We start from the raw sequence: 144,179 nt of genomic DNA, 5'->3' as shown, positions 1-144,179 counted from the left end.
GGCATGTCATCACGTGCTTTAAAATAAGGTAACCCGTTATTGTACTGCTTTATTCATAGCACAGATTGTGTTCTGGATCTTTGGCACTTTTCCTCTCACAGCTGCTTGTCTCATATTTCCATGGCTCTTCTGCATGGAAACTCAGACACCCCTCTCTCCTGAACCTCATGAGCATTCTTCAAAGGCCTTGGAGTGTAGCCACATAAAAATAAAGCACTTTGGCACTATGGCTTGTGACAGACAGAAAATATCAGGATTTTTACCTGGAACTGGTACAGCTACACAGAAAAATAAAATAGTATTACATTAAAGAGATAGGCAAACTACTCATTTAATGTGTAGCATAAACAAAACCATAGCATCTTGATCATCTTCAACAGCCCTTCGCATCATATAAGCCAAAAGGTAGAAACAGTACAAGATTTTCCTGCCCCATGAAACACATTTCGTAAGCTTTCCTGATATACAACAGATAAAAAATAAGGCTATTCAAATATTTTTTTTTTCCATAACAGTGTAAAACAACAGGCACCGCCTAGAAAGACCTGTGACTGTGATATGGATACTCTGCACAAGTGTGGTAGACCACTTCAAATACTTGCTCACCCTGTTGCACCTCAGGAGTTTGAACCAGGGTCTCCCCTACACTAAGTGAATCCCCTGACTAATAACAGATGGAGAAAGAGGATAAGAAATACTTGTGCCTCTTGTGTTTTTCTGATGGGCTTTCCTCCTGAAGTTGACAAAGGTTTTCTTGCACACTTTCCTCAAAACTGGATCATTCACATAAATTAGTTTGACTCCAACAAGCTGCAATGTGCTGGTAAAGGGCTGTTTCTTTTTAAAAAGTTCCAGGTAATCTAACCCTCATGCCCAAGGAGGGTGTGCCCTTTATTGTCATTTCAAAGATGAGGAAATCAAGACCTGGGCAGGCCTTGTGTCCCAGCAGAGTCAGATGTAGAATCCTGCTCCCAGTATCCTACTCCGGCTAGTCATAATATTCCCAAATCACCGAATTGGTGGAGAGAAAATGTGTAATAAAACCCAGGAAAGTGTTCAGCTGCACTGGAAACCTTTGTCACTCTAGCTTCACGAAAAACTACCACAAGAAGACATTGCAAACCAATTGCAATTAGGGGTGTAGATAAGATTTGTAACTTCACAAAGTTAAAAATGCTAAAAGCTTTTATAAGTTCTTTGCTGAATAGAAAAAAATTGCAGCAAAAGAACTTTGAATATGTCTTAATTTACATATTCAGTATGTCTTAACTGACTGGTCACAACTGAAACAGACCCAAGCAAGTTCCTTTAAGGTCACTTGACCAAAGCGCAAGTTGTTCACAAAGTGCTCTCTAATTTGAAAAAAAATATACTTTCAGGAGGTAATAGACACTGTCATTACAAAATCTACAGGTCCACTACCTCATGTAAGTGGAACCTGGGAGAATTAGATGGTTCTAAGTATAGGCAAGTGCTCCCTCTGTGACACCCAGGACACTAGTTGACAAGGAACACCAGTGCTTTCAATGGCAAATTTTTACTAACTAATTGCCCCAATTTTTTTGAGGCTTAACTATACACACAAGAGAATAGTGAAGCCAAGACAGGGCAGACGAGAGAGAATTTTAAAACACAATCTGAAATCAAACTCAGAAGCCAAACCAGCACAAGCACCCATGTGAAACAGCTACTGCTAAGTTATTCTCAGATTAAATCATTGGCTGCTCTTCTTTTTAACACACCAAATGTAATATAAAAACCCATATATTCCATGATGCATTTGGCATTACCATATGATATCTAATCCTATAGCATTGCTGGGTCAGGTGTTTCATAACACCATTTTCTTTGGAAAATGACCCAGCCAAAAATATCTTGCAGTGGTCCCTAATGATCTTCTCTTCTGTCTGTACTATACTTGCATCTCGAAGCTATGTGGCTCCTCTCGTATGTGACATCAGTTCCTTTCATTAAACACATACAAGGTCTGCAGAGATTTAGGGTACAAAATGGTTACTTTATTTTTCTTTTTTTTTCTTCAGAGTAAACCAAAATGGACATATTTAACATTCTGCTTGCTCTTCTCCACACCATTTTACAGTAAACTTGCGGGGTCAGGGGGTGTAATTGTATTTTTTAATCTACACATTGAATGACCTTACTGGTTAGACAGTACTTCTGTGTGGCTTTGAGAATACCCCAGAGGAAAAAACAGAGCTCTTCACACTGACAGTATTTCAGCAGTTGTTTGACTCATTAGGAATCCAGCAATGTCAACCACTGATAGCATCAGCACTATCCCTTTCTCCCCTGCCTTCCCAATCTAGCAAGCTACAGAGATGTGTAGATGGTAAATAAATATGGGACAAGTGCTATGGTGATGAAAGAGAGACTCCGCTGAAGAGCCCTGGATGTATTTGAAGGATTTGGCTCAGTACTTGTTAAGCACTTGTCCTCTCTTTGCAGACTCCGCCACGAATGGACTCTGCGGCTGGAAGGCCGAGCAAGGCAGGTCCAGGCACACGCGAAAACGCAGAAAGAACAGATGACGCTGCTGTCCATTGAGACTCTTCCCTCGCCAGATAAAACTGTTGCTTAAAGTTACTGGGAAAACACAGAAATCTTTGGGCCTGACTCTGACCTTCTGCATGCACATATAAACCAGCAGTTATACTGCTGAACAAGCAAAAGATCAGAATCTGGCCCTTTTCCAGGTTACTTACTAGAGCTACTAATAAAGTCCTACTGAAATTTAGTGCAAGAATAAGGTCACAGTAGGTAATCTCAAAAAAAAATATATGCAAAGGGATAGTTGAGAAGCAGACACCTTTAATTCTCCATGATATATTATTACTGTGATGCAGCAGGACTTTCTTATGTAACTCTGCATTTCCCAGTGACAACAACATATTTCTAGGAAAGAGGATGGCTTGATTAATAGGAATAATACATTCAAACGGCTGCATGCAAAATTGCACATTTCCATTTACAGAGCTCCATTTACAGGGCTTAATGCAGATACAAGCTGTTCTGCCTGTCTTGGTGAGCCACAGTGAAGGGAGTTAAGGATTAGTCTGATCAGCTGGACAGAAGAAGAAATATATTCTTCAATGGAATCAGGAAAAAAAAATGAGCTTTTCTGATCAACATATAAGAAAATTTACCGATCATAATCATTAAATGAACAGAGGAAAGGATTTTGACTTTCATGGGGTAGGTAAGAAAAAGACTACTGAGGTTATTATGAACCAGTCTGAGAAATGTCAGAGCAAGTGAGTATGAAGGACAGTTTGAAATAGAAGGCAGCAAATCAGTTCATCATAACAGCACAGGAATGCTTTGCAAGGTATCACGTGCCATACCTGGTGTGCACTAATCCAACCACTTGTTGCATTTCATCTTCTTCTAGGTCAGGTGAAGGGAGGAATAACTAAACGCAGGGTATTAATAGTGTGTTCTGTTTACCTATATGTCTGTGTATCTAAATATGTTTTGGATAAAAACATTTACTTGTTATCTCTTCAATTAATTTCTTTGATACACAAGAGAAAAGTCATAAGTCTAAACAACTATTTTTCTCTAACAATATTGAGCCAGATGGAATGTTACTTTGCATCTTCATTTACGCTGAAGAAGTGGACAGGAATACATTTGATAAATTTCAAAATAAAACAAAAATTAAACCATTTTGACCTCAAAGAAATGCTTTTTTTTATCCTTTTAAAACAGCATTTCATTAAAAAACCCACAGTTTTACAGAATGTTCACACTGTTACATAGTGACATTCTCCCACATTAAAAAACATGTTATCACAAAAATGTTGCTATTCCACAAAGGATTACAAAATTAAAAACTTATAAATTGTTCTTTGGTTATTCAAAACTGAAGGGAATGTCGAATCAGTCTCTTTTCATATAACCCAACCCAAAAAGCAGTTGTTTCTTCCAGTGTTTTTTTTCTATTAGAGAAGCAATGCTGAAAAATAATAAAGTTGTAGTTGCTTTTGCCTTTGCAGAATGGTCTCTTTCTTCTGTGTTCATTTATTTCCCACTATTATCTAAAAAGTTCTTTTGCTGCCACGGAAGTTAAACATTATCTCTGCTGAAGAAGATCAAACAGGACCTGAACCTGCTGCTACTTACATAAAAAACAGAGTAGTTCACTGTTCTGTAGCGTAGCTAAAGGACACAGACAGGGCCTACTGAAATGGAGAAATGCCAGATTCCCCACTTCTGAAAACAAGGTCTACTAGATTTACTAGCTTAACTACTGCTTTATGGTGTTGTAATGTCACCGACATCAGTGCAGCTTACCCCTCCTCTATGCCAGTGTGACAAGAGAAGAAGATCCAAGAAAAGCTGGCCCAACAAGCATTTACGGTTCTTTTACATTTAATGTCAATGCTTTTAATTATTAGGAACACTTTTATGACAGTATATCTGTTTATGCAGTTATATAAGATACAGGAAAAAGACCACACAGGTAGATGTGATCCACACAGAGCAATTTTCAGCACTCCCCAGAGAGTACCCGAAAACCAGCTTAGGTCCCCAAGCAGTAGCTTTTCCATCAGGAGCTCTGAGGAGGTCGAGGTATGTGTGAAATCACTTCCACTACAAGCAGGTGGCATCACATTGACTACATGCAGAGGAGTATTGCAGGAATTGTTTATCTTCGGAAGTACGTGGAACCCGTTTCAGTCGTGAGTGGGTTTCTGATATATCCACTGCAGCACAGAGTGTGTATATCACAAGTGTGAAAGACTAAAATCCTACCACTCTCAGTCAAAACCAGCCCTTTGTGAGTTGCTCATGTGCAGATGCATTAGTCATGCTTACCTATTCTAACACATATTTTACAGACAGCAGTATCCTCACACCTCCATGTTATTGAATACCAGATGCTTTCCGTTCCCAAATGTGGATGTTCATCCACTTTTCACTGCTACTGCACATACAACCAGACTGAGAAAGGAATCAAGTACTAGAAATAATAAAGTCTAGGAGCCAGATGTACCCAGATATGCAGCTTGCAAACTGCAAAGCTGAAGGCGGACAGTAAGGTGACAGGATAGCATTTTGTCCTTTTGCTTTAGTTACTGGATTGGTGAAATTTAAGCCTAATTTTAGGCATTTCAGACATGCCTGAAAATGCCAAACCTGGCTTTCATGAAAAAAAGCAAGCAAGCAAAAGTCACTTCAAGTTGAGTTGTTATATTAAAAAACATCTGCCTCATTCATATACACAGCCTCCATTGGTAAAACAGGATATCCAGTGAGCATAAGCTGGTGGGAGAGAAGGCCCCTTCAGCTGAACACAGCGTTTTTTTCATCCCTAGTCCCTAGTCCCTCCCCCTTTCCAATGGAAAAAAAAAGGTTTAAACAAAAATTTAGATTACAATAGCTATATTGAGAAAGTTGGACTAGCTATTTGAGAAGAAAAATTAATTACCCAGATACTTTTTTCCTTGGAGTTTATTAATTTGCCTAATAGAAAAAGAATCTGAATTGAGTATCAGTCTGTATAACCAGTACCACCCTGAGCCTGCACTAGCAAGATGTTACCATGTCTTAATCAGCATATAAGCCAGTTCAGCACTTGCCTAAGCCACAGAACAGGTAAAATTGTACAGGATGGGTCAGAGACTAGTGGTTTTGGTCATGGGATTTTAACTGTATGATATATGATGTAATAGGTGTGGATCATATCTATGAGGTAATGCACTTAAACTGGCATACTGATTATCAGCTGCAGAACGCCCACTTAACATGGCCAAAATTTATGTGCATGGCAGATAATGTGAGCACATACTACACTCATTCACACGGTTACTCTTAAGTGCTGCCCCTGATCCAGGAACCAGTGACTAATGCTTCAGAGACAGCAAGAATTGCTTGCTTAAACTGTCACTGAGCTGTGGCCAGTTGTTGAAGTATGGCTTACTCAAATCAAGGCAGTCAAAAGAGTGAATATAAACTACATTGAGCTGCAGTCTGACTTCATTCAAACACCATCCAGAAGTACTTACACAATCAGTTACAGATTGGACATGTTTAAGCAGCAGCTCAACACCTGCCAGCTGCTACACTTGAATTAGCAGTTAAATTCAGCACAGGAGAGCCTTTTTTAAGTGAAACCCTTGATTGTCTGCACTTACCACACACTGGTTTGGATCACAGAGCAAATTTAAGGCATGCAAACCAGATTTCTTTCAGAGGAAACTAAACCAGACCAGAAGCCATGCTCCAAGTCACACCAAAGGACCCTAGCCTCAAAGGATCTGAGACAAGCACTAGCTCTTCAGACAGTTTTGACACCTGCATTGTGAGGAGATTTGGTCCAACTAACCAAATTAGATTGAGTTTGACGTAAACCCCTCAACCATGGTTAGTCTAATGTAGGGACCTCAGCAGAAGCCACTTTGATCTACTGAGATGCTGGTAATGTGCTGAGTCACTTGCTAATGTAGATGAGTATAACTCAACCAGAACAATAGAGATGGGATCAAAGCACATTAATACGTTTCATGTAGGTCTAAAGGAGGACTTTAGCAGGTACAACAACTGAGCTCAGGAATGATAATTTAATTATACAGCCATGCAGATGTGCTAGCATGCATAACTATGCACAGCTTGGTCAACTGACCTGCTAGAGCTGCCTGTATTGGAACTGAGTCTACCCACACTGCAATAAAACTTAGCATAGATCTGGCTTCTGGAACCATGAAACGGCTATGTGTGGTTCAGTTCTACAGTTAAATGATAGGTATATGAGGATAATTACCAATTTCCTAGCCCAAATGTTCCTCCTAATTACAAACTGGCTGTGTCCTGAGGGATGCTGTTCTCTACCTTGTCTATTAAACAGCACTTGACTGGGGCTTCGCTGCCACAGTGTGAATAAGGAATAGTAAATCACATAAAAAATACTCGTGGATTGAAAAGGGCATCTGCAGATAAATGAAGATGAAACAAAGAGTAGCTCTAGAAAATCTTATACTTCCTGAGGACGCTTCCCTTCATGAATTAAGCATTACTGTACTACTCACTTCTTACAAAGAAAGACAGGAGTTATCCATGGTGTTATGCATTTGAGACAAAATTGCACACAAAAAATTCAGTAGTCAGAACTGACAATACAAAAATATACTTATTTCTCCTATTCCCCATCTATGTCAGCTATGTGTGTTTATCTGTGTGTTATTTAGTGGCCAGAGCTTTAAACATGTTTTAAGCTACGGTGAACACAAAGCAGGGAAAATTCCAGCCCCCCAAATGACAATCTGAAAAACTGGTTGAAAAGGGGTTATGTTACCAGGGAAGCCAAACTTAACAATAGGTTGCTATGTGCTACCTCCATAATTAATTGTACTGGTCTCAAATGCCATTCCTTAAATGAAGTAATAATTTCCTACTAGTGACTAATGAAATGTGAGAGACTACTGGCCTAATCTTTACCTGGTAGTCAGTGCCAGTTTTCAGCCTCAGTGGGTCTACTCACACTAGTATGACTTTAGAGGTTCACAATCAGGGTCACTATTTTTTCCATAGCAAACAGTAGCAGCATCAGGGAGAGTTATAATTTCAAACTGCAGTAATAAAATAATAAGCTGAAAAAATCAAAGGGGAAAAAATAGACAGTAGCAAACCTGAAAGATAATACTTAGTTTAGCTATGTTGGCCAATTCTTTAAAGAATAGCCCATTTGTGTTTGGTTTCTACTATGATTGCACTGCATATCCAACATGAATGTTCATGCTGTTTGATCAGAACTGCAACTTCCCAATATATTTTGACCATTCAACCATAGGGATTAGTTCAAACAATAGACTTAATAGTGAAAAGTTCTTGACGTTATTAGATTTAGTATCTAACACAGAGAAATCGTATTTGCAAAACACAGATACAAAAAGCTTAGTCCGTATTGTCTACTCAAAAGTAAGTAACAGAAAATTATGCTTTCAAAGAGATTTTGCTATAGTTTAATGTTATTTTCCTCCCCCTAACGTGCTATTCTAGTCAACAATTGCACCACTATTGTTAGGCAAGAAAAAACACAGCATTACTGGAGTGGCCAACAGTGTTATTTCAGAAAAAACTTTTGAAAAAGTACCTGTGTTTTCCCTGATATCTTAATTTTAGTTTTTTCAGGGTGATGATGATTGCACTGCAGCTTCTCTTACAGAAATTTATTCTGTAAGATTTGTATCAGTGCTTTTATATGTATTCTAATAAGTGAACAAACCCACACAACTGTTCATTTTTACATGTAAAAAGTTCCAAATAACAATGCTGTCTCATTAATTACTGGATATTGTTGCAGCAGAGTTCTTATCAGAGCTTAGTTAAAAAAGTGCTAACTAATGAATTGATACTTTGCAGCATTTGGACAGTACATGAGTTTACTGATTTTGTTGATACTGCCTCAATCATTAAATATGTATTTGTACTAACAAGACTAACAGTTACTGAAAACAAGCCCTACAAGCAGTAAGGGTAGTCTAATCTAAAATATCAGAAACAGCAGTTATTATCCACCATCTCAAATGAACACTTAATAACCTGGAACTAAATCCCTTCAGGCTCCATTTATGATATGTACACACTTCTGCTGCAGTGATGACAAATACTCCATTTTCCCAGAACTAATGACCCCTCTATAATATGTACTAGGGGGTTGACAATTGTGTGGAATGAGTCTGTCAACAAACTAACAGAGTGCAGCCATGTTTGAAAAGTTTTATGCCTAAACACCAGGCAAATTTCAGTACTTTCACCACATAATAAGCCCCTCTGGAGCCATATCAAAATTCTGTAGCATGTATTTGGTCAAGACAGTTTCTGCATATGCTTTGTTTATTTTCAGTTTGGTTACCTTTGGCCATTACAGATAATTAGGAGCAATACATAAAAGTAATTAATATGTAACACTTCACTGTGTTCTGACAAAATACTAGTGTCTCACGGGATGTTTTATTGCTTTAACTGGTGGATGCACTAAAGAATATCCTCTTTATCTCAAAACCAAAACAGTTATTTTATTCCAAGGCACCTCTGAATAAGATCTCAAAGTAGGTACAGGTGTATCTCACAGCTTTACTGCAGGGATTTTGACAGCACTGAGTTAATATATGACTACAAAGATTAAGGATGCAGAAAATAAGTATAACTTCAACTACATTAGCTGTTATATTTATAGTTTAGCTTGGACACCGCCATTACATACCCTAGAATCACGAGGGAAAACAGCCAGTCCTGATGACAAGGCTACCATCTCTCCCAGCAAGCTAGTTTTGGAAAGTATAACACTGCCTAGCCCAAATACTGCTAGATTTGAACCATTGTTTTCAACAAAAGCCAGCAAATTTGAGCAGGTATGCTGCCTAGTTCCATCAGTGCTATCGTCTCTTTCAGGTATTCTCTTATCCCAGACTCTGGGACTCAGTTGTGAGGGGTCCCATCCAAGTGCAAATTCTCCTGGCTGCCAATCCTCAATGCAGTTTAAGATTAAGTCTGGTATTTCTGTTGGCAAGTAGGCAACAAGAATTCACAGCTAGGCTGCAGGATCTTTGAACAGAGAAGCTTTGTTTATGTTGTCAGGAGACAAGAGCAAAATTTGAATTGGGAAAAATATGGCCTTCTAGCATAAATTCTAGTCAATGTAACAGGCTTCTTGAGCTTTTCTGTGATCTGGCATGTCATTACAATGTATCCTTGATCTGCAAGCTGTGTCCCCTAAGCTACAGAGCAATTCCTGAGTTGCATACATATATTTTCTAAGAAACTGGTACTTGGAAGACTTGTCTCAGAAGATTAATTTTTAATCATTGAAAACAAATAGAAATAAAAGCAATCAATTATGCATTCCAATGCTCCAAATTACTCCAGATTAACATGTCAATTAAAAAGTAACCCAGGCTAAACACATGTATGTGAATTTTACCTGCATGAAACATAGTTTTTCTAGCAGCAGCATTTAATCAGTTATAATCGAAACAATGAAAGCCTTCCACATGGAGGACTGGAATTACAGTTAAAAATAAGTTTTTCTGTTCCAAAGAAAAGTACATGCCAGCACACTATCCTAAATGCTTCAGCAATTCCAGTATCAAGTTTAGGAAGATGTCGGTTTGTAATGCCCCATCTCCAATCTAGAGGCAACACAGACACAGTCCTCTGTCTCCTGGTTTCTTAATATTTGGTGTTCTGCACAATTTCATCTGGATGTTTGCCAGCCATTGGTAAGAATACATCAGAGAGGAAAACCATGCTAGGGAATGTAAAACACTGATCCAGCACAACCCCTCCAGCAGCCTCAGGCACACAGGTTCTAGGAAGCTCTAAACACAAAATAAAGCTGCTTCCAGAGCGAATGATTTTTGTTCTTTAGTTTTAGTTTTCTGTTGTTTTCAGGGGATTGGGGGACGACGACAGTGTCAGAGGGGCAAGGTCAAAGAAAGGGCATTCAAGTCCCCATGACAGCATCCACAAGCTGAGCTTCTGCTCCCTCAGCCTGGAACCAAGTTTTGCCTTTTCCTGCAGGACGTGTTTTACACCCCTGTATCTGTGCCACTGGGAGGGAGCTCCACCGTCTTCGCCAAGTGCCAAAGAGACACACAGATCTGTGCAAGAAGGCCGTGCAAGAGGGATAGCCACCCAGGGCAGCTGCCTCCACAGCTGCCACCCTGCCGGCAGGGCTAGGAGCCAAAGCTCCCTCCCGATCTTCTTTGACGCCACTTTTCACAGCCTCCCCCACCTACTTAAAGCTGCCTTTCAGTTATCAGGGGTAGCAGCAACAGCCTGCTAGGTCTACGAGTAGCAATGTGGGAAGGGGATCTGAGGGCAGGAGTCTAGACACAGCCTGACTTTCTCTTCCCTGTCACCCTGAAACTGCACGTGACAGAAGCTGCTTGAGAACTGCTGGCTGCTCTCGTGTCAGTCCCAAATGCAGCCAGCTGTGGTAGCAGGGCAGTCACAGGACAAACCCCAGAGGCAGTGCATGCGAGGCAAAGTTTCTCTTTGGTGTTCCCATGCAGCTCTATGACAAAAGGAAGCATGTATAAGCAAGAAAGAAATGAAAGATGGAAATTGAAGTCAAGGCAACAGTGCCAGGGCACAGTACTAAGCAAACTAACAGGTGCTCTGGAGCCAAACAGAAGATCCAGAAAAGAAAGGTTTTGAACTGTTTTTATATATTTCTCTATGCAAATAAAAGACTGTTTAAATGAAAATTTTGAACATGTTCTTCAAAGTGTGCTTTCTCAGGTGCCCTTTTTCCCTACGTTAACATTTCTCAGAATTTATGGTAGAGTTCTCATTAAAGTCTTTTCCAACCTAAGTGATTGTATGATTATGTCCTGCCCCAGAAGCAAATCACTCTACGGGACTATTTTTATCGAAGAGAGGCTTGTGCTAGTTTCATCCTCTTGAGCTCACAAAGTCACACAAAACGATTGAGCCACTGGAACCATTCAGCTGCTACCAGAAAGGCCATGTTGCCCCTGGCCTGCCCGTGCCTCCGCTCTGCCTCTTCCGTCCCGTGGCTGCAGGGCTCCGCACGTCGCTGATTCAATCCTCTTGGGTTGCAGAAACCTAGCCAGAGGTTTTCCTGGGCGAGACTTCTGCTGGGTTAGGGAGACCTGGCTCGCCCAGGACAAGCTCCCTTGGGTGAGCACAATGAAACCTCGTGTAAGTGAAATTGGGAGTGGAGCTACAGCAGGGAAGAGGTATGCAGCATATCTTCACATTCAGATTGCCTAACGCCACACCCCACTGTGGGGATTAAATACGCTGCACCCACACCAAGCAATTTCATTGTGCGTGTAATGAATTCATGTGCAAAAAATGATTTGGATTCAATGGTCTTCAATATCTACCACTACATCCAGAAGGGTCACCTATCCCTTCACTGCCTTTAGTGTTCCCAGACACCCTGGAGGCTGCCCTGGGAGATGGAATGAATGCAGAGTATAGCTTCCTGCTTCCAGCTTTATGGTGGTAAGGGTAAACACACAGCCATGACATGTTGCCCCCCTGCCTTTTTCTTTTGGTGAATCATGTGACCAGAGGATGGGCAGTCACCTTTTGGCTAACCTTTTCTGGCTGTAATCTTGGCAAGGCTTTAAGGGTTGACTGGGAAGCCCTTGCTTTTGGGGGATTCAAAACTTGGAGACTAGTTCTGACTACATCTAGCAGCAGAGGAAATCCAGCAAATTCATAATGAATCTCAATCAATTAAGTGTGCCTCCTTCATCAAATTAGAGGGACTGGTGAGGAGTCCTGACTTTTAAAAATTCTCTCTTCATTGGCAGCTTCTCAGAGTGCAGCATTAATGACCTTCAAGTCACACTACAAGACATAAATATCTTAGTCAGCTAGCAGAGCAAAGGTGCCACAGAAATGAGTAAAATAATAATTCACTGTCTATGGAGTTACTGAGAGTGCATGAAGAGAGAGACAAGGAGAAACAGTCATTCTCAGTAGCTTTATGTTTCCTCTAGATAAAATTCAAAAGAGAGTTTGAGATCCAATTTACAAGGAATTGAGATTTCAAAAAAATTTGCATCAAGGGAATAAGTAAAAGCAGAAAGTTACTCAGACAGAGGTAAAAGAGAAACTGGGAAGGAGGGTACTGACAACGTTTAACATTTCTTTGTCTCCAAAGAGAGGAAGCATCATTAAGAGATACAGCTCAGCAATTCTTACAAGGGAAAAGGGTTTAACACAACATAGTTCAGTTCCCAAAACTCATGGGGTTTTGCCTTATTAGTGAGGGATAGGCAAAGAAGCTCAGGTAACCAAATTCATGCTTTAATTAGCATCTTTCCTCAACTGCCAGGTAATATACTGACATTATTTTACCTACTCCCTGAAGAAAGGTTTGTTATATCGTAACACAGAACTCCAAGAGCATGTGCGGTATTGTTTTTTTGAGGAAGTCCTAAAAAGATCCTAAAATTTCATGTCAACTTGTATTTGTGAGAACTGCGTATTTTAAAAAATCTGTTAAAAAACCCCAACCCTTCTTTCTACAGCACATACATTCATATAGCTTCAAGCTTCAATACAACTAAATGCAAGATATGCTTTCTGTTAAAAATTAACTTTGTGCAGGCACAGACTGTCATAAAAAATAAAAATACATTTGAACAAAGTAAAATGCTAAGCAATAATTAACAAAAATATTATTTGTACGTTCAATATATGAAACATAATGTACAAAATATCAATATTAAATACAGCATATGCACATGTAAAAATATTTTAGCAATTATGCATATAGAATTTCCCCACTTATGATTTCAGATTTATTCATAGCCAAGCTAAAAGCTAAATTTACATGGTTTTTTTATGAGTTCAAAGCAAAAGGAGAGAGAGAAGAGTAAGAATTCCTGGATAGATCTGATTATTTTTTTAAGAAATGAAAACTAAATGGTAAATTCAGTTTTTCTTCTCTCCCGAACAGCTGCTGCTCTATGGCTTGAAAACTGATCTATTGGTGCAACACAAGGCAGAATTTCCAATTTTTGGTATTTTCTAGGGCTCCCACAGAGATGTTTTGTCAGATTTAGTACTGCAGCATCTAATTTTTGGTTCCAGTTTTCTGTTTCCCAGGTTCCCAGGCTCCCAGCCCATCTAAACATACAGGTACAATTTGGTGAACTAGCGTAAGCCAAGAGTGAAGTTTTTACACTGAAATGTGAGTCCTTGACCTGGGACAACTGAAGTAGAGACACAATTTCCATTCTGTCATCCTGGCTAGGAAATGCAGTAACCTGCAGCTGGTAAGGAGAAACGGGCAGGTGGGGGTGGTAACATCCAAAGCTCCTGCAGCTAAATCCGCCATAGCTGATCTGTTGGAGTCCTAAACCCCCAGCTGAAGCTGTCACAGAGAGCTAGCCTATGCGAACCATTTTGCTCAGCACTCAGGAAAAGTCAGGGTTAGTCTATGCAGTCCAATCAACCACTTTTCTGATTTATTAAAACAAGTAAATTATAAAAGGAGCCAAATCTTAGCCCTCACAAGACAGCAAAAAGGATGAACGAATGAGGCAAAGGAGGAGCTAAAGCACTGAACCCTTCACCAGGAAGGCACAACAAGAAATTCACTCCTCTGCCTGACAAGTATGATTGTATTGTTTTTATATCTGAAACCAGGCAATGACCAAGAATGCAACATGATAAATGGCTGGAGTATTCAAACCTTTGTGAGGCTGAAAGATGCTTTTTTGTACATGGAGGTTATCTGCTTTATACTGCCTTTTAACATGCTCGTTTTCTCCCCAGATGAATCAAGGACAAGCAAACTGGAACAGAGGGAAGAGTGCCACAGCTTTTGAAATCCAATCTCTCTTACCTTATACTGCTAATTTGGGGATGGAGGAAATTATGTGGTTCAATTTACAATTAGGATTCCTCCATAATGATGCCTTTCCTCCATAGCTGTCACATAGGACACAAACCTTTTCCAGAAACCTAAAAATAAAGTATATTGCACAGTTCAGCTGTAGTGTTGTTTAACTTGGTGTGACAGATTGATCAACACAAATATAGACAACACAAAAAGACAGTGAAGTGCTCTGACCAAACATGATTTGAAGGGCAAAGGAGCAATTTGAGCAGCTGTCAAAAGGGTAGACTTTCTACAATGCGGCTAATGTTCCAAAAAGTTCCTTATTATGTGCTTATAAACAGCACTTCACAACAAGGCAATGCATGTTTACATATTGGTTTTGTGTACTGATGTTCACTTATCCCCTCAAAATTAAATATAATGTATTTAATATAGGATAAAGCTCTCTGCGTTCCAGGTAAACATGCAGTGAAGGCAAATCTTGTGTCCTTTACTGCAAACGTGAAACTACATCTACATAATGCCAAAAATTCTTAATTAATATTACCTCTGGTTTTGGCTTGCCAGATTTCAGCAAGTTTAGCTAAAAAAAACAGTTTTACCCTTCAGGAATTTCTGTACCCCTTAGGAAATGGAGCTAGAAGTTTGTTACCACACTGTATGTTAACTCAAAGATGTCTTTTACTTTGAAATATTCTTTTTGCAGGGAGAGGGAAGGATGAACTGTTACCCAGAATGACAGGCTGAACATCTGAAATAGCACCCATAAACTAAGAAATCACCAAGGCGTTATTTTTCACTTTACCAAAGTTTCACTGTGCAAGATTGACTATACTGAATAAAACCAAACATCCGTGCAAAACACATATAATACCAGCAGCATAACAAGGTCTCAGTCATAAAGCTGCTGCTTGGCAGATCAAGCTCTTCTGGAATGAGATGCCCCAGTCCTTTGAATTGTATGCCCTTCCTCTGCTTGGCACATAGAGTGACCGCACTGAGTCACCAAATTTGCTTCATGTAAAGTGAAGAACATGCACTTTTTTTCTTGGCTAAACTAGATTTAAAGAGCATTCAGAACAAGTTGTGGCTTTTCCCAATAGCTCTGCTATTCTCTGTATCACAAGTGAATAGCTATAGATGGATGGAGGATAAGTGCCACAAGGTAAAACCTCAGCCCCTTTCAGCTTAATGGAGCTCTGCCATTGCATTCAGTGTTGCCAGGATTTCACCCCAGCTTCATTCATCAGCCAGAGAATGGCAGGGAGTTGGCGTTAGCTCAGCTTTAGGAGTAAGCACATAGACCTACTCAGAATATCTTACCGTTATTGTGAATTTAGGTAAATCCAGCTTCATAGTTCCTTCTGGTGCCTTCCTGTAATCTGGTCTCTCTTTCAACTCTATTCTTTCCCTTTTTCTCTCACTGGCAGCAGCTCTTCTGAGGGCCAGAAGAATTACTCCTTTGTTGAAGCAAACGCCAGAGGACCCCAGGCAGGAGACCTGCCTCCACGCCAGGAGGCAAGGCCTGTAGTAGTCTCAGGAGGTGACTGGAGAAGACTAAATCAAATTCCCGTAGCGCATTTCACAACATTTTATAAACCAATAATTCCACAAATTTCTCTCTCCTCCTCCCCTGCTATTTCCCCAGTTTACAGCCTTGAACATATAATTCATAAACACATAAGACTTTGGTGTGATGTCTAAAATAAAAGAATTACAAATCAATTTTTCATTATTTGCAGACTCTTCTGCTTTTCCAAGAGTACAGACTCAAAGAGCATATCATTTACAGAAATTGTTGGAGTGCCACCTATTGGAAATAGATGTACAAGTGAAAAAGACCTGCATAAAATAATCATTTATTACCCAGGTGTTGGTTTAACTATATCAAGTTAAAAGGCTTTAAAATGCATACACTTCATGTTCCATTCATAATTATGTTAAAAGTTAGATCAGCATGTAACTTAAAAAAAAATGAACCTCTCTAAGAGGTAAAACACTGGAAAGTGGCAAAGATTTATAGCTCTGGAGTATAAAATAGTAAAAATCAGAGCAGATCCACTAGAATAACCACCTGCTTAAAACCTGGGTCACATTACTAAGCTCTGTATCTACTGCTGGTGTAAATTTTATATCAGATACTGGTTTGCACTCTGCAGAGACATATGTAATCTTTAGGCTCACACAGTTTAGCTGTGTTTCAGACTCTGAATGTAAACGATTAATTTTCCCTATGGAAAGCAGTTGCCTTGGGATAAAACAGCCCTGCCATCCCATGGAAAACTTACAAATCAGCCTTGAACTTGATCCTTGTGCTGTCTGCCCTCTCTCCTTCCTGACCACCTAGCAAGCAGCAAGCTGGGAGTGTCACTGCCTGAAGAGCATCACTACTGGAATCATCACACGTCTGCTTCATGTCCTCATCTTTACTATTGCAACTTCCTCCTCTGCAGCTTTCTGAGCTCTCATACTAGGAGCAACTGTGTTGCCTAGCTCTTTTCTGCCCAAACATCCCAAGCTTGATCTCAGAATCACACTATTCCTCTTCTGAGTCCTTCTGTTAATTAGCACTGACCCCTGCACAGCTCATGACAGCTTTTTTGACAGCTCTTTTCATCGTTGTCCTTAAGGGAGCTACACAAACACATAGAGTGGGAGCTTTTGTAGACGGCTCTAGGAAAAAACAAACAAACAAACAAACAAACAAAACCAAGAAAACCAAACTGCAGTTAATTATACCTGATGGTATAGAGTAGAAAAAGAAACAGAAGACTGACACAGCACAGAAACAAAGTGAAGCAAAATATGCTGAGTGGGGATAATACACATACTGTATTTCATATATTCACCCTTCAAAATTATTCCAGTGGCCAGCCATTCCAATCCACTCAGTCATCCTCAGTGGTCTAAAATTCCTAACTCCAATTCTTTGTTGAATAGTATTTTATACTATGTTTACAAAAATTACATATGAAATTGAATTACTAAAATACAGGCTATTTTCTCATATTTGCAATAAAGCCTAAAAACACCTTTTCCATTTGTGTTGCTTATGAGCTGATTTAGATAGTTAGTGACAGGATTAATTTCTAAATTGGTGGCTAGTCTGTCACACCTTTATTTCCAACAGATGCCTGATCTGTATTTTCATTCTTCACAACCACTTCTTTGTTCTCCTGGTAGCTTACACCGTTCTATCAGTGCACACTTTTTTATTCCTTGGTTTTATCTCTTCCTCCAGATCCCACAGAGTATGCTCCAGGCTTCTCTGTGGTTTATAAAAGACCTTTTCTCCTATGGCTTTCTCCTGAAACTTCAATCATCCTCTGCCTCCTCTTGAGGCATGCTCTCATATATAATTTCCCTTCCTTAACAAGCATATTTTCTTCTTCTGGGGACATATTTACAACAAAAGTTCAGGGACATCAGAAGTAACATTTCTTTGGTGCAACAGTTGTAGAGCCATGTCTGAGAATAATGATGTGCCTCCTATGCCCACTGTAGTATCTGCACTTATACTGCATACTAAGAAGAAGGAAATGTGAGGAGAATAAAACCACTTCCAAAATAATTCTCAGTGAAAGCAACAGGTCTGCTTTAGGTTTCGTGCCATATTTCCAAATTGAAATGACTATGCCATAAGCATTTTAGGTGAGAACTAGCAGGGGTAAGCATAGCAGTAATTCTCTGGTGTTGACAAAAGTCTTGGAAGACTTATTTGTGACCAGATTTTTCGAGTCCAGATCCTAGTCTTTTTTTCCCTTCCAACTGAAAATTTTGGGCAACTCTAGTAGCAGCGGAAAATGAACTTGCGCCTGTTCCCCTACTCTGTCTTTCAGACTGGCAGTCAAGTGTCTTTCAGACTTAGTCAAGACCTAGCTATGAGGTCACTTTGCTATTCTAAATATTTATGTACTTAAAGCTCAGTTTTAGGAGATTTCTTAAAAATTTGGTGGGGGAAGGAAACGTAGTCTGCTGATTCTTTTTCTGCTGGACTGCATGAAATGTAAGTTAGGTCAAGCTAATCCCTGTGTTGTTGTTTAGATACCAGGACTCACTCAAATGGGAAAAGAAAATTGAGTATTTTAAATTTTATCCATAGCCTGGAAGAAATTACAATTTCAACATGATCTTCAATTGTAGATAGCTTATTCTAATCACCTCCTACAATTTTCTCAAAAGCTTTTCTGAACATACTTTGGAGTAGTATAGAAACAGGAGTTCAGCTTCCCCTATCACCTAAAAGCAGCAAAGGCAGATTTAGGAGTCCTGTTGGCCAGCCTATACAAGAACTCTGGACAGGTGACATGGCAACTGTGGATGGAAATTAAATTAATAGACATATTTTTTGTAAAAAATTAACACAGCTAGATGAAAATGGAACAAATAAGTATGCAACCATCTTTACTCTCACTCTCCCCCCCTCCCCAAAAATCCCACCAAACCAAAAAAACCACAAAACAAAACAAAAAAAACAACTGTAAGGCCTGAAGCCTTCTTCAGTCTTTTTAGGATATGACTGATCATTCAGTTTAACATGAATATGCATGCTAAATGAATGAGGGGATTTATAATTTCCACACTGTGGAATTCCTGTGATATAAATATCTGTAAAAGGCTCCCATGAGGTATGGCAAAAGACGCCTTTAACCTTTGCATACATAATTTCAGATCAGCTTAGCATCATTTTTCTCAGAATGAAACCATATGTCACCTAATGGCTCAGGGGAGATACTGGCATATGGAGCCTCTCATGCTTTAACTGCCAGTTTGAATTCAGCCCAGGTCAGTAACAACCAACACTGCTATATCTGAAGGCTGTTGGGTAATCTATGTGAAATGAGTTGGCCATCTCGGATCAGATCCTACAGCAAAGTTGTCCACCAGAATGCAACCACTGCAGATGGCTCAGACTCACCCTTCTGTCAGCAGCATCAGCAAGTCAGCCAAAGATTAAATGAGCATTGTACATACATGAGATTTCACTTTGCAGAAGTCCCTCTCCCAAGCCAGGAATAAGAGACCACATGCAGGGCAATCATCGTGAGACTCTACCCTGGAGGAGGACCTGAGGCACTCACTCCTCAGCCAGTCACCTCTAGCTATTTTGCATTAGCATTACAACACCTCCTCCCAGCTCTTCCTTCATACAGGTTTAACCCATTAGACAGATCTACATTTAATGCCTGCATTAATGCTCCACACAGGATAGTAGTTCTTCCAGTAACAACAACTCTGCTGTCTAAATTGTGGTCTCAGACCTGGGAGAAGTCTTTTTAAAAAGAAGGAGAATGCAGAATTAAACAGTGTCATGATGAGGGAAGGTTAAAACATGCCATCTTTTTATGTTAAGTTGAAGAAAATACTGTATGATAACAAACAGTTAACTTTCTTTGAAATAGTATCCAAGAGTAGAAAAGAATTAAATAATAATATTAATACATGCATTGCAGTAGAGAACACTGAAGGCCTGAGAAAAAAGAAATTTTAAAGCCTCTTAGGAAAAAATTACCAGGGAGCCTGTTCCTAATTTTCAACAGGAGGGATTTATATCAGTATGAAATGCGAGTTTTCTCTTTGCAGTAGTGAAAACATTGTATGTCTGTATTATCGGTTCTCAGTTAGGCTTCAAAAAGTACCATTCTGGTTTTATTTCCTGCTGGAAAATTTACAAAGACAGCTATTTTAATGCATAGCATGACACTGATGTACAGCTGGGAAATGAAGCCAGGCAAATTAATTGATAATGCAGTTCTTTATGCACTCTGTGGGAGCTATGTCACAAAGGAGGCTAACAGCAGGTGTTTACAAATAAAACAGAAACTGGGAGGTGATTTTAAAAACAGGACGATTCTTACTGATCAGGTTCTGTTCCACATATTGCCAGGTAACCAAAGAACTTAAATGACAGTGTTAGTGTTAGTGAGTCATTAGTTCATTGATGTAACAGCTCATGTACACCTATTTACACAGTTTTTTTCTGTTACCAGGCTTGATATTTTGCAGTTTTTTCCCATTGTAGCTTTGTGAAATAAATATGCATATACCAGAAAGCAGCATACACGGTTTACACGTTTGTCTTTTTTTTTTTCCTATTGTAAATTATATTGTTATTTTAGAAAAGATACGCATTATCTCAAGTGCTGAAAAGGATACTGTCACATTCAATATATACTCCCCTTCATCACTATAGTAACTAGACTGTTAATCTATATCTCGGCTCTTCCTCTTGTGTCAGACTTGACTCAGTTCACTTAGAAGGCCCCACACTCACAGTCTCCCAGAGTATCTTCCTGCACCTCTCCCATGTTGTTAAGCCTCAGAAGCAGAGCTGTAGCAAAGATGCCAAGAGGGGGTAACACCCCTAGTGTAACCGTGTGTGAAAAGATTTCAAATGAGGGTATATACGCCCCTGTAATCCACTGACTGCTGCCACCCAAGTGATGAGCTGAGCAAGCAGTACTGCAGAAGATGACTGGGGAGAGCTTTGTGCTGTGCAGGGGGCTTGCATATCCAATTCCACGGCTGTGAGAAGTGGGAAAGTGAAGCGCTGTGGAGGGATGATATCCTAAAGCCACAGTACATTGCCCTTTCTGAAAAACATTCGGCTGAACCCCACTGCTTATTTCTTGAGGTGCCGTCACGTCCACCTGTGGGGAGGGGGGAGTGACTAAGATTCACAAATCCCCTTGGTGTGGATTAAGGTGAGATAACACTCAAGGTCCGTACATAAACATCAACATCAAAGGAAGATTTCTATAGAACAAATATTCTGTAAACGTCAGCCCTCTCACAGTTATATCTACCTAAGCTATGCGCCTTTATGGGAAATCAAGGTAGGCCTTGTGTCACTTAACAACTTTAAAAGAAAGGGGGTGGGGGAGAGATCACTAGTCCTAGATCCAGCACTGGACCTGCCAAGAGGGGTATTCGGGGAGGGGAGAGATCCTTTTTACTTGTACGTGCCCCTATTTATCGGCCCCAGTTCTTGGACTTCTGGAACATTCTCTCGCCCCAGTTCCAGGAGTAGTTGAGACACCAGTCAGTCAAGAGAAGTGACACCAGGCCCCTCCCCGTGACTTCCATTTTGGGACTTCTGGATCCTTCTCCCGGGGCATTGTCTGGGCTCACAGTACAGTCAGCTGGGGCTCGTCCCTTGCAGGTGCCCACGGATACATTACCAGACATTATCTTGACTTCTCTTTTAAATGCTACCCAACTATGTCAGCATTTATACCCAGCTACCCAGCCCAGAGGCTGATCTGATAAACATTAGCCTTTTTTATAAACTCAAGCTATGTCTTCTTCTAAAGCATTTTATTTTATATAATATATAATATATTCATGCAATATGTATTACATTTACTTTTTCCTTCTCAGATGTTAACTTTTGCCTTATATTTCTATTAGGCATGGAGTTCAGATTTGCAAAGGTTTTTGCAAATGGAGTACAGACTATGGTTTCTTCCACTTCTATTTTCTTTATCCTGATAACAAGGTGTTCTCCTCTGGGTTGCAGAAGATGTAGAGGACAGTTTAAAGTGTATGGGTATGGATTAATCTAAGATTTACTAGAAGCTGCTTAATAATAATATGTCAATAATTGATTTACAGAATTTAAAAAATAGTACTTTTTAACCCCAAGTTGAGTTCAGCACAAAAAGAATATACATTTTTTCCATAGATACAGTAACAGTGATGAATCATGAAAAACAGACATTTGTCTCAGTAGGCTGGATAGCCTACATGAACATTAGAAACAGTGCCCAGTTAAAAACACAATATGCATAATACTCTTAACACAGTTAAACTGTTGACAGTTTCTATAAGTTAGAGAAAAAACACTATTCTGATATAATGGTTTAATGGTATTCTGTTCAGAAGTACCATTGGTCTGGCTGAGGAAGAGGTATGACGTAATTGATTTTGGCATGAAGGACTGGGATATTTCAGCCAGATAAGGTAAAATGGAATCAACACACAGGCTGACACTTGGACTGGAGAGCTGGTTGTACCTCTTTTGTACCCTCCGTCATACCTCTTTTCTGTTTGACTACCTTCTTCTGTACTTAAAAATTAAAAAAAAAAAAAAATCAGAGCAGTTAGGTAGATGGTAGATAAAATGCACATATCTGTCATTAATTAAGTAATTCACTGAACAGAAAAAGAACAGCCTGTCATCCCTTCCTCAGAGATGGGATGGTTAAGTGTTCAGGCTGACTCCTCGTTAATGGCCAGGCTCAAGTACAATTTGGGCTTAGGGTATCTTTTCTCTGAGAGGAAGGTTACTACATCATGACATGACATGCTTATCCCTTTTTCTAAACCTTTAGCAGGAGCACTGTATTTTTCCTTCCCTTGGACTAGAAAAATTTAACCCTTTAACTCATGTTTTAGATTTTTCTCACGAGATCCACACGCAGGCAGTAAAGAGTGGTGGAGGGGAGCCTGGGAAGATATCTTGAGTAAGAAGAGTCAGCAGATCAGACAGACAGATAAGCCCGGTGACAGATCTAACTGCCTGCCTGGTGATGCCTCACTGCCTTGCTAGGAAGGTCCCCATGGGACAGCAAGCTCAGCCTGAGTGAGCAGTGTGCCCTGGCAGCAATGAGGCCAACAGAGTCCTGGGTTGCATCAGCCAGAGGTAACCCAACAGCTTGAGGGCTGTCATTATTCCTCTTTGTGCTTATCAGGCCACACCTGGAATAATTCATCCTGTTTTGCAGCTCAAGAAGGACACTGAAGAACTGGAGAGGGTCCAACACAGAGCTGCCAAGGTCATTAGAGGATTGATGAAACTGATATACAAAGAAACGTTGAAGAAATGGGGTTTCTTCAGCCTAAAGAGGGGAGGGCTCAGGGGAGACCTAATGGCAGTCTTCCAATAGCTAAAGGGCAGATGCAGAGGAGGTGGAGGTACCCTCTGCACAGGGATGCGTGGTGACAGAAGATGCAACAGACACAAGTTGCTTCAGGGGAAATTCCATCTGGATATAGAAAAAAATTCTTCACCATGAGGACTCAGTCCTGGGCAACCCATTTCAGCAGGAGGGTTGGACCAGATGACCTCCAGAGGTCCCTTCCCACCTCACGCATTCCTTGAGTCTGGGACAACTAAATGCTGGAAGTGGCGGAATCTCCTTTGCTGGAGATACTGAAGACTCAGTTTGACAGGGCTGTGGATAACTTAATCCAGGGCCTCGTTTTCAACAGAAAGTTGGATGAGGTGATCTCCAGGGGTCCCTTTCAATGTAGACTTTTCTATAATTTCTATCCTACTGGAAATGAATGGGTTTTTTTAATTTGCTTGCAACCAGATTGGACCAAAAGACAAATTATTATCAAGAATAATTATTACTCTGAAGCAGAAATTTCAGGGGGGAAAGCACAACAAAACAACTGGTTTGGAGCTGTTCAAATGCATTATTCCTGCTCAGTTCAGTGCAGACCTATGTCTACCCAGCTGCTACCCTGCCTCGCTATAGCCCAGAGGCCTCACGTCTCCTCTTCCTGCTATGGGTCAGACATCAAAACAGATAGCAGACTGCTGCCATCACAGAAATCATGGCTGAAGTCTAGACAGAAAAGAAATAAGAATATCAGTTATGTTCAAACTATACCTTTGCATTGAAAAACTTAGTCATATCACTACATTTCAAAACCATTTTAAGTGCCACCAAAAGTACAAAAAATAGTATCTACCTATTCAGACATTTGTCCTGGTTTCAGCTGGGATAGACTTAACTGTCTTCCTAGTAGCTGGTACGGTGCTATGTTTTGAGTTCAGTATGTGAAGAATGTTGATAACACTGATGTTTTCAGTTGTTGCTAAGTAGTGTTTAGACTATAGTCAAGGATTTTTCAGCTTCTCATGCCCAGCCAGCGAGAAAGCTGGAGGGGTACAAGAGGTTGGCACAGGACAGAGCCAGGGCAGCTGACCCAAACTGGCCAACGGGGTATTCCATACCTTGGGATGTTCCATCTAGTTTAGGAACTGGGAAGGGGGGGGCAGGGAATCGCCGCTCGGGGACTGGCTGGGTGTCGGTCGGCGGGTGGTGAGCAATTGCCCTGAGCATCATTTGGACATTACAATCCTTTCAATATTGCTGTTGTCATTTTATTAGTGTTATCATTATCATTATTAGTTTCTTCTTTTCTGTTCTATTAAACCGTTCTTATCTCAACCCACGGGTTTTGCTTCTTTTCCCGATTTTCTCCCCCATCCCAGTGGGTGGGGGGGGGAGTGAGTGATTGGCTGCATGGTGTTTAGTTGCTGGCTGGGGTTAAACCACGACAACATTCAGAGCTGCAAAGACTACATCCTTCTCCAAAAAGGCACACATTTCTTTTGTGAAAAACTCTGCTTATACTGATTGTTACAGAGAGCAATAACTATTCTGGGAGTGCTGCTGAGCAAAGAGTAAGTGTACTCATTGCTTTCTGGGAGTTTTCAAAGGATGATGGTAGGACAGGACTACAAGCCTATTGCTTTGTTTAGAATGCAATACAATTACCTTTGGGCAAAAACAATCACAAACAGAATTGGCTACATTTTTTTAAATAATTACAGACTTTACCTTTTCAAAAAGCTTTTATGAGTGCACAACATTTCACCTCAAGACTTTTTACATTTGGAAACACCCTTTTCTGCTACAAAGTTACCCAATTTCCAGTACTTCCATCACCTCAGATATTAGTGAGGTACTTGCTTCTTCTCTTTGACTGACCCTGAACTTGGTATTTCACCCTTTTTTTTTATGTGTGGTTACATGCTTTCCTTCCTGTGATGACTAGTACCACTAGTACATGCTATTCCTCTCAGATTGCCAGATTCCAGTCTGAGGAGTACTCATAAGAAATCACAGTTCTGACACAATTTAGCATAAGGAGCTCAAAAACAGTTATGGTGCAGCCCAGCCACTTATTTTCTCTCTTCCCTCTGCTATTACATCCAGATATCCACCCTCACTTATTTGTTGCTTCCATAATTTTGCTGTTTATCACGCTTCCTGCTAAGTCTTCCAGACTAAAGATAAACCCATATGAAACATTATTTGCTAAGAATACTAACAGCTTGAAATACACCACTGATGTACACAGCTTGTTCCATCATTCTAAGTATGCCATAGATCAAGCTATCTACCTGCGATGGTGAGCATATTAAATCACTTGAAGTTGCATTTGCATGATCATCTTTCCAAACACTCTTGCTGTGTTGCTGACTCAAGCACTTTGAAAGACTCACTCGAAATTACTGTTTAAAAAAATGCGGACATTGTCTCACTGAGTATGCAGGAAATGAAATGTGTTAGCACTTATCCATTTCAAATTAGATTCAGCACATAACTGTCTAACATGAGTGCACCTAGCTATAGTTTACATTTGTCTCTCCAGTAGGCTTTTTAATCAAAAGTAATTTAGTGTTAAGCATATAGAAAAGCCTTTCATTAGCCATCGATGGGACTTGATTTATTCATGTGCTGTGCAACATATGTTGCTGATGCTGTTGTCTACCACATCTCCAATTTTTAAGTGTTTCAGTTTTGGTTTGATGTTTTTGCAAAGAGCTCACTCACAGTTTTGCATCATGCAACACAAGAACATCCAGTGTGCTCAAGGTGTCTGGTTTGCCCTGGTGACTAAATTGGAGAACTAGTCATAGGACATCAGGTGGCAGATTGCAGGGGATTTTTCTGTCTTGTTGGGTCATGCTGGGTTTTGGTTTTCCCAAAGTAGTTTCAGGGCATGATTTTCGTTTGCATGCTGTTTTTGTAGCAGTTGCAGTTACCTCCCTGCAGAACTGAGATGCAGTTCAGAACTTTTCAAGTACGTAACAAACAAGGTCACAAGGCCTTATTTTGAATGAGGCACCTATCCTGAATAAGATATTTCATTGCACAATCCCACTGCATGGGAAAGCAAAGCTCAGTGGTCATGTCAAGCAAGGCTGTGGAAAGTGGTTCAATGCCTACAACCACCAATATATCATCAAGAAATTCACACAAGACTGCAGTTATCAGAGATGTATAGGAAGTACAGGGCAACTGCCAAGAATCCTGTTTAGTTTGGCATACACAGGCATTTCTGAGAGGTCCCAGGTAGCTCTCCGTAACAGCTATGTGCTTTTTCAAAAGTCCCACCTAGCTTCCCTGTATCTCAGTTACCCATCTCCAGACTGAAAAAACCCAAAAGCTTTCTCTCATGCCTCCTTTTGCCTAGTTAGTTTTAAGTCCTTCAGAACAAGTTTCTCATATGGTATGGCTGAAATCCTGGCCACAATTGAGGTAGGTGAGAATTTTGTTGTAACTTCACTGAAGTCAAAATTTCACTTCTCTTTATACAGCAAGAATCAAGAAGGGTCTCTTTAGGCTTGCATCAGCTAGGTAGTGTCAGCAAGTGAGAATCACGTTGCCAGTCTCATATCAATATGGAAATCAGTTATACCACCAGTCAGGCAGAAGCATGAATAAACAGGCTTTTTTCCACCAGTGGCTCAGAACTCAACCAGCCCACATGTTACCTTTCATATTTATGTTATCAGAAGACATATTCTTGAAACACATATTGTGAAAATGCTCAATGCTTTTAACAAATTGAAAATTGAGGTGCTCCAATATACTGCAAAATTTCTAGATATTCCCTAAAGACAGACTACAATTAGGCAGGTTAACAACATTGTGCAAATAGTTTCTTTCCTAACTAAAGTAACCAAAACAAACTGAACATGCCAGAACAAAATCTCTAAAGATGCATGCTTACAGCTCACAGATTTAGTTACACAGAAGTGAGCCTTTTGAATTCCCTTGGTAATGTGCATTTCCACAGAGCTGCCTTTATAATAGGACAGTTGGTGACTGTGTCTGGTAAGAACTGTTCAGATGCTCTACTGATGAAAATTACTAGGCTCTTGTCAAAAGGAGAGACAAGCAGCCCACCAGCATATAAAATAAAGTCCATTTCCATTCATCCTGAGGAATCCACTTCAGGTGAATATCCATCACTCAAAATATTTACATCTTTGTTAAAATAAATGTCATCTCATGTGTGGCAGGAGATACAGTTCAGCCTCATTTCTACAGTACTGACCTTGGGTCTCCTCAAAAGTTTAAGCTGAGGAACAGAAATTGAATTTTTTTTTACACCGTTCTTCCCACCACCACGAGGGATGAAAACTTGCTCTTACATACTCTTGCTGTGTGTCCATACGTCAGCCTGTTTCTGCCAGACTTTTTCCCTTTGACAATATTTGAACTTTATGTTCAATTTCAGCCAAATAAGACAAAGGGGTCTCATAGGAAGTTGCTTGGAAATAGGCAGGCAACGAAAGGAGAGAGACAGCATTAGTGCCCCAAAGATGGAGAGGCTAAAGCATGCATTCTGACATTATTAGTCACCTGAGATACCCCCTGAAAGAGAAACTTGGTGTTTCTCAGCAGTCTCTGAATATTCCAATTGCCAGCAAAGATTAGACTGGAGCTCATACCTATTAGACCCCATAAGGCACAGACATCCACTGGGAACAAGGTTTTAATAGTCCTGTAGTTCCTGGAGGAACTGTTCTTACCTCTCTCCCACAGCCCTGCTCCCTCTTCCTTCATTGTCTCACAAAAGAGCTTCATTTTTTGTATGTATGTGATGAACTGCTAAAACCCTGCTAAAACAGCCTCCCTCAGTATCACCCTCATTCCACTTTGCTTCTGTAGTGAAATGCAGCCTCTTGTGCACCGAGTCCTTCTGCTCCCCATGTATTACTGCACCCAACCCCTGGGACCAACTGCCTCTAGTTATCCATTACTTCATGTAAAGAAAGAAGGCACCAGAGCCCAACAGTAATAAAGGAGCAAGGAATATCTCTACACAGGCTGAAAAGGGGGTTACTTATTCCTGCCCTTCATCACTGGGAAAGAATTTCCTGCCTATCTCTTTTGAAAAGAGAACTGCCCCCCTGCTCATCTCTCTGCCTCACAAAGACCTCCCTAATCTTTAGGGGACTGACCCGTGGTTTACAATTTATGGGTATGAGTCAGGATGCTCTCAAAAGCAATCTTCAACTAAGCTAGAGCCAAGCAGAGAAAGCGATACAAAGACAGGCGCAATTAACTTGCAGTGTTTCCTTCACTAAAAAAGGGCATTATTTGAATTATCAATGGACATAATTACTTGTATTTGCTATACAGAGACATCTGTCTCAATAAAATAATACTGTGTGAACAAAGATGTATTTTATGATATGGAATGGGGCAGGGAAAGAAAACACATTTTACAAAACAATCTTTTTTTTGCACATTAATCTGGCAATATTTAAACAGCACACGAAGATTTTAATTTAAACAAAATAATCAAGATTATTTGGTTAAATAACGTTTTTGTCATAAGGAACTTCTTGGTATTTTATTCCACCAGCAAAATCTGCTGATGCACTTGGAAGATCTCCCGCCAAGGCAGACGGAGACGGAATCTGGATAGACATTGCCATCTAGTGGAAATCTCCCCGACAGAGGATGCTGCAGGGATCTCAAGGCTTGCTTTACTCGGGAACAACTAACTCCCTTCGGAGCTGGTCTTGATATTTAACAGAAAAAAAAAAAGTTTCCTAAGATACATAAGCAGCACAGAGTCTTAAACGCAGGTTGCACAGCCAGATATAATATTACAGTTTAGGTCAGCTGAATCTCTGTTGGGATATCTTAGTTGAGAAATAAGACAAAAAAACCTCCCACCCTTACAGCGCTGCTGCAAATCAGAAGTAAAACAAATAAATACACTTGTCGGTTCCATTTTATGAGAAGTACATGACTGCTAAAGTGCTCTATTTCACATTTAAGACCACACTAAACGAGCAAGGCGACTGAACATTTATCGTGCTCAGAGAAGTGTATCCTTTAGGGCATGTTTGAAGAAGAACAGCAGGGCCAGTGGGGGAAAAATCTGAAGCTCTCCTATGTAAGACCTAGCAATTTGTAGACAAAGATGTTGTACAATTTTGTCAGCTTGGTGTCTTTCCCAAACATGAATTTTCTTTCAAAAATTGAGATGTTTTGCTCCAAGCTCAGATGAGTCAGGGAGTTATTTGTGGAGTGACTAATGAATACCAAATAAAGCAAGCCACAGAGGGATGAGTCATATCACTATAACACCAAAGAAATAAAAGATACAGCCCTTCTGGTTCTTACTCTTTTTGTGGCTTTTTGTTTGCTTGGCCTCTGTTTATTCACATCATTGAGAGTAATTTCCAGCTATTACTTCAATTTTCATTTCTTTAATTATTTTTTTCTACAGACCTGACTCACAGATGAAGGAAGTACTCATCTTTGTGATACACCATTAAACAGCCTCCAAACTGCAATCTCCCAATCTTTTTTCTCCTGAGTCAACTAGCCCTAAAGCCTTTTCACTATGAAGTGACAAAGTCCAGTCCCCCCTCTAGCATTATCACTCCTTAAATTTATCAGCTGGGACAGCTGGTAAGCTACAGCAACAGTACAAGAGGTTGCACATTCTTCAGCACTTTTTTTGACAAAGAAAAGGCTATCCTCCCACAGGTTTCATAATACTTCACCTAAATCAGCACTTTGCTGAAGAGCTGATGAAATCTGAACCCCAACAAGAATGAAGTTGATGGGCAGTCACTGTGTGGTCAAGACGACTAATGTGAGAGGGAGGATGAAAATCATCACCACATGGAAATGAGGCAAATGGGTTTGTAGGCAGAAAGCATGGTCATCTGGCTGAGCAAGTGAATGTGGCTGCAGTGTGAGAAAAAAGGAGCAAAGATAAATCCATTGCAATACGAAAGACGGCTTCAAGGTCACTCAGTGACATCTTCAAGGTTAGGTAAAGATAAAGACACCCACTTCAAATCAGCGCAACACAGAGTGTATGCACCGCTCTGCCTAAAGTACTAATCAGATTAATTTGTGGTTGTGGTCTTTTTTGTAGACTACCACTAGTGAAAAGGATAAAAGCAGTCATTCTTCGCTGCAAGGTGATGTCGTCAGAGGTGTCAGGAAGAGATGTTGCAGGTGTGTATGGCAGTATGCTGGTAAAAACAACAACATGAGTATCACTGTTCAGTAAGCAGAAGCAGGACCACAGATTTGAGCTCACATGAAGTATCTGAGCAATGGCTGTGAAGAAGAGCTTGTAGGTCACTTTTAGTACCACAGTCAGTCACTAAGCACTTACTGAGTGTTTATTCAGTTGCCTTCATGTAAGTAAGAAGAATTGGAACCACAAACGGAAGTGCCAGGAGCACATGCCAGTAGTGACATGTACTTGTGGAAAATGTATCAAATGTATCTGAATTTCATCAAACACCTAGCCTAAAATATACCCAATTGCAATACAATTATTGCAATTCTGTACAGATCAATGACATCTTGTATCTTGTACTTTTACCAATTTAATGTTTTCTATTCAAATTTTTTATTACAGTGTTTCTTCCTTAACCTTTGCTCCAAGGAGGGAGTCATACAAACTTTTTTCTTATATACCTTCATCAAGATTATCATTGGTACCAAGCATGGTGGGGCCAACAAAGTTAGGAAGAAATGCTCAAAATTCAGATCCCAGGTTGGGCTGGCAGCTAGAAAAAAAAACCCTACATTATGAGCTGAGCATATTTGTTACCAGCATCATTGAAAGAATAAACATACTGTCACATAATGTCAGTGATTCAGAATGAAGTGTTATAAATGTCAATTCTTATAAAGTGTGGTGGCAGAGGTTAGAAAAATATCTTAGATTATTTTTGCAGGCACTGTATAAAGGTGATTCAATATATTCCCGTAACTCCAAAAGTTGTACCTAAAAATAATACATCTTTTCACAAAGCACCTCTTATAACCATCATACATTATACTTACACAGTGAACTAGTTATTGATGATAGCTAGCATAAAAGTTTTCTCCATATTTACAGTCAGTTCAGAAATGTTCTGTTTCTAAATATGAAGGACCATGAAGTAAAGATTCTTTGCTCATACATGCTTTATTAGCATCATTTCTACTGACAATAGACATACAGGAACAAACAAAAATCACTTATCCCTGTAATATTCTTGTGCATCTCAGTTTCCTTCGAATACAGCTCAATATAGAGTTAACCCTGAAACTTCTGTAACTACAGGAAGAATCGTATCAACGCTGTGTAACATAAACTAAGTAAATTAGAAAAGAGCAACCAGAACGACATAACTCAGGATAAAGAAAAAACAAAATCAATTTATCAGACTACCTGACATGTATCTATATGTAGTGGTATGTTCTGCCATGTGAGACCTGGTCTTGGTTCAAGCACTCAGCAAGGAAGTACCGCAGAATATACACAGCAAGAGATGATCTTGCAGTTTCTAAGATAAAGTACTTTAAATACATTAATACACTACCATGCAAAACTTTTACCTAGAAACCCAGCATTACAGCCAAGAAAACCCAAGAAGATCTAAGGCTTTGACCCTGGGGACAAGAGAAGCTCTTGGGGAGGAGATGCACATAGAAGAACATGAAAGATTAGGGACCAGCAGGCTCTACCAAAAGATCCTTTTTGAAATCAGAGGAAGCTGACATTCATTCCTTTTTCTTTTTTATTTCTTCCTAAGAAGAGTCTCTGTGCAGTGGGTTTATTTAAAATCAGAAAATTGAATTGAGACTGTTGCATAGATACCCCTATAGGCCTGTAATATCATTAAGCACAGACCATCAGCCGATCACAGCAGCCAGAAACAAACAGTGGGCCTGATCGGCCTTCCACTACAGTGGTGTAAATAGGGTATCTGTGTTTTTAAAAGAATGGAATTTATCCAGATTTTTAACAGTGCAACTGAGGGCAGATTTGGCCCAGCTTGTTCAGTGGCCACCAGGGCACCCAATACACATGCAACGATGCACAGATGTGCAGTGAAGTTTGAAAAACATGTTCTGTCTTTTTTCAAAGTGTGTACAATGAATATTAAACAACCCCCTGAAGTTCACGTTGCCACTCGCCTAGAATCAGCACTGCAATCCCTATTATACGCTGCACTATGTGGAATGCTAATGACTATTTAAACTAATTCAGAGCGGATGTGTAAAGAGTCAGGGCAGTGACAGGGATATGGCAAATAATAAGTGCAAGATTATTCTGTAGCTTTACATACTCCTTTTCTTTCTTTTTTATTTCAAGGCGACAAGACATTTGTTTCCAAATTGGACTATTTTTGATAGCCTTGGAGGACAGAAAATGAGATTTCCACATCCAAATGGTTAAGATACCCACAGGCCAATTTTGATTTAGGAAAAAGGAGAAGCTGCCAAGTCCCAAAATACCATGTCAAAGGCTGGGGTGATCAATTGAATTATAAAGGAAATGGATAGGAAGCTTCATTAAAAGTGTGGTATATGGAAATTCCCTGTAAGCCGCAATGCTTTGTAACCTCATACTTGCCTTCTAAATGTATTTGCATTGGATTTCAAAGAACTGCAGCACTAAAGTATCAGGAAGCTTTAGCTAGGAGATAGCAAGCAGGTGATGTGACAGCCAATTATTTACATAACTAGAAAGACTGTATACACAACAACATACAATCCTCATTAGCATATCTCACTTTTTCCTTCCAGTTTCTGAAAAATACCACAGCTGATGCATCAGTCAGCAGTAGGGTCAGAGGATTCCACTTTCTAGAGCTCATTACAGCTTCCACTTATTAACTCAAAAGTGGGCTAGTGTCTTTTTTAATTGTTTTTCTGACAGGGTTGCTTGTGGCTTGAAAGAACCAGTATTCAGACAGTATTCATCTTAGGCTATTGTAAACTACAGTTAATAGGATCTGCTCTCTTCTGGGTTTGTGCCTCTGTGCTCTCAGAGGGTGTCTTCCTCAAACCACCACTTTGGTAAATCCCAATCTAAATTTAACTCATTATTGGACAAATATATCTTCTGAGGAATGCTTCCTTGAAAAGGTAGTTACAACCCAAATTTCACTTCTGTTGCAGAGGAAACTTGCACAAAACTGTGGATTCTGTGACAAATACAGTGGCACAAAAACATGAGTACATGAGCTACAATTAACCAAGCAAGTAGACAACAAGTGAGTATCCAGATGAACCTACTTAGTTTCAGAGTAAGTTCTGCTCTGTCTGAAGGAGAAGCCAGGACCTATCCGAAGCTGTAATACTTTCAAAGATGAACTCAAGCTAAACTTGGGGACGGACCTAGATTTTCGATACTCTAAAATACCTTGACATCATGGTTATAGATAGGACTCTCTGTTTTAATTTGAGATACAGGAAACATAGCATGCTGTATATCTCCAGAGGAAGTTCTTGGCTAGAAATGTGTATACTACTCCACATTTCTATATTGCATTCTCCACTTGGCTTATCAGACCTGCTCCTTACTTTCCTCTTCCCCCTTCCAAGCTCAAAGCAGCACAGTGGCAGGGAAACTGGCTGCAACGTGAACTGTGCTTTTCCCAGAACAGAGATAGCAAAACTGTTGCTGCTATGGCTTTGCAAAATGTTCATAAGGTGGGAGGGATGGAGACAGACTGTTCAGTGTCTTGACAAATGCTTGCACAAAGGTTAGAAAGAATATACTACAGAAAAACAAACAAACAAACAAAAAACCCCCCACTAACCACAATCAAACCTCATTAAGCTCATTTAAAACCTTAAAAGGAACATCAGGTTGCCATCTAGCTGTCCTTGATGTTCTTTGCGCAGTTTATAGCATTCTCTTCCCTAATTAAAACAGTGGGGAGTTTTGTTAATTTTTGAGTAGATCCATAACCTACTTCTTTACTCCCCTGTATAAATAATTTTAAGGCCAGAATGCTTCTCTTAAAAGTTCATTCTTTCAAGCTGCAATTCTGGGGACAAATTCTGAGCACAGAAAATATACCAGGAAAGGCTTGTGTTTCTAGCACTGCTGCCAAACACATTCCAGCAGGATTTGATTTTACCATCACTTTAGGAAACCAAAATATGAAGCTAAAGAGCAAGACAAAGATGAGGAAAGAAAAAAGAAAATTAATCCTGAAAACCTAAAGATTGGAAGAGTGAAAAGAAAATTAATAATAAAGAAACAGGAGAGGCAGCCTTTTGCTGAAGCCACGTTTTAAAAAATAAGCCTACACAACGTTAGCCACAATAAGCCTGATTGACATCACAACATCTGAGCAACGCTGGCCTATGCTTTCATGACACCAAGTGGTTAATCTGTAAAGCTGCATTCTGCTGATCTCTTGAACATGCTCCTCCACATTCAGAAGACTGTTAAAAGAAAGCTGTACTCAAACGTGCTTATAAAGACAATCCTCCTCAACCCACCCTTGGTTGGGTTACAGGTCCTAAGGTTCTTTCATAAGAATGCCACATAATGTCAACTAAACTTTTCTTTTAATTTCACTCCAGCCCCTTTACCTTTCAAATGAATTTTCATTTATTCATATTCAAAATCGCCTTCAGAAGTCAGATTAAGTATTTTAAAAGATCCCATCTAAGACAAAGCTTATGCACATTCTGTGGAGACTACTTAACACCTACACAATATATTTTAAAAGGAACAATAAAAGCGCCCCAACAGGAGTTAAAACTAAGCCTGGCATGGAACACTGTCCCCCTCCCCTACTGCTTTTACAGAAGCAAGTCAGAAAACAAAACGTATGAGCCAAGAAGAATATAAAAACAAATGCACCAGCATGATTGTCATTTTGTTGAGACCAATTGTTTCTCAAAGTTAATGATTATTGGGACCCAGATGTCTTCAGACTCTCTCAGCAGTAAAAAATCTGCTCCTATTGACTGTGATCAGCATTCAAAAAAAAATAATCCCATTTTCCTTTTAAATTTCTAAGTCTAATTAACAATTAAAATGAGTACAGTTATGTTTACTTCTGCTTCCTGTAAGACCATCATCACAATTCCTACACATTTTCAAGTCTTTAGGATGTCCAATGAATGCTTCACTGTGGACTCTGCTCTCTGTGTGTCCCTGGTGGACACTTAAACTTAGTGTGTCCAAATTCTCATTTGTTTGCTGATTTCTGACCTTTCTATTAATATAATCCTGTCTGCAGTAACACAGGAAAGATTTTCCTAGCAGGTAAGTATTGCAAATTGGTTTAAATTAATTTTTATTTCATTCATTAGCTCCCTCTGCAGTCAAGTGACCTCCTCCAAGAACCTTCCTCATTTGTCCAGAGGTCTCTAACTACATGGTTCCTGAGAGCATAGCTTTTGCATCAAGCTGCAAATGAAGAAAAATAGATTAAGGGCTCTTGAATGGATACTAGAAGGAAGATGAGAGACTGTGGAGGATCCTGGGAACTATAGCAACTTGCTAGTAGTGTATTTTTTATACAAAGAAAATTAACAGCAGCATTTGCACCACGTAAAGCTGGTGCCTACCACAAGCTTCAGATAGAAGTCATTACAGCAGTTTTTGCTGAGGTGATGATCACAGGGATGGATTGTTGTCAGTACTTTCTTATGATAAAGAATAACAATTTTTGCCTAGCAAGCTAGACATGAAAGAAGACATCTCCTCAGTCTTCATACAAACTCAGAGCTTTGCAAGACTCATCTTTGGTAATTGAAGGCAGATACCTTCAAAGAAAGTCAGTGTTGTGACAAATCGTTAACACATCTAATTTCTGAATAGCCTCACTTTCGATTCCATTTGCTTTAATTTTTGCTCCTCTGTTTTCAACTGTTATGTCCAGTGGACACTCTGACATTCTTGAGGAGGAGCCATTTTCAAAAGAGACTTTGCTAACAACAAACGAGAAGTGCAATTGATTTCTATTTCAGTTTTAAGTATATCATAGACATCAAGTAATAACACAACCATAGGATAAACAAACCAAAATGCAGGAAAAGAGAGTTTGCTATTTAGGTAGACCCTGAACAACCTTGGGATGTTTTGGGAGCCCACTAAGAGTTTGTCCTGCAGGGCACAGCATGCTATGCCAAGAGCCTGCACCCAGCTGTTACTGGGCACCAATGTCAGGTCTTCTGTAGCCAGGGGCTGCAAGGGCGCCCTGCAAGGAGGAATCCGTTAGCTGCCCCGGGCAGTCACAGCTGCTTCCAGCTGGCTCTGAAATCAGCGTGCACCACACACCCCACACCAAAACTTCAGCCAACCACATGGTGCCTCTGTTCAGATGTGTTCAAGAAAGAGTGGCAGCCGCTGGGAGAGGAGAAACAGAGGAGACACATGGATGGGGACATTGCTGAGGGCACAGATGGAGATGTGCTCTGCAGAGATGCTCCATGCCGGAAGAGGTGCACCTCTGAAGGGACGGCAGCCCACAGTGGAGATGCCCTGAAGGGACTATGGCCCACGAGTGACACACACTAGGGTAGGGACACCCCTGGGGGACTACAGTCTATGGACGATCGCCACCAGGGCAGGGACATTCCCAAAGGGACTGTGGCTCATGGAGAATATATGCCAGGGCAGGAACTCCCCCAAAGGGACTGTGACCCATGCATAAACCTCACTGGAGCAGAAGAAAACAAGTAAGAAGGAAAGATTGGCAGAAAGAAAACATTATGTGTACAATCCCAACCCCGGTTCCCCAAATTGTGGCTGTTTTGCTTGTGACAGCACCTCAGCTGGTCCCCATGGAATCCCACAGGCTCAGGGTGCTCTTACAAGGTTCAGTGAAGGAAGAGGCTCATGGAGCCTGCAACTGAGACATATTCACATGAGGGGTACAGGAGAGGTGGATCCCCCACCAGCTCTTCCTGAACACCCAGAGATAATGGATTTGTCTCAGTCCTGGCATTAGAGTTTCACAAGTTTTTGTCTCCTCTAAGTGCTGCTGTATATGCTAATCTTCTGAAAGTCTATTAAATCTGAAAGATTGTTAAGTATAAGTTATCTAAAATGTATGATGTATGGTTTCTTCTTTTTAAGGTAACAAGTAATTGCCAAATAGCACTTGTTTCCAGGTAGATAGCAGGCATTAACACTAGTGACCCATAGGTAGTATCCTTACCCCTGAGGTGTTATTAAATAATATGCCAGCACGGTGTCAGGCTGAACTGTTGGAAGCATTGTCTTTAACATGCAGTACTAAACCTATATCTGAAGTATTTACAGTCCTCGGAGATCTCTACTGCACAAGGTTATCCCTGGAGTTCTGACTAAATCACATTTTCACAATTGCATTGTCAACCTAACTTTCCACTGCACTTTTGTTTAGATATTGTGCACTTGCCTCTTGTCTTAAACTGCTGTGCAGTATTTGTGCATACTTTTAGAAGCTGACATGTCGATAAGCGCTTGGAGAGGAAAAAACAACATCATGCCACAGCTTCAATGGGAAAAGTTATTTCATGGGAATGGGAAATTTTATTTCACTCAGACTTAAGAAAAGTGGTACAATCACATTCCCCCGTTCAAGTACAGGCCATGCGCTGTTAATTTGAAGGGGGGCAGGCTAAATATTGCAGCATTTATAGGATGCTTTAGAAAGAAGCAGCCAGTGGTAATTTCAATATTGCCAGCTTCAAATAAAGGTAGCTCTTGACCCAGAATCTTTTCAAGGATGGCACATTTGGGGATCTTTTTAAGCTGAATTTGAATTTTTAGGTACATGAGTACTATTTTCAAGCTTCCATTTACAGAAGCAGAAATAGTAACTTTTTAGTGAAAGCTTGGGATTTCAGGTTGACGTTTGTCATTCAAATAGTCAGGAGAACTAAAACCAGAGACTTCTACAGTCCTGACATACTACTTTCCTATTCCCTCCACCTTTTACAAGCCTTTCAGTGCAAGTGCTAGTATATCCTGCAAAAACGTAGGACCAAATTTTGTGGCACGCTACACTTAGAAGTAAACCACTGTCTAGACCCCACAAATGCCTCAACAATGCAGAGGAGATGGTGCACCCAGGTAAATGGAATTTTTAAAGCCACAACAAGCATCTTTTCCCCTTTACATGGGAAAACTCTTTGTAGACACTTTAGAACTTGAGGAAGGTATGACCTCTTTTTTTTGGATTATAATACTTAAATTTGCGTGGAAAACTGCAGACAGTATCACCCTCTTTGGGCAAAGATTTGTCTATCCAGTATTTGGCACAGCAAGCCAGGTGTTGACTGCCTGTTCTTCACAGTTTTTTTCTGGAACTGGAATCCAGTAAATAACTTACTCTAGAAGATTACCGTCATTTATTTTCAAAGAAAGTAGTCCTCTTAGTTCAATTTCAAATGAAATAACAGTTTTCCTACCTAAGCAACATCAGAGATAACAACAAAGAGTCTTCAGAAATTTTTACCACCTGAAATTCCCACAGAAAACTAAAACAGAACCACACTAAACAGAACTAAACACAGAACCACACTTCTCACAGCTTGGCCACAATATGAGGTATAGATATTCTGAACAACTTCATGTTTTTACATGTCTTTTCCTGCAGAATTATCCCTTATTCTGATTTAGTTGCACTATTTGAAAGTTATTTCAGGTAAGCAGAGTTCAAATAAGCACATCCACAAGTGGAGTTACTCAGCAATAGCTACAGAAATTAAATTTACATCTACTTTAATCAGAATTAACTTTCAACTGTGAACAAGCTCCTTATTATGTTGTTGGAAACGGAGGCTGAATTGCAATCAGCTAGTCAGAATACAGCTGCGCAGATGTACAAGGAAAAATAATTAAAAGTATGATTTTTAAAAGTATCTTATTAAAGCTTTTATTCAGAAGTCACTGCCATAAGGACATAGAGGCACAGGCCACAGAAGAAACATTCCAAAGTAGCTACACACATGCCCCACCCATGTGAAAAATGTATTATGGAGAAAAAGAATAATTACACACACATCTCCCAAGTGGACCGTACTTCCTGAAGAAGGTATTTTTAGTGTAGAATAAATATGCCCACAGACTAAGCTGATCAAAAGCCATTTTATACATTTGTTTAAATAAATAAATACATACATACATGCATACATACATAATCCCTGCTTAGACTCATCAGCTTTAGCTGTTAGCAGCCTGCTAAACTGTAGGAGGGAAGCAGGATGGGGTGCACAAAAATCACCCAAACAATTCTGATTTTTTTTTTCTGTCTTATGGTCTTTCCATTTAAGAGACGCAACAGTGGCTATAACCACTCAGAAAGGGACACACAAATTAGATTAGCAAGAAGTGATTCCTGCTGGCACAGCAATTCCAGACACAGTGCTGATCCCACTTGGACTGTCAGCCAGATCTCTTCACTCTTCTGATATTTTCAAACAACTATTGCTTCTTTGACAAATTTCCCTTTGTAGAATTATCGGTAGCAGCAGCATAGAAACAAATATGTTTTACAGATTGGCTGTTATGATACCTAGCTAATTTATTTGTATGATCAAACCCATATTGAAGTCACTAGACTTCTATGTCAGGACCTCGGAAACCATGGCAGGGCCACAGCCTGAATGTTAAAGTGCCTAATGAGAATTTTTAACGTTGATCACTCTTTCTGGAGAGAGCACAAGAGCAAGTCAATTCAGTCTGAAAAAAATAATCTGACTCATGTACTATGCAGAAATGGCAGAAGCTGCTTTTAACAAATTGTTGATGCATGAAAATCAGCATCAAGGCAACTAAGATAAAATTGTTGCAAACATTTTATAGAGGAACAATGAGGAAAACGCAAACAAAAATATTTAATAGAGTTTTGAGGGGAATGTAAGCAGCCATTTTTCAGTCCTTTACTACTCTTTTCTTTTTTAATTTTTTTTGGGTGTGTACTTTATGCTTCAGCTTTTATATGCGAAATCTCTGGTTGCAGACAGAAGAATATTGCACATGCCAACTTATAACATGAAAGATGATGGTGTAATGGAACACTAGTACATAAATTGGAACTAATTTAAATGACCTTTCACCAATTTGCAAAGAAAGATAACAGTTTTTTTACATTTACAGATGTTTCAGTTTGAGAAGCTGTGTTTTAGCTGATATGTTAATACATTTTTATTTATAGTTGCCTGTAACTAACGCATATTTAACGTATTTGTATTCCCCCCCCTTTTATTCCATTCTTCACTTCTACTGCTAGCTTTGTGCATAAACAGATGACTGCATTAGAAATGTATGTATAAAGAGCATTGAAAATAGCAATTGAAAAATAAGGAAAGAATAAATAGCTTCATTAAGAAGTAAAAATCTTGTGAAGCACATTGACATCTTTGTTGAAGCAAATAACGTAATTATGGTGAAAACGGCAGGACGAAAAACAGCTTTCTTGTTTAAACACTGGAAGATATGGCAGGGGCCAGATTCTTGAGCCTTAAGGCAAGGACCAGCTCTCAAAGCACCAAGTGCAGGATTCACGCCAACATCCACACAAACTCCGGGCCCAAAAGGCTTTCAGGGCTGGGCCCTCTGCCTCAGGTCTGGGCCCTCCGCCTCAGGTCTGGCATGAATTTTACTGTCTGTGGTAGAAGTTTTCATTGTTAACAAACCAAACGCATTATTTCTACTGGAGAGGATTTTAAAGGCCCTCTTAGGAGAGCCAGCTGGAAAGCTGTGATCTCTAAAGTTTCTGACAGAGGATTCACATGATGGCCATTAGACACCTTACCTTTGGACTCCTTTTTCTTATTTAAATAATTTCTTCAGGAAGGCCTCACTAAATGAAATCTGCGGCTTGCTTCATCTCGGTTTGGCACATACACCATCTCAGTCAGACACACAACAATAAGAGATAATTAGGCAACACATTTTAGCCATTTTGAAAGGGAGGAGGGTGGACACGGGCCATGGATTTGTAGTCCTCAGGGTATGAGCAGTCAGTCAAGCTTAAGTGCTTGCAAAAAAAATCAAATCTACCTCTATAGGGGAATTAGCCTGGGTTTCTAATTGATCCCTCTAGCAAAGAGGCACAAGAGAGGTGTCCAATGTTAAAGTGATGCTACTCAATTACATACCAGGAAATAAATGAGATCCGTTTCAAGTGTGTGCTAAAATTAGCTCCAGTTATTAGCCTCCAGCAATAATATAGTACCATCCACTGTCCTCAAGAAGGGAATTCCTAACTGTAGGTAAATGTCAACATTGCCATATGTAAAAGAGCCATTTAAACTTAATCCACTGCTAAGTACACACCCAGCTCTCTATCAACACAGAAAATAGAAATAGCAGCTGGGAACTACAACATTCTTAAATCTTAAATTATGCTTTTCCTGCAAAAAAAACAGTAGAATATGGGGCGGGGGGGGGGGGGAGAAAAAGTTTTAGATTGCTCTGATGGAAGTAAAAAAGGGAACAGTATCTAAAGCTCTCAAGAAATTTTTGGGTTACCTTGTAAGACACCAGTGCAAGAGTCTTAACTAACAAGGCTTAATTTGGCATGAACACCCCATGAGATCACCTCCGCTTTTCTTCACGTTCTTCATCTCTTAATCCTCTGATCTAGTTTACACTATGATTTAAACACTAAAGATAATTAGCTTACTTTCTAAGAGCCTTACTGCTAACAAGATACAAGACACGTCTGTTTGGCCAGTTTGGATTGCAGCGTATCTTTTATTTGCTTTTTGACTGTGTCTGATCTATTTAAGTAGTGATTTCTTCAGGTGAGACACTTGTTTCCTCTTAGTTCTTTAAAGAAAGATTCAAACCAGTGGCACTTAAGAGCATCTAAACCACATCTTCACATATAATTTACTATTCTTGACATATAGATGGTCACGTCTGTTTCTCATTTGCAGCAGAGTGGGGAGCTGCAAAACAGAAAGAGACCAAATACAGAAAGGTCTTACTAAATGCATTAAAGGCTTTCTTTATGCTTTGAGGCTATATTAACCAAAGTGTGGGCATTTCACTTAATATTGTTACATTTTGTTGTGTAGTAAAGTTTGTAGTTACTGCTCTCTCTGTAGGGTTTGTATTACAAAACTAAATATGCCAAGCATAACAGGATAATTTTTTTTCTCTCCATATGTCAGTATAATCACTAAACTATTAGATTTTTAATTATATTTACCTTATTTGTGTTGTTAAACAACAGTTAATCAGTATGCAATACATACTGACACTGCAACCAGACTTACAAAGCCCTTAGTTTTGTAAATAATCTTGAAAAATTTTTAGGAGTGAAAAAGCAAAGTGTAAAACTTGCCAAAGTTTTGAAACTGTAATATTGCCGGAGTGAAAAAGCAAAGTGCAAAACTTGCCAAAGTTTTGAAACTGTAATATTGCCTCCCTCAGCAAAAAAAATAGAAAGTAAAACTAAAGAGAAACCACTTCAGGAGATAAGAGCACACACCAGGTAGAAAAAATGGAGATGAAGCCAGCGTTTGCAACATGATTTTCAAGGCTGAAAATTATTGCCCTTGCTGATCAGAACAATCAGTCCCATGACCCTATGCCAAGGACTCTAGTGTACCCCTGGTATATCATGACACTAAGGAAACAATGAAAGGCAGCCATAAAGGAAAAAGCCTCTTACCTACAGGACAGTGCACACAGTTTAAAAAAATCCTCATTCTTAGCTAGCACTTAGCATGATATTTTTACTCTGGAATTGTAAACACTGATTAATATAACAACTATGTTATCTCTAGCTAAATAATATTTAGATAAACAAGAAGAAATACACTTGTGCTAAATAAACCATACATCTTGCAGTAAATGGATAATAACATGTTGCTTTACAAATAAACACCACATACTCTAGTCAGTGTTTATGCTATTGATATAGGCCACACCTCTCTTGTCAGATACTTTGTTCAGCTGTTGTAAATAAAGGAATTCAGGTTGCATAATTACAGCTGGTATTTTGTTTCACTAGTCATTTCAGAACAAATATATTATTCCACAACTGTGTGTAATTATTTTTCTTCCTCTTGAAATGGTAGGAATCTGAATTTCCTATCCACAGCACAAAGTAACCCAACACTTGGCTAATTAAATATTAGCTAAGTTTCTCTTTACAACTGTAAATTGCACTGCAGCAAAGAAAGTGACTTGCATCTTGAATGTTACATCATGATTAATAATGCCAATGTACTAATTTAGTCTCCTTAAGACACTGAAAAAGACATCACTCTGACGGCTATGTTTTTTTAAGTTATCAACATTTCTTATATTTAAGAGCTAAAAAGAAAAGAGACCAGGGGAAAAAAGGGCAAGTTTCCATAATCACAGCTCACACTGAAGAATTGTACGGTTTTAGTAGACTGCACTCTTAGACAGTACTGTCCATAATGTCAGCAGATATGGTGTCTTTCTTCCCATCTAAGTCAGTGGAACTTAAATCTGTATTTTTATTAAGCATATATAAATGAAAGGCTTTAAGCTTCAGCTTTCAAAAGTGACTGCTAATTTTGAGTGTTTCCTCTTTCAGAGGACATGTCAGTGTTCAACTGCCTTCACCTCTGTTCTTTCTCTGTGAAACTGGGGGTGACAGCAATTTATGTTTGTATTCTAGCAACACTTAAGAATCTCCAGCAAAAATTAGAACCACACTGTTTGAGGGGCTTTAGAGAATGCTTTGGCCAATATCCTTGGAAAAAAGTTGCTATTCCTCAACTGTATACTGCTGAAACCAGGTGTTAAGTATATGCTTCTTCAGCTAGTTTAAGGAGGCCAAATAGCATAAAAGGGTGAGGTCTGTGGGCAGTCTTGATTGGCCTAGTAGGAATGTTTACCAGCTCTCCCAGACAGGCTGGGCTCCTCAAAGGTTTCATTTCAAATCAAGTGAGAATGAGCTCTCTGGACTCTAAGCATAAGGTCACCTATGCACAGACTGAGCCAGGACAGTGTGCTTTGAGTTTGTGACACCACTCTGCCCAACTCTTTTCATCTGTAGGCTCATCCCTATCTGTGCTCCTGCTCGGAGGCTGTGGCAGCAGCTCCCCTGTAGCGGTACGACTGCCTCTTCTGCAGGCTCTGATTTCCAGCTGCAGTGGCAAGGGCCTTGGTCCAAGCTGTACTGATGACCAAGTGCTGAGCCGTGCCCCTGGGCCTGGCCCAACACTGCCCTCAGGTTTTACTGCAGCAGTAACACAGCAAGGTTATGTGCCCAGCCTGCCCACTTCAGCCTCAAAACGAAGAGCAAAGCATGTCAAAAGCGGTCAGTTCTCCCTGCTTTGCTACAGCCTGCGGTAGTCAAGGTTAGGCGGGCCATTCCCGCCAGTACTGCTGAAGAGCCGCAGAGCAGTGCTGCACAGCCCACATTTGGTTCAGCAGCTGCCAGTTGAAGAAATCTGTCTGAAAGCATAATACATAGGTAACTGGTAAGTGAACAAAGAAGCCTGATGACAACAACAATGGGGAATTAATACTGCCCAAATTCTTACTGAATCACAGAATAATTTAGGTGGGAAAAGACCTTTAAGATCACGCAGTCCAACCGTTATCTAGCAAAATGTACATTTCACAATTTTCAGAAATTCTTTAGCGATTTGAGCTCATTGCCTTTTAAATCAAAGTCATTGTGAGGGCACACTGGACTGCAAGATTAGTCCTTGAAGTACACAGCCATAGGCAAATACACAAGTGCTTTGCTAACATTCAAACACTGACATGCTAGATCAGCAAAGTATTATTATCATGATCCCAGTTAACATGGCAAAGCCCCAAGCTGGATCCATATCATGACATAAACTTTCACTACTGAAACAACAGGGCTATACTAGTGGCTGGATAGTTTCACCTGTGTGTATATGCTGGAAACTTGTAAAGAGCTATCCATCAGGAATCACTTTCCCTTATGCTACTTATAGTGCAGAGCTGACTTGTCTCTGCTGTCAACATGGCACAAAGCAACTTACGTGCCCTGAAGGTCTTTTTGGCAAAAGTTTTAAAACAGAGTTGGGAGGTATCCCAACTAGAGGGCCAACTATGTTGTACCATCCTGTGTAAATGTCTTACACAGAGCTAATTTGACTTTTCAGACATTGTGACGTTAGAGAGAATTTCTTTCACCGAGTGTTGTAAAAGAAATGGTGGTAATGCCCTCCCTTCTAGGGAAGGTCTGGAGCAGAACAGCTGGGTGTGACAGGGGCTCTCAGGGTGAAAAGGAGTAAAAAATGTGCTGTTGCAAAAAGCACAACCACAATGCTAGGATGTGTAAGTGGACGTACAGATCCAAGACATGAAGAAAACCTAATGCTTAGCTAAAATACTGTGTCTAATTTTAGGCAGTGAACTTCAGGAATGGCAGAAACCATCTAGAAAGTCCAAAGGAAACTACAAAACCTGTATTCTAGAAATTCTAGAAAACATGACCTATGAGAAGACAGAATCATAAAAGGGGGGGGGGCATTATTTAGTCTAGGAAACAGGAGTTCGAGGGCAACATAGCAATAGTCTGTGTATAGTTGAAAAGTCGATGCAGTAAGCCCAAAAGCAATGGGCTTAACCCAAAGTACAGGGGATGTAAGTTTGAATAACATTCACATTATAGACACTGGTACAGCTTGCCAAGAGACACTTTGGAACTAACATTGTCACAGCTTCATAAAGGAGACTAACTTCTGGAGTTCCCCCAGTCCTATTCCCTCTGATACTTGTTTTTTTCTGTCCACTAAAGAAAGCGCTCTCCTCCTCATGAGCTTTCAGCTAACACAACAACGCAGGAGATATACAAAACTCTTCAGCTGTCTAGTGTTCTTAAAGGTCTGTTCACTCATTTCTATGTGCACTTGATACACCCACTCACATAAGCATTTGCACTGCTCAGCATCCTCTGCTATTCACCTGCCAAGGTCCCATGAAGTTCTGCTTTTACTTCAATAAGGAAACGGGGCCTGTTTTTTTTCTCACGCAGCAGCTCGACAGTTCCTCGAAAACAGAGTTCTCCAGCTCTCTCACAGTCCCCCGAAACGCTGCGGCCCCCTGCAAAGCGAACCCTGCCCTTGAGGACTGTACAGCAGCGTCACTGCTTCTGTTTGCCCCACCGCTTCTGGGAGGCTCGGCTTGACTTTGTTCCGTTTTCCCGGCACCAACTGCATTCTGGCTGCCACCGAGGCGCAGCGGTTTCGGCAGCGGACTTCCCCCTCCTCTCACCCGCAGGCCCTCAACTCACCGGCTCCCCCTCAAGCGAGCGGCGGGCCGCCGACCCCACGTCCCTGCCAGGAACGGGAAGGAGCCGATGCCCGCCCGCCCAGCCCCGGCACTTCCTCGCAGCCACACAGCCCCCGAGCTTTCCTCCCCGGCTCCGCCTTTCTTTTCCTCCTCCTTCCCCGGCCGGGCAGGGTAGGCCGGGCCGGGCCGGGCCAGGCAGAGGCGCACAGAGCCGGAGCCGGGGCCGGGATCGGGGCCGGGGCCGGGGTCGGAGCCGGGGCCTGGGCCGGGCCATGGCCGGGCCGCCGGCGCCCCCCGTCACGCAGCAGGTCGGCCGGGCGCGGGGCTGCGGGCAGCGGCCGGAGCTGGGGGAGCTGCGGGAGGCCGCCCGCTGCCTGGTGGTGGACGCGGACGGGAGGAGCATCCCCTTCAAGGCCCTGTACGGGGAGCGAAAAGCCATCGTGGTGTTCGTGCGGGTGAGGAGGGAGCGGCTGCCCGGGAGGGGTCGGCTCGCCGGCCGGCCCGGCTCGGCTGCGAGTGGGGCTGGGGAGGCGGCGTGGGGGCTGACTCGAGCTAGGCTGGAGCCCTAGAGAGAAAGGAGAGCACGGAGCAGGTCGGGTCTGCTTCGAAGAACGCCCGTTCTGGGTGCAATGGTGCAGTCGTCACCTGGAAGGAAACAGTTCTCCAACCGTGAGTTTAGGGAAACGAGTATTGTGTGTCCCCCAATTTCCTAGCTGGCAGGCCAGCCCCCACGTTCCTAAAATATCCGGAGATAAAAATACTAGCAAGGCCCCAAGCCCGGTGTCCTTGTTCAGGCTTGGATTAAACTGGAATCCTAATCCAAATTTGGTGACTTCAGCGAACTGTCATCTTCCCTCTCCCCAGTTCCCGATCACCTCCAAAACGGTTTTTGCCCCAGGTCAGAGTCTGATGCTTCATTGCTAAGCAATTATGTCCGTGTCTGACACATCCAACTGGCTATGTTGCAGAATTTTTTATGTTACACCTGTAAGGAGTATGTAGAAGACCTGGCAAAAGTCCCCGAGGCATTTTTACAAGTGAGTACTCTGCCCTCAATACCTACATGGGCTTGCTGTAGTCGAGCAGATGTGTTACATCCCGCTGCAGGCTCGCATGAGGCTTAAACCTTCTAGGAATCAAAAAAAAGGCTCAGAAGAAAGTTAGCGCTTTCATCGTTTGCTACAATAGCCTTAATGGATCTGCCTAGGAGATGCAGGAAAGGATTTATTACACTACATGCTCTGTTGCAGCAGCATTATTTCTCCCTGCCCCATTAGCTGGGTGCTGTTTTTTCTGTTGTGTTCTGAACAGTTAGACAACACCTGACAGGCATTTCTTTTGGTATTAGTAGTAGCCTGGGCAGCTGTCTTCTCCCGACCACTAACTAACAAAAGGGCAGTAGCCCTTTCTTCCATTATGCCTGTATGGCTGACTGATGGTTGTGCATGGAACAAGTTCAGGAAATTGATCTGGATTAAAAATAGTATCTTTTTCTACAGTTATTTGTAAGCTGCATCAGTTGTATGACCTGTTCTCCAGGCAGCTGCACAAACAGGAGTGACATAGTGACAGAAAGGAGAAATGGAGTGGGCAGAGGTTGCTATGGATGGGTATTTGTTGGGTGGTAGGAGATACCAGAGAAAGACAATGATCCCCTGCTAAATGTGGAAGGTCAATCTGTCTGTCCGAGGCTGCTGACTGAAATTCTGTCATATTTTATTCCCAACAGCAGCATAGCTGATGACAAAGACTCAGCTCCTTGCTGACAGCAAGCCTTAGATAGACTAGGAACTTGGGCAATTTCTTTGTCAGCTCCCCTTCTCAGGACAGATTTTTTCCGAGCGGCTTGATCAGTGTTACTCAGAATAACATTTTCTTAATTTGGCTGCTCAAATAAATCTATACAGAGAATCAAAACCATCCATGCTTTTCTTACTGCGAGTATTCTGTTTTTAGGAGGGTTTCTTTTCATAACAAGCAAAATGATTCTATGTGGGAAAGGCAAGTATTTTACCTTAATATTAAAACAACCTTAAATTTTATTAAGCATTTTACTGGCATCTAAAGGAACTTAACGGTTTGGTCTCTATTTTAGACTCAGGCCTAATGTTGCACCTGCAAAAGACAGCAGTACATGCAGATGCAAGTTAGATCTATTAATGAGCATCCATATATGTAAATCACAGATGTACTTTTATGTGCACCAATATTTGCATGCTGCTTCTTTAGATGCAGGTGCAACTGAGTGGAAATTTTGAATTTCCAAAATCATAGCAGGTTGCAATCAATTGAAGAGATTATGCTACAGAAAACTTAAAAGTTTACACATCTGTAACTTAAAAAGTATCTTTAAAAATAATTTTTCATTTAATAAATTAATGTAGCTGCTAACTGTAGGTGATAGACAAAGGTGCAGGCTCCAAATATGTAAGCGATGTTAATTTCAAATAATTTTAACTCAGGACAACAGCCTCTGAGAATGTTTTGCAGCCATGCAGAAACACCAAGCTCCTCTTTACAGTTTCAATACCCATGTTCTGTTCTAGGAAGCAAATGTGAGGCTTATAGTTATTGGACAGTCATCTTATCATCACATCAAGGTAAATAAAGTAGTCATTAAATGCATTGTATCCTCTGTTGTGTCTTAATGGTCTGCATTGAGGGATTTTGCTCTGAGTGAAAAGATGGTCATTTGCAACCACAAAGAGGACAGTATTCTTTTTCATGAAGCAATTCTAATAGTCGTACATGAATAAAGTAAATAACTAAAACTTTCAGTTTAAAAACCACTGGGGCTTGCTAAGGAAACATCTTTTCTTGATTTCACTGGTAGCTTTGTTTTAGTAAAAGCTTTGGGGCAAAAAATTTTTGGTCTTTAATTTAACATAACAAATCCACAGGTTTCCAAATCGGGGGGGGAGTAGGGGTGGTGGAGTGTCAGTATTTTTTCCACTGTCAGTAGATCCTAATTACTGTCTTAACCTTAAAAATATTACTTTTTTTTGTATGCATATGTTTTACAGCCCTTTTGCAGTTTAACTGGGTATACACACGAAATGTATGTAGATCCACAAAGGGAAATTTATAAAACGCTTGGCATGAAAAGAGGTGAAGGTAATAATATATCAGGTAAGAATAATTTTCTCATCTTGTTTGGACTTAACACAGAACAAAGCAAGAACGCTCTGGTAAAATAGTGTGATCACAATGTAAATAGGAAGGGAGGTGCCCATCAGACCATCTCTCGTAGGCTGTATTTTTTCAGAACACCGGCAATCAGGAAACTCTAACCTATTCATAGCAGCTGTTCGATTTTGTTGTTCTCCTTATATACTTTCATATTTCTAGATAACAAGTATTTTGCCGTTTTGTTTAGTGCGGAGCCCTCATGTGAAATCGAACACGCTCCTGGGAAGTATTAGGAGTATGTGGAGAGCAATGACTGGCCCAGCTTTTGATTTTCAAGGAGACCCCGCTCAGCAGGGAGGAGCTCTGATTTTAGGCCCAGGTGAGCTTCTTTGTTTTGTGTGCAAGTTACAGTCTTCTCCTTCAGCTGTTTGCTTTAATGCTACCCTCTCGGCTGCTGTCCCTGTGGATCCCAGTGAGACAGTCTTGTGTTGAAATGTGTGATTTTGCCAGCTGAAGGAAACTGTGGAAGTGTCATTGTGTAGTCTCACCTCCCACAGAGATGGCACAAAGCTGATCGTAGTCCTGCAAAAACTGATAGGAGTGCTGATGGAACAACAGCCACCAAGTTTGGAGGGGTTTTTTTTGACATTGTGGTGTTCACCTACACTCTGCTTTCACATTTGACTCTTGGCATTTATTGCGGTTTTAGTACAGGAATAATGCATGAGGAGAAGACTTATCAGTTAGATGTTCCTTGCTTCTATAACTTAACTAAAAAAAAAATCTTTGTTATTGTTTAAAATACAGCATATTATGCATTCTGTAGAGCTAGTACACATTTGTACAAGAACTAGTAGGAAATCAGAATGCTTCTTTGATTCATTTATGTCTTTGAATAAATAAATATTTTATTCAACTATTTACATGTTATTCTCATTCCATTCCAGGCAATGAAGTTCATTTTTTGCACCTTGATAGAAACAGGCTGGATCATGTTCCCATTAACACAGTTTTGCAGCTGGCAGGAGTTAAAACAGTAAATTTCACAAACAAACCCCAGATTATTGACATATGACACTGACACAATATATAATTTTTTTTATTTGTGCTCTGCAAGAACAATTCTCCAGTGAATTGCCACCAGCATCGGTACTGTTGTGTCTTTATGGACATCTGAAACCTTATTGAGAAAATCAGAGCACAGAATAAACTACCTGGCAATGAAGATGGACACGGAAGTGCTATTTCCATTGCGCATAACAAAAACTAAAACAACGGAGACTTATAGCAAAAAATCCTCTAGCTTGTTATTTCCTCATCAACCAATCTTGCTAATATATTTTAAAAATCTTTGTTCAAGATGCACTAAACTAAAAAATCTGGTTTTGCTCAGGAGGAACTTGGGATTTTTGCCTTCAGCAGATCACATTGTCTTTCAATCCAGTACTTCTCAGTGATGTCTTAAAGCTTCCAGCACCGTATGACAATCTTGTATTAAAATATACCTTGAAAAATCACAGTTTTGAACACTAGGACTCAATCTCATGCCTCCTTTTGCATCTGCTACTGGCAGATATTATGAAATACATTTTATAGTTTTAAATAAATATTTAAAATACATCATGCATTGTCTGCAATTCTTTTGTGTCATGCAAAAACTTGGGTCTGTAAGAGGAGAGGTGTGTCTTAAACATATTTCTGATCAGAATGTCAGTTTTGGAGTAGGCCACGGTCAATTACTTGTTTTCCTATGAAGATTTGCAGCAGAATATTCTCCCTTGTGTGTATGTACTTCCTCTCAGAGCAAGAGGTCCCTGAAAAAATGTCCGTAGTTATTTCTGTCCTAGACAACTGAGCTAAGGACAACAGCATTTAGGTTTGCAGTTCTGTCAGACTTCATATTACCCATTTTTCTAGCAGTGTTTTTGTTCAGTACCTATTGCTTTCATTAAAGTAGATGTGCCCTCTTTCATCCATGAGCCTCTTCTTTTCAGTAATTTTAAAATAAGATTTTCTGAGATTTATGGAGGAGCATATCCTCCTCTGCAGTTTCTGATCTTTGGCCTTCACTGTAAAGTGCTACTATTCATATATATCTCACCTGCAAATTCTCTCCCCTTTCAAGCTTTCGCACTAGTGCAACTGTAGAACAGTATTCTGTGAAGAGGTTTGTCCCTGCATCCATTAAGGTCACTGGCAGGCCCAGAGCAAGCTCCAGAGAGCTCTACACCACTAAGAGCATGTGAAATTAAATGCAGTGTTCCCTGACAAAAAAGAAAAGGCTTGCTTAAGAAACGTAATGATACTGAGCAATGTAATTCCATTAAAGCTACTATGCCTTAGCACCTTATTAATTACATACACATTTTGATACGGTGTGTTTAGAAGAAGGATATTATAAATGTAAAAACACCATGTTCAATTCCCTGCTTTGACTAAACAGCAGTTGGGCCAGGGCTAAAAGTGGTCATGTGCAGACTCTGAACCCGCGTGATTTCAGGGCTGGCCAGAGGCTTCCTCAGAACTTGGCATAACAGACAGGGACCAGTGGCTGAGGCTCACAGGGGAGTAAAGTCTGCTTTTCACGAACCACTGCCCCTACATTCGTAAACAGGGAGCTGCCCCCTCCCTTCAGGGCTTCTCCAGCTCACCAGTATTTTTGAGTATGTCAGAAACTCTGGAATGCAGCTGCCTCTATGTTACCTAAACCACAGCAGAAAGCAAGCTAGAAAACTGGTCTGCTGTTTGTAAAACAAAGATAAGATATGGAGAAAACTTAAATTATTTTCAAAGAGAAAGAATGATACCAGTTTACTTGTAGTGCTTCCACTCTGCTTCATTCACCTGATGGACACTGACCCTAGTTCTATTTTTGTTTTGCAATCACTTCACTTTCATATTCTTGGTGCTTTTAATTTTAAAGGAAGTGTTTGGCTAGCTGTTTTTCTGCTTGTTTAGCTTTCAGCAGAATTAAAATAATACACAGTGGGACTAGTTCTATTGCCGCTAATACATTAACTAAAACTAACTGTAGCTAAAAGAAGTGTGGACTTAAAAGGGATTGGAATGAATGAAGTTGTAGTGTGACAGCTCTGTAGGTTGAAGTCATCCACCCTCACCATTTCAATACTGACAGGAACCATACCATGGCCTGTGTGTTATCCCAGCAACATCACTTCTTCAGAAAGATTCGCAACCAGCAGACAGAAAGAGGGAAGAAGACAGAGGGGAGGATTCAGTAGAAGAGCAATCTTAATTAGGGCATCGGCCCTGCATTTTGCATGTGGCCACAGCTTCACCGAGTTCATTGCTGCCCTGCAAGACGATGATTCCCACCTGTGTAACGAATTGCAACAACGATGGCCACATTCGTCCACGTTAGGAATGGGTTTCAAAGCGCCAGCAGAATTTTAGGTCTCTGGTGTTACTTAGAAAAAGTCTTTTAAAAAAGTTCTGCAGGCAAAGGCAGAAACCAGTGGGAGATAAACACTGGCCTCACACTCAGCAGATGGCAGAATACTTCAGCGAGGGCTTTTGTCACGGCCAACTAGACAGAGGTCGGGAGGGAGCAGTTTCCAGAAGCTGTTTTAACTCCTAGCTTGATTTACTTCAACACCTACTTAAAATAATGGTGTGTTTTAAAGTATCGCTGTGTCTGAGAAGCAGACCCAAACCCAGCTATTTTCACTTTCCAGATAAATCCACTTAATGTTCAGACCAGAAAACGACCGCGCGCCCCAGGCCGGTTTCAGCTGGCCTTACGCAACGCCGCGTCCCCCGGGGACCCTCGTCCGGTACGCGCCGCGAGAGGCACCTGGAAGACCGCGACGCCTCCAGAAACCCAACCGAAACCACTCGCTTCCAAAGGCGGCGAAGGCGGCGGCGGCTTCGTGCCAGCGCAAGCGTCGCCGGCCCGTCCGTGGGCGCGGACGCACCCCGCAGCCGGGGCCCTCGCGCCGCGTTTCGGTCACGCCGCCACCCCCCCGCCGCCCCGGCGGCACTCCGCCAGCCGAGGCAGGGGCGAGGTGCCCAGGGCCCCGCCGGCCGCCGGCAGACCCGAAGCGCCGCGCCCGTCCGCGCCCCCCCGGCCCACCTGTTCCAGCGGCCGCTATGACATCACCGTCCCCACGGCTCCGCGCTGGTGACGCCACACGGCGCTGACCCAATCAGCGGCGGCGGGGGTGCCGGGAGGTGGCCGGGAGCTGCCGCCGGCTCGGGGCGGGCGGGCGGGGGGCCGTCGGTGCATGCCTCCCATGCGGTGGGAGGGGGCGGTGTCCGGGGAGACGCGTCAGCCGCCGCCGCCGCCGTCGTCGACGCGGGATCCCTCCCCTCGGGCGGCCCGAGCCCCGCGGGGAGCGGCGCGGCGCGGCGCGGCGGGGATGAGGCGGCCCGCCTCGCAACCCACCGTAGCGGCGCGGCCGCCTCCGCCATGAAGCGGAAGAGCTGGGCCGAGGCCCGGCGCCGGGCAGCCCCGGCGCCGCCGGCTCTGAAGAGAACTCGGGGCGCGGCGTCGCGGGCGGCGGGGGGCGAGGCGGAGCAGCGGCGGCAGCCGCCCCCCGCCGCGCCGGAGACCTGCCTGAGGATCGCCGGTGAGGGGGGCGTGCCGGGGGGGCGGGCGGGGTGGCAGCGCGGCGGGAGAGTTGAGGCGCGTGTCGGCGCCGGGCTGCCGGCGGCGGGACGGGGCGGGGGGCGCGCGGGGGGGATCCGGTCCCCGTCCCCGGTCCCCGTCCCGGTCCCGGTCCCGGCGAGTCGCGTCCCGTGCCGGCGGTGGGCGCCGCGCCGGCCCGCGGGTGGGAGGTGCGGCTGCGGGGCGGGAAAACTTCCCCTCAGCGCGGGGTCCCGCCGGGACCCCGGGGCGCTCGGGCGGCGGCGGCCGCCGCCTCTGCCCTCTGCCCGTGCCGGGGGTCAGCCCTTGCCTCGCCGGCGTCTCGCAGAGCGAAGTACGCTTTAAAAATGCATCGCTAGTCCAACAGTGCTTCCAGAAGAGCGAATACCGTGGGGGTTTTTTTAATGACTGTGGCTGCACCGAGCGATTGCCTTGTGCTTGCAAGAGGGAAAATGCATTTGAGCCAGTAAAACGGGTTTCGGGGGGCGGGAAGTAGCGGGAAGTTCCCTCTGTACTGGGGATATATGTATCTTCCCCCTCATGTTGTGCTTGCTGGCCAGTGGGTAAAATAATGGACGCGCGTCGCGCCTCTTGACACTCGAGCGCCGACGGCTTCTGCAGGCAGGTTTGCTCAGTGTCCTCCGTCCTTTCGGCGGCCCTCTGGTTTGAGCCGTGCTTTGTTTTGGCACGGGAACCTGCCTCTGTGGAGAAGCGTGTTGGAACACAGCCGAAATAATTCTGGATGTGGGTTGGAGGTCCCCAGCTAAAAGACATGCTTGAGTTTAGCTTGCCTGAAAGCAAAAAAAACAAAACGAAAAAAAAATTCCTTTTTACGTCCTGTGTCAGAATCTGAGAATGGTCATATTTACAACTTCTCTTATAAACCAAGAAATAAACCTCACTTACCGCTTCTCTGTGAAGGGCATGGGAAATCATCTGTAGACAGAGCAAGCAAAAATACCAGAAACAAACGTGGACGAAAGGCACCAGTCTTACCTGTGCCAAGAAGCAGGGTTCTTTAAATTAACTAGTGTGTCTCCTAGGTAACAATATGTTTAGAAAACTACAAGATTTTGTTTTGAAAATTGGGTGTAGTGATGTAGGAAGAATGTAACCTCCCAAAGCGTACCAGATTCCTCCTTTTAAAAAGCTCCGATACTGTCGAAATAAAATCCTGAATACTCCAGCCTAAAATGCAGCATTTTAGGGCTCATCTACACAGAGAAGCATAATAGCGTACTTATGTGCAGAACTCTAATGCTACAATAACTCCATATGTGTATTTTTCTGTAACTGCAACCATTTATATCGGAAATGATGATGGTACAATTTTAAGGTTAAATGTAGTAACCTCTCATTTGGCAGCTGATGGCTTTTTGATATCAAAGTAATTTCACTACCTAGAATACCGTGCAGCCCTGCCCAGCTCAGATCTCTAGCAAACAGGTCCGTGTAACCATTCTCACGCAGCAGTTGCTTGGATCTGATAATGCACATCTGGCATCAGCAGGCCCCTTAAATTACTGTATTTGCTCCTCCAAAGAAATTTTCGCCCATTTAAATAATACAGTAGGGCACTTAGGCTTTGACTTGTGTTTTTTTCAGTGGGATTTCACCATATGCAGCAGTACACAGTATAACAAACTTGATTAAAATGCAGTAGGTTATTTAATAATATTGCATTTTGTCTTCATCCTCTTTTCTCACTGTGCACCGTGGCTGCTGGTTACAAGCGTCTAATAATGGAACAATAGTCTAATATTTATTACGCTGATATGTCATACATATTTTTTAAAAGAGAAACCTTAATAGAATAAGCCCACAGGCTTACCTTTTTATTCAGCTGTTAGGAGTTAGTTCAAGTTTTGAACTGTCAGTTCTGCCTTCTCATAATGCAGCTCTGAGAAATGAATTAATAGTTCTGGACTGCAGATAGGTTAAAGCATAAGGCCTTATTCTTGCAAATGGACATACTGGTAAATATTTTAGCCTCTGTAAAGGCTGAGAGATCTGTGTTAGCTTATCTGCTTACAGAAACAGTGCCAAACTCAGTAAGAACATTGCAGGCTACCCTCATTTTCATCTTTGCCAAAAGACAGAGGCAGAAAACAAACCCAAATAGCTGTGAAGAGTTATGGATCTTTTATTGTGTGATGTTACATTCATAAACAGCAAAGTTTGTGATCCATTGTTTGCATGGATTTTATGCTCAAAATACTTACAGTAATTACTGCATCTCTTTATTTCTTAATGAATTTCTTAATGTATGCATCAGCCATATGTCAGAATAATTTTTAATCAGAATAATTAAATATTTTTGTTTACTATTAAGACTAGTTCGGAAAAGCTATTGTAAAAAATTGTTTGTTTTGGTCTGTTAAGCTGCACGGTAAGACTTACCATTTTCTCTTTGTCAGCTAATGCATGAGTCTTGCTGGTATGAATTCAATTTGCTGGAGCTGAATGCATTTCTTCTGTCTATTAGAAGCATATTCCCATATCCTTCTGATCTCTGAAAGAAGTAATTTATATGATCTAAAGAAAATGTAACAATCCTGTGTAAAATGCTTGAAAGCTGTTGACTTCCTTTCCTTGGCTGCTTTTCTTTGTCATTGCTCTGATTTTATAAATAACATTTTAAAGAAGATGTGGAATTATAATGCATAAACCTCAGGCAAAAGGTGTGTGTTTCTCTCTCATTTCTTTTCGGTACTTAATTCTAAAATGAAGTAACTCAATAACTACACATGGAATTAAATTTTAAGTGATAGAACACTGTGGGGCATTTCTTGACATTTGTTTGTCCTCCTGCTAAGTGTATATCCAGTTTGTTTACAGTGAGGAACTAACATCTTAAAGGATGCTCTAAGCTGTACTATATATGCCTTTTTTTTTCTTTATTGAGAATCGTTTTAACTTACACTGTCACTTGGAGTTTTTATCAAATAGCATTCGGTTTCGTATGTTCATTGAAAGGTGGGTTGTTTCTTTAGTTTTGTGTTGGGGTTTTTTTTCAAACCATTGAGCTGTCTTTTGTTTTTCCAGTATTGCTGGCTTGTCATTATAAACTTTGTGCATTATGTAGAAAACTATTTTTTTGAATGCTAAAGACACTTCTATGGAGTATCATTAAGCTTTCCAACATTTTGACTATCAACACTTCCAATTAGTACAAAAGCTGTATTTACTCTTTCATCAATATGATCTCACTTACTTGTAAGTCTTTCCTAAAGTTAAGATTTTAAATACGAGTTTAAGGCTTTTAGTATTTAATCCAGCACTTGAAAGTGCATGACCGTATGTGAAGTAGTCTTGTGTATCAGGCAAGAGCAGCAGAGTGCAAGGACTATATTTGAGTAAAGTAACACAGTGTTGTTGATCAGTCGAGACATGGCCCTGAAAATACTTTTTTTCACGGTTTTCTGTTAAATAAAAACTTCCTATAGCTTTTTAGTGTGCTTTCATTTTCTTTTTCAGAGGCCAGGCTGTTGTTCAAATTGCCAACTCTATCATCACTTAAATGTGAAATACTGTAGTGATGAGTGAATGAATCTTTTTCCAGGACAGAATGACTAAAAAGGAGATCTTGTGCAATTTTGCTCTTCGTCTTGACATTGCAACAGAATTTGTCTGTTACATTTTCTCATATGTCTTTGTGATATTTTGGATTCTTTTAAATCAAACACAATGAAATACCATGTACCAACTCTGAATTTAGAAATACACTCCTCTTACAGTAGTAAATAACTCTCTGGTTACATTCCTGGTAGTTCAAAATAGCTAATGCTGGTTTTTGTTGTACTGTCAGTCTCCTCTGAATTTCTCATCTAAGGCATCTTTTTAACAATAGAACTGTAGAGTTTCTCTTTTTTATGAAATAATCTTTGCTGATCATATGCAGACTTGTCCTGCAGCGAGTGCCTGTTTTGTATTTAGTTGTCTCTTGAATTACTGAAATTTCTTTCTCCAAGGCCTGTGCAGCAGATCCTGAGAAGCATCAGGCTTATTGAGAGTAAAGGGAAGGAGATTATTTTGTCATCTCTATATTCACATTAACATGATTTTGAAGTGGTAGCTCTCATATCTATTTCCACAGAACACTGTGGATCTGAAAAAGAAGCAAAATGCTTTTCCTGCTGTACGCACATTGCAGTCAGATGTGTGATTATTATAGCTTGTGTAGACATGCTTGTGTTAGCTTTAATCTCCCTAGTTCATGTACCAGCAGTAGCAAAGCTGTGGTAACACAGTCCTCGGTTAGGGGTATGCAGGCTCATTTTGTTGTACGTTGGATGCTTACTCAAATTAATTGCCTACAGTGACGTCCATGTTTCTGTATTTTAACTGTTTTGTTACATGAGGCTAACAAAATCAAGTGTAATTTAAGTATATCTAACATACTGCGGTCATATCTCCTAATTGCAGTGCAGATGCAGCCTGTAAAGCAGTGAGCCCTACCCCCTCATTCTTCTGAGAGACGATTAGAAAGGTCTGCTCTAGTTTGATAGTTTTAGGATGGCCCTTGATCAGAAATTTGCAGGAATCTGGAAATGCTCAAGCACACTATATGTAAATGAAATACTAAAAAGCTAAAATTCACAAAGGAACCATAAAAAGAAGCCTAGCTCCTGCAGTCCAAACCTTTGTGGAATCCTAGTGAAATCAATTCCTCAGTGATCTGGTGTATTTTATGTGTAAGCCCTCATCCTGCAATCAGATCTTAATGAAGGAATTCTCCTTTCTCAGCATGTGTTAACTCCTATTAAAAAATCAGCACAGTAATCTTTGGCTAAACAGAACTGGGAAAGTGTTTGCAAAAAAAGAGGTAAAACCAGACGTGGTCAGAATCACAGCATTTGTCTGATTATCAGACTGGTAAGCCAGCAGAAAGGTAAATACGCTTATGGGAAAGGACTTCTCTGTGTAGCTCATTTCTAAAACCTCCCTATAAGAAACATGTTTAAAAGGTGGAGCCTGCTGTTAGGAGCAATTGTTAGTGGTGCGCAGGAACGGACAGCTTGTCAGGATATTGGCATTTGGCACATACTGCTCATATTGTGAGGTACTTCTGTAAATTCATTAAACTAGAGTTTCTTCCAGGTATTTTAAGAATAGCAATTCAAAAGGTCTTTTACACACTTTTCACTCAGGATAGGAGTTCTTATTTTTGTTGGACATTTTTGCAAAAGCTGCAGAAGATTTTTAGTAAAAGTAGGAGCACTGAGGAAGCAAGTGATTCTGTTACTCCAAATCCTGTTTAGGAGCAAGATGCTAAATTATTTTAGTTCTTTGACCTGTGCAAATATATTTGTTTTCATTTTGATCCTCCCTTTGTATTTGAGGATTTTGGATTACTCTTTGTGTAGTGCTTTTATACTTTCAAAAGCGATGTAAATTTACGTGAAGAAGCTGGTGTGCAAGAAGGTAGCGTGTCAGTTTTAATACTGCAGCCATTCTGCCCAGAGTGTGATGCGGATGTTGTTTGTGTACACTGAGAGCTCAGTCTTAAGTCAATAATTAGACCGGATCTAAAGGACAGATGCCATCGAGGGAAAAATTCTGGCTGTGTATTCCGACTGTTAACCCCCAGTGGACTGGTTCAGTGAGCTAACTCAGAAGAAAACTTTTCCTTCTAAGCAACCTGGTGGCAGCTAGCCATTAAATCAGTTTACAAGTAGTGTGAAATTATAGCTTGGAGCTGTAGTGTGACGTGTTTAATCTAGCAATGCCAGTTTCAACACATTCCCTAGATATCGTATCCTCTCAGTTCTCTGTTCTGCTTCCTCCTTTGAGCTCAGTCCTCCCCCCACAGACATTAGCACTCATTCTCATGGCAGAGGGAAGTAAACCACCAAAGTAGCTTTTTTTTTCTTTTTTTTCTTTTTTAAAATTTATTGTGTGTGTGTGCTAGGATACATGTTACAGTTTATGATTCACACAAATCCACCTAGACACAGCACAGGGAGTAACACAGTGGTGAGGACAGATGCAGGGGAGTTGTGGCAAGCTGGGGCTCCCTCCACTCCCGAAGTGTTGGCCTGAACACTTTCCCAGGACTGCCTTTCTGTGAAGCAGTTTTCCCCATAGTGTATTTTGCATCCAGTTGAGGTGGCGTTGCACTTGCTTCTCCGCACTATTTCCCTTTGTGGGACAGTTTAGTCACTTCTTAAAAACACACAGCATTACTCTGAATTTTATGCTTTGGCTTGTTTTCAGGAGATCCTTTGGTACATGCTGGGAGGTACAGAATTTTCTAAGCAGGTAATGCACTTCCCAGCTAGTACTGCAGCTACTGTGCCTGCAAGATGGGACTGTTAGAAATTAAATAAGCAAGTTTGGTGCCTTGCTGCTGCTGCGAGAGTAAGGAAGTAGGTGCCTGACTTGCTCAGGAGTTACTCCACATGTCTCTGGTGGCACCTGACCTGTAAATGTTTAAGCCAAACCATTCACATCAGGCAGCTGTTTTACTAAAATGTGTATTTAGCAAATGTACACTTTTTGGTGTTGTCTGCCTCCATCCCCTGATATATTGCTGTACATAGGTGAGCACTGAGAATGTGAGCATTGAATAGATAGACGTGGGGACTCCTTTCATGGCGTACTTTACCATGTATTTTCAAGATGCAAGTAATGATTTCTAAGTGCTAGTCATGGGGGATTTTTTTTAAGCATAAAGTGATTTTTTTTTTTTTCCTCTCCCTTGCTTTCTGGAAAAGGAGATACAATTTTTCTTTATCAGAAATTATGCCTTGAAATTACAGGTTTATATGCAGGTGATCTGTTTTGGTATTTAAGTAATATATCTATTCCAGACAACTAGTTTGCAAAAAATAAAATCTTTCCTTTTAGGTTTGAATTTTAATCCTTGTATTTTACAAGGATATTTTTTCAGCAGGAGGAAGAAAAGTATTGCTGTGGTGCTGCAAGGCCTCAATTTTTATTGACCAATTACCACAAGCACAGCAATTTACAGCAGCCGCACAGTTGGTGTTTAAAGTTCACTGGGGCTACAGCTCCCCCGGCCATAAAAATAATTTATATCTATGTGAATACCGTTGGCATTTTTTTCCCTTCAGCTTAACGAAGAAAGCCGGGGCAAACATAAGGTGCCTCCTGCCTGCATGCATGCAGGTTTTGAGGGGGCAGCCGGGCTGGGGATGGACATGCGGACAGGGATGTCAAGGTGGCGGCTGGGCTTGGTGCTCCTGCGGACAGCAGTGGGCTGCCACCTCGCCTCCTCACATCCCTCCAGCGTCTGTTGCCTGCAGGCTTTAATTGCACGCCACTACTGTGGAAATCATCGTTTTACGGAAAGATGGGAAGTGCCTGTGTTTCAGCACAAGCACGCTTTGCTGTTTGATTTAACGTAGGTGCTATGAGGTGCTGAGGGATTTATGGCTTGGGGGGGGGGGGCGGTATTCGGAGTGCCACAGGTGGGATCTGTTGCCAAAAGGAGGTGGGTCTTTTCTCTGTGCGTGGGTGCAAGTCAGGCTCCTGCTATATTGCAAAGTCATCAAACAGGTAGCTTTCCTGTGAACACTTGGTTTGAGAAAGAACACTAAAGAGCTGCAGATTACGGGAACACTGCCGAGCAAAAAGCCTCAGTCTTTGTATGTCTTGTTGCTTAACACCAGAGAAATAATAGTATCTAGTTCAGTAATACTTAAAAGAAGATTTGGTTCACTTTAAACCATTTAAAATTGTTCTGTTGACAGGTAATACTTCCGAAGTTCAGCAGAAAAGTGTATGTTTATAAAAGCTTTAAATTTTCTTGCATTTCAGATCGCCTTTATTTTGCAATTCTCTGCCAAAAACCAAAGAGTGGAGCTGCAAATACCCATTATTTCTGCATAGATGATGAACTTGTATATGAGAAGTAAGTACAGACTTTTTTTTTCCTGTTTTTTACAGAAATAAATTAGTCAGAACAACAGCAATGAGGAACCAGTCTAATTGACATTCTGTTTTCAAATGTAGCTGAGGGAAACATACTATTCCCATTATAGAACTAATTACACGAGTTTGGTCCTCTCAGATTTATCTGCCATGATGATTTATATGTCTTAGAATGGTTTCCTCGTTTCCCATCAGGATTTCTTAAAAATCTTTTCAAAGCAGATGCTTTCACTGTACCCATTCTTGTTAGAAGACAGTAACATGATGCAAAAATATATATTCAGAAGTGCACACTGGACTGCTGAGCTGAAGGGGATGTCTTTGGTTCCTCACGTATTAAGTGGAATCTTAAGTCTAAACTTCCGAGAATAAGAGAAGAAACTGGCAAAATCAATTCAAGCCTTTATGAGCTGACAATGGATATATTATTTCCGCTATAGTGAACAGTGTATGCCTTTGTATGTGATCTGGAATGCTACTAATTCTTTAAATATTTTTGACCAAGGGTGTGCTTACTGTTTTTGAAGGTACTAATCAACCTTTATTCTCTGTGTTCACTTTTCTCTGCAATATTAATTGCCTTCTTTTAAAGTAAAGCTTTTGGGTTTCTCTTAAAATAGAGTTTCTAAACTGATGTCACCGAGTGATAAGGTAGTGAGAATTTTTTGAAACCTTGAGTATTCCAGTTTGGTTTTGAATGGTGATGTGTGTAGAAAACAAGAAAGGTTGAGTCCCTGTTTAAACATGACAATACTGCTTCCTCCAACAAATTATGTATGTAAGAAGGCATTCTTGTTTTTAAAATGATGCACATATATCACATATGTATTATTACTCCTTGCTTTGTGCATCTGATTAAAAAAAAAAAAGCAGTTGCAGAGGTCATGTACAATTTTTCCCCTTTTTCCTACCAGCTTCTATGCAGACTTTGGACCACTCAATCTGGCAATGGTCTACAGATACTGCTGCAAGCTAAATAAGAAATTAAAGGTAACACTTGGGTTTTTTATTCAATATTCTTGACTTTTTAAAGAACAAAAACAAATGGGCTTTTTTGTTCAGGTGCTTTTCTGGGTTCCTAATCGAGCTAAGTTTTGAATATAAATGCTAAATTTTATCAAGGCAAATTTAGGGAGGAGGAGGATCAGGAGAGAAAAACCACTTACTTTTAAGATCCAGAAGATGCACCCCTGTGGCAGTAACTAATGTTAAGCTCCTAAAAGATAAGTTGCTAAATGGGTACAGACTTCTTTAAATGAAAAGCTCCCATCCTGGAATTCAGTTTTCTTGGCAATCTGCCAGCATTGAGTGAGCTTGAAGGTGCAATGCAACACATTTTTATTTGAGATGTTTTTTGTTTGATTTGGGTTTCTCTTCTGGTCCTGACATATCTGGTAAGAAGCAACATTTGGTCTTTGATAGTGTTCATGGCATTGTCCTGAAGGAGACTGCCATGCCTCTACTGCCAGTTAGCTTCTCTGAGGGTTGCTTAGTAATTTTGGGGATTGGGATCTTGATAGAGCATAGTGTCTTTAAAACAGAGAGTTCCTATATTAATTAACATGAATGACTTCAAGTTAGTTGACCTCTAACAGATGTTGGAATATAAAACCTGTTAGGCAGATAAAAAAGCTTATTAGCATTAATGTGAATCACAGTTTGCCTCTTCAAAACTGCTTAGATCTTGAAACTGCCACTGAACTGTGAAAATTGGGAAGTATGCAGAACATTATAGTTTAACAGAGATTGGGGTTTTTTTTCATTCCTTGATGTCTGTCACTGGTATTAGTTTGCATAATTCAGACTTCCTTTGTGCCTGTGGTACTACAAACAGGTTTGCTGGAGACAATATTCTCCGATTTTTGTTTACAGGATGCTCTGAAGCAACACAAGTCTATATTACAATCCCTTTGAATATCTTGGGTTTGATACTGGAGAGGTGTGTTAGGATTGCTGAGAACATACTACTGCTAGTGATCTGGGGTTTATTTGTCTTGAGTGCATTGAATAGTATCTGAGCAAGTAACATTGCTATTTAAATAGTGACATTTTATGATAGCTTAGCAGTTGATCAAAGTATACAGTTTCAAGCGCATCAAAATTTGTTTCAAGGGCCAGTTAGGAGCTAGTGTTTGCTGCCACCACAAATGTAAGTGTCCTTTCTCTTGGCAATGCCATTCCACCCCCTTTCTAAGGTAACTGGAGAAACTATATGCCAAGCCGAGATGAAATTTTAAAGTTATTTATGATAAAGTTTAGAAATACTTTAAAAATATTTTAATCTAAGCATGTATTTTCCAATGGTTCTGATCCTTAGAAACAACTACTACTTGATACTTAGAAACAACTACAATTTGATTTATCTAGAGTCAGGTTTTCTTTAAGAATAAAAAAAGTCTAAATTCTGTTTTCAAAACTATTGTGACTTTAACATGCCTGTGATGTTTTTGAGAATGCCACTTTATATTTACTTCTCATAAATGCCTATTGTTACATAGGGCTTGAAGTTAGAAATACTAAATGCATTTAAGGAGAAAAAAAATACTACTGTAATTTGTATCAAAAATTATTTAGGCTGGATACTGGGAAAAATACTGGAACAATGTAGGTAGGAATGCAATAGAGTATTCCAAAGCTTTTGAGGGACTAGTCTACAGTATACTTGGTCCTCTGAATACAGGTGGCTGAAAGTAGGTGAACAGACCCTTGCATTCCTCTAATTTTATAAAAGAAAGCATGAAAAGTCTAAAATGCAAAATCATAATCTTGTTCATTTCTTGATACAGTCATTTTCATTGATAAGGAAGAAAATAATTCATTATACTGGCTTTGATCAGAAAAAACAAGCAAATGCTGCATTCCTCATAGGCTCCTACGCAGTAAGTATTTAAATTTTTACATTGCATCAGCTTGCTAAATGTGTTCATTTTTTCATACTCAATTTTTAAGACAGCAAGATAAAAACAATTCTTTTCTCTTGAAAAATCTTTCTGCTAATGTATTTTATAGTAAGGTACCACATACTAAGACAGTTTTTAAAATCTAGTAGGTATGTGAATGGAGTTGAATGGTTTTGGTTTTTTTCCTCTCTACTGCAGTCTATGCTCCTAAGAAGTAAGAGCACCACTGAAAAAAAAAATCTTTATGAATATTTTAGTTTAGAAAAAAGACTGCTTCTTGATGTTTTTCCTTTCCCCCACCCACACATACTCTCTTTTTTCTTTCTTAAAACAGAGAAATATTATCTTGCACTAAGTACAGTGTATCATTTCCCATTGCATGCACATTTAAATATATCTTTTCTTCCCCAGCTGCTTCCTTTCTAATGTAAGGTGATCTCTTCAGTTAACCTAGGAGAAGGAGTGAGATCATGTGATAGGCTTAGAGCTAGTATAAAGCCTGGGAATATACAAGGTGGCTGGAAATGTACTGAGCCAGGTGCCTGACTGCAGAGGGGAAGATGACATCACAGCTGCATGTGTTTGGTACACAAAAGTGTAGTCAAGGAATAAAATGCTGAATGCTTCAGAATGGAAGATGTGATGTACCATATTCAGGTTCTGCTTTGACTTGTAACACACTTTGATTGTAACCATCTCTCTTGTTTACTGAGTAATAAAATTAAGTGAGAACTTACGCATTTTTTGATGTTAGAGATTTGAGGGGTCAAAATTCATACAGCCTTAAGTTATTCCTATTTATTAGCTGCAAGCCTATACAGTACTTGCTGTGATGCTGGTAGTCTCCTTGCTACCTCTCTACATCATGCAGGAGGTCCATTTCCTGCTCCCCAGGTTTTCTCAGTTGTCTATTTTCTACAGTACTTACTACAAATTAGAACTAGATTTCAAAATACGTCACTCTTGATATTTGAAACACAGGCGCTTAGGAATGTTGCTGTAGACCTTTGCGTTCTTAAACCACTTGGAAACTGGCAACATGACTTACTAAACCTGTTTGCAGTTAAGTCATTATGTTAACAAAACAGCTGCAGCTCTTAGGAAAACTTCTTCCTAGTGACTTGATCATAATGGAGGCCCAGAAAGCGAGAGGGGACTGGTTTCAGTTATCAGCCATTATTTGGAAGGAACTGGGTTTTGGTTTTCCCTAAACTTTTGTTCTGAATATATGTAGTAGTGTTGTGCAGTGCTGCAGCTGACATTTTGAGCAGAATCCACGTTACAGAAAATTAACTAAGGGCAAAACAATCTAATATGAAAATACTGTGGTTGACTATGTAAAAGTATACAAAAAACCTAACACAAATCTTATTTCTGATCATTCAGTAGCCCTGCCATGTTGCAATAACAACATGCAATTGAAGAGGAATGCTTGGACAGACTTGAATAAAGCTCTAAGATTAATATGGATGGATCATGATAGTCCAAAGCCTGATAATTAAAAATGGAGGCTGTTGGACAGAGGAGTAGGCAGTTGTTGCTTCAAAGAACTGCAGTGAAGGAGGTAGGAATTACGGAGTACAGAAAGAATGGTAACACAGATCCAGCTGAAGTATGACATGAGATCATGACTGACTAGCCATGCATGTGGGAGGGCTAGTTGCAGACAGCTGGCGTATGGCAAGAAAAGGCTAGTCCAAACCACTGCTAATTTTCAGAGTTCAGAGACTTGCGCTTAGGTTATTGCATTGTATAGGTTGACTAGTTCAGCAGTTTCCCTTAAAGACCCATGGCAAAGTGAAGGACTATGTGAATATCATCCCCTCCTTGAATGGGAGCATGTCTGTTTTGCTGAATCATAAGTTGTAGGTGGTGAGGTAGCTCTAGCAAGATGCTGATTTTCTTTGCAGTGCAACAGACTTCTGCTTTGGTACTGCTTTTTCTATAAAGTAGGGTACAGTTTCTTCTCAGATTGATGTGGGAGGGATTCCTGTGAAGGAAGATCACAGAAGAAAGACTGTGCCCCTGAGGCTTACTTTTTTTCCTTGGTGCCCTTTGATGATCTTTCATGAAGAGGCAGGCTTAATTACAGCACTCACTGCTGAAGTGTTCAAAAATATACATCCCACATTTCCGCTTTCTGCAGGGAGAATTGAATTGTTCTCTATGGGGTGAGCCATAGTGTAAGATCTGTACAGAACGCATGATAAATATACGTCTGTAAGCATATTTCCTGATTGGAAGGCAATATATCGAGGCCTTTTTTATTTAAAATTTAAATAAAGTAGGCTTAAGCATCTACCTACTTCTTCAGTTCAGAGTGCTTTGCTTTTTGATGAAGAAGGATCCATCCAGCTATTCGTCAAAACTTTAAGAAGCTCTTCTGTAATTTAAGTTAATCAGACCATGTGTGGTGGTAATGCTCTTTGTTGCTTGAACTGAGTATCATCATTTAATTTCTGATCCCATACAGTCTAAGTGGTAGATTGCCACTGTATTTTGTTTTCTGTGGGTTGAATGTGTTTTCTTGTTTGATTTTGGTTTTTTAGCTTCATGGTGGGTTCCCATTTCAACAGTTTACCTTAGGTTGAAGATGGCAGTGCATCAGGTTGGAGGAGTTCAGGTGGGAAGAGCAAGGAAGGAGAAAGGGAAATTAGCCTTCACAGAGTTAGTCATGAAAATAGTGCTTGTCTGCATGTGTTGTAAGGCCTCTGATAACTTAAGCATAGTTTTGGGTGCAAGGTGCTCTGTAGATGCAGGTGTTTTAAGTTACTTCTTAGAAATAACAGTCTGCCACATTTTCAGGAATAGCACAGACTCAGTTAAGTGTGTGCTTTGTGCTTTTGTTCTTTTTTTTTTTAAATGCAGTCACATTTTAACTATAAAACTATAATGAACTGTATATAACTAGTTCTTCTCTGGAACTTGTGTGTCCTCATAAACATTCAATATTTTTATGCTAGCAACTTCCAAGCCTTTCATTTTAAGGGCTTGTTGACCTTAAATTTGTATTCTTCAACAAAGTATTACTTAACTTCTGCTTAAAGCGATTGGGATATATTAGCATGGTTTATCATTCATCACCTTTTGTTTATATATATGTGTGTATGTATATATCATGTGGGGATATGCTTATTTTGACTACTAAGGAAATCAGGAAAGCCTTCATTAACTGAGGTGAAGTGTAAGGGCAGCTGTTAGTGTTCTGGTTTACAAAGTCTGCTCCCAGTCTTTTCTTCACAGTTGGTGTGTTTCAGCATTTTCCCCTCTCACCTGCATCTAACTTCTCTTTCTTTCCTCTTCAGTGGAGATAGTTTCTGAACTCTCCAGGCTACACACTTCTTTCTCCCCTCTCCTGCATCTGCTGCTTCCTTCCAGGTGTACTTTGATGTGACATCACAGCCTAATTCAAGCTACAGGGCTCTTCAGTATAAGATGGTCTTAACAGTGAAGAACAAAGTTTTCAAATACATTTATATATATGTAGCTTTAGAATAAAATATGATTTTTTTTAGAGTAAATCTTAACAATTTAGATCTCAATACCTTTATTGTTCATCTTCCATCTATTTTAATTCTGTATTTTGTTTCATTTTTACAGATGATATACTGTATAATGAGAATAATACTCTTGTGTGTAGATTAGCATAGATTTGGCAAGTTCAGCCACACAAAGGGTAGCCAGAATTCCGTGTGTTGGGGTTGAATGTTTATACTTAATTTGGGCGGAGGGGGTGAGGGGAAAGAAGGGGGGGCGGGAGGGAAACCCCACCTTTGTTCTTCACTTTTTAAAGAAAAATTGCTTTTCCTTGGAAGCTATCTTCACTGTTCAGGCCTTACCACTCTACCAAAGCAGCAGTGATCTGAGTTGATCTCTACAGTGGCTTCTCTTGATTTTCACCAGGACTTGGCTGTGGGTGAGGAAAGTCTGCTTCTTCCATCATTGCTCCTTCTATGTTAAGAAAGAAAATGTACCCTCTGTGCCCTACCAACCCAATTCCCAAGCTCCCCCCTCTCCCCTTGGCTGCATTAACTTAGTAACAGTGTTTTTTTTCTCAGGCCTGGCACTAATTATGTACTTGGAGGGTGACCCTCCGAGGGTACCACCCCATGAACTGCTGTAATTCAGGTCACCTTCTCCAGGACTCATCTCTGTACTTTGTCTATTTTCTCATCTTCTTTCTTCAGGGTAAGCAGCGTTTCCTTCATCTGTTCTGATCTGTAGTACTGTTTTTTTTGCCTTTTCAATTTGTTAGTGTCCTTCCTACCTGTGGGCCTAATGCTGGGTAGAAGCTGGAGGTTGCAGAAGCAATTAGCACCAGTCTGTGTGATGTTAACTGCTCTGTTCTTACCGTGGCATTTGCAGAATTATCTCTGGCTAAGCCGTGGAAAAGCAGGCAAACCTGTTTGTTTAGTGGTCCAGGCTGAGTGGTGGTAAATGGGTAAGTGCTGCAGTGCTCAAATTACGGGTGGGTAAACTGTCTTTGCCCTCAGCTATGTTTCGGTGAGAGGTGCTTGTGCTTGACAAGCGAGTGGCAGAGGCGAGATGGTCAAAGTACTGGCCCTTCATTTAAGCAAAAGTTGCCTGGAGTCTTTTTGGCTTTCTCTGTGTTTGTGTCCTCTAAAAAGCTACCTTCTCTGAACTGTATTTGGGAAATCATGATTAGTCTTCATGATGGCAGCTTTTCCAGCTGTTTGTTACTAGGTTCTTCCTCATGATGTTCTTACTAGACTGCTTGTCTCCATAGGAGAAAGGTTGTTCTTTGGGGGTCCCTCACTATAGTACTAGCTTGCTTTCTTAGCTTTCGTGAAGTACTGATGTGCCCAACCCAGCCAGTTCCCAGCTAATAGGGTTTTCTATATCTCTCCTCCACTGTTTAAAAGCTAATTGGAGGTTTCTTGCTTTTGTTTATGATGAACAGAGTTGCCAGAGACAGGCAGTTATTTCCTCTCTGCCACTTTTATCCACGTAATGACTGTGTTTCTGCTAATGAAGGGACTGTTGGCCACATGTGCGTTTCTTCAGTACACCACAAATCCCTACAGGAAGCTTTTCATTCTAATATATTTGTATTTTAATTTTGCTGTATTTAACCTTTTCTTCTAAGGAATATTGCTACAAAATTTAATGTATTAACTGACTAGTATATCCAATGGAGGTTTTAATGAAATGAAGTATTTAATGCTTTTAAGCTCTAGTAAAATTATGCATCTGTGTGAGCTTGTGTTTGAGTCTGGTCACACACAGTAGTTATTTGTATTTGTTCAGAATGGGTGGGTTGTGATTATTTGCAATTTACAGCAGTTCAGGCTATTTTAGGTGAGTGATATTTTTGGAACACAGTTGTATCACATTAAATTTGCTTGTAAGCAGTTTAAAATGAATCATGTCATTATTTTCTTGCTTTTAAGTCAGCATGGTGGGTAAAAAGTGTGATTTAGGTAGCAACCTTAAGTAGATTTTGCAGTTAAGGGTGAGCAGGTGGATAAACTTGATCACACTAAGTACATCATAGATGTGAATTTAAAGTGCTGTTTACAGACTTGAGTTGATAGAGTTTCTAACAGTACAGCTTATTTAAATTCCCTATTTAATTTTCCTGAAAATGCAACAAGTTATGTCATAGATTATTATTATCAAACGTGTTTTGCCTTGCATCATTACTATTTCACTTGGCAATCCCATATATTGAAGATTAAGATGCCTTTTAAACCAGAGCCTCCTTTCCTTTTCTACCAGGAATACTTTTAATCCTGTTGTGAATACCATCTTCATGATCGTAACACTAATCTAGGAAACCTTTGTTAAAAAAAATAGGGCTGCTTTGAAAACACTAATATGAATTGACAATAACATAGCTTACTAAAAGAACTCTCATTCTATGGTTGATTTTAAATGCTCATAAATAAACACTGGGTCACCTAGTCCTGCAAGCCATTCTGTTTTATTCAGTGGAAGTTGTAGCAGCTGTTTGACTACACAGGGATGTTGGCAGGAGCGGTGCTTGAGTGCACCTTTCCCAGTACTCAACGCTTGGATGGTTCTTGACCATTCACGGAGCTGCCTACAGTCCCTTAATTAGAAACAGATGTCCTAAATGAAAAGGATGATTAGAGCAGTGTTAATGGTTCAACTGCTAATTGCATATTTCTGGCTGTATTTTGAAATTCAGTAGGATATTTTTTTCTGTGCATAAAGAAAGCAAATTTCTAAACTGTGAGTATATGAGTGGTTACATAGTATAATAAAATGATATGTTATTTTGGCTTGAAAGATGTCAGTTCCATATAGTAACAATTTTCCTGGAAGTACTGAAGTAACAAATTTATAAAGGATTTTAAGAGTTTTTCCGTGTGTATTTGTGTATGTGTGTGTATGTAGATGTGTATGTACACCCTCCTCCACTTGTGTATGATTGTAGGAAAATTCTAAAACCAATGCAACTGTACTTGTGGATTATTTATTTCAGGTCTGCTGTAGTTTCTAAGTTTTTTTAAAAAGCTGCCTGCCTTTTTTTTTTTTTTTTTAAATATTTGCCTGACCTGCAGGAAAGGAGACCCTTGGGAGATCAATATAAAATTTTAATAGACTTCTCTCCATTTGCATATACAAGAATGGACAAAAACTATGCCAGAAAATGCCTGCTTCTGCTTAATAACAGTTAATATAATTGCTTGCAATTTATTTTGATATTTTTCAACTTTATAATTGTACTTCTTGTTGGTTGCTTTATTGACATTAACTTAAGAAAACAACTTTATTTGTGAAAGCTTCTGTCATCTTAGAAAGCACAGCAGAAACAGAATTAGCATCTGGACAAACTGGTTTCAGCTGTTGTATATTTTGATTTCTGGAAGTTATGTGTTTTCCTATTTTCCCTCCTTCCCCCAGTACATACCTCATGAATTTACAAATACATCTTTGTTTTGCTATTCATCAGATCAACATGTCCATTCTCTTTTTTTCTGAAACTTCAGTTCTGCTTACTGCCTCAGAAAGTCCTTCCGTCTTTCAACACTTCTGTCTGCTACAGGTCTCTCTGATCACTTCTCCTTTCTTGTTTACTGGCTTTCTTTTGCAGTTTGTTCACCCACATCATTCCAAAGAAATTGTTCATCCTTAAGGCTTTAGTGGCCTCCTTCTGGTCAGAAATAGTATTATATACAGTTATATATGTAGTTTTATATATATAGTTGTAACAGTTTCGGTTTGTGTCAGGAGTATGTTTTTGAAGTGAATCTTTCCTTAAACCCAGCTCACTGCTTTTTGGTTCACTTCACAGGGCAGCCTAGGAGCAGTCCCAACAGGTAATGGGTGTTCAGTCCACAGGACCAGATTAGGACTAGCTGTTAAGGTTAAGAGGTGCTGAAAGTGTATAGTGCAGGTGTCAGGCCTTCAGTGTTGGCTGTCAGTCTAGAGATGCATTTCTGCTGGTGCACACTACTTCCTCATGCATATATGGCCTCTGCTGCCTTGATGTCTGTTGCTCCCCTGAGCTTTGCTGCTCCTTCCCTCACTCCTTCAGTCTTACCTGTTTCCATATCTGGAATTTGGTTCACCCATAACCTGAACCCAGGCCAACCCATGTTCAGCCTCCATCCAGCCTTGCTTGCATCCAAGATTTCCAGCTCTCTCATGGTCTTAAGCTGTGACAGAAACTGACCCTGTCTCTACTTTGACTGTCACAGCTTCTTGTGTTATGTTACTGCCAGGATACTTTCCTTGTGAAGTAAGTATCTGTTTATGGTCTTTCCCATTCTATGCAGAGACTGAATGCCATTCTTCCCTTTTGAAGTACTCCACACCATTGCACCTGTCCAGATATCCTCATATTAACCTAATTTTTTCTGTAAGGCACTTTTAACTGAGAACACCATCTGACCATTTCATCAACTGCTGACTCTGCAACTGTTCACATGTCTTATCTTGTGTGTGTAGTAGTGTCACAACCGAAGTGTAGCAGGATCTCTCTTTGTTTCAGAAAATTCTGAGAAATCCAACTTGAAGAGCTTCCTTCTTCAGTCAGTATACTGTATATTGCTTCAGTTGTACGGGAAGTACTGCATATTTCTGCTTAGTAGCTTGTGCGTATTGAAAAATGCCATCTTCTTGCAGTGTGCTTTTTGTATATAGTAAACAATGGTAGACATTGGATTTTTGTGTCAAAATCGGGTTGGCTTTTTTTAAGTGTCCTTGTATGTAGCAAGTGTTCATATAACTATGTTAAGGAAAGTCCATATGCACATGCATGTATGTTAAAATGGTGTTTCTAGCAACTTCACTGGTAATGTAATTTCAGAAGTTCGTGCTTAGGAACTAACGTTTCAGTATACTGTAATGTTATGTAGACTTACTTTAGTACAACACTTAAGGTTATGGAAAAAACTTGCATCTTGCAGCTGTTACACTTGCAAACAAATGCTTCTGCCATAAGAAGCTGGTAAAAGCTCAGCTGAGATATGGGAGAAATCCTTGGCCTTTCTGAGCTACATGCACTTACAGGATTAGCTAGTATTAGCTGCATTTCTACTTGCCTGTTATAGAAGTAGTACTCTCTGTATATTACCCAGCCTTACAGCACTGAATCCCAAGTTTTTTCTGGGTGATTAATTTCTACAAATTTCTGATTAGTTTCTACAAACTCTGTTTCTGCTGTTTAATTACCTTCTATTTGCTAATGCCATTTCATATCTGTGGTTTATAAGTTTTTCTGGGGTAGGGCTCTTTTTCTGATAAGCAGTGCTAGATTTATAAGGTTGCTAGCAATATGTGTTCACTGTGCTGCAAGATGCAAAGTGTGACTATATCAAAGCACACAACTTGAAATTTCTTGGCATATAACCTTTATATCCAATTCAGGCAATGAGTATGCCTGCAGAATAGAAAGAGAACTCTGGCATCTGAGGAGCAGCTATTCAGTGATATTTTGGGGGCTTTTTAAGTCTCTCTTCTATTCCAGGTGTATGCTTGCAAATATTAATGCAAAAGTCACTGACCCCTCCCCAGTGAAAGCAAACACACACACACAAAACATGCAGTTTTCATTACTTAACTAAACTACTTAAAACAAGACAGACGGTTTTTTCTTTGGTTTTGTTAATTGCACAGGAAGAACGCTCAGAAAATACTTAACACAGTAATCGAATCAGAGGAAAATTGAAAGGGGTCACCTGTTACCATGTATGTTTTAGCTGTCTGTTCAGGATGTGTTTCAGGCTGGGTTTGGTTGTTTGTTGGTTTGTTTTTTTTTTAGCAAGGTCTGTTCCACCTCTGATTCTCTACCTCACAAGAATGTGTATGTGTGTATGTGTAGAGAGGATGTTGAAGGTATGTTAAGCCATTTGTTCAAACTGGCTTTGCAGCAGCATCAAAGAAATTTGAAAGGCAGTGCCACCTTTTAAAAGAAAAAAATGTCAAAAGCAGCAGATAGCAAAAATGCCACAGTTAGATTTTTGGTGGATGTTTAATTAATATTCATTAGGATTCTTACTTACAAAAAAAACCTCTAAGGAAAAAGGTCATTAATGTAAGAGATGTGAATAATTTTACTGAATGTTAATGACAAAAAATAACTTTCTGTAGTGTGTTAAAGCTTAGTTAATGCAGTTTTAAAGAAAAAATATTCACTTGAAATTACCTGTTAATGTAATGGCAGCTTGTTATTAACAGTTGTTACCTCCTGGCCATGCTGGGGATGGTGTTTGATTGGAAAACCTGATTTGCATAAAAGAGGAGTTTCAACAGTATTCTTTAAGGAGACCTTAGTGTTAGAGGCTATCCAAGAGGGATCAGGCATGTTGTGATGGAAGACCATATGGATATTTGTTGTGAGTTGGTCCTTTGTGAATTCTTTTCTGAGTGTTTTTGACAGTAGAAGGTTTGATACAGTGCTTCAAGTATGGTACTTCATTCCGTTCTTAGGTTTTTGCTTCTGAAGCTACAGATTTCTTCTTTTTTTTCTCTTTATGGCATCTGGATTTAGTTACTAGATACTGGTTCACAAGTACAAAGGAGGAAGTACAGGATTTGGAATAAAGCAAATGTACTGCTGTAGGAAAATCAAAACATACACAAATTACTGTTTTAATCTTGTTTGCTGAGGGTACACACTGTTTTGTAGACCAGATGATTCATAGCTTTGTTGATATCTCTGTGAGGTTTTGTGTTTTGATTTACATCTTGAAAGCTTAATTAAAAAAAAATTATCTACAAACTGGTCCAGCAGAGTTGCAGTAGAAACATGGAAGAATCCATACAGACAGAAGCTTTTCACTTTAGCCTATAGTTGAACAACTCCTGCATGAATCTATAAATTTTGTTTAAAAAATATATATTCCTCTAGGTTGACCAGTATTTTATATCGCTTATGTTAGTTCTATTGTTTCACACTTGCATACATTTGTTCTTGATGCCACTCTTTCCCATCGCATTTGAGCTCTGTGATAATTAATTATGCCTTCTATAGTAAACAAGTGACTTGAAGTTACTAATATCAATCTTAAAATAATTTTTTTATTTTGTTTTCTGTCTTTTTCCACAAAAATAGATAATATACCTGAGAGAATCCCCAGAAGATGTGTACAGGCTTATATTGGCTGGAAGTGTTTCATATCTTCCTTTCAGGTAAATAACAAGTTGTTAGAACTTTTCGTACCTTGATATTTTGAAGAAGAATGTAGCATTTATCAGTACTGATTTGGGGTGGTGGGGGTGGTGCTGGTTTTAACACATGACACATTCACTGCCTGAGCTTTAAGTGCAGACTGCTAAACAGGGGTGTTAGCAGCTGGTATTAAAGTGCACTGACAGAAGGTGAAGGAGCCACGCTGCTTTGTATGCACTCTTGTTGAGCTTTTTGATCTCCGTTGCTTCTCACTTGACAGTCTGGTTTTGTGCCAGTAGTTGATAGTTAAACATATCAAAATATCTGTCATTCATCACAAATGGCTCGTAATGTAATACTTTTAGCACTCCATTTTTCCCATTTGTTGAATGTATGCAGCAACCCGCGATGACTGTCTTGTGCATAAAGAATGCTAGCTAACCTCATATGACTTAGCATAACTTTAAAGTATTTCTTTTTACCAATGAGGAAGTGTGTAAAACCATTGGTTCATGGTTGCTTTACCCTGAGGGAATGTAATCCTAGCTGTTTGAGACCACAGACTTCTCTTTGTGGTATATGCTCTGCTGCTTAAGGTAGCAAATAAAGTTGATCTGTCAGGCGGAGGAACAACTTCTTAGTTTCTTCCAAACAAGTGTCTAAAAGTTGGAACTAAACACTAAACTAGTGTTCCATTGGCTGCCACAGTATGCAGAAAAGAGTGGCCAAAAAACTTTAGGAGGCAAGTTTACTGCCCACATATATTGTTATGGAGTGATTAATTCAGTCCTTGCTTGTTTGTGTTTTCTAGCTCTCTTGCCAAGAGATGGGCTTTTGATGATTTGAATTTCTATTACTTCCCCCATGCCATTACCACAGTATAATGGTGTAGTAGCACCTCTCTTTGTGTATTTCCATCATCCCATTTCTCACTTTTAAATTCCATTTTTATATTCCCAGGAGAACAAAAGTCCTTATTAGGAAGACTGTAAGGTTTGTTTCTAAATGTCATAAGAGGTGTATGTGGGTGATGGAGATAGCAGCTTTTTACTCAGGTCATATACCCTGCCCAAATTCCCAGACCATCACTTGAACAGCACTACTGAAAGAAATGCAGAGATGTGTTACATAATAAGACTTACTGAGAGCTGACTTCTGAAGACATGTCCAGCCTTTGGGATAAAGAATACAGTCTGCTGAAGTGTCTGTAAACTTTACCATTTTCTCGAGTTTACTAGTGTAACTAAACCTGGTGCAAATAGAGGAATTCAGATTACGTTAATGATCAACAGAGATGTTGGTCTGGGCTCCGCTCCTTTAAGATCATCTTCATCTCTGCGAAAACCAGTACCTTACTGTAGAACAATAAAAAGTCAGTCAGGTAGTTGCTACTTAGGGTCATTATCAACATAAAAACTTCTGTTAGCAGGATGCAAAGAATTTCTTTTTTCACTTACGGAATCACAGTGAGGTTGGAAGGGACCTCTGGAGGTCATCTAGTCCAACTTCTGTGCCCAGGACCATGTCCAGATGGGTTCTGAATGTCTCCAAGGATGGAGACTCCACAGCTTCTCAGGGCAACCTGTTCCAGTGCTCAGTGACACTCAGAGAGAAAAAATGGTTCCTGATGTTCAGAGCAAACCTCCTGTGTTTCAGTTTGTACCCATTGTCTCTGGTCCTGTCACTGAGCAACACTGAAAAGAGCCTAGCTCTACCTTCTTTGCACCTTCCCTTCAGGTATTTATATACATTGATAAAGTCCCTTCCGAGCCTTCTTTTCTCCAGGCTGAATAGTCGCAGCTTCCTCAGCCTTTGCTTCTATATGAGATGCCTCAGTCCCTTAATCATACCTGCGGCCCTGTGCTGGAGTCTCTGCAGTATGTCCATACCTCTCTTGTACGAAGGAGGCCAGAACTGGGCACAGTGCTCCCAAGTGTGGCCTCACTAGTGCTGAGGAGAGGGAAGGATCACTGCCCTCGACCTGCTGGTGATACTTTGTCTAATGTGGTCTATGATATTGTAGACCTTTGTCACAGGGCAGGCACGTTGCTGACTCCTGTTCAACTTGGTGTCCACCAGGACCCCCAGGTCCTTTTCTGCAAAGCTGTTTTCCAGCTGTGCAGCCCCCAGCCTGTACTGGTGCCTGGGATTGTTCCTTCCCATGTGCAGGACTTTACACTTCTCCTCCTTGAACTTCACGAGGCTTCTGTCAGCCCAGTTCTCCAGCCTGTCAGGGTTCCTCTGGGTGGCGGCACAACCCTCTGGCATGTCAGCCACTCCTCCCAGTTTTGTGTCATCAGTGTGAGAGTTGCCTTGCAATGACATCAGCCAGCTCCCTCAGCACTCAGGGGTGCATCCCATCAGGGCCCATGGACTTAAGTATGTCCCATTTGCAGAAGTGTTTCCTGACCTGATCCTTTTCCACCAAGAGTACATCTCCCTCACTCCAGCCTTTCCCCCTGGTCTCTGGGACCTGGGATACCTGAAGACTGATCTTGCTAGTAAAGACTGAGGCAAAGAAAGCATTCAGTACCTTGGCCTTTTCCATGTCCTGTGTAACCAGGTCCCCTGTCTCATTGAGCAATGGGCCCACATTTTCCCTAGTCTTCTTTTTGTCGCCTATGTGCTTATAGAAGCCCTTCACATTTTCTTTGACGTCCCTGGCCAGATTCAGTTCCACTTGGGCTTTATTGTGCCTAATTTCATCCCTGGATGCTCAGACAATGTCTCTATATTTCTCCCAGGTTACCTGTCCTTGCTTCCACTCTCTGTAGGCTGCCTTTTTGTGTTTGACTTCAGCCAGGAGTTCCTTGTTCATCCATGCAGGCCTCCTGGCATTTTTGCCTGCTTCATATTCATTGGGATGAACTGCTCTTAAGCTTGAAGGCAGTGATCCTTGAATATTAACCAGCTTTCTTGGGCCCATCATCCCTCCAGGGCCTTATCCCATGAGACTCTTCCAAGCAGATCTTTGAAGAGGCCAAAGTCTGCTCTCCTGAAGTTCAGGGCTGTCACCTTGCTTTTTACCATCCTCCCTGCCCTCAGGATCCTGAACTTTACCATCTCATAGTCACTGCATCCGAGGCTGCCTTTGACTTTCACCTCCCCAACGAGCACCTCTGTGGTGAGTATGAGGTCCAGCAGAGCATTGTTCCTCATTGGCTTCCATATCACCTGGAGGAGGAAGCTGTCACCAGTTCATTGCAGGAACCTCCTAGATTGTTTATGTCCTGCTGAGTTGCCCCCCCAACAGATCTGAGAGTGGTTGAAGTTCCCTGTGAGGACCATGGCCTGTGAATGTGAGGCTGCTCCCATCTCTCTGTAGAGGGCCTGATCCACTTGTTCTTCCTGGTCAGGTGGCCTAAGAGACAATGTCACTTTCACCTGCTCTTTCTTTCACTTGAATAGGGTTCTGTTATTTCCTTTTCCTGCCTTTTTTTTCCCCCAGCTTTCACACCGATTCATTAGAGAGGAAAAGGATACAAAAAAGTTGTAGAGTCAGCCATCCAGGTTCTTCAGAAGTTCTTCCTCCTCTCAGTTGAAATTTGAACATGATATATTTTTTTACTTTTTTGAAACATCAATGATTCTTTGCTGCTAAGGGCTGCATGGTCTCAAAAGAAGGTGTTCTGCCAAGACATAATATTCTTTGATGTAGATTCAATTTAAATTTATTTTTTGAATTGACTATTCAAAATGCTTAGTCTGCAGTGCTTATGGAATCTTATAATGGTCACATACTAAGCACATGCCATTCTTGGATCAAAGGAATTTAAAAAATTGTAGCTGAAAGAAAAGGTTTTAATGAAAACCAGTTTCTCCTTGTGTTTAAGCATAAACTATTTTGTGCATCTTAAGGGAAGTCTTTTAATATATCTACATAAATGTGTATCTTGACAGTTTTAGTAAGAAGATGCTGTTCACATATACATAGAATGCATGTGTGCAGCATCTTTTCTTTTAAATGGAATTTGAAGAAAAACCTTGCAGTATATTAAAATTTGACTTCTTTGAAAGTGTACTTCAGAAGAAAATGTTCTAAGATTGTATGTTAGAATATGATACCGATTTAGGCATTAGCTTCTGCCACAAGGAGTTTGTGTTGTCCTTTGTTGACATGAACACTGAAATATGCCACTTTCAATGTTCATGTCAGAAATTGAATAGTTCAGCTTTACCAAAACTACCTGGAGTAATCTTACTCTTGGATCATCTGTTAAGATAACTTATGTTCTGTTATTATTATTAGATGGAAAGTGGGGGACATGAAGTAATCACTTGGCATAATTATTTCACTGTAATACTAATTATCTTGAAGCAGTTTTTTAAAGGTGTTTTAGAGAAGTATCTTCAGTTGCTTTCACTTGGATTAAAATGGGATAATTTTACCGGTTTGGTCATCATATCTTATAGGGATGCTTCCTTTGGTACTTGCAGTTTTCATCTGACATTGCTGGACTGTTTTCATGCAATAAACAAGGTCAGTAAAACAATATTTTTTGTATTGCAAAAGGTCAACTAAATATTGCCTAGCAGAAAAAGAAGGCTTAGAAAGCTAGGATCCAATTAGAGCTGTGCAGTAGCAGATTTTCTGATTGTTGCCTAGCTTATTACATATTATGCATTGTAACAAAACTTCCAGATACAGCATCCATAGAAGTCAACCAATACCTTATATAATCAACTAGTGAAGATTTTTAAAGAGGGAGTTCTGAGTTTTATTCTGAGTAATCTTTCAGGACAGTAATTCACACACCTAATCCCTAAGATTTGTGTGATAGGTTTATTATATGCCCCCTGGTGTTATATTTTAGGCTGAATATAGCCTTTGAAAGTGGCTTTGAATTGGTTAGTGATACTTTTTAGGCATTTGCAGCATGCGCTAATGACTTCAAGTTTTGCTTTAGTAATAGAAATAGAAAAAATGTTATGAGGCAGGTGCTTTTTGTTTTTAAACTACAAATTATCATAATCTAGTGTTTTATAGCAATACAGAGGTGAAGTAATATGGCATTGAAGGACAGGGGAATTTATATGCATTCTTTTTAGTCTGTGTGAGTAGTGAAATGGGGAATTCTGCAGCTCTCTACCCTACTACTGTCTTTTGTATTATGGGTATCTCTGCCAGATACTGGTATTTTTACTCATTAAGTCAGCTTCTTGCAGATTTGTGATTTTCAGCTTTTTTGGATGTCTTGATATTGGCTGCTTGTATGCCAAGAGTGTTGAATTACTATTCTTCTTAGTACTGGTGAACAGCAAGGAAAACTACAGATTATGCAGTGAAAGAGGAGATTAGAATGTAGTATTTTAAATATCTGGAGATATGAGATTATCCGTGTTTGTGTTTCCTGACTTAACAAGTGGGTAAACTGCCAGTTACCCAAATGTTTACATTTTTTATACCATATTAAGGTAATGGTTGTGGATAATTATGGGACATCAGGGACCACATTAGTATCTGCTTAGGACTGTGTCTGCAAACAATTTAAAGTCAGTGAAGATATTAGCATCATAAAGAGACCAAATAGCATTCATGCACAAAAATATTTGCAATCCTTGAATGCAGACTTCAGAATGTACTCATAATTTCAGTAGATATTTTTTGCCAGTCTCTTTTTTATTTTGTACACTTAGCAGTAATAAAAAGACTGAATGCTTCTATAGTCTGGAATTTTGTACTGATTCGATGAAAATATATAAGAGTGGATTTGCTTGTCGAAATTAATTTATATTAAAAATTTCAAATTGTTTTTGAACCAAGACTGAGTTATCTATATTTTTCAAATATGTAAAGAAATCTCTCTGAAAGAGTAGAACGGGTATTAAGGCACTTTCAGTAACCTAAAAGTGATAAACTGTCTCCATTGAAAAGGTGTTGTCTTTGTTAAAAGCTGTATTCTGAATTTTAGGCTTTGCAATATGGTTTCCTGGATTTCAATAAGTTTGATGTAAATGAATATGAGCATTATGAAGTAAGTGTTCAGTATCAATCTTCTGGTTTGTTTGCTGTTACTAATGCTAAGCTGATTGTTTATAATATGTGCTTTTTTTTTTTTTTTTTGTAGTATTAGGTTCCACTTCTAGTTTGTCTCTTTAAACTTTGATTGTTAAATAAAGGTGTGTGATCAGAGAGAGAATATTAAAATTCAGATGTAAGTGTAGTGAGCCTCAAACATGTGGGGGAAAGCAGAAACCAAAATGGAAATAAATACTTTTTTCCATTATTATTAAAACCCTGGAAGATGATCGGGCAGTGGGAATTTGGCCACCTTTTAGAGGTCATGCATATTCTTGAGCAGTCTTGATGAGAAACTCAAGGGCATACAAGTCCAAGTCTAACTGAATTCTGGAGAGCAATTAAAGTATGTATCTGTGAACACATGGCAAAGTATAATAACACTCTTTGAGGTAAAGAAGGAGACAGGGCTGGAAAGCTCCAAGCCTATAAAATTAACTCTGGGGCATGTGAAACAAATGAGACAATGAAGGACTGCAACTCTTGACTATATGCAGTCTCAGAAATGCAAAGCTGCCAGTTATCTGTAAAGAGAAAATTAAGTGTTCTTAGAATCTGAAAAGTCACAATTTAAAGTGTCAACAGAGATAAGGCCAAGGTCATAATTTAGAAACCTATAAAAAATTTAAAATTGGAAGTTTCCCTTCATCTGAAGGGCATCATTTGTGTTGTTTTAAAACTCTTAATTTAGAAAGAGGAGAACACAGGCAAGAAAAGTGAGGTTGAGAGCACCTGGCATCCTCCCAATGGAATGGAAAGCAGGCAACTAACATAACTTCCTTTGGCAAATATTGTACATCACTTCTATCTAGCATGTATTTTGAAACAATAAGGAAAAGCCTGAAAATACAGGGATAATGATAAACCAAGCATTTTCTCTTGACAGAGAGCAGAAAATGGAGATTTTAACTGGATAATACCAAACAAATTCATTGCCTTCAGTGGACCTCATTCAAGAAGTAAAATTGAAAATGGTATGCTTAAAAAAGGAGGTGGGGGACACAAGCCCACTGCTTTCTTAGTTGATTGTTATCAGTAAAAACAAGCTTTAAGAATTGTTCCTCAAACAGTGTGTTTTTTCCTTGGCTCTTTTTCTTTTATAAGAACCCTGGCAGTAAAATTTTAATGCTTGGTTTAATTGTATCTGACCTAGGTGATTATGTTAAAATTCCATTTTCAATTAGTCTATTTCTTTATGTTGAACATGAGTCCTATTTTGAAAGTGTTTTCATCTCTTGTTTTTGAGTCTCTGTTTATTTCTGCAGTTGAGCCTTACTCTCTTTTTTTTTTTTTTTCTTCTTTTTTCAAATAGGCTATCCCCACCATGCTCCAGAGGCTTATTTCCCATACTTCAGGAAACATAAGGTCACCACTATAATACGCCTCAACAAAAAACTGTATGATGCCAAACGATTTACAGATGCTGGATTTGAGCATTTTGACCTCTTCTTTGCTGATGGAAGCACACCTACTGATACTATAGTTAAAACATTTCTAAATATTTGTGAAAATGCTGAAGGTGTTATAGCCGTTCATTGCAAAGGTATAGTGTAAAAACAATTTATATTACACGTGATGCTTATAGTTACAGTTCCTAAGGTATTTTGCACTATAATTCCTTTATATCTAGTTATTAACATCTCTGCCAAACTGCAACTTTTCTGTAGATGTTCTTTCTGTGCTTCTGTTCTGCACTTCATCTTCTAATTTTTTTAAGTTCCAGAAAAATCTTCCCAGCTGTTTCCAAGAATGAGGCTGGGGAAACTGAATTTGCCAATATTAAGAGCTCTTTCTGCTAGAAAGTATTAGCACTTTCAAAGGATGCTTTTGAGCAGGAATTTGAAGTCCTGACAGGGTTTATAGATCTTTCTGTAAATATACAGTTACATATACCAAGTTATAAACTTTTGAAGATATCATTGCCGCTTTTGGAGGGCATTCTTCATAAAGTATGAGTGTTCTTCCAGAAGCACGGATATCTTTATCCCTCAGAAACCCCTTATACTAGCTACACAGGGCATGCTCTGAGACTGCCAAGGAAAAGATATTCAGAGCACGCCCAATGCAGCTAGTATAAAGATACAGTTTTCTGTGGTTCTAGAGGAACTACATTTCCCTTCCCACACCATCTTCAATAGTCTATCAGACATTAGTTCTCCGCAAACTTTGCCTCACTAGTGTACCTGATAATGCTGTGATTGAAGGAGAAAGGCCTTTTAACCCATTTGCCTGGGACCTGCAAAGACTGCATTTTTGTTCCCGGATCTGCCACCCATTTGCTGTATAACAGGATTATACCATGAAGTGGAAGAATTTGTAAAAACAGCATCTTGACTGTTGGGAAGCAAGTGCATACTCTTGCTCTGCACTGAGGTGATAAATTCGGGGCGTATTGTTTAATTGATTACAACTGAATATTGAGTATCAGTGGTACAAGTGCTTTGTTTTCATTCAGATTAAGATCTTTGATATTTATCATCCTAATGGTGTCTAGACTACCTTGTTCCTCAGCCTGCTCTTAGTATTGAGAAAGACTAGAATGCTGTAGCCTATTCTTAAAGCTGGGTGAGGCATGGAAAATGCTGTGTGATTGTCTTGGCTATTGGGTTATACTGAAGATCTTACATTGGGGTTGATCAGTTGATTGTTAAATGAGAGAAGGTGATGTGTGATTTGACATTTACAGCAAATGATCGAGGAGAGGAACCACTTAGCTGGAGCTGTCCTCCTTTTCTTCTTATTTTTCCCAAGGTAAATAGAACTGTTTTGAGGGCCATTGCAAAGAAGGTTCCTCATTCTGGAGTACTTTTTGCCTGTGTCGGTTAGTACCCCGACTTGCTGATTGCAAAATTTGCCTTTTCCTTGGGAACTAAAGCAGGAAATAAGTAAGAGGAGGGACTGGAAGAGCAACTGGGTTCAGTGTAGTGTATGATCAATTTGCAAGAAGGTGCTTTGAGACCTTTGGAAGAAAGCCAGCTGTTTGGTTTTATGCATAGGATAATTCTCATACCTATAAACATATTCATAGATAGATAGGTAAATAAAGATAGATAGACTTAGAGATATTTGTAAAGCCACTGGCTTTGGAAGGTTACCTCACTCAAAAAAACCTGTGAAAAATGTGTTAATAACCTTGTATATGGAAACAAAAATTCAAAAGGTAAGTTGCACTTAACAAGTTGATCAGTAGCAGGTTTGTTTAATAAACTAGGCAAGTAACTATTTGTCCAAGTAACAATGTCTGTAGCTACTGCAGATTCCAGATGAAGATGGGTATATAAAAGAAGCCATTCTTTTATCTTACACAGCTGGTCTTGGACGAACTGGCACACTTATTGCCTGTTATATTATGAAGCATTATCGGATGACAGCTGCTGAAACTATTGCCTGGATTAGAATAAATAGACCTGGTTCAGTGATTGGACCGCAGCAACACTTCCTAATGGAGTAAGTAGGTTGACTATAAATAATTTAAAAAATAGAGCTAGATGTCTTTTTCTTATTCTTTTATTGTACACTTAATAATAGTTGGTGTTAATTTGTTGTGTTTGGGGCTTTTTTTTTTCCATGTTATAACAGCAAACAGGCAGAACTTTGGACAGAAGGGGATATTTTCCGTGCAAAATTGAAAGGAAACCATAAAATTGCTGTAACAAGAATTTTGTCAGGAGTAGTTGATATTTCAATTAATGACACAAGAAGCAGGAGAACCATCCAAAAGGACACTGAACTGGTAACCATCCGAATATTGTGCTCTTGTAAAAGTTATAACTGCTTTTGAGAATCTCTCAGGTTCTGAACAAACCTGTGTGTACACTAGAACTGTGTTAATCAGATTCTTTTTCTGTTTGCCCTTTTTGTATCAAGAGATGGGGGAAAAAAGGTAGGGAGAGCAAGTATGAAAAATGAAGTGCAGTACACAGGTGAATTAGGAGCACCCTTATCATATTTTAGTCTTTAGGTAAATATTAGAACAAAAAAAGTACAATTTGCAATCAAAACCACTGTGATTTTGTTTTGGATTTTCTGTTACGTCATTGTGTGTGTTTAAAGGGAAGGGATGAAAGGGTTTTTGCTCCTTTTAGTTTCTAAGTAACTGCAGCTTCTCTAATACCATTTGATGATGCCTTTTTAAAAAACAGTACTGCTGTTTTAAAAAGGCAAGTGAAGGAGAGAAATACTGTACTTGAGTGAAGATCATACTGTACCTAAGCAAAGATTCGATAACACATGTCCACTGTTCTAAAGGTAGACAACATTCTGATGAATGTAATTCATGACACCACTTAATGGTTCACAGCTTTAAGAGCAGCAAACAGGAAACTGGAAAGAACAGAATTGTATTTATGCAAGTGAATTTTCTTTGATTTTATGCTGGCAAACTTTCCTATTGGGATAATTCTAACTTTAAGATTTAAGATAAGGTTAATTCTTAAATGTCTAAGTGTCTATATTTTAATATTAGTTTATCCCTTCCTCTCTCCACTTATCCAGTACAGTGATGAAGACGAAACAAACTGTGTAACACAAGGTGATAAGCTTCGTGCTCTGAAAAGTAGAAGGCAGGCAAAAGCTCCAACTGCATCTCCTCTAACGTAAGTCAGTTTCTGAATGTATAAATGCCAGAAATACTTTTATCCTCTTCTTTATACATACTTCCCTTTGGCCCCAAAAGTTTGTTGCCAAGGCTGCTTTTACTCATTTAAAACAAACATGAGATTCATGATGTTCATTTCTCAGAAGACTTGGTGAGCACTAAGGCGGCAGAAGAACTTGGTTAAAGAACTGCATTACTCAGTTTCTAGTTTTCTGCATTGTTTTTGATTCCGATAGTCTGCGCTTTACAAGCTCCTGTAGTGTTCCTGAATGCTTTACTTCTAGTTTATTCACAAACATTACCTTGTCTTTACTGTGGTAGTATAAAAATGGAAGAATATGACTCGGTGTGGTGGTGTTTGGCTGAAATAACGTGCGCATTGCTTTTTGATGTAAAGTCAGCTACCTAAGAAGAAGAGTTGAAAGAATAATCTTTAGCTTCCTTTCATTTCTTCTTCCTTGAAGGGGAACTTTCCCTAAATCCTGTGGTCTTTATGATAATGGCTGGTAGATCTGGAAGGCAGAGACTAGCAATATTTCAGTAAATAAATTCAAAAGGAGTGCCTTTTCTGTCAGGGAACCTGGTATACTAGTCTCTTGATTTTAGACAAGTACTGAAACACCACCTGTAAAAGAAAGTTTGTAGTCACCTTTGCATCTGTTGTAGCTTGTAGCAACTGTAGGTAGAAAAACTTTCTTTCTGCCCTTAAATAAACTACATGAGAATGCAAGACTTGCAAGACATATCTGGATGTCATTTGATTGCTAGGAAAGGAATGGTGACCCCTGGCTGTCAGATTTTTGCAAATAACACAGCACCAGTCACAGACCAAAGGCAACTTGCCTATCGTTGTGCTGTCTTTCTGTAGGGGTTGATGCTGCTTGCTGCTGGCCTTTTTTCTTTTTCTCTTTTTTTTTTTTTTTTAAGACTGAACAGCATCATCAGACTTTTAGAGAAAGTGAGAGATACGTAGTAAGAATGTGCTGAATGTAAAGGAATGTGTCCTTGGAAACCATCACACATTGCTATGTATGAATTCTGCTTTTGTTTTAAAAGATTCTCTTTTGTTCATGCTCATCATTTACACAGGCAATCAGATAAGAAACAACAGATTCAGAACAAAGCCTGTACCCAACTGATATTAAAAAACCCCCAAAACACATCACGTCAGTTACCTCAAATAGCACAGTAAAAAAGAAAATACCTTGCACATTAGTTTCTAAGGCACATAGTGCCTTAGTTTCCACTTCATAATATTTTTTCATAAAAAGTACTTTAAGTCATATAATAAAGGTTGTGAAAGATCTCATTTATTGTATGTTCCATAGAGTAAATGTAGACTGTATGATAATCTATTCAGAGCCAGTCTTAATATGCAGAAAGCCTATCAACTATTAAAATATTACTGCATTCATGAAACATTCTTCAACATGACTGCTCTAATTAACACTAGTTAGCATGTACTTCTGTAGAATTAAAATAATTGATCTAGAGCTTGATCTAGTTGTCTTCTATATTGTGCATTGTGGCACGAGGAGTTAGAATTTCCCTCCTCCTGTTCCCCCAAGTTATTTGTATGGTTTGCATCTTGTAGTGAAATAATTTGGTGAAAAATGGATGTATAACTTCTTACATTCTTTGTGTTACTATTATTAAACCAAAATATCACTAGGAATATTTAGCTGCCCTATATGAGTCAGAAGTCTTCCCTACTAGAAGAGGTATCAGTCTTTTTCTGTTTTAGCTCAGACTGTTAGAAATTTTTAACCTTGCAGTGAAATTGATTAATTTTATCTAAGCAAACAAAAAGAAGCTACTAAATCCTCTATGTAGTTTTATTTCACAGTAAAGAAAAAAAAAGGCAAAATAAGAGCACCAGAAGGTGTGACAATTACAGTCTTTGAGAACTAGAGGCATTGCTTATGTTTAAGTCGCAAAGGATTTGTGTATAACGTTTGTTAATGTTTATTGAAGTTGGTTGTGTAAACTCTGTATGTCTTGATGAATGGATATTTTGTGTATGTTCTAACAAGCAATATTCTGCACCTTTGGCAAAGGATTATGAATTGGATTTTGCTCCTTTGAACACAGGAAGGTAGTATACCCCATCATCTGGGTGTTTACATAAATTGTTTGTTCCGACAAGCTGATCTGGCTCTGATCTAATGTTTTAGTATTAAAATATATGATTGTGAAGTAGGATTTATGAGTACAGGCTGATCAAACTGCATAAGAGGTGGTGGCAAGTGTTAAGAGATGTACTACTGCTCCAGCATGCACTTATTTTCAAAAGAGCAATACGGGCTTTCTTTGGAATAGACAACTTTAGCGAGGATTTCAGAAAATTTGCTTTGATTCCAGCAACATGTGGATACTACGTTTGGCAATTTATGGTTGCATGGATTGTTACAGTCATAGAAAGTAAGAAAATGCTTGGCAAAGGTTATAGACCAACATGCTTTTGAAGAACTTGAAACAAGCTAAAATGCACCAATAGCTTTTGCTTTTGAATTTTTGTTCATCTTTTCCTCCCCCTCCAACCCCTTTTTTAGATGGCTCCTAGCTATGCTGGTATCTACACTGTGTAGCATTGTCATCTGGTGGATTGTATGTGGCTCCCTTCTGCCCAGCCTGCTATTCTGTCTAGATGGTTTAAGAACATAGTAACCATCAGGACCCCCTGAGAGAGAGCCACTGTGTAAGTGTCCCATTCCATTTCTCTACAATAGCTCACACTTTCTGTCTAGTATGTCTCATAAATGCATGTTTTCATATCATGTTTCTTACTGGCTTTGTTGCAAGAGTAAATTTCACTGCTCTGGCTTTGTTGTATATATTTTTGTATATATTATTTGGAATAACTGAATGATTTTTATGGCTGGCTTGCAATACAAAAAGGTGCAGAGCTTTTTTAATTAGGATAATTTATAATTTTGAAGCCTTTCTTCTCTGCATGCTCCTGCAAAAAAGCAAAACTATATAAGCAAAACTATTTGTAAAAAGGAAAAAGTACTGCTTTAAAATATGATCCTATCCTTTGCATATTGCAAATGAAGATGTTAGCTCCAGTTTTACTTCAAAATTCATGAACTTGCAAAGGAGCTTAGTCTCCCAAAGCATGGTTTTACTCACATGAAATGCTAGGAATTAGAATTTGCTAGAAATGTCTGTAGGTCTTTGTTTCTACTAAGAGATCATAGTATTACATGCCATAAGAGACAGTAATTTTTTTTCCTTTTTAACATAACAGAAGATGAGGCAGGTTGCAGTATTAGGTCAAGGCTCACTTGTTTACCCAGCCAATCATGTTTAATCTTCTTTTGTTCTCAATTATATTTTTATAGAGCTTTATGAGACTAGTTAAATCCCTCCTTTCCATTACTTGGATTCAGGAGGCTGAGTAAAGCATTAAAAACATACTAGTTCCTTGAGCACAGTTTTCACTCTTTCTCCACTCTGCTTTTGTCAGAGTGGCTGCAGTGATTGCTGTGCCTCACTTCCACTTAAAAGGTGCAATGTTTTTATCAAATGACAACTTCCATCTTTTGGCCAAACAAAACTTCAGAAGCATGCAGAACTTCCAGGAAACCCAAACAGGAACTCTTTTTTGCTACCCTGTCTCCCTGGAGCTGCTCCACCACCACCACCACCCTCAAAGCGAAATGGTTACTTTGGATGAATGCTTGAAACTCTGGTGCTCTCAGAGAAAAAATAGGTCAGGAAAAGTGTTTTACACCAGAGTACTAAGTAAGAAAAAGCATTCTCTCCTGGCAGAACATTAAGGTTAAGAGTTTCTGTCCTTACCTTTGGCCTTGCACCTTTTTTTCTGCACTTTTAAAAAGCATGGGACTCTTTCTGCTGAAGTAAATGACCTAATAACTAAAGAATGAGAACTGAGGGACTTGTGGACAACTTAGTTATCCTATTAGCCTTAGCTGAGGTTATCTTAATCAGTTCTTTTGGACAAAAAAAAAAAATGAACTAAAGATCACTTTAGCTATTTTTTTTCCCCCATTGGTACCTAACTTTGTCAAAGAACATACTTAAAATGAGAGGCTTGTTTTCAAAGTTTTACATCAAAAGTAGCAGTATTTCTTGTCTCAGTGTTTTTCAGAAGTCAGACCTCAGATTTCTAAACACAGACTAAAACGCTAAACTTAAAACACGGGTTAAAAAAGTGAAACAATCTGTCCTTTGTTTTCCTGTACTGTAAGATCAATTTCACTCAACTATCATCCTTTCTTTCTCTTATGGTTTCTGTGTTCTGTCTAAAAACTCCCTTGCTAGAGGGAAAGAGAAAAGACTGTTTGATATTGGTAAATGTGTCAAAATGCAAGCAATAGTGTTACTGGTGCTGCTGCCTCATATCCAGGATTGACAATCATACAATGTTGGTTTATGTCTGGGAAGAGAAAACACTCCAGCTGTTCTTAAAAGCTAGACTAACATTCTCTCCATTATGCAACTAGTGTCCCTTGTGTTTTAAGAGATCGAATTATCAATCAGGATTGCGAATCTCTCTGGGCTAGCCTGGCAGTCCTGTTGGCTCGAGCCCTGTAGACTGAAGAGTATCAGTCACTTGCTGCCTATCAATAACTTGGAACAGTGGTAGAGGTCTCAGGCCTAGTTTCCTAAAAATCATGAGGTGATGAAGGAGAAAGCAATATTGCATTTGACAGACCTCATAAAACAGGTCACCTTGGCAAGAATAAAATGCCCATTGCAAGTCAGAGAAGACATGCTCCTCTGTAACCTCTGTTCCCCTCATGCCTTCCTAGGATACTGTAATCATTTTTCTTTTAAGAAAGCTTGTTGTGTGGATTAATTTCTCTCCAAGATGTATTACCTTGCTGGCATTTCAAGTTTTGTGAGTTTTGTCTTGGGTTGTGGGGTTTGGGCTTTTGTGTCCTGGTGGTGCACCTGTCGCCCCACCCCACTCTGAGTTAAATGGTGATAAAAAGTTGTGAACTATTTAAAAGATGGTGCTACTGACCCAAAAACTTTCCATTTAAGCAGGTTTTGATTTGTTTAAAGGCCAACTGTGGTGGGTTGACCCTGGCTGAATGCCAGGTGCCCAGCAAAGCCATTCTCTCAGTCCCCCTCCTCAGCTGGACAGGGGAGAGAAAATACAACAAAAGGCTTGTAGGTCAAGATAAGGACAGGAGAGATCACTCACCAAGTACCATCACGGGCAAAACAGGTTCAACTTGGGGAAAATTAACTCAATTTATTACCAATCAACCAGAGTAGGGTAATGAGAAATAAAACCAAATCTCAAAACACCACTCCCTTCTTCACCGGGCACAACTTCACTCCCAGATTCTGTACCTACCCCCACCAGCGGCACAGGGGGACAGGGAATGGGGTTTACGGTCAGTTCATCACACGTTATTTCTGCTGCTTCATCCTCCTCAGGGGCAGGACTCCTCACACTCTTCTCCTGCTCCAGCATGGGGTCCCTCCCACGGGAGACAGTCCTCCACGAACTTATCCAACGTGGGCCCTTCCCACGGGCTGCAGTTCTTCACGAACTGCTCCAGCATGGGTCCCTTCCATGGCGTGCAGTCCTTCAGGAGCACACTGCTCCAGCGTGGGTCCCCCATGGGGTCACAAGTCCTGCCAGAAAACCTGCTCTGTGGACTTCTCTCTCCACAGGTCCTGCCAGCACCCTGCTCCAGCACGGACTTCCCACGGGGTCACAGCCTTCTTCGGGCATGCACCTGCTCTGGCATGGGGTCCTCCACGGACTGCAGGTGGAGATCTGCTCCACCGTGGACCTCCATGGGCTGCATGGTCACAGCCTGCCTCACCATGGTCTTCATCACAGGCTGGGGGGGGAATCTCTGCTCCAGCGCCCGGAGCACCTCCTCCCCCTCCTTCTTCACTGACCTTGGTGTCTGCAGAATTGTTTCTCTTACATGTTCTCACTCCTCTCTCCGGCTTCCGTTTCTGTCTGTCCCAGCAACTTTTTTTCCATCTTAAATATGTTATCACAGAGGTGCTACCACTATCGCTGATTGTCTCGGCCTTGGCCGGTGGCGGGTCTGTCTTGAAGCTGGTTGGCATTGGCTCTGTCGGACACAGGGGAAGCTTCCAGCAGCTTCTCACAGAAGCCACCCCTGTAACCCCCACCCCCCGCTACCAAAACCTTGCCACACAAAGCCAATACACCAATATATTAGCGTGAATAAGAAAGTAGTGTATAAACTAGTCTGGTGTTTGGGGAGTATATTAGGTCCAGAACTACCAAGTGATGCTTCGAGTACAGATGAACTGGAGATGAAAAATTCTTAATGATACATGGATTACCTATTTTAGTAGTGTGGCTATTACTGCATCCTGTAGCCTATGTTCAGGAAATGTTATGCTTTTTCTTTAAAAAAAAAAAACAAATCATATTTCAATGATTTAGAAAACTTCTGTGTACATCAGATGCACTTTCTGCTGGTGTTTCTGGAAGTTTGTCCTTGTCATGTACAGCATGACATGCTATTTTACAATAACAGTTACAAAGCAGTAAGGTAGGTGTCCTGAGGACCTTACCCTTCTCTAATATAGTTTGGGAATTTTTTTTGTGCTGAGATTTTGGGAGGATTTCATCTACTGTGGCCTCATCTCATGTCCATTATAAAAACTATCTAATGAACCTGCTGTGAAGTGAGGCTGCTAGTCGAATAGTGTTAAATAAAAATTCCATACATTAAAGATAGTTTCTTCTCTTACCTTAAACATGTACACAGTAACATTCTAACAAAAACTCTGTTAGCGCTGTTACTGCTCCTAAGCTGATAGTTAAGGGCCCGAAGAGAGCTTGGGGTGTTTAGTTGTAACACCATGTCAGATGATGGTGTAAATGGGACCTCTTCTGTTTTCCCTGAGGTGCTATCAGCCTTGGAAGTCTAGTATTTTAGCCTGATTTAAACATGTCTGTTCGATCATTCAGCGAATGTTTTGTTCACAGGGATTTCAGTTAATCTTTACTTTTAGGTAGCTGTATGAATTTGTGTGAATTTGCTGAGATGTAAAAATGGTATATCAACTGAAGAGCAGATGATGTTAAAGGTTCTACCATGCTCACAGCTGGCTCTGATCTGATCCCATAAGGTAGCTCCTTCTCTCCCTACCCTTTGGTAAATACAGCAATCTTAAGAGGATGATGTTGTGGTTGGTTTGGTTTTAAGGTCTAATTATATATGGTGACTATTGTTTTAAGTCACGTTCCCATTTAGAACCTCTTTTCTTTCTTTGTTTTGAACAGATAATATAAAAATCTGTGGGAAGTAAGGACTTACCTATGATATGTTGAAAAGATGAATATTTTAGTGTTTATGCAAGGTGGTATCTTAACACTTCATAGTATTTCAGTTCATATTAGATAAGTATATGGGTTTAAGCCATTGTATACTGACCTGTTTTCTGAACTTCTGGTGTCTGGAAAGAATGGACACCTGTAAGAGAAAGATTATAACCATTAGATCATGTTCCAATAACTTTGCTCTTTTATATATGTACATTACATGCATTTTATGCAGAGACACACTTTAGGTATATATTTAAGGAGAAAACATGATTTTTCCATATTTCTGTCTGCATGAGCACTACTAAACCAGCATGTGCCATGATCTGGTCATGCTTATATTTCAGTGACTAAATGTTATGGTGTTAAGCCAGCTTTGTACCTTTCCGTTCAGTCCTGGAAGTCGCTAGTGGCACAGATAAAAGGTACAGTGCAAGTCTTTTTTTTTACCACTGGTGTAATTTTTAAAGCATAGTTGAAAGTGCAGTAGCTCAAATTTGTTCATGTTGTATGACAACTGTGGCACTGAGAAGAGAATTTTAAGTTTTAATATTAGAACTTGTTAGGACTGGTTTACAAGCACAATAGAAATTATAAAGTGAATTTCCAGGTTTTGAACTTTTTCACCTTGGGCATGCATGGAAAACAGATTTTTGTTAGAAGAATTTGTGTTCTTGTCTACAGAAGCATGATATGATGTTGAAGCTGTATGGTTTTTGTTTTCAGCCTCTCAACTGATTCCTCCGACTTTGAATGTGTTGTGTTTACAGTAGAATTTGCTTTGCATTCTGATAGTCCTTGCCATTACAGTCTTGTATCTTATTTTGGAGGAATAGAAGACTGTTTGGTTTGGACTTTTGCAAATGAAGTAACAAGATTTTGCAAGTCTGAAATATTAAGAGAGACTTGTTCAAGTAGAAATTTAAAATACTTGAACTTTGTGGTCATCTGTTTGCTAAATAGTCTAAAAGTATGTGGTAAATAAGGTCGCTGATCAGTTTTACTGCTGTAAAGAGTTTACTTTAGATGAAATTGTGTTATCTCCAATGCATACTCTAATTCTGGTATCGAACCCATATAAAACAATGACAGCATAGGGGGTTTTTTCCATTTCTGTTATGGTGAATATGTTACATGAGTATGAAAATACTCATATTTTCCTCCACGTATGCCTGTCCATTTTTGCTGCAAAAGTTACATTTTATGTTCGTATCTTGAAAAGTTTCTTAGGAGTATTAAACAACCAGACTGCTGTTTATATAACTTAACGAAGGTTTTGATATCCAATCTAATAAAATCTGCTGGCAGAGATGGACTCAGTGAAGCCACTGAAAATTAGAGTCTAATAACAGCAGGGGAAAAACCAGTAACAGTTATGTTACTTGTAGCTCTAAACCTCTAAAATTATGCATAGTTTTATAGTTGGAATCTTGCACAGACAAATTACTGGGGAATAGGCATATAAAATGATTCACTAAATAGATATCTGTGGACTCTGTTGACCAGTTGTCACTTTTTGTCTCCATAGTATCATAATTTCACTGCAAGTATTTAGGAATACAGAAGACATGGTTTCCATATGAACCAGTTGGCTGGTGGCTAAAAATAGTTGTTTGCATTTTACAATCTGGAATTACTTTCTTATTGATGTAAGCAACACTAGGATTTATCTGCCTGTTTAAGAAGTAGTCAGTATATTGCTCTAGAGTCTTCCAGAGAACCAGTTGAGCACAACCAGCATGTAAAGCTCAGTGTTGACTATAGTGTAGTAATTCCCTGTAAGAGCAAAATGCCAGCATGTGCAATGATTTTCCTAGGCTACTGTATTTGAAGGGAATATCTCATGGTTAATTGCAGGAGATTTAGACTTTGATCTTCACAAATTGAATTACTTGGGTTTTTTTCTGAATTCCTTTGTGTGTTAGTCTAGAAAATAATGTTTAGTTTGGTTGCATACTTCAGATTTTATCTTTTTTTTGTTCCAGTAATTTAAAATACAGTTTCTTAGCTTTTTGTCTTCCAAAAACCTAACAGGAAATTCAAAACCATTAATTTAATCCATTCCTTGAAAGCAAAAAAAAAAAAAATCAACCAACAAAACAAACTGCTGTGCTCCTAATAAAACAACTTGCATTACCGTAATTGTAACAAGGATGTTACCAACAGAAGGATGTGTTTCAGGCAGAACAGTTTGCTTTTCAGAATGATTTGTGAAAAGCCAGCTGATACTTATTAGCTCTGCTGCAACTGTAATACCCTCTTTTCAGTGTTTTCCTAGAAACTTTCAGGTTATATAATCTTTCTTTTTTCCTACTCTTTCCAGAGTAATTCTGCAGTCCAGTGTTCAGAAAAATAAAACCTCTGAACCTAGCATTTCTGACAGTACAGACATTACTAAAAGAACTACCAGGTCTGCTGCAAGAAAAAACAGTTAAAAAAGGTGAGAGTTACCCTCTTTACAGATCCAGTAAGTGTTCTCTAGGCAAATACTTTGAGCTGGCGTATCCATCGCTGACAGGAGCTTTTGCCACAATTTAACTCCTTCTCCTAGCAATAGGAAATGAGAAACAATTTTATGGTTTATGTCATGTACTGAGAATATCTGGAACCTTAAATCTTATGTCATTTGTTTACATTGCTCAGTCTTTCAGCTTTGAGAATTTTATATTGTTATTCCTAATGTGAGACAGAATTACTGAAGGTGAGGGATTTTGGTAACAAAAAGCGCCTTTCTCTGCCACACCTCTGCCTGGATTAAGAGGTAGAAGAGTTGTTCACAGCATTAAGTCAATTATTAGTCAGTACACGAAGTCAAAACTAAGAGGAGTTTGATGGACAACTGAAATGCAGTAGTAGTGGAGAGGATGAAGTGTGTAAAATGCATGTGTATACCGCTACGAGATTTTGTACTGAGAGTATGGCTGATGATTTGAACTTAACCTGTTCAGTAAAGCTTAGTGAAATTTTAAATTTGGATGGATTTATGCAAGACTGAAAGTGCCTTTTGGCCCAGAAGCACATGGCCACACTACTGCTATGTTTCTTTGTGTGTGCATCTGTTCATGCCCCTCTATGGCAGCTCTCCAGGTCATTATCAAAGATGAGCCTGAAAGTGTAGCTTAAAACAATTTCTAAGCAACTTCCAGTGGTTACAATTGGCCAGAATTTGTCTTGTGCTTATAGTGAAAAACTTTTGAATGGGTCTGTCAGGTGTTGAAGAGACTTCCTTTTGTTGGGAAAAGTAAAAGGTGGCAAATAACGTAAGAAATAGTTAAGTAGCTTGGTTTATAAATACTGCTGAAAATTTCAAGTTCTTCTGCAGCTTTTTCCCCACAGAGCTCTTCTTTCCCCTTCCTCATCCTGTTACCTTGAAGGTAACAGAAGTTATGAAAAATGCACTCTATCAAGCAACAGAAATAGTCATTAATAGTAGACTGCAGTAAATATTAGTCAGAGAATTTTTGGCAGTGGCTATATGAATTACATTTTGATTTGTATAATAATATGTTTAAAAAAAATCTCTTTTTCCTGAAATGCATGTTTTACTAAAAATCTGAAGTATTTCTCAGGGTTTTCCTGTTTGGTTGGTTAGTTTTTATCTCCATTTTGCAACATTTTCACCACGTCTGTTTCGGTCCAAACAGAACTGATGGGATTCTGCCTGCTATTTTTATTCTTCATGCCTCTCCCAGTTTTAAGCTCTTTGCAACACTTGGTAGCTGTATACATGCACATATGTAATTGAACAGAGATTTTCAGTTCCTGGAAAACACATCTCCAAGTTGACCTTTGTGTTGTGCGAGATGAGAATACCTATACTTAGGAGGAAACAACTTCCCTAAAATAGAGTTCATAGAAGATTTCAGTTATTTTGAAATAAATCCTTTAGGTGTATTGCCAGATTTATGACTCTGAGGAACAAGGATCAGGTTGATCTTAAACTTCATAAACTACTTCATATTTTAATGGATTTTCTAAAACTTCTACCCCAAATATTTCATTCCATATACTGTTTCTTTTCTTCTAACTTTTGACATCAAAGATTTTCAGTCACTTTATGCTTGGATCCAATGATCAAATTTGTCCTAAATAGTTATATCACAGTTCTGGAGTTCTTAATTATCTTGTCATCTGAGAGGGCTAATTGGGTGCTGGTCCCTCTAAAGAGTATTTTGGTATGACTGCACAATTTCATGGACTTAGAATGCAGGACCTTGTTAATCTTGTAGGTATCCTTTTATTTTTCCTGTAGCATTTGGCAAAACGTCACTTTTTTTTTTTTTTTTTTTTTAAGCATCCCTTTGTTTTTTCATCTAAGTTTATTTTCATTTGTTGAAGTCTGTGTAGGTTGCATTACCTCATAGGGCTCAAATTGATTGACCTATTCCAGATCAAGTGGATTCCAGGGTAGGGGAGAGTAATTATTATTACAAAATTGAGATCATGCCCTAACCAACTTCTGTCTTCGCCAAGACCTTGTTGGCTTCTCTGAACTTCCAACATTACTGAGTACCCTTACTCTTTCATTTTCTTGTCTGATATGTTCCATGGAAACATCTTGCAGTATTTTTACATTAATCTTATTTTTTGATGCATTAGGTCATTTTAGTCAATTCTTACTGTAGATGAATCACATTTGTGACCCATCCTAACACAGCATAATCCACAGAGCTGGGTAATTCATTTGCCATTTCATCCTTCAGACTGTTGGAGACACTATCATAGAATGCCTCCAGAATGATTTTTCAGACAAAACAACCATTTACAGCTAAAACACTCTGTTCTGGCTTTGCAAAGAGAATTTAGGGAATTTCAATCCTATTCATAACATTCACTGCATTTCCTTTGCAGAACATCTCTAGATGTCAGCTGCCATCTATGAAAGACCAGTACTGGCAGACATAACACATTGTATCTTGTGATTGAAATAACACTGTTGTTGAACTGCAAGAAATCCACATTACTAGAGCATTATCCATAGTCTTTTCAGTGGATGCCCTTGTTTCTCCAGTTAAGATGTCTTCCATGTAGATTTGCCAATTACTGAGAAGTTTGTGTTTGTATTTTAACAAGGTGCATCTACCAGATCCAAACCAACTGAATCATAGTAAGACACAAATGAAACAGTCTTTTCCATGTTACTACGCATAACAGGATTAGGATTATGTATATAGTAAGCAGTTGATTAGAAATGAAATCTTGAGTGGTGAAGGAATTTTGGTAGGTAGAGGTGCTTAAGGGAATGCAGGTCAAGTTACTGCAAAAAAAAAATTAATTGGGAGTGTGGGGGAAGATGTATGAAAACTGTATTGTATAGATTCCTTTACTACTTTTAACCAGACAACTATAGCATAAAAACTAACAGAGGAATATGCTTTAAAAATCTCATGCTTTTGCTTTGCTGGGAATTGTAAAGCAGCCTTCTGCACCTTTGTTCAAACACTGAGAACTACCTGCAGCATTTCAGAGCTTGTCTATATGTAATCTAAATCGAGCTTTAAAAAAATTAATGTTTCTTTACTATTCTTTCTACTTTTCCTACAGTCTGATACCTCAGAGGGAGAGAAAGAAAAGGAATGCTTTACAGCAAATGCGCTTAATGAAATTATGGTACTTTGAATCCTCTGTTGCTTTTCTGTATGGAACGGAACCTTTCTTCATGTTGTCTGTGATCAGACCAGTCCATGCCTTCTTTACAACCAGTATTGCTGTGTTCTTAAATGCAGTGACTTCTATCTTCTGTTTCTTTCTTTGAAGTATCGTTTGCTCATTTTACCTTGCCAGAAATGTTAGCTTGAAATACCTATTGAGTACATATTTAACTTTTTTCCTCAAATATGTTTTATTTCAGCAGCCAATCCGTCCCAAGGACTAAAACAGTATTGCGTTAAGTTTCAAATAAGCAACAAGTGTTGAAGAGGATATTCAGGAATGAGGGGATATGACTAGAGGGGACTTGATGCAATTCAAGGAAGATTACTTTGGCTCCATTTTTCAGCAAAAGTGAAACTGAAGAATCTCTTCCGTACTTGTAGAATAAAATGAACCGTCAACGTGCTTGGCAGACACTTTCTTAATGTGCTAACATTTCCTCAAAGAAAACCAAGGAAATCTGTGTACATTCAGACTCAGGTGTAAATAACTTAAGCTCTCTATTATAAAGAGGGCTTGCTAGTATGTATGATGCATGTGTATAAATTGTGATGGCAATCACTTAGCTGCTGACCACCAGAAATTAAAAGATGGTGGGAGCTTTTAAATATATAAATCTGTGTTGTCTGTTCAGACTGGGCTCAAGTCTCCACTTGAGACTGAAAATCAACCACAAAAGCTTTTTTGTTCTAGTACTGGTACTCTCCTGTGTTAATTGGCTATTCTTTCTTATTTTGTATGAAGTTTTTTATGAAGCCACAGTACTGAGTACACAAAGTAACTATTGTCCACCAAAGAGTGCTTTATTTTCAAAGGTTGTGTGGTTTATTTTGAAAAAACTAACTATAAGCGATATAACTTGTTTTTAATAGTAATAGATTTTTAGTTGTTCACAACCAATGGCTCTTTTAACTAGTAATTGCTTCAAATCTGGTATGATTTTAAGGGGTAGCAAAAACAGCTTACCATTTAAAGCAGTGCTGTCATATTGAAATGTCATTACTGTTTATTTTCCTATCTTCAAGTCTTTTAGGTGAAACTTTAGATTACCATATCTAAAAGGTAAGAATTTTTCCCAGGTTTTATTGGTACACTTGGTAACATGTGGATGTCACTGTTTTTTAGCTTTGAGACACTTAATGAGTGCAGCACACAAAAAAGGGAAAATAAGCTTGCTCTATAACTGAGATTGGTAGTGGAACTCAGGGGCAGGTATAGTTTTTAACATCTAATTAACACTTTTAAAGCTACAGCTTACCTCTGTTAAAAAGCAGTGTTAAGTTTTAGAGGGATCTGAGACTGAAATTTTCATCCACTACAAGATTGTCTTCAAACACTGGCAGTGTTTTTTCCCTACCACTTTTCACATTATGAAATCTCAAAGCTGGCTTCGCAGTGATGTACCCTTGCCTGCCAACTGAAGTTTATAGCTGCATATCCCTCAGATGAGGACTGTTACCACATAGCCTTAAATATGATACAGTTATCTGTTGATTTAGTGACTCTTACAGTAGAAAGTAAAAAAAATGGAGAGATCTGAAATGTTAGCAATGGAATAACTGACATTTTTAAAGATACAGATTACCTCTGCAAGGTGGAGAATTTTCTTTTTGTGAACATAAATGGGCAGGTTCAGTGACTAGTTTCAGTCTACATCCTTCTCAATTAAAATTAAGCTTTCTGTTAGGCTGGTGATTTTTGAATGCCATTACGAATAGCCCCACATTGGCTTGAAAACATTTTGTGGCAAGAGCATCACAAGTTGAAGGGGAAGCAGGATGTGGAGTGTAAGTAAGCTTACAGGTAGCATCCTTGAGTTTGGATAGTCAAAATCTGCAAATACAGAAAGAAAGCCAAAGAGGCTTGTATGCTGCAAAATAAAGGACCATTGAGGCTCAGACCCCAAATACTTTTTTGTTTTCCTCTTAATCTTCACCCTCACCACCATTTTCTTCTAGGTGAAAAGCACCTAAAAGCGAGGGACTGAATTCATCCTGATACAGCAATTAAAATTTATTGACTTTGTTTGTTTGTTTGTTTCCTTTAACTAAGCCACTTGCCCAAAAGCTGAAGTACAGGTAACCACAATAGTAGGTATATTGTTCAAATATGAATTTGTGTTTATTTTTGAAGAAAATTCTCATCCTGGAAGGCAGAAGGGATGAAACTAGTGAGGCGAGAGTCAAGACAAGAGAGATTTAGTAATAGTTACTGTGTTTGGCTTTGCCCTTCTCTCAGCTGAGCTTCCTCTTTTAGCATCCTTGTTTTTATCTGAAAATAATCAGCCTATTTCACATCCCTTCCAAATTCCAAAGTGGGAATTTGGCTTTTTTAAAGTAACCAGCAGAGCCGTTAGCACTTTCAGGTTCATCAGAAGTAAATTTGCATAAAACAAGTGCACACACACACACAATAGCAACTTCAGCTAAACCAAAATCCCGTGTTTGGCATGAATGTGTTTCAGGATACCCCTTCCACCACCCAGTATCTTAGTCAGAAACACATAAATGTCAAAGGGATTTTACATTTGAACTGTCCAAACAGCCTTATATGGAAAATTAACTCATTACCTCATTGTGTCCCATCTAATTTTATTGCTTAGTTTGTTCTTCTGAATTTTTAGTATTTTGTCTAGCATTTTTATTATACCGTACCAAAGCTGTCTTAAGTACAAGAATGAAGAGTGGGCATGGGTGAGGAAGTCCTTGGTTTCTAAATCTTTTTTGAATTGTGAAGTATTATGTGCCAAAATGGAATGTGTGGCGGCAGCTGCATCACCATTGTACTACAGAGCAGCCAAAGGAAGTTATTTCTGCTGTCATCAATTAGCAGTTTTTCCTTAGAAATTCTTTCCTCTCTTTCAAATACATGACAGATGGATTCTCCCTTGGTCTCTTACTCAAAAGTATGCAACATACTCAAAATCTGTAATATCTTGGCTTAACTTGCTAGTTTCCATTACAGCATCAATAGCTTAACTCTAATTTTAACCCAGACCTTGTCTTTTTGCCCCAGTATGACGATATAGAAAATGCTGCTGATTTAAAACAAAAAAATAAGATCTGTAGAGACTCATGCATTAAAATGGAAAAAGAAGAAAAATGTGATGTTCACCAGTTTGTTGCACTGCAGGTTTTTATATTAATGGTTTGCAGACTGTTTGTCTTGAGTAAACTCATGTACAGACTATCAAGATCTAAATTTTCTTGACTAATCAGTACTGTTCATCCTGATTATTTTTAAATTGTATATTTCTAATCATATTTTTTTAACTTGGAGTGACAGAATGGGAGTTTATTTTGCTGAAGGTATTTTTAAGATAAAGCTTCATATTATCTTGTAATAAGTAGTTCAATATGCATTTGTGTCTCATTTGAAAATACTGCATATTGTATTTGATTTTATACAAAATATTGAATAGTGAGAATTGTAAACATGAACTGTGTAAAATTAAAAATAATAATCAGAAGTTTGTTTTCTCACTTTTATTTCCAGCATTCTAAAAAAATTCAGCACAATCCCATCATATCTGTACCACACTCACTCTTACATGCTCTGAAAAATAATGCAAGAATCTCAGTGGCCTGAAACCCTTTTAATAAAAGCACAAATCCTTAAAAACCATACTTTTCTAATTTCAAAAATAGAGAACTTCTGGCTCTACATTTCAGGGAACTCAATCTGGAGAACAACAGTAATTGTATTTGAATTGTGGGGATGCTGTTATCCAGTAAAAAACATGGCTAAGACAGGACAATGGGGTTCTAGTTAATTTGTTTCCTTCCTCTATGATCATATAGTACTAATTTTTGGAAACAGGCATCCTATTAAATACTATATATGTTGATACTTACCATGAAAGTGAAGGTTTCTCAGAATTAAAAACTAAATTGTCAGGAACACTTCTTTTTGCTTATGAGTTCACAGTGGTCTAGTTTAGTCTTGGAAGAAAAAAAAAATAAAATCCAAACACCACCAAAAATACTGACCAACTCAAATACTTCTCATCACCTTTATCTTACCTACATTAGAAAATGCAGAATATGTGCACCCCAAGGCCAGCCTGTTTGACAAGCCAGCAAACTTTCACTTGCTCCCAAGATACATTTTTATGGTTGGAAAATCTGTGTTCATCTGTTGTGATTCTTTCTAAACTTATATGAATGTTTAAACCACATTTTCCTAACAAACTAGTTGCCTGCTGAAGAGTGAATGATGGGTTTTGCCTGGGAAAACATCAGTTTATTCATGTGCTTTCCAGAGTAAAGCACAGTTAAGCCCTATCATATCATTAGTGATTTAAGGAGTATTGGCACTGGGCAGGGGAGGGCAGAGGACTAAAAAAATGCTACAGAGATCAATTGAACAGTGGCCCGAGTCAATTCAATTGAACAGTGGCCCGAGTCAATTCCATTGACAAGTAAGTGCACTACAACTTTACAGTTTTTCTGTTTACAGTATTTCTGAGTAACTTCGATTTGGCTCTGTTTAGCCTCCTTTGCATTACAGTTTCTATTTAACGTGTAGGAGTAGGGAAAAATATGCTGTAGCAAAATAGATGTGCTGTTTAGAAATATTCAAGGCTGGTGTTGAAGAGAAACTGCATGCTTTAAGCCTAACTTGCTCAGAATTTCTTGAGGAAGAGCTGTTTGCTTTTTCTTGCATTTGTGGTTTTGGGGTTGGTTTCACAGGGGTGTGACTGACCAGTAAGCCCCTAAAATGGAACAAGGCTAAGAGGAGATGGGCAAGGGTGACATGCTTGTGAATCTCAGGGAATGATGCAGGGCATGATGGACCACAGCTGTTGCAAAGAAGATGACTTTATCTCAACACAAAGGGGACCAGAGGGTGGCCTTTGTTTGAGATAAACAGCTATCAATAGTTGAGTGGATCAACCGATGGTGTAAATGTTTCTCCATGAGTTCTTTAGAGAGTGAGGGTCTCTCTGGCCAGACCAGCATGGGGAAAGTACATGCATACAGTGTAAGCTCTAGACAACTGCCAAAAGAATTTCAAAGAAAGAGAGCAACAGGCTTGAGCTGGCATCAACCCTCCTATTCATTCCTGGCAACTGGGGACACCCTGCATGGTGACAACTAGGTTATCATAGGGCCCAGTAAGGGGAATCACACTGGTACTGTGTGATTGAACTGTGTATTGCAACTGCTGTATTTTGTAAAGTGTTAACTTACTTACCTTCGTGTTGTGTTTTCAGTATACTTTATATCACCCTAAGTCAGAAATGCCCTGTGACATCAACCATCTTCAAGTAAATTCAGTATTAAGCATGACATACTGCATCCATGAAATACCTCCAGGAACCTGGTCCAAGTGTTGGACTGTGACAAGGGTGACTGGGGGAGGCCATCTAGAAAGTCTGTCCTTTAAACAGCTCCTCCTGGTCCATGTCCTCCCATCAAACTCAGTCCACAAGGCTGCTAAAGAATCCATGGCAAAACCAGACAGCCCAAGCAGCAGCTGCTGTTCATCCCTCAACCTGGCATGCAGTGGCCCTGCTGCACAGCACCAGACAAAAAGCACTTGGGTGTCACTAGCACCTCCAACTCCCAGCTCTTCCAACTACACCAATTGCTGCAGACCTGTTATGCAACAAACAGGGTAAAGTGCTAAATCCCAAACTCCTTGTGCCCTGACAGGACAGAGGGAGCAGACAGTAGATTACCCTTGGCAGCAGCTATTATTAATGCAGGAAAATCCAAAGTGATTGCTGCCAAGAGCAGGGAGATAGACACTATGCAAATGCTGAAGCAGACCAATTCTCACCATTGTGAGCTTGCTTTTACCCCCATCAGTGCTTTCATGCCTCAATGCCATCCTCTGAAGATGGCAGGGCACTCTTGGTTTTCTACTCAGTGGAAGGGCTCAGCCTCCTCATTACCCCCCTTCAAACACAGCTCCTCTGTAGACCCAATTGTGTTTCTTCCCAAGTCTGAGTTCTGCCATTACCAGACTCATCTTTAACTGTTCCTCCCAAATTGTCGTGCTCCTAGGACTGAATCTCTACTCAGTACTCACAACAGGTGACAATTGTCCTGGTATCATGCTTCTCGGTGCTTTTTGTCCATCTCTCCCACACCAACATAATCTCTATTTTTAAGTGAACTATTATTTAATGTTGGTTTGTTGGGGTTCCTTCCTTTCCTCCCACTGATCAGACCTTTACCAGCCCATGATCTTCTTTCACTAAAGTGGAAGCTTCATTGAAAATGTTCCTAGGTGTTTACTTTTCCCACAACAGCTTCCAAGGTCCAGAGCCTTTGCTAGAGCCCAGAAAACCTCTGAAAACAGCATTCAATCCATAAGTAACAGAAATATAACCAAACCACTAACAAGCACAGAATTCCTGGCTTATAGTATGTCAACTTATTTTTTCTCTTGCCAGAAGAGAATAATTCCATACCTTATTGCTGCTATTTTTACCTTTTTGTTTACCTTTTTGCAAAGTTATCCTGCTAATTCAATTACATTATACAAAACTCAGTATCCTTCATTCAAATAGTAACTACTGTACAAATCTAGACAGAGGAACCTCAATTGCTAAAAGCACACAGCAGCTTATTGAGTCCTGTTAACTAGCTGTAAAACGTTTTAGAGACAACAGAACACAGAATATGGATATTCAAACACTAGCTACCCCAAACAGGGAGAGCAAAAACTTTATTCAATTCATTAAGTACTAGTTTGTCTCAAAGATAATGCTGCCATTAATTATGATACAGTATCTAAAGCTGCTCTGAAGATGCAGCTATCTGCAACATTTGTTGCATCACATCTTCAAAAAGGCATTTGTTTGCAGATAAATAAAACCCAGCTGAAGATTTAATGTATTTCAAATTAAATTCAAAGTAATAGAGCCAAAGTGTTAACAGCTATTACTTCTTCCAAAGACTGAAGGTTTTCCCCCTCCAAGCACAAACTCTTCAATACTTGCCCAGCATGTTACTGAAAGAGAAAAGCTCTAGTTCCATGCTTGTTATTCAGTGACTGAAATGTACTTCTGCAAAGACAATCATGTTTCACATTCAATTGTTGATCCAGTGACAATGAGTCTGTGTTATATTACTTTCAACACTGAATATATACGTGTGTATACATCTATTTTTATGTGGATGTATGTGCAGATGTGCCTGTGACAGCTCTGAAGGGGAAAAAAAAATGGCTTGAACATTGTGTAAGAATAATCTTAATGACATAGGTGTACTAGGGCTACAGATTTTGGTTTCGGCTCCAAAGGCTGCACATACCCCGAGCCCTGTTTTCACATGAAAAAGTCTAACCAGAGCTGAAATCTCACCTCCCGTGGGCTCAATTGCTTAATTTTCCTATTTATCAACTGAAGTTTTTTACCAGGGCTTTTTACTTTTGAGTCTTTTTAGTTATTCTTTAGTATTCTTATATTAAGCACAGACTTTCCTCTCCTCTTTCCCTTGAAGGCACTTTCATAGTAATATACTCTTGCCAATCCTATACCATGGTAATACATATTATTCAAGTGGACCACACAGTATCAACATTATCATATGTAAATGACAGTTGTGGAGAGGTGAATTCCTTTCTTTGCAAACTTACTGTGATTTACATTAATGTTAAACTCAAAGTTGAAATGCAGTAGTTTTTCCTAGGCCACTCACTACAGTAATATTAACAGCAAAGTACTCTGTGGTAGTGCATTAAAGAGTAACATGACTAAGATCTGCAACACAACGGAATCTCTTCTTAAGATGCATGCTATGTTTTACTAATGTTTGTGTATATATTTACACCTGCTACCACTTGCTTTACACAAAGGAGTAAAGCTAAACCAGGAATGACTCTTAGCAGCAGACATGTGCTTAACAGATACAGCTATTTTGGTACCTTAAATGAGACAAATGACTGAGATTTAATAAGTTCTCTTTTCACAGCTAGGCAAAGGAATTGCATTACTGTCACCACTTACTTACAATTAATAATTTCTTCTCTGTACTTAGATACTATTGTCTAGAGAAACTCTTAAGCCATATTCAAGTCTGACAGACTGAAAAAGAGAATTGTCACACCTAGCTGCTCTAAGACGCTTTTGGTTTAATGAGCAGTAACCAGCTACACTAAATCTCATTCTGACAAAGTTTTGCATTGAGTGGTTTGTGGGTTTGGGGGTTTTTTTGTTGTTTGTTTGGTTTGGGTTTTTTTAATTAAACAGTCTTAAAACCAGTCCACTTTTTTTAAACAATCTGCTGACCAAATGCTGATTATACAGATACACTTTGACAAGTCCTTTAAAGCATTCCCCAAAGAACATACTTGTCATTCTGTTTTGAAAAACAGATCAAAGTTAGAGGAGTGAACAGTAACTTTGCAGCAGCAGGAACCAGACTGAAAAATAAAACAATCCTTTCAGCCTTCCCAGAGACAGTCAGAACTGAACCAACTCAACTGCATTACACCAGATTCAGCCCAGTAGCATAACAAGGTTTCAAATTTTTTAGTAGAAAAAGGAAGGGTTTCTTTTAAGTATTTCACTGCTTTCCTTAGCAAAAACAGGTGTTAGTAAAAGAAGAGGCTACACCTTCAAATCATGAGAGAAAACAGAGGTGAACCTTGCAAAGAAGCTCTCCGCACCTATATATACATTTACCCCTGCAAGCAAAAACATAAATAAAAATTCAGACACATTCTTCCCTGTCCAATGGGATAAGGAGAAAATGACGGGATAAGGGGAACAGGAAGGGAAGAACAATACCCCCATAGACAAAATCGCTTCTCTTCCACAGTCATGAAATTGCCGTTCTTGGCAGAAACACCCAAACACCTATTAAAAGAGCAGCAGCAGTTAAACTGCAGTGATTTCAAGTAGTAGCTTGTTCCTACAAGGTGAAAGAGTCATTTACACAATTTCATCCAGTTCAATTACTCAAAAAGCAACAGCATGGGTTCCTTTAACAGCAGCACTTTGTTTGCTTTTGCACATTCTTTCTACTACAGGTTGTCACAGCATCTCTATGCCACTAAAATGAGCTCCTTGTGGAATCCGAAATCTCATGTTATAGCAAATCATCATCCAAGTAATTTAACAATGTAAGAAAAGGCCTTTGGGCAGCACTGCTTTGCAGACCATCTGTTTGGAGCACATAGAAAAAGAGTCAGTAGTTTTTCTAGAATTATTATATTCTACTTGTATAAAGCCTTGCCACTGAGATAAGAGTTAATTTAAGTCTCTGAATACTCTTAGACCTTACTCCAATGGAAAACAGTTTTTTTCTTCAAGTCTCATCCACTATTTGCTCTTAAAGGAGACTGCTTAGAAGTGATACAAAACAAAGTGAGGCAGACAGGAAGGAAAAAAACCAAACATAACAGTTTACATTAATCTGCTTTCCCAGTAAATTGAAAGAATGAGTTCAAGTTGAGCAGGCATCTGAACATTCCTTTCAGGCTGACAACTACTTCCAAAATGTCCAGTGTGGTTGTGCTCTCATTTCTTTCCCTCATCACTTCTAGCACCATTTCATTGTTTCTCTCGGATCCCCAAGAACAGCTTTGAGTGTCCCCTTTGACAGGGAACAAGTTAGGGTATCTGACTCAAGTAAGGAAGTATGTTAAAGCTGCAAGAAAAGGACATCCCACCTCATCCCCAATGCTACACAAACTTCTTGGTAAGGCATGAAACATTTTCGTTTGTAGCTATTCCTGCTAAAATTAAAACCTTCCTTAACAGTTTAGTTCTGTCTCTAGCTCAAAATTCTTACTTTACTTCACTTTCAACATCTTCAGAGTAGATGCATGTTATATCTTGTTACTAAAGTAAGACTTATGGTTAGCTATCAATTAAAAGCATCTGTGCTGCCTTAATTTTAAAGATCACTTTTGTTTAGAGAGATGTTTACTGTTTTGGGTGAGTAAGGTCAGCTGTTTAGGTTTGGGGTTTTTTTTTCTGACACATTCAAACAGCAAAAGCTTCAATCTGTTACTCTGACTTGTGAAAATAATACCTCAAACCCAAACCAATAAGCACTTTCTTTTATTTGCCAAACTCTGAAGAGCTGCAGCTTGTGACTGTGTGAAATACACACTTCACTCAAAGAAACAGGGAAAGCAGCTTTCAAATGTACAGTGAAATAGAGTCCCAACTGCAGACCATATTGTACAGTTTACATTTCACCATGGTGTCATGGAGAACTTGATATAATCTCTATATACACATTTTTAAACACTGTACTCGTGAACTTCATTTGAAGCATTGTAGTGAAGTACTGCAAGCCTTCACACAGTTTTCACAAATGGAGGCAGACACTGGAACCTGTGACAAGGATCTCAGTCCACTGGTATCTCCAGAACCCAACTCCATTAGCAGAGGGCTGCAATCATTCCACACCAAACACCCAAACAGCTTTTCAAGTAGAAACCGACTTTCTTTATCCACACCAGCATAAAACTGGTCTCTTCACAGTTGCACCAAAGCTACTTTGAGACACCACCATTCATGATGGTTCTTCAAGCTAACGCTGGAAAATCCTCAGGATCATCAGGATTTGGAGCAACAAGCTGCACCTATCAAGTAAGAAAGGAAGCTTTATAAAAATGAATGCATTTCAAAAGCACCTGACAGCTATGTTTATGTATTTTACTCTGAAAAGTGTTCATTCTACTCAAGTTAAATGCTTTGTATCCATCACTATCACAGAAATGCTAAGCATTTATCTCAGAAGTTATGACTAGTATAACTTCTTCAGTGTCAATGTATTTATAAAGCTGATCTACTGCCTAGGGAGGACCAGAAGATCACAAGTTCTGCAGTACTGAAGTGAAGAAAAGAAGTAAACCAATCTCACCCAAAATACTGTTTTTAGAAGCAGCATTATTATCTTTTTACTTTCTAAGGCTACTGCACTTATTGGATTGTAGTTTTAAACTCTATGCTCTGTTATTATAAAGAGCCTTTTTCATTCAGATGAAACATGCATCAAATCACTTCCGTATCACTCTACATTTCCAGCCTTAAAGTATTTTACTCATACTAGACAGAAGTAAACTGAGACCTTCAGTTAGTATATAGAATAAAGATGTCATTTTTCAGTGAGCAAATGCTTTTTAATGGTTATATTGAACAGTTGTATCATTCTGTAGGATTCTGTCTTCATATATGGGATCCCAGATTTACTGATCTCACTCTCAGTAATCAAAGTACTATTACTGTACTACCCTGAAATGTTTTGTAAGGGATACAAGCTTTTAGTCATTTAAATTACTTCCCAATTTACATAAAAACTCATTGCAGGAACAAATCTTCATTGCACCCTTTCCTCTAGTTACCATTACAGCAACTAGTAATCAGACCTTTTGAAATTTGTGTGTTAAGAGTTATGAGCCTGAACCAGTATTTATTTTAAGGAACATGATATGGGTCACGAACTCAAAATAACCAGGCCAACATACTATGAGGCAGGAATTAGAACTAAGACTGTCACTACAGAAATCAGTAATTGTACGCAAAAGGGGGTGGGACACACACACACACACACACCCCCCAACAATCAAAAAAAACCCAAAAAAACCCCAAGCAAACAACAACAAAAACCATAAAAAACATTTACCACTAATTCTGGTCGAGGTCCTGCCCCCTCAGCTTGTCTGCCACGACCACGACCACCTCGTGCTCCTCTTGATCCACGGCCAGGGCGAGGAAGACTCCCAAAATTAATATCCAGCTGAGATGTTATGTCATTCACTGGTCTTCGAAAGACATGAAAATCATCTTCAAAGTCTTCTTTTTGCAACTAAAAAGAAGATCTGGTTAAAGCCTATAGCTTCCATGTACAGCCTTCTCCCCCCCGATGCATATACACATGTACACTTGTATTACAGACTAAGCAGCACATAAATCAAGATGACATCCAGAATAGAAGACAGGCCTTAACCTGCACAGGGATTTAACAGAGGCGAGGCAATTGCAGTATACCAGATGCCTGTGATAGTTTTTTGCTGGCTCAGAGAGTCCTGGCAACAAAATCTTCTGTACCAGCTCCGTAACACTGAAGAGGTTTTTCAGAAATATCATCTACTAGGTTTTCTAAGTGACTTGAGAATCAGGCTTAAGCTACTTACTCCTACAATTCAAGTAACGGTTAAAAGGCCGCAGTAAAGCACAGTATTTAGCTACTAACCAATCTATTATCTATTTGTCTGAAGCTACAAGATTACTGTTGTTTCAACTCTGTGTATTCCTAGTAGCTAGTGGATGTAAGACTATTTCCCATCACAATTTTAATGTGCACTGTAGTAATGATAACATATATGTAAACTCATCCCATACAGTGATAAATCACTTACTTTATTCAATGTCTCACACAGGGATTTGACTTGTCCATGTTATGCAGCTCCTGTACCTCCTATTCTATGTTCATTTTGACAAAGTCCCTTGATACTGCCAGCCAAGAAACTTTACGGGCAAAAAGAATAGAAACTTGCATGCACTCTTCACACATTTGCATACTCTCTTCAGAGCTTGTGAAAGATGTTCTCCTCATCCCTACCACCATCTCCCTCAGAAAAGGAAGAGGAGATAATAGCAACTGTGACCACCAAAAGTCATACTAAAAAGGACGCAGGCCACTTCAGTATTAGTGTCTGTCCCTGGAAGCGCTCAATGACCTAAAGTGATTAAGGCTTAAAAAGCTGCAAGTTTTGATGTTAATATTACAACTACACAAAGTATAATATGTGTATTCATACGTGCATGCAGACTTTAAGGATCAAAATTCCATCATGCTAGACTACAATTATATGCACATACTTCTGTGACCCCCACAATGTGAAATGTAAATAAGCAAGAATCTGTGAAAGAAGCTTCACCTCTCTCCCCGTCATATCAACAAACTAGAAGTTTTCCCTGAAGTGTCAATCCCAGTAATATCGTGGAATAAAAGTTAGGGAAAAGCGGGGGGGCGGGGGGGAACGCAGATTACTACAGAACAAGGTCTGCAGAGTTAATTCTAAGAAGCAGGACCCTAAACCTAAAAAAAAAAAAAAACTAAAAAAAATATTTTTTCATATATTCCAAGTGCACAATGAAAGCTGGGATCCAGCACAGATGAGAAATAGGACACTTAGCATCCAGACTAACAGATGCCAAAACCCGAGTTTAGTATATACATGCAAGTGTATACTGGCAAGTCAGCTAAACAGGATTCAAACCTAGGATAAGAAGTGTTTAGTAAACCAAGTTTCTCTAGCAGCATTACCAGAGATCTACATAGGCAGCAGCAGCTAGGACACGGTTTTATATTGCTAAGACTGAGCCATAAGGTAGAACAACCTGATATATTATGTATTTGCATACAAAATAGGGGTGATGATCTGAGAGAAGAAAATGAACAGATGGTAAGTTTAAAGCAAGTTTTGGGGCACGTATGTCATTACAGTAACAAAGCTTAGATACTGATTTCTAGTCTGTTCAGATTATACTAAAACTAGTAGAAAAAGAATAGAGACAGTTTCCTAACCCTGGCATAAAGCAGAGTTTACAGAATTCCTGAGGCAATGCTTACATCATCGCTATATTTTGACTTGTGAATCACCACTGCTTTGGAAGGAACAGTGGATTCTGGCTTCCGGATGTTGAATTCAGGCTTTGGTCGATTCTGTTGCTGAAGATTTTTCCACTCATCTAACGTCATTTCTTGAACTACTTCTTCCATTGGCTCTCCTTCAGCAACTCTAAAGGTTTATAGTTGTAAAGTAAAAACCATTAGCTTGCAACATGCCAGGATGAACACGAACACTAATCTCTAAAGTAAGGATACTAAACAAAACATTTGGAATGTTTCTCACCAAATTACTACCCTCAATTTCACTTACTCCACAGTAACTTGATGTGCAAGTTTTACAGTAATCTAAGTTGGAAAATATACTTATGGCCTGTTTGAAATTAGTCGTATGAACAAATGGTCTCTCCAGCATCCTCTAGTAAGTTCTGGTATTTATCCAGTCTCATTGTAAGTTCAAGCACTTCAGATTCTAGACAAAAGAAGTCTGTCTTTTGATCTGGCATATATTCTCAACCCTACTGTTTAATAGTGGATCTACTCCTGGCAAATACAGCCATAGTAAAAAAAGCATACCAAGCAGTTTTAAAACACCCCAATTGCATGGTTTTATTGACTCATACTGCAGGATGACAATATGAGATGGATTCATGTTTCAGTGCAGCTTTCAGTCATCAAAAAGACATGACGATCACACCATGAGATCTTCTAGGCAATTAACATTTCCTTTGTTAATTTCACAAGATGCTTCTTTGATTTCTTTTGTCAGATGTAGTAGCACGCAAGGAGACAATATTTGTCACCTGGCAAAACCAGATTAAACCTAGTCCAGTTTTAATTTGTCACAAAGTGCAATAATTATGGTATGTTCAAGGAAAACATATGGAGTACATTGAAGTCTGCCTTGCATATTTTTGAACTATAAAGACAGAAGTCCAAGGTTTTATGTCTGTATTCATAAGAGAAGATACACAAGACAAAACTGAAGATTTTTCTCCACTCATCACTGCTCAACTACTCCTCTGACTCTCTTCTGAGGCTGACCAAGACTGACTTGCCCAGGACCAGCTGCTATTAGGGTACACTACAGGTGTACCTTTTCCTGATATTTGCAGAAAGCTATTCCCTACTAAGCAGCATCACATGCAGGGAGCAAAACTCACTTCAACACCATAATTGTTTGCTGCAGAAACAAGTCAAATATCATGAACTACAGGAAAACCCGCACTGATTACTCCCAGACACTTGAGAAACCATTTCTCCCTTCTCCCACAAAAAACTGTTATTGCAATAGCAGTCAAAGTTGGTCAAGTACTTCCCTAACATCAATTTTTCCAGAAAACCCTTTAATTAGGTCCCTTCTGGTGGGAGAACTATGGATTTGTTTTTCCTCACTCAATCGCAGTTGCAAGTCGTCTTCTACCAAAAGCTGATGATTTTTCCAATGTAAATATACAGTTGATTAGTTGCAAGTTGGAAATTTATTTTATCATGGAAAGATGCAGAGTCAAATAATACTCAGCGAACTGTGCATTTTGGTTTTGGAGTTGTACAAGCACCCCGTGAGAACACACACATGTGTTGGGAGTGTTCTGTACATTTAGAACTAGCCTATACAGGAACAGGCCTGCTCCCTCATCCTACTTGATCTTGCAGAGAACCATTCTATTTCTTGCCAGTCAAAATTATACAATAATTTCCTGAAGCACCCAGCATATGACAGGTAGAAGCAGAACTGAACAGTAAGACAGCCCTTAATTTTGGTTCTAGGATGAACACAGTTTTAAATGCACTTCACAGAAAAATAAAAATATGCAAGTCCTGTACTACATGCCTACCCTCTGACATGTCCTCACACCCTGTTATTTTGAAAGTTCCAGCTGTATCAACCAGAATTTAGAGGTTAAAAGACTGGTAAGCAGCTTGTAGGTCCATACTGATTAATACTATCTGAAACTATACTAGGAGGACTGTTAAGAAAAATAATTAACCAGTTTATTGAGTTAAATAAAAAGGATACTGGTGAAAGATGCAGCTGCTTCTGGAAAAACACCAACAGATACTGCTCCATGTGCAAGAACCAACTGCACCCCAAACATTTCAATTTGTTGTCCTCAAGAGTAAGTAGTCAGATAATTTTTGATCAATTATCTGAAGCTTCAGTTTTGGGAATAGGTGCTGGAAAAAGAAGACTAGCTGCAACCACCAAAAGGAAGGAAAAAAAAGGAAGTAAACTAATAAAAAGTGGCTCTATTAAATTGGTTTAATTTCTTCCTAAGCCACTACATCAGGACAGAATCAGTAAATTGCATATCTGAACTTTAGGAAGTCTTTTTTCCTCCTCTCCCATTAAGTTTTCACCACATTAGGGAGACACTGTTTCAGTCCTTGGCAAGAGCTGTAGAAAGATACAGAACTGGTTGCAACAAGTACTTGAAAAGTAGCTATCAATCTTTGAATTTGCACAAGAAAAACAAGTATTTGAGTCGACCTTTAAGGCCAGCTCTGTGCAGTTATCCACAGTGTAATACGTAATACATTTACTGCATTTTCTATGGCACAAAACTTGCAAAAAAAAAAAAAAGGGCAATAGCGCAAGTGTTCAAGAATACTTAAGAGCTGACCAGTGGTACCAGATGCTAAAGCAACCAAGTGATTTGAAAACAAACAACCAAAACAACCACCCCCAGAAAGTCCAAAGGACAAGCAGAAATACATACTCTCAGGCAAAAGTATCAGCTACCCAAACACAGAAAGAACCACTAGCAAGGCAGAAGCTCTGATGGAGGGATCCCAACCCCCCAAACCATGCAAGAGTATTGCAGGTAATCCAGTCAAGCTTAACTTTAAATCAACAGCATTTGTCCCTTCTGCAACAGCATACTACTATAAGGACAGACATCAACAGTTTTGTTTGGAACTGATGTCACTGCTGGTAGGGTGGAACAAGGTCTCAACTGAGTAATGTCTTCCACATGGGAACAGGAAGAAAGTCCAGAATAGAACTTCAAGACAGATACAAGGCCTAAAATATGTGATCTACATGGGAAGCCTTTAAAGATATGCTGAGGAGGAAACATACATAATGCTAAAAAAGAAAGAAAATTTTGCATATCCACGATCTTAAGGCAAGACTCTCAGGATCAAAAAAAAACCAAACCCAAACCACAGCAGCTTCTATTTTCAAAGTATTGGAAAGACCATCAAGCGACACTGAAATCTCTATCAGTACAGGACATTAAAATCAACTAGACAGGTAGAAGAAGTGGCACAGTTATGGTTGGTCATGCCTTGGGTCAGCAAGGCCCCTTTCAGGTCTAAATTTCTATGATCATAAGACAACACAAGAACATTTCACTACACAGCAAATTGACCTCTCAGAAAAGCAAATCACAAGTACTGCTTTGAAAAGTACATATCTATCAAAAACACCTGCTTGCCTGTTCTACAGGAAATACTGGTAGATTTACACTGCAAATGTTTGGGTTTTTCAATGGCAAAGTACAGTTTGATTTTTACTCCAAAGGATGGTTTCAACTGCTGGGTTATCAGCAGTACAAATTTGTTTTAGGAAGCCTAGACTCTCAAGCGGAACACCTCCTATTAGTGAAGCACAGCAACAGGAACCTGCATATCACATTTTGGACAGAGACTCAATTGTAGCAAGTAATTTTGGACACCAAGCCTGCGTGGAAGTGCACTCTGTGCATTACTTTCTACCCTCTAACCTCACCCATTTTTACTAACTGCTTGGTGAGCATTTTCATTAATCAAGATAATAAGCTCCTTGGCACACCAACAATCACACTTACAAAATATTGCCAGACACCTAAGTGCAGCCTCTGGACATGAACAAACTGAATTCACAATGCAAGTACATACCAAAACACCAAATGGGAGCCTTCAATAATGGTTTATACTGCTTCAGTGTTTTCAATGCATGAGTATAAGCCTCCCGCTATGCCTCGTTTACTGTGCATAGCTTTCTTGCAGGAACGGCTCTACGTGAACATATTGATATGCAGGAGAAATGCAAATAGAAAAGAACAGCATTCAGCTCAGTTATTCAGCTGACTATTTTTGTATCATTAAAAATGATGATAATGGGTCTTTTTCAGATCAGTTTTTGTATTATTCAGCTGCACAAAGCAAATTTTTATTTAGCTTTTATCAAGAAATCAATGACATGAATCTTTCCTATTAAACATAATTTACAGGAGCGTTACCGCCAGTTATAGCAAAATTCAGAAAGTTAAACAAGATAAGACCAAGTGACAACTGTACAAGTTAACTATAGAAGAAAAACACTGAACCAAATACTTATGAAGATCCGGCCTGGTCTATAGAAAGCTCTATGTCACTATTTAAAAAACACAAACAAACAAAAAAACAACCAAACACCACAACCCCAAACAAGAGAGGTAAATAGGTCAGCAAACATGAAGACAAATTTTGAAAGCTTCCTATTAAATGACCAGAAGAATACATAGCTCCACCAAAAAGGAATAAAGTCCTGTGTAAGGAAAAGGAAGAAAACCCCACAGAATAAATACTAACTCTGCAAATACCTTTGACAGGAACTGATGAGACTATGTGTTATACTGAATAAAAAGAAAAATCTGTTCATTTGAATTACCAGTCAACATGAGTGTGTTACATTGTTCAGACTGCAAAGACAAGTTCAACAGAAAGCAACTGTGAGGAAAGCTTATACTGCTGTAGTATTTGTGTATTTTATACTTAACTACTTGCAGCAAAAAAAACCCCACTATTAGCATGCAGTTTTGGATGCTATAAAGAGAGACAGATATTGTTGACACACTCAAGGAAATTTGTAGACATGGAAAGAAATAACTTGTATCAAGAAGTATCAGAGAAACTCTTGTCCTGCAATACTTCGCAAATGGAAGCTCAAGAACAGCCATGTGGACACAGTCCTGAAGGCAAGACCCCGTAAGTTACAGAAGCCTACAGAAGCCTTTCCAGAGTTCACTGAAATTAGCCAGTACCACACCAGAAAGCTATACAGTATCTCCACGCAGACAGATTATTGCCAACTTCCAGGAATACTTTTTTTTTCTTTTAAATGGAAACAGTAACAACAGGAAAGAGAAGGAGAAGAAACAAACCCAAGTTTTCCAACTCTTCCTCAATACAAACACACAACTGCAATAAGGCAGTAGAAAAGAAATAGATTCCTTGGAATCGCTGCAATTAAGGGTCAAAATGAGAACAACCCTAGCAGTAGCTTAAGCAAACACACCCCCCGACACCCTCAGTATTGAGGCTGTAGCGAAAGCAGAAGGTAGCCTAGCTACAATCTTTTGCTGGTGTGTTACCTGCCAGAAGACAGCAATTCTGGAGAGCAGGGGCAACCTAAGCATACAAGACCTTAAAATACATCCCGAAGCCTGAAAACCATACCCCACCAGCTTTTGCTTTTAAATAGCAAAAGAACAACAAAAATAATTCCACCTTGCTAGGGTGTATGCCATACAGCCATCCCTAATTACCTAGGCACTATTAGCAGAATGTCTCCTCTTCTGTTTTAAAACCCAGAGTCACCAAGCTGATACTATGCCCACAGGTAAGTGCAATGACGTATATGTAACTCATATTTTGTATACAGATATTTAAGTCTTCTGGACAATATTTACTGCACTGAAAAGAGTATACAATGCAGAATTTTGTACTTGTAGGTTACTTGCTTTTTTGAATCTTACAGATTTCAGTGGACTATTCCTAAATGAAGCTTTTTTTTTAAAAAACATGAAGAGGATTAAAATCTCCAGAAAGGCTCACAGTCTGACCAAATACCTAGTGATCTCAGAGAGGGAAAAGAATTAAAGACAACTGGCATATTCTGTCAGATGCCTTTTCTACTACATATACTTCTCATGCCTTACCCTCTACAAGAAACTGACGTCAGGACACATTTAAAAAGAGCTTGAATTGGAGTAGAAACAAATACAAGTCTGAAACAAGTAAAGGTACCAGTGGTTGACAAAAAAAGCTGAATAACTGTTGTCTGTCAAACACTGAATTTTTGACAGTTTATCTATACTACCCATCTGATTTAAGTTAGTCTAGAAACAGTTTTCTGGAAATCCAATCATAGTCATTCAATTTCAGAGACAGACTTCCCTATCTATAGACACCTCTAGATATATACTAAAAGCTAGTTTAAAATTAAAAGAATCAAAGCTGTATCAACTCAACTTCTTACAGGGTTATACGACCCAAACATATAAAACAGGTTTTGTAGTCTAGTCAGTTTTATAATTAAGAGATGAACCAAGGCCACCAATAACTGGAGCTGCATCATTAGGTAAAAAAGACTTCAGAGCAACAGAAGAGAAGACTGACATATTGCACTGACCCTCTTTCATTCATTAGAAGATTTCACCATATGCTATTTGATTATTCTTTAAAGTCTCTTACTTGGACAAGATTGTCCAGTTACTTTTTCTTAACTGTTTATTTGCTGTGAAGTAACTTCTCACTGGAGACTGATCAGAATGAAAACCAGAACACAAGGGCCAGATTTCTCTCTCAATTTCTCCACTTCTAAGGCTCACTGCAAGACCATTTCCAGCAAGTTTTTCAAGTTCTACAGAGGTCCTTCATGAAGAGATGACAATTGCATGCAATTAGTGATTGATGAATACTGACTTACAGAATTTTATCTTAGTGTATTTTAATTGATCACATAGGCACCTTGAATAACTTTTTCTCAGAGAACTTCAAAAAGCAGGGTAGATTTTATAAATTAGATGAGTTAAATAGGTAACAGACAATATGTAGCTTCTCCTTCAATTACCACCAAATCTTAGGAATGTAAGCATCACTGGGCAATTAAATGCAATCTGCAGCTGTATAAACCAAGTCAGAATTAGGGATGGATTTTCTTGACTCACAAATACAGACAAAGCTTTTCTATTTTTAAATACGTGCACTAGCAAAACTTCACAGTTCACATTTCAAGTGTACCTCCCAATACAAGTATACCAGTAACAGTCAATTGTTTTCTTTGCATTTGTAAAGAAAATATTTTAGTCAGACTATACTTGTTCCGAGGCTCTCCTTCAGATGCCCCTGGCTGCTCAGCTCTTTCTGCAGTCTCTTCCACAGGAGCAGTCTGTTCCATCCCACTAAAACAGTAAACAAAAAAACCACAAAGTCTTCATGGGTCACACTAGAAAAAAACCTTGCAGATCAATACACCACTTTTTTTCCAGAATTCCTTGGAAGGGGAAAAAAATAGAGGGGAAAAACTCTAGGATCATAAGCAGAAACTAGATATACTAAGTGACTAGTTGAGCAACTAACAAAATGAGAAGTTAGGAAACTTTAGTTAGGAACTAACAAAATGAGTTAGGAAAATCTGACTTCTAGATACTTTTAATCAAAAAAGTGAAAAGCATTCAATTGTGAATACTAAATACCAGTACATCACTGATATTTGGGGTTGCCTTTTTGTTTCTTTTCAACTACTAAAATGGTAAAATTCATACTCCAAGTTCATATTTTCTGTAACACGGACGTTAGTTCACTGTTAAATGAGAGCAGTACCATACTTACTTTCATTCCACTGGTAAGCATACATATTTAAAGTTACACCTTCTAGCTTCCATGCATCATTGAGACAATTAAGGCACAGACATGCTTTTAGAGTTTAGACAACTCCAATTCAACGTCACTTCCACCACATGCACCACATCACAAGAAAGCATTGGTATCTCATGTTTATATCTTTGGATGCTACTGAACTAAAAAAAAATTAACTAGGGAGAATAAATACAAGGTTTCTTGTATTCTATGAAGTTCACACAACCTTCCCTGACGTACTACAGAAGCTAGTTTTGTGCCTTTGGACAGCTAGCTTTATGCTATCAGCTTAGAACTATGTTAACCTAGCTGATCCTTTGTTTTGAAAAAACAGGGTACCTGACTGTCATGGTTTAACCCCAGCCAGCAATTAAGGACCACACAGCCACTCACTCACTCCTCCCCCCACCCAGTGGGATGGGGAGGAAAATAGAAAAAAAAGGTAAAACTCATGGGTTGACATAAGAACAATTTAATAACTAAAGTAAAATAACATATAATACTAACAACAATAATTAAAAATATAATAATAACAATAATAATAGTAATGAAAAGGAATATAAAAAAAAAAGACAAGTGATGCACAATGTAATTGCTCACCACCTGCTGACCAGTGCCTGAGCAGCGATCCGCCCCTCCTGGACAACTCCCCCCACTTTATATACTGGGCATGACATCACATGGTATGGAATACCCCTTTGGCTAGTTCGGGTCAGCTGTCCTGGCTGTGTTCCCTCCCCACGTCTTGTGCACGTACCTGCTTGCTGGCAGAGCACAGCAAACTGAAAAATCCTTAACTTATCCTAAGTGCTACATACCAGCAACTAAAACATCAGTGTGTTGTCAACATTATCCACACACTAAATCCAAAACACACTGTACCAGCTACTAAGAAGAAAATTAACTCTCTCCCAGTCAAAATCAGGACACTAACCAATCTTTTACTTTTAGTATGAAATGTTATAGAAGAGACAGTAGTTAGTACAACCTTTCAGAAGAATTTGGAATATCAAGTCCCCAAATTATTACCCATCAAGGCTGTATTTTTCAACCTTTTAGCCAGATTGCCTGAATCCATGATCCAAGTTTTAAAAATAATTCACTTCTGTGAATTAATGTGTACGTGGCCAAAGTTTGCTGTAAGTTCAAAGCGCTGCCTTTTCTCTGTCCTTTATCAGCCTGCAGTTAAAGAGTTCTAGATGTATATGAGAACAAAAGCTACTGGAAAGTGTAACATATTGCTAGGTGCAAAGAATGCACAAAAGCCAACGGTTCCAGTGAACTTTTTGCAAATCTGAACAGAAAACAATAAGAGAAATACAGAATTGAATTGAAAATTCCCAATTTTTTTTTTAATCTGACCATTCACAAGCCATCACATGCTGTTACTAATCCTCCTGTGCGCTTTAAAATGTATTTCAGTGGTAGAGTCTGCTAAATATTACCTCCAGAGTCACACTCAAGTGTATTACAGCTTTGCAATTTAGAAATGATCCATTAAACTTGAGAAAGAGACTACACTTTAAGCACAGTAACAGAGTTTCAATCTTTTAATCAGCATTTTGTAGCAATGCCTTTAAATACTAGAGTCCCGCTTACATGACTATTGAGAAAAGTCACAACTTATTTCAGTTAAAAAACAACTTGGCCCCAGTTAAAAGAGTTTGGCAGTCTTAATTGAAGAAACATCACCATGCCTTTGCTACAATTTAATCTCAGCAGCATGAAGGAGACAAGTTCAGAAAACTGTAAAACTATGTTCGTCACAACAATTACTAGAAAGCAAGGCTTATAAAGCTCAAAATGGACATGGAACTGGTGAACAGAAAATGGTGATCTAAGGTGGGCCATGGAAAATGATGATTTATGGAGCGCACAAGTATGTGTTGTACCTGGTATCATCTTTAACTGTTCCCCAGTTGCGAGCTCCACCTCCACCCTTTTTATCATCTGCTTTCATTCTTCTAGAAGGAGAAACAGGGTTTTCTGAGATTAAGAGGTTTTTTTCATTAGGACCTCAAACTACAATCAGTATTGACTTTTTGCCAGCCAACTTGGATATAGAAGAGGGGAATAGAATACTTTAGAGATACTACTGCAATGCTGACTATTGTTTACTTGTACACCAAGTAAGAAGCGGCACACAGAACACTTACGTTTTATCATTCCCACGTCTTTCAAATTCCTGTTTTCCTCTTTGATCAGAGCCATCAAAACTTCTATTTATTCCACCACCTCTTCCTCTACCTCGCATTCCACCTCTTCCTCCGCCACGACCTCTTATTGGCCTTCCGCGGTCTAATCTTTCAGTTGGTCTAAAAAGAAGATTTGTAGTCAGATTTTTGTTCCTACAGAACAGTTAACAAGGAGAAAAGACATTTGTAAGGTTGCATTTGTGCAGCTGTGAGAGACATCAGTATGTGAGAGCTACTGTACAATTTTTAGACTTCATCTTTACACAGCATGCAGTACAGTTGTATTAGTTTTGTCATTAAAAATGGACATAAACTAAACTCAGGGAGAATTATTACAGATAACAGGAACAGAAAGTTATAGAAAGTTCAGCTGTTTACTAATAACACTGAAAACATTAGAGAAGCTAAATAGGACATAATAAAACTGTCAAATCTTCAGCAACTTTATCAGGCAATAGCTGCACTGTCTAAACCCAGATTTATATGCAACTACTAAAAATTTCAGGGAACTTGTTAAATACCGACTACTGCAATCTAAAGTAAGAACAGCCACGCTCTCAAGCATTAAAGGTTTAGGTGGAATTTTCTAGTACTTATAAAGAAAGCAAAATTGATATGTAGTAAATAGTATGACAAAGGTTTATTTTCAATTTGAGCAGTAAAATTCATTCAACTTGGAACCTGCGCCACATGTTCTGCAAAGCTTGGTACACAAGCTCAGAAATGAACATCTATGTTGCAGACTAGGAGTTACATTTTCAGATCTTTACACTTTTCAGTTTCGCCTTACATTTCTAACATTTAACAAAATTGCACCAAATCAATGTGCGAGGAAGCTGAAATTACAGCTCTGACGGGCATGAACTAAGTTGTCTGGCAACACTACATCTACACACTAATACTGCAACCATGTCTTCAAGTCACATCTGACTACTAGATCTGTTTTAAGAAGGTTAGGTCTTTCCCTTCCCACCCCTGTGCAGACCCTCCATGAGGCACCTTACTTTTCCCTGTATGATACATACCTTTCCACTGTGAATTCCGCTTGTCGTTCTGTTTCATAGGTACGGTACTCCCTGAAAGATGGTTTCCCTTCAGTTTTGTCTTGTTTCACCTCTAGTCGTCTGTTACTGAACCCTTGCTGTTCTCCTGCCTTGGGTGCTCGCTTCTGGCCTACACAAACACACATGCATAGATTACTAACAGGTTAGTAACAGCTGAATTGCAGTTACCAAACTATTGACTGAAATGAGTGGATTACACTTTACAGTCTTCTGCTTTACCGTCTCCCATCCCAAGTCCACCAAAATATTAAAAGCACTTAATGTTGCCAGACACTGTTTTAAAGACATCTACTTACTTTCCCTTCTGTATTGATGAACATGCCACAGGCAAAAATACTATGGGTGTTGACACAGCTCAGACATTTCCAGAAAAGACAGAATGAAGAAAAATCTTATTTTGCTCACATTAAGTCACTGAAATGGAGAACAAACTGTTTGTCTCATGTTCTCTCAAAGATTTTTCCAGTGTACTACAGGACAAGGAAGGGAAGCTTCAATGGAAAACATGAATTGCAAGATAGCTGCAAGAGCAATGAAGGTGGAGGAAAGCAGAGGACCATTAGAGATAGGCATTAGTTGTTGGTCATGAGACAACACACCTCCTGCCACATGAGCTGAATTTAGAAGTCTGAGCCTGCACCTCTACTTAAAGCTCACAGCTATGGTATCCAACAACCAGAAGAGGGTCACCTCGTTCTATTACTGTTCTATGGAGGAGAGGAGCATTCACCAACATTACAAGTCATTGAGTTTAAGTGGCAGAAACCCAAGCAGTAACTACAACGGCTCCAACACTACTAACTGATTCTCAAATGTCAACATATTCCAAGATAAAATGCATTTAAGCTTTTGGGGGCTTTATTCAGCCATTGTGGGGAGTTAAGGAGGAGCAGGTTGGGCACGGTCAATGCAGAGAAATTGTGATTATAAAAGAGAATAAATTGAGGTTATAAACTCAACCCATATACATCTAGCATAAGATTGAAGTTCATTATGTGCTTCCTTCCTCATTTTCCCAAATTCTATGCTCTATTTAAGACAAAGTTCCCTAGAAGCAAGCAAGCCTTCTGTCTGCTAGGCCCCTATACTTACACTATTGGCTGAAAAAGATGTTGTTTTAAGTCAATCAAGTGAGGAACTACAGAAACACTGGTCTCAGACCAACAAAACTGAGCTATCCTTTTCACAAGAAGCACCTGTGCAATGCTGAGCAAGTTACTGAACAAGTGACAGTCCTGGCTAGTGTGCCTCTGTTGCTAGCACATAAAGAGAAAAAAAGCCTATTCTATGTCACAATATTAAGATACAAATTAATTCATAGCTCCATAGAAATGCCTGTATAAGATCTCTGATCAAAGCTTAGGTGGCAAACATGAAGTCTGTAACATTTTTTAAAAGAAAACTTCAAAGAACTATCCACTTGGTGGTAGAAGAGTTGTAAATAAAGCTTTTTGTTATGCAGTAAGGACAGTCGTATCTGTACAAAAATAGTTCTACCTGGGCTGCAGAAGCAACTCTAGCTTTGGTTTTCTTTAAACTACAAACCACTTGACATAATATATTCCAGTAATTCTCTCAAGGTTTGGAGTAGCTCAATCCTTAGAGCAGCAAGCATATTTGCATCCCCAAAATTATGACGTTATCTCTGGATAAAGGACAACTTTTGAAATCAGTTTCTGAGTAAGCTTTTCAAAACAGGATGCTTTAATAAAAAGCAAAATTATAAATAATACAGAATTGTACCTCCTGTTGTGAAACTTATCTGCTCTATGCACATCTCAACTACACCACCAACTATACAAGTGTTAATTCCAAACTGGAATCTTGCTGTGGAAAAAGTGACTACTCATTTCTGACCTCATTTTTACTAATTTTGTTTGAATCTGAATGCACAACTGCAATACAACAGTGCATTTTTATCTATTTTTGAGCCTCTCACTGGCTATGAGAAACATCAGTTATTCTAAACAGATTAACTTTGCAAGAATGCAGTAGTCAGAGGCCACCTTCTCTATGTACTTAGTATTAACCTCAATTTCACCTTTTAAGTACCACTTAAAAGTACTTTAAAACAAGTATTCTTGCCAGATATGCCAGTGTATTACATGTCACTAGCACTGACCATGCTAGACAAAGCAGTCAGCTCTACTCTGATTTCAGTGCAAGGCTATTTCACTTTGATTCTAACAGGTGGCTATAATTACTGCAGATGGATTTTAAATACTAGAAAGATTATTTGCAGAAATTATTACCTGTATAAAAACATTTTTAACTGATTTGACAGACATGCAGCCGTGGATTAAAATGGTATGCAGCAACTACACCTCTCTAATAAGCCGAGCCACCCTTAGGGCAGAAGCTTGTGACCTGCTTGTGAATCAGTTCAATACCAGCAAAACTTTCAGCTCTGCATATAAAGGCAAACTAAACTGGAGCTTGGCAGCAGTGATAGCATAAGCTATCCAATTTTAATCTTCTGCCATATGTCTGTCCCAGTGCAGACTCATTTTTATTTAAGGAGCTGAAAGACCACCTACCCTTTGGGAAAAAAAACCAACAAAACAAACCAACAAACCAAACCAAAACATGAGCAATCTTGTGTAGTGCTGCCATAATAGCTTTCACTTAAAAAGAACTGGACTATGCTTTGAATGCTTGTTAACTACCTCTCCAAGTACACCCCAATTTTGTCTGCTTGTTTGCATATATAGACTGGTATGCAGGTTTTCTTCAAAACCACAAAAAAAAGCTCTGGAATTGTGTGGACCATCTACTTGAGGTCTTAACAAACATCATGCTGAAAACTGAAGACTGCTCTTTCCTAGCTACCGAGTTTAGCCTCTTTTCAAGGTGGTTTTTCTGTGTCTTATAGTTACATCTGTCATCTGTATTCAGCTGAAGATGTTGCCCTCTGTTCCCCACCTCACTACCACTTCCCTGGAAAGTTACTGCAGCAGCACAGTCTGTCAGCTGAGTTGCCTGTCACACTACTTTCTAAACTGAGGAATCGGAAAAGAAATCTGATGCTTAAACTGTTTCAACAGACCCAGCCTTTTTTATTTTTTTTTCCCCAGAAGCAGCAGCTGAGCTATTATTAGAGAGAAAGACATCTGTAAATACTAAAATTACCAGGTATTAGAACTAGACATTACTATAGAAAAAAGCCCAGTTTTACAAGCCATTGTTAAAACCCTAAATCATACAGAGCTAATGTACTTAAGTAGTTTTCACCTTCCCCACAACAATACTTTACTATCAATATTAGTTTCATTTATACTGTACCATTTAGAAAGGCAGGCTTTCTAGAAAAGTGTTTTTCATAAGCGTGTATCACAGAACTCACAACTGGGAAAGCAGAAATTGTATTTTTAAGATCTGCATTGCCTGGTTTCCCAGACACTGGATATCTATGTATTAACAGATGGATTTAAAACAACGCTGCAAAATCTAGCTGCCTTTGCAGTGTTGTTCTCTAGCTTTCACTAAATTTCCCTATCCATATCATCTGTCCTCAAACAAGTGGGACTTTTGTTTGGGAAGAGATAGTTTCCTACATTTTGTGGGCTCTTAACGGGCCCCCACTGAGACAGTGTGCTCTCATCTTTTTTTTTTTTTAATTTTTAGGTTTTGTGCAGCAAACCCTGGCTTTAGACAAACACCACAAGGAGCCCAGCTTGCAACTGCTATCAGTGACTACCAGATAGACCAGAAATCTTGCTCTGTTTCCCCCATTCCCTTTCGTAAGGAGCATGGCAGGTGAGGGTGGCAGCTGGCATGCAATTCATGGGCTGAAGGAGGTTACTGCTGCAAAGAGCACTAAAACCTTGTATTCTGATGTAAAATCTTTTACCAACGACAGATTGTTGGATGAGCCCAATTTGAGTTCTCCACAGATGGCAACTGGACTGCATGCCCAGTAACTCTCCCCTTGAGCAGGGATGCCTCTAAATATAAAACCTAAGAAAAAGACAAGTGATGCACAATGTAATTGCTCACCACCTGCTGACCAGTGCCTGAGCAGCGATCCACCCCTCCTGGACAACTCCCCCCACTTTATATACTGGGCATAACATCACATGGTATGGAATACCCCTTTGGCTAGTTCGGGTCAGCTGTCCTGGCTGTGTTCCCTCCCCACGTCTTGTGCACGTACCTGCTTGCTGGCAGAGCACAGCAAACTGAAAAATCCTTAACTTATCCTAAGTGCTACATACCAGCAACTAAAACATCAGTGTGTTGTCAACATTATCCACACACTAAATCCAAAACACACTGTACCAGCTACTAAGAAGAAAATTAACTCTCTCCAGCCAAAACCAGGACACCCAGTGAGACAATTCCATCAATACTTCCCTTTCCACAAATCTGCATTTTGCCTGGGATGAAGAAGTGCCAAATGAAGAATTATTTCTATTTTGCCCAAGTAGCACGCATGGGAACACAGCAAAGGCAAATTGACTGTAGTTTTGATTCAGTTAGGATGAACATTAGAGTAACCACAGTAGCCAGATGAAAGACTTGTATATCTTATCGCATGTATTTGAAGAAAGAAAAAAACAAAATACTTTCCACCTGGCAATCTACCCTTTGAATCAAAGACTATAAGCATTGATTTACGGAGGACAGATCCACAGATGGGCTGCCATGTCTTTACCCAGACCACTGTCCAATTAGATATATGCTTTGATACATCAACATCACCCTATAGCACGAAGGGCCACAGGTCAATTATAGTGTCTGTAGAAAAAGTGTTCTTTCTCCTTGTTTCACAAAGTCTGTCTGAAATTATCTCCCTTTATTTCTGTAAAAAAAAGAAACAATAAATATTCTTTGCCTTCTTCAAGTCTCACCTGCAGTTCTATATACACTCCATTTGTATCCGCAGACACCTCCTCTCAAAACAAAAACCTTAATTTGAATTTCTCCCAATACATAAATCATTCTGTAAGTTTCATCATGCACGTTACTCTAGTGTGCTTTTTCTAGTCTTATCATCTTTGAGGTGACCAAAAGAGCAGACACACTTCAAGACATGGGAAGGAGAGATTCCTTCAAAGACATAACAATTCCTTTTCTATTTTCTTTGCTACTGCTACCTCAGTAATTCCCAACACTGCTTCTCTCCTAGATGGCAACTGGAAATAGACCTGCTGTTCTACTCATAACTTTCCCAACGACTCGAAGCTCCCTCTCCTAAACTACAATACTTTGAATTAGAAAAATCTTTCACATTGCAGTATAGCTTGCAACGCTGCCCCCGACCTGGATCCATGTACTCCCGTACATATTACTTTATACTTACCGATAGAGAATTTTCTCTGTCATTTTATAGCTCATTTACAGTATATAATTTGTGTCATTGCCCTGCAACTCTTCTTCTACTGGGCTAAATAACCTTGTATCAGCAAATTTCAGTTATTTATCCCTCTCACAGCTCTTTCAGCAGACTTCCCACCCACCTACAAACAGACAAAATAAGAAATTTAAACTGTGCTTCAAATTTTTCATTTCAGGCAAGTTTCAACTGCCTTGTAGATGTTAAAACAAAGCTAACCGCAGCACAATCACTGGTCCTAAATTCAAATCTCTCCACTTACTCCAAGAGACCCTTCCTTCCTCTGCTTTCAGCTTAACAGCTCATTTTTAAATGAAAAAATCTGAGCCTCAAGAAACAAGTTAATGGGAGTTCAGAGGAAATGAAGTACAAAAAACAAAGATGAATACTGCTCTGGTTGGTCTGGAATGAGGGCAAGTGGAGAAATTGTGCTATAATTCAAGGATCTCTGTCATTAACTATGGCTGCATGCAAACACATTACTTCATTACCATCTCAGTAACACAGCAATACCTATAGATGGACAACTTATCTTCCTTTACAATAAAGCTGCATAACTGGAAATAGTAAAAGACAGTTCGCACTCTCAGGGACTTATTTTGCTGTATTTCAGAGTGTAGCAAATTTAAGACTACACAAACAATCTTCCTTCCTCCCCTTTGCATGTGTGTGTCCATGTGATTTTAATTCCAACCTTCAAGCAATTAATTTTGTGAACTAAAGCATGGCTAATTACATGATTTGCAGAATAATACCACAGTATCCCAAAATACAAAAAAAGGCTTCAGCTACTGCATGCAACACACCAAAGACAGACATATGCAGTTAAGACTCTATTCTGTGGTATTTTGTTTTCATGTGTGCCAGTACTCAATTACAGAATTGCCTACTGCAGCTTTCCTCTGGACAATCCTTATAACTATGTAGCTGAAAGAATGATATTGGAATAAATTATTTTAAAATAAGAAAATTGCAGCAAGTATAAGATAAAATTCCCCAGAGACATTCTGTACCACATTAACTTAAAAACTGTAGCTAAAAAACTCAAACATGTAGTATTCAGGAACTACATCTAAATGTTACACGAGTCATCAAATGTACATGAAAGAAGAAAACCTTTTAGAGATTTTAGTAACAAAGGTTTAGAGATTTCAACAGAACAGACCTTATTACTGCATGATCAACAAATTTAATTTGCCTGGACCAGCAAAGAATGCAAGCTCTGCAACTGGGCCTTTTGAATAAAGAGCTGGCAGATGCAGTTTGGCCACTGTGCTAAGAATGAACTGAGTTAACATTAAGTGGTGCAATTATAAGAGCTGTAATACCTACAAACAGCATCTACCCAAATCCTCAGCATACAGTCTAAAAATCACAAAACAACACAGTCAGTAAAAGAGAAAAAGTACATCATTAAGGTCAAAAGTGTAGGTTTTGGCAGGCTATAAAATAGGAGTCCATTTTCTTCTTAAAGAAAGATTAAAAAATAGTCTCCTTAAAGTTGTGTCAATTTACAATAGTTTCGATCTGAAAGGTCAAAGTACGGGATTATCCAGCAAAGTCCTCTTAGGAGGTTTGTTTCAAATTGAAAACATCTCCACAAATTAAGTAAAAACTCCTCTGGAAAAGGCAGTGAAGAACTAAAAAAATGCTGCCTTACAGAACTTTGTGAGTAAATCTTCCACTCTAACATCAAAACATAACACCAAAAGAAGTCTCTCAGACTACTGTAAAGCTTTTTATATATTGCAAGATTGAAGACTAGGCTTGCTTCAAGTCTTTTGACTTAATATGCTCAAGAAATAATACAATAATAAAACAAAAATCATGAAACTTTTAACAAGACTTTTTGTAACCCAAACAAGCAAAATGCCACAGTAATTAGATAAAACAGTCTGGAGGGGGTCCAAAGGAGGGCCATGAAGATGACCAGAGGGCTGCAACGCCTGTCCTATGAGGAAAGACTGAAGGAGGTAGGTCTCTCCTCCCTGGAGAAGAGAAGGCTCGGTGGGGCCCACATCAGAGTAGTCCAGTACTTGAAGGGCAGATACAAAGAGGATGGAGGCTCTCTCTTCACAAGGAGCCACAGGGAGAAGACAAGGGGCAACAGGTACAAGCTGCACGAGGAGAGGTTTCATCTCAGTATCAGAAAGAAACTGATAACAATCATTCACTGGAACAACCTCCCCAGGGACATTGTGGAGTCCCTGACACTGGAGGTTTTCAAGATGTGATGGGACAGGGTGCTAGATGATCTCTTCTAGGCTGCCCTTCCCAGGAAAGGCTGGACCAGACAATCCGTCAAGGTTCCTTCCAAGCTGGGCTATTATGCGATGATTCTATGAACACTAGTACAATACAGACTGAACTTTGCCTTTCCAACCACAATACCAGACTCTGATTCAGCTCTTCAGATGGGTCTAGATGCTTCTTTATGGTGTCTAATTCCTAATCAGTGAAATTAAATTAGAGGGAGTTATGCCCAAAATCAGGGGGGAAATCACAAAGAAAAAGACTGGAAACAAAATCTTTTAAGTTTTATTTAAAAAAAAAAGTTTAGACATTAGTTTCACAACATAGTAATTTTAACCAATATTATTTACTTCCCTAAACAGAGGTGCACTCTTCTAGCCAAATTGAGCTGGTATGAGGACCTTCCCACGTGGTTACTCATCCTCAACCGTTAACTTGACAGTCCTCTTAATCTTTTACTGTTGTATTGGCTTTGTGTGGCAAGGTTTTGGTAGCGGGAGGTGGGGGTTACAGGGGTGGCTTCTGTGAGAAGCTGCTGGAAGCTTCCCCTGTGTCCGACAGAGCCAATGCCAACCAGCTTCAAGACAGACCCGCCACCGGCCAAGGCCGAGACAATCAGCGATAGTGGTAGCACCTCTGTGATAACATATTTAAGACGGAAAAAAAGTTGCTGGGACAGACAGAAACGGAAGCCGGAGAGAGGAGTGAGAACATGTAAGAGAAACAACTCTGCAGACACCAAGGTCAGTGAAGAAGGAGGGGGAGGAGGTGCTCCAGGCTCTGGAGCAGAGATTCCCCCCCCAGCCTGTGGTGAAGACCATGGTGAGGCAGGCTGTGACCATGCAGCCCATGGAGGTCCACAGTGGAGCAGATCTCCACCTGCAGTCCGTGGAGGACCCCACGCCAGAGCAGGTGCATGCCCGAAGAAGGCTGTGACCCCGTGGGAAGCCTACACTGGAGCAGGGTGCTGGCAGGACCTGTGGAGAGAGAAGTCCACAGAGCAGGTTTTCTGGCAGGACTTGTGACCCCATGGGGGACCCACGCTGGAGCAGTGTGCTCCTGAAGGACTGCACACCATGGAAGGGACCCATGCTGGAGCAGTTCATGAAGAACTGCAGCCCGTGGGAAGGGCCCACGTTGGAGAAGTTCGTGGAAGACTGTCTCCCGTGGGAGGGGCCCCACACTGGAGCAGGAGAAGAGTATCATGAGTCCTGCCCCTGAGGAGAATGAAGCAGCAGAGATAATGTGTGATGAACTGACTGTAAACCCCATTCTCTGTCCCCCTGTACCACTGGTGGGGGTAGATAGAGAACTTGGGAGTGAAGTTGTGCCCGGGAAGAAGGGAGGGGTGGAGGGAAGGTGTTCTGAGATTTGGTTTTATTTCTCATAACCCTACTCTGGTTGATTGTTAATAAATTGAGTTAATTTTCCCCAAGCTGAGTCTGGTTTGCCTGTGACAGTAATTGGTGAGTGATCTCTCCTGTCCTTATCTTGACCCACAAGCCCTTTGTTATATTTTTCTCTCCCCTGTCCAGCTGAGGAGGGGGGACTGAGAGAATGGCTTTGGTGGGCACCTGGCATCCAGCCAGCGTCAACCCACCACAACTGTTAAGCTGATAGTCCCCTTAATCTTTTACTGTATCCGGAAGTTTTCTGGTTGAATCCTGTATAACAAATCAACTTTCTATGGCACAAACAAAAAGCTGCCCCTCCCCCCCTTCCAGAAAAACCCTAGATTTTTCCCTCAACCTGCCACTTGCTTTATATTTGCCAGCTACACCATCACTGTATCTGCCCTAAGTCAGAGAGTGATCTCTGTCCTTCAGAGCGGCCTTGCTAAGACAGCACATCCAAAGGAGGAGCACACAGACAGGACGAAGTTGCAAGTCTCTGCCCTGGTTTAGCATCGTGAGCACTAGACATTTACACTCCTTACATCACGAGCCCAAGACATAAACATACAGCACACACAAAATCCAGCATAGCCACTTTCTTCAAAGAAGGTGGTGCAGCATTCTTCAGAGCAAATAACTTTTCTTAAAATAGATGTTAATTCACTTTCACAAAGGCTACTATAAGCCAGCAGAGTCTTTTCTCCATTTTAGACTAGCAGGAAATTAAAACAAGGTGCACATGCCTGATGCCTCCATATGAGGAATTGGGTTTCTTAATATCACGGTAGCAAAAAATAGTCCAAGACGCTCCACAGGGTCACTGTGTATTACCACAGAGTTACACTCAGAACCTGCATGCTTAAGATACTTATAGACAAGTAGGAGGTAAAGGATGCTCTTCACATACTTCCACGCTCCTGGTAGGTTACTGATAACCACCAGTTCTTGTTCAAGAACTTTTTCATCAAAACTTGAGACTTTGCTGTTCACTGAACAGGCTCCTTCACCTTCTGTTGATAACCACAATACAGTATCCTTTAAATAAAATAAGCCTTTTACTAGTGTGAGGGTTGGTCTTACAGGCAGAGATCTCTGACAAATTCACGTAGCAACTACAGAGGAATCTCAAAAGATAAGTTTCATACAACTGTCCAAAGGGTCAGCGACAACTTGCTAAGATCATGCTCTACAAAGACGCTCATTAACTACAGCATATTTAGCACTGAAAGATTCTCTGCTCCACAGGGTCAAATAATTGCTGTTACAGCAATGTAAGACTGTAAGTCTAAGCAACAGAATCGGTAGCACTGGCAACGACTTCATGGAGCAACAACCCAGATTCAAAGGCCACGCCTTTTTCCTATGGCATTAAAACATGCAGTTCAGTTACCGTGAATTTAACAGGAGCTTTTACTACAGGAGAAAATTAGTATCCTCAGCATAGTTAATGTGGCAAGGTTCACTGCCCGCCGCAGGTGAATGGGAATTTACAACAACAACTCAAGAGCCTAGAACCAGAGATTCTCAATATTTGGAAACCATCAGCCAGCTCTCAGATACTTGAGATACTGAATCCAGCAACCTGAATACCTCAATACCAGGTAAGTAATAACAATCAGACTCGCAAAACTGCTTCCAAATGCAAGGAGCTACATAGCCCAGCAAAGCCTTCAGCTTCGAAGAGGACTGTGCCAGACATTCTGATACAAAAGCCAACTGGCTCCCTATTCCCCCAAGCAACACCCAGCACCAAAACCTAGCAGCTGACAACGTAGACCATTCCTGAACACCGAGCTAGAAGTCACCCAGAAAATACGCTTTTATTCAAAGGTCTGGGCATCAACACAAGCTTAAGGCAAACTAAGCGCAGGTCCCCGGACACGTTATAACCCTGAAGCAGCCGAGTGCCAGAAGACTCAAAAGGACCAAGAAAGCAAGCTTGGAAGCATCAAACACCAAAGGAAAACAGCCAGGGTGACAAGCAATGGAATGCAGCAACAGGGACGCTAAACCAGCATGAAAACTAGAGATGCTGCAGCGGAAGAGTTAATGCTCTCCCAGTCGCCTCCCGCGACTATTTCCGAAGTTTTCATTTACGCGTCCGAAGGCCCGTTTCCCCGCTGAAGCCTCCCGCGCAGGCTGGCAGCGCTCCGCAAGACCGCGTCGGCAGCGTGCCCAACGCCGGCCCCCCGCAGCAGCGCTCCGCTTGTCACCGGTTTCTCCCCGGGGACTTTCGCGTGTGCACTCACAACGACAGAGAAGGACAATAAGCTGGGTTTTTCTCAGCCCCGCTTTGACCCTGCTCCCGACAAGCGCCTGCACGCCGCACCACGGCTGCCAGGAGGCACAGGGCAAGCCCGGCGCCGGCTGCGGCGCCGACCCGAGCCGCGCCGCGGCCCCCGGGCTGCCCGCACCGGCCCCGCGCCGCCGGGACCTCACGCCTCAGGAGAGCCGGCTGGCCGGGCCGCCCGCCCCCAGCCGCCCCCGCCCGCCTCCCCTCGCCCCGCTGAGGAGGCGCCGCCGGCGTACCGGGCTGCGGCGGCCCCCCGGCGACCGAGGGGGTCCCGAGCTGCTTGCGCTCCTTCTGGGACTCTCTCTTGCCGCCGCCGCCGCCGCCGCCCGCCCTGCCGCCGGGACCGGCTCTCCTGACGGCCGCCGCCTCGTCGCGCTTCTTGCGCTGCTGCTGGCGGCGCTCGGCCTCGCGCAGGATGTCGAAGGGGTCCGACTCGTCGTCCAGCAGCTGGTAGAAGCGGTTGGCGACGGCGCAGCCGAAGTTCTCCTGCATGACGGCAGCCACCCCGCTGTCCACCGGCCCCTTCATCGCCGCCGCGGACGACCGCCGCCGCGCCCCCGCCGCTGCGGCCCCGGGGCTGCCGCTGCCGCTGCGCATAGCCGGACCGACGCGCGCGGCGGGAGAGAGAGCGCCACAAGGAACGGCCGCCGCGCCGCCTCGACGCTAGGCAAACCGCCGCACCATTACTACTGCCATTTCCGTTGCCGTCGCCCCGCCCTCCGCCGCGCCGCGGCAGCCAATCGGGCTTCGGAGCTCCCGGCTGCCCCGCCGCCGCCACCTATCAGCGCCGCCGGGCCCACCCACCGCCGGCGAGCGCGACCAGTGCCAAACAACGGCAAGGGCCAGCAACCAATCCCGGCTTCAGGCTCTGTCCCCGCCCTGGTTTGCGGCTACGGCCAATCAGGCCGCAGCGCCGTCACGGCCGATTACGGGCCATTGACCAATGCGGCGTGCCGCTCAGGCCTCCGGCCTGATTAATTATTCATGCACATGCATTATTCAGGAGCCGCTCCCGCCCGCCGCCGGCTCGTGGCCGGTGGCGCGGGTCCTGGCAGGCACCGCCGGGTCACCCGCGGGTCGCCCGCGGCGCGGCGCGCCGGCCCGCCGGTTCTCTGGCAGACGGCCCGGCTGTTTGTACGGGCGGCTGGGCGGGCTGTGTAGGAAGAGTTTATAACCTGATGCCGCCGCGCCACTGCGTCTTGTGCTACAACCCCCGTCCGCTCACGAGTGACTTTGACGAGCGACGGAGCGCGCCGGGCTGGGAGCTCCGAGGCGGCTCCGCTGTAGGCGGCCCGCACGCTCGCGTAAACTAGCCAGGAATTCCCGCAAAGCTGCTGAATTGCCCCTTTCCGCTCCAGACGGCGCGGACCCCCGCGAGCACGTGCAGTAGGGCTCCCGACGGCTCACAAAGGCAGCGCTGCGGCCGGACCTACGGGTTCCCCGCTGCCACTTGGACAGCCGCTGCGTTCAGCAAAACCAGTGAATGGAGCGCCCCGGCCGCCGCTAAGCCCCCGTGACGGGACACCGTACGCGCAGGCACCCCCGTGACTGTAGGGGCCGCGTCGGTCACGGCCAGCGACGCCTGGAGCGAGCTGCAAGCCCTCTTGCTGCCTCTGAAGGTTATAAATTCGACCAGCGGCGCAAACACGCCGGGAGACCCGGCAGGGTTCGTTCACCGGGGACAGCCAACGGCCCAGCCCCTCTTTCAGCCGCAGTAACCCCAAGCACACTGTAAAAATCCCAGCCCTTCAGACACGATCACCCCAAGAATGCCGACTGCAGCTGTGATTTTAGCCGGACCATTCCGGCAAGCTAACCCTCCACCTGTTACAGTAACCTCACTGCACATCCCACCTCTTCTTGAAACTCATCTTCTCCTCAGCACAGGACCTTAAAACAAAACCGGGCTCCCCGTGGTACTTCAAAAGGTGGGAGTTCGGACAGCACCGGCAGCCTCCCAACCGCTTCCCCCCCCGACCTGGGAGTGCGGAGAGGCCCGGGCACGCCGTCATAAGACAAGGTGTGGTGCACCCTCTACGCGTTACACCAAGCCCTGACCATAATCACCGTTTCTCCCCCAGCTTTCACGCCAAACTCACCTATGCAGGGCGCGCTTGCTACAGAATAAAACTGATCTCATGAGACAGTGCCCTTTCTAGCTTCATCCTCATCCAAGACATCATAAACAGTTTTGCGTCAATGGAAATAATGACAGCAACTAAGTTAGGGCCGTTACCTGCTCACAACCAGCTTTGTAAAATCATGGTAGTGAAGTCAGGTCTCTTAGGCTCTGACATGCTTCAAATTGAAGCAGGAAATTCTAACTCAGTAAAGAGAATATATTATCATTACTTCTGCACAGTTCTTAAAATTTAAAAAATAGATAGCCATAATTAACAAAATAAAAATGTCTGAAGATATTTCCATGAATATGATACAGTAATAAGATACTGTGTAAGAGATGTTTATCTAGATCAGCTGTGCTTGCCTCTGAATAGTTGCTTTATTTTGTAGGAAGATGAAACTACATGTATTTTCAGTGAAAAGAAAGAATTGGAAAGCTACTTTGTCCTGTTCTAGTCTGGAGAAACACATTAACACCACTGCATTATGGCAACACACCAACAACCCCTCCCACCCCCCCCGGATCTTTTGCAGGCCTTTGTGGAGCCTTTTGGTATCAATCGCAGCATCCACACTAGATTTCCCCACTGTATCCAGAAAGCTTTTTAGAAATTTCTGGAAGACATTTATTTAAAACATTCTACAAGCTTGAATCAAAGCCCTCTGAAGTTACGCTGTGTATGAAAGATGGCAGACAAAATAGTGTCGTTACTGACTGTACAGGCAATGCACTTGCAGGTTTAATAGGCATTTGGAAGGTTGTCATGTCTTTGGAGAGGGACATTCGAGGAATTCGGAAATACTTCAGCAGTAAGATTAAAGATTTGGTGTTTTGTGGAATGTGGCTTTGTTTTCATGAAGTTTCAAAAGAGGAAAAAAAAAAATCTAACTTCTCCGCAAGATTACACAATGACAGCCAAAAATAACACTAGTTATAAACACGTCTTGTCTTTGTCTGTATAATTGTTTTCTAAAATGAATGTAAACTTTTACAAAAAGTTCTTAGTCTTCTGATGCTCTGAGTTATCAGCCAAAACAAAATTTCTGTAATATAGATGCCAAACCCCAAACTGATTAAGGGTCTTACATGGCAGATTAAAGTAATCTGTACTCTCTTCATTTGCAGCTTTTCACTATGTGCAATCAGTGTGTGATTGTCAAGTTACCTACCTACACAAACAACAGGAGATGGACAAAGAAAACCTGAATTTTACAGCTGGCACGAAACCAAATGTTCTGCCTGGATTTTTACACTGAATAAGTAAGAGTGATGGATTCGGTATGATTACATATTTGGATGCAGAGCCTGAATCTCACATTTGCAGTGCTAAGCATGGGTGCCTAACCCTTCTGACAACAGATTATTCATCTTACTTCAGTCAAGATGAGGGCTGCCTGCCAAAGTTGCTCCTCCATTCAGGTTCTCTCTGCGGGTAGATTTTTCACATGCGCAGAAGAGTAGCCCTACACAGGCTTCCCAGGCAGGTATAGGTATGGAATATGGCATCTTTACCAAAAGACCCCTTGCTTCTTTTTTTTCTAAAGGGCAAAGGTGCCTAATTACAGGAGCCAGAGAATTGCGAGTGGAGGCTGATGTTCCTCTGACCTTTTCAGCTAAGCATTTAATCACCAGTGAGGGGCATCGTGTCCTTGACCTTTCCCTACAGCCGCTCTCTCATCTCCAGACATGAATCATGCTCTAGTGCCTAAATCTCCCCTGCCTGGAGTAGAAACATCCCAAACCCACCACAGGGCTCAAGGTCCCATTCTGGGGCAGGGCACCCGAACAGGCAAAGAGGCTAATACTGTGTCACGTAGTGGATCTAGCCATCGTGTACATTTTCCAGCAGTGTAATTCTACTGAACTCAATTGACCACGTGAAGTTTTAAGATGAGCAGTAGAGAGCTACATCACCAACAACGGACCTACTTTATGGTAACTGCTGTTCTTCCGTCACCTTCACAGGAAGAGATCAGAATTGATCTTTGTTATGGGCATGCTTACCTCATTGTGTTTCCTTCCCTCTGGAACATTCAGTAGCTGGCCTCAAGTGAGCTATTAACTTAAGCAATTTTATTGTCTTGATATATTGATTTGATATAAAGAAGAAGTTGGAAAATATAATAATAAACACTTAGATAAAAGATATTATAACTATTGCTAAGTTATTATATAAATCCAACATGCAATAAAGTTACTTGCAGTGTAGTTAAGTATTTGGTATTACCTACCTAAAGGCCACCACTGTCTCAGAGTTTTCTGGTTTGAACTTTGGAATATCACTAGAAATCGTTGAAGCATGCTTCAGAGAGAAAAAGTACCTTTTCTCCTCTTCATTTATCATGTATTTCTGTTCTGTTTCAGTTTAAGAAATACAGCATTTACCCACCTCAGAGAATTAGTTGTTCTACTTTTTACTTCTGAGTTCATTATCCTCAAACTCCTGAATAACGATGTCCTTCCCAAGTCTAACTAGCTGGATAGAACACAGGTACTTTTTCGTTGTTTTCTGTTGAATTTGTGCTCCCTATCCTTTCACTATTTCTGTATTATGTTTTAATAAAAGCTATTCTTTTTTGTAATAGTAAGTAGGATTTGACCTGATTGTAGGTTTTGTAATGTTTGGTCCTGTACCTCTCAGGGAGAACTTTTTCTTGTTTCTACACTAACACTAAAATATTAATGCTTTTATACATTAAGCTAGTAGCATAGCATCAAAGTACTATCAAGAGCAAACCCATGTTCTTAAGATACTGTAGCTCAGATGATTACTTTAGAACAGTTTTTACATGAACTATTAGTTTAATACCTATGACTGTATGTAGTGAAAAGCAGTGTGTTTTAAGCCCTTCAGGCCACACGCATTCTGCGTGCATGTTTTCTCTTCCAGTAGCAGGATCTGGACCGATAGGCCACTTCTTTCTTTTTAGCCATTGTTATTACTGCATAAAACACTATTGTTCAGAGCAGTTAAAATATCAGAAATGGCATCACCTCATCTCTTCCTTCTTTTGTGCCCCCTGAATTAACAAAGGTCTATTATTTGGCATTAGAAAAATTTACAAGCTCCATGTAAAGAAGGTAATCTGCTGTCAGGCCCTTGAGTGTCATTACAAAATTTAATGTGTTCATTGAGGTGGCGTAGGATAAGTATGGAGATATTCAGTTACTTGCAACGCATGGCACCATTCACAATAGCTACAATTTTATGTACCAAATCATAACATTAATTCTATCGGTCATGGGAGTTCCTCAGGAGCTACATGTGCTACTTGAAGCACCACTCGCGTCGTTTTGGAAAGTTATGAAGGAAGGATATTCACAGTTTGGTTTTGGGTTGCAATTATTTTAACACAAGTCATTTTTTTCCCTAATAGATTTTAACATATCTTTCTGTATTATCACTTCTCTACAACATTGTTCTTTTACCAGAACTTTCTCCCACAGGTGGTTTTTTTTAGGGCTGAATTTTTTTAAGTGGGACAGATCTAAGCATGTGGAAACCTGTTTGCTCATTTTAGAAACAAGTGTTACAGGCTTTACTGTTTGCTTTCTGGCCTGGCAAGTACAGCCTGACCTGGCATAGTCATGGTAGGACTTTCTGACATGTAACACTGAGTGTGAGAAGCTGGGGTGTCATTACTATGAACAAGAATTTAGCTAAGCAAAAACTTAAGGTTCTTTTTAGTTAGTTTAAAAGGATAGTTGTGACAAACTGACCTGTAATTCATGATGAAAGGCTGCCTGTCTCTGGATGGATACCTAATACTGCAGTCCAGTACTACAGTCTCGATGTTGGAAGAACTGCTAGGAATTTCCCATTATCCCAAGGGGAGTTAGTTAGCAGTCATACACTGCAAATTTGCTCTCCCCAGCAGTTTCCTGTTCTGTATGCAGTGATACAAAGATGTTTTTCTGAATACAATGGCCTTGCTATTTCTTTACCCAATTATTTGCTAACAGGTGGTAGATAAAAGTTCTGTATATTGCAAAAGGTAGGAGAAATTGCTTTTGGACGGCCCTGCAGTTTCTGAAGAAGATTAGGACTTTAGCCCTCTCCGATAACTGAGCTTAGAAGTATCCATGTGGATTACGTCAAACTATAAGCATAGATAACAAATGGAAGCACTAACGAGCACTCTTTAGGATAAGGTGTATCAAACATGCAAAAGATTGCACTGCGCAGAATCATCCGAGAAGGGTCAAGCAGCGGACAAGTGAGGAAGACTCCTGAAGACCACCAGAGGACTCCTGAAGACCACCAGAGACTTCAAGTACACCTGCACAAAGGACATTTACATATGGTAACAAGTTCCTGGAAAACTAACGAATATGTAAAACTTTTCTCAGAAATCTGATGAATATGTATCTAGACCCTGTATATAAACTATGCAGTTAGCCTGACCAGGTGCACACAATAGGAGGAGAAATCTCTTGTGTTCCCAGCGCTGCATAAAGGATACCTGCTTAATGGTCTTCTGACTATTGAGTCCTGATTTTGGCTTTTCGCGGCAGCAATTTGGCACCCCAGATAGGACCCACTCTGCTCAGCTGCAGGTCCTGCTAAGAACAGGACTCCCTAGGGTACCCCGAGGATTTCCCAGAGGGACTTGTCACCTCAATCGGATCACTGTGGGAGCAGACAAGGACGGTCTAAGGAGTAAAGGTATTCTTTAAATTTTCTGAGTTTCTCTTCTGGAGACCGGTCGTTAGGGGGTACTTGTAAGCCATAGGAGACGTCCCATGCGGAGTGCAGTATACCAGGCTGCGTATTATTCAGTCTTAGTACAGAGCTTATATAACTTGTATAAGTGTTTGTACTTTTGGGTTTGTGCACACTCACTGTGAGTAGAGCACTCTGGTATTTAGTGAGTTGGTACAGGCACGGGTTAAGCCTTGTACTTCTGCAATAACTTACTTTCTGGTATTGGTACACTTATGAAACCTGCATAAGTTTGGTACTTCTGGCAGCACAGACTTATGGGTATTGAACTCGGATATAGACATAAGGGATTGCTCATTGCAAACGGACTTGGATTTTATGTTTTATTTTTGTATGGGTGACTAGAGCTAGCTCTTGTGTGTGAGAGGACTGAGTGACTGAGACATGGCATAGCTGCAAGGGGAGTGTGGAAAACCTGGAGAAGTGTGTATTTCACCATGGAAATGAATGTGAACCACTTTTTCTTGTAAACTGTTTTATCTGTGATCAAAATATATGGGTAGTATTTGGATGGAATAACCAGCGTGAGAATTTTGGAACGTGGTCAGGGTGGAAAGAAAAAGAGCGACAAGTTGTAGTTATTAAAATAATTTGTGGGCAAATAAAGACAGTACAGAATCAATAAGGTAGAATGGGGGGAGAGCAAAGCGGTGATGGTGTAAAGAAAAGCCCCCTAGGATGTATACTAGCACATTGGAAAAATAGAGGGGGACAGCTGGGTGGAAGTGTGAATAAGGAAACATCGATCAAATACTGTAACCAGTGGTGGCCCCTGTACAAACTAGAGGATGGTGAAAAATGGCCTTTTAATGGATCTTTGAATTATAATACTGTATTACAGTTAATGGTTTTTCTTACAAAGAGAAGAAAAACGGGACGAAGTTATGTATGCAGACATGTTTTTTACTTTAAAGAATTAACCAGAATGGCAGAAGGATTGTGTTATTAATATCCCACCACAAGATCCCCATGTCCTATCTTTAGAAAAGAAAAAGAAAAGTGAAAGGAAACAGGAGAAAATAAAAAGATGCTATTCAGCGTATAACATTAAGCAGAGGTGCTTAAAGCTAACAAACCCCAGAAAGAAAAGAGAGGAAGTAAAAGATCAGCCCAAAGAAATGGGATTATCCCCTTTATTATAGAACTTGCCTCCTCTGCATCCACCATTATCATTCGAAACAAACAGCAGCAATCAGGAAGAAGAAGCGGCAAATAATTTTACCCCAGTTACCGCATGGACTCAGAACAAGACTCAGAAAGCTCCGCAACTGCTGGCCCCATTGCAGGAGGTAATGGGGGTGGGAGATCCAGCCAGAGTAAAAGTTCCCTTCTCTACTACTGATTTAGATGCTTGGAAAGAAGTAGCTAAGGGATATCGGGATGACCCCTCCTGAGTGGCGAAACGATTTAAATTAATGGTAAGAAATCAGGATCCTGATTGGACAGATGTAGATTTGATTTGGGGAGAAATGACTGAGACTGAAAAACAATTAGTATTAAAAACTGCATGAACTCATGTGCAGGCCCAAATTACTGGGGGAACCTTACAAAGGAGTGTAGATGATTACATTCCCCTGACTGACCCACACTGGGATCCCAATGATGAGCATGATTATAGATTGTTAAAAAGATATCGAGAATGGATAAAACTGGGATTAGAAAACACTGTTCCTAAGGCTGTGAATTGGTCAGCACTATATGCTGTCAAACGGGCAGAGAGAGACTCCGACTGAATTTTTGGATCAGCTGAGAAATACCATGAGAAAATACACTACCTTAGATCCCTCCTCAGATGTGGGACAGCAACAACTTGTCTCTCTATTTTTGGGACAGTCATCTACAGATATAAGGAGAAAGGTACAGAAGTTAAAAGGGCCTGATATAAGGGACTTAGAAAAGTTGCTTGAAGAGGCGTGGAGAGTTTTTAGAAATACAGAGAATACAGAGAAATGAAAATTAACAAAAGTAATGGCAACAGTGATGGTGGCAGCTTTGGAACAGAAAGGAATGGTAAATGGAGGAGGATTTAGAGGACGTGGGAGAGGAAGGCCCTTTGGGAATAGAAGAGGGATAGAACAGGTATTGGAGAAAGAAATCAGTGTGCATATTGTCGGGAGGAAGGACATTAGAGAAATGAATGCCTGAAACGTAAGGGGGTACAACAGGCTGTGATAGTGGAAGCAGAGGCCGACTGACGAAGACCCAGGGCATCTACCCTAGTGGATCCACTGATCAAAATTAAGCTAGGGAAATCGGAGAAAGAAGTAGAATTTTTGGTAGATATGGGAGCCTCTTTCTCTGTTTTAAATCAAGAATTGATACCTGTAAGTAAAGACTTTGTAAATGTAAAAGGAGCTACTGGCCAACAGGAAAAAGTGTTCTTTTTAAAACCTCTCAAATTCAAGTTAGAGAAGCAAATTGGGATACATCAATTTTTGTATTTGCCAAATTCTCCCAAACCACTATTAGGTCGGGACTTATTAGAACAGTTAGGAGCGGTGATAACTTTTAAATATGAGACTGTGGAATTAAAGGTAAAGGGAAATCAATTAACTGAGATTTTAAGTCTAGCCCTAA

The 144,179-nt window shown here is 40.1% G+C and overlaps 4 protein-coding genes across 21 annotated transcripts in view; 3 read left to right on the top strand and 1 right to left on the bottom strand.

The window, feature by feature from the left end:
• The window catches only part of LOC142026591 (protein FAM240A-like), a 10,839-nt gene extending 6,821 nt beyond the window's left edge, over window positions 1-4,018 (top strand). For both annotated transcript variants that reach the window (XM_075019759.1, XM_075019758.1), the window contains exon 3: window positions 2,467-4,018. In XM_075019759.1, the coding sequence (XP_074875860.1) occupies window positions 2,467-2,599 (133 nt within the window). In that variant the 3' untranslated portion in view covers window positions 2,600-4,018. The remainder of the gene's footprint in view (window positions 1-2,466) is intronic.
• A 42,364-nt stretch (window positions 4,019-46,382) lies between these two features.
• PRXL2C (peroxiredoxin like 2C) lies at window positions 46,383-51,119 on the top strand. The gene is made up of 6 exons (XM_075019756.1): window positions 46,383-46,824; window positions 47,338-47,406; window positions 48,916-48,969; window positions 49,393-49,498; window positions 49,746-49,877; window positions 50,446-51,119. Exons 1-6 carry the CDS (start codon window positions 46,642-46,644, stop codon window positions 50,571-50,573), a joined length of 672 nt encoding a protein of 223 aa, XP_074875857.1. The 5' UTR covers window positions 46,383-46,641; the 3' UTR covers window positions 50,574-51,119.
• Window positions 51,120-53,773: 2,654 nt separating this feature from the next.
• CDC14B (cell division cycle 14B) lies at window positions 53,774-103,198 on the top strand. Of its 14 annotated transcripts, none has more exons than XR_012648865.1 (16): window positions 53,774-54,087; window positions 61,887-61,980; window positions 62,915-62,990; window positions 64,787-64,879; window positions 75,447-75,523; window positions 79,917-79,983; window positions 81,416-81,478; window positions 82,409-82,496; window positions 82,835-83,065; window positions 84,831-84,969; window positions 85,102-85,255; window positions 86,017-86,117; window positions 88,672-88,817; window positions 95,740-95,856; window positions 98,961-99,172; window positions 99,268-103,198. XR_012648865.1 is itself a non-coding variant. In XM_075019745.1 (14 exons), exons 1-13 carry the CDS (start codon window positions 53,928-53,930, stop codon window positions 95,849-95,851), a joined length of 1,455 nt encoding a protein of 484 aa, XP_074875846.1. In that variant the 5' UTR covers window positions 53,774-53,927; the 3' UTR covers window positions 95,852-95,856; window positions 98,961-103,198. The 14 variants fall into 14 exon arrangements, 7 of the variants coding, with proteins under 7 accessions (XP_074875846.1, XP_074875845.1, XP_074875851.1 ...); XR_012648864.1 differs by having other exon boundaries at window positions 98,961-99,026; window positions 99,268-103,197; XR_012648863.1 differs by having other exon boundaries at window positions 98,961-103,198.
• Window positions 103,199-109,072: 5,874 nt separating this feature from the next.
• Window positions 109,073-135,458, bottom strand: HABP4 (hyaluronan binding protein 4). 4 transcript variants are annotated; one of them, XM_075019752.1, is made up of 8 exons: window positions 134,991-135,458; window positions 123,441-123,588; window positions 122,377-122,568; window positions 122,113-122,184; window positions 119,680-119,763; window positions 112,616-112,784; window positions 110,663-110,845; window positions 109,073-109,619 (listed from the first exon to the last, which is right to left on the bottom strand). In XM_075019752.1, exons 1-8 carry the CDS (start codon window positions 135,349-135,351, stop codon window positions 109,563-109,565), a joined length of 1,266 nt encoding a protein of 421 aa, XP_074875853.1. In that variant the 5' UTR covers window positions 135,352-135,458; the 3' UTR covers window positions 109,073-109,562. The 4 variants fall into 4 exon arrangements, with proteins under 4 accessions (XP_074875853.1, XP_074875854.1, XP_074875855.1 ...); XM_075019753.1 differs by having other exon boundaries at window positions 122,377-122,535; XM_075019754.1 differs by lacking the exon at window positions 122,113-122,184.
• Window positions 135,459-144,179: the final 8,721 nt, after the last annotated feature.

This window comes from Buteo buteo, chromosome Z, assembly GCF_964188355.1.
Source record: "Buteo buteo chromosome Z, bButBut1.hap1.1, whole genome shotgun sequence".
Classification (NCBI taxonomy): Eukaryota; Metazoa; Chordata; class Aves; order Accipitriformes; family Accipitridae; genus Buteo; species Buteo buteo.
This window is presented reverse-complemented; position numbering and strand designations above follow the sequence as displayed.

Bases quoted from the DNA above. Each gene is read 5' to 3' on its own strand.
- PRXL2C (XM_075019756.1), top strand. From the start codon at position 46,642: ATGGCCGGGCCGCCGGCGCCCCCCGTCACGCAGCAGGTCGGCCGGGCG. The intron at 46,825-47,337 runs GTGAGGAGGGAG...GCTATGTTGCAG, and splicing joins CCATCGTGGTGTTCGTGCGG to AATTTTTTATGTTACACCTG. The intron at 49,878-50,445 runs GTGAGCTTCTTT...ATTCCATTCCAG, and splicing joins AGCTCTGATTTTAGGCCCAG to GCAATGAAGTTCATTTTTTG.
- CDC14B (XM_075019745.1), top strand. From the start codon at position 53,928: ATGAAGCGGAAGAGCTGGGCCGAGGCCCGGCGCCGGGCAGCCCCGGCG. The intron at 84,970-85,101 runs GTAAGTAGGTTG...ATGTTATAACAG, and splicing joins CAGCAACACTTCCTAATGGA to CAAACAGGCAGAACTTTGGA. The intron at 85,256-86,016 runs GTAACCATCCGA...CCACTTATCCAG, and splicing joins TCCAAAAGGACACTGAACTG to TACAGTGATGAAGACGAAAC.
- HABP4 (XM_075019752.1), bottom strand. From the start codon at position 135,351: ATGCGCAGCGGCAGCGGCAGCCCCGGGGCCGCAGCGGCGGGGGCGCGG. The intron at 112,785-119,679 runs GTATAGTCTGAC...ATAAACCTTTAG, and splicing joins GAAGGAGAGCCTCGGAACAA to AGTTGCTGAAGGAGAGCCAA. The intron at 109,620-110,662 runs GTAAATGTTTTT...CTTACTTGATAG, and splicing joins GACCTCGACCAGAATTAGTG to GTGCAGCTTGTTGCTCCAAA.